Source organism: Oncorhynchus clarkii, chromosome 16 (assembly GCF_045791955.1).
Source record: "Oncorhynchus clarkii lewisi isolate Uvic-CL-2024 chromosome 16, UVic_Ocla_1.0, whole genome shotgun sequence".
Taxonomy (NCBI): Eukaryota; Metazoa; Chordata; class Actinopteri; order Salmoniformes; family Salmonidae; genus Oncorhynchus; species Oncorhynchus clarkii.
The window spans coordinates 64,575,713-64,719,891 of NC_092162.1; the positions used below are offsets into that span (position 1 = coordinate 64,575,713).

The following is a 144,179-nucleotide window of genomic DNA, read 5'->3' on the forward strand; positions in this document are numbered from 1 at the left end:
AAACCCTGAATACACATTTATATCAGAGTGGCACATGAAAAACAGGCTTGATTGACAGACTTCAAAACCATGGTTGTAACCAAGGCAAGGGTATAGTTATCCTACTGAAAACCCTATAGGCTAAGCTTCCTTTTCAATAAAACCCTATAGGCTAAGCTTCCTTTTCAATAAAACCCTATAGGCTAAGCTTCCTTTTCAATAAAACCCTATAGGCTAAGCTTCCTTTTCAATAAAACCCTATAGGCTAAGCTTCCTTTTCAATAAAACCCAATAGGCAAGGCTTCCTTTTCAATAAAACCCTTTAGGCTAAGCTTCCTTTTCAATAAAACCCTATAGGCTAAGCTTCCTTTTCAATAAAACCCAATAGGCAAGGCTTCCTTTTCAATAAAACCCAATAGGCTAGGCTTCCTCTCACTAAAACCCCAGACACCACAAGTCCAATTATGGCTTAGATTAAACAGCATTCACTACCTCTCTTCATATACCACCATCGTATAACCATGTGGCCCACGGGTGAAGGTGAAAGAGGGCACAGACAGACAGACTAGACCAGACAGACTGGCTGACGACAGATACAGAGAGGCAGTCAATTCATTTGACATGACATAGTGTCAAACCATTGGTATTGGTGTAGACCTTACTCCTCCTTTGAGATGTGTCCCTGTATCCACAGTGACTCAGAGTTAAATGGGTTGGTATAAATGGGGCCCTTATATGTGGTAGGCCATGTGGCATTAAACCATACAGCTGGACATGATGTCATCAACGTGAGACAGAATGAGGTCAGACAAGAAATCACCACCTGTTGCTAATGCCACATACACAGACTGGTACATGGGCACGCACATGTAGGCCAGACACCAGCACACATAGATAATTCAATGAAACAACAACAATTATAATGCCATCCCACAAAATCATCCAAAATCCATCTGAAGACCATCTAAAAAACATCAAAAAACATTTCCAACAGTGGGTTAAAGACAGAGGGCAGTCTCTTAAAGGTCGACGGAGTTACAGGGTAGCACCATAGCGGGCTGACTTGATTGGCACGTTTGACTGCAATTATTCTCTCAAAATGATGATGCCGGTAGGGCATAAAAATCCCAGCTATAAATACTTATAAATACCACAATCAGAGTGCGCCGAAAGGAGAGAGATTAAAAAAAAGAACGCTCTGGGGAATGGGGAAAAAATAAACTTCGATCTAAGTCCAATGGACTTGAGGGTGAACGGGGTGAGCGCCCAAGGTCCTTATAATTATCTATAATACTAAAGACACAACGTTCATAAATTCTACACCGCTCCGTGGCGCCATCTATTGAACATAACTGACAGAGCATTCGTTTGAGTGTGTGATGCAGGAGGCACGCCGCGGAACGAACGGCGCAGCAGGTTGTATGTAGTGTAAACTAAAACGTTACACCACAGGAAAATGAACAAAATTGTATGTATCCGGAGCATTAGGAATGATCTACCCAATTCGGACTGCAATGTTGAAAATAGATTACTCAACTCAACTTTCCTTTACATAATAGTGTTCTAGCATCAACAAAAAATACCCACATTTCTTTGCACCCAAGTAAAATAGCCTATTTTCATAAACAAATGAAAAGTATTGGTTTTACAAGAATCGTGTCATCTTACCTTCAGTTCAAAAATGAATCTATAATCTCCAACTCAATTGGATGGTCTGAGATTTTCTCCTTATTTAGGATGTCAGTGCGTCGGTTTTTCTTGAGAGAAAAGTCAAACTGATAATTGTCATGACATTTATGAATGTATGTAGCCTATTGTCCTTGCCCCTATCAGACAGCGATTATAGTGACCCAGCCCGTGAGTGCCAACGGTGTCGGAACAGTCAACTCGCTCCAGAAGCAAGGAATTGACTAAAAGATGGGGGGGTAGAGCTCAAAAGTAACAGAGTGTGTGTGCGAGAGAGAGAGAGAGGGAGGGAGAAAGAGCGAGGGAGAGTGAGTTTGCTATTTGACCAAATGGAAAGGTGAGCAGCAAATATATTTTAGAACATGTGCGCATTCCTTTAAATCGAGCGCAAATGTAATGATGGAGTCCCACACCTTGATCCCGAGGCAGGCGAGGGAATAAACTACCTGCCGTCAGATTCCTCAAAACCACTGGCTTCCATGGATCGGGATGTATTCATGTCAAATGATCACTCTGGGGGAAAAAAAGTTAAATAATTTCACGTTCTATTTTAAAATCATGTAGCCTAAGCTAAATGGGGTTGTGCAATGGTTCCCAACCTTTTCCTTTCTGGACCACCAAATAATGTCAAAGTCAATTGAGGACCACCATTCACTCAGGATTTTTTTTTACATAATATCTTGGCGGTCAATTTTTTCTTAATTTTAGCAGTGAATGTAACAAAGGCCTATTGTTATAATAAACTATTCGCATTGTGAAAAGTAATATAATGTTGCATATAATACCATGAATACTCCCAAAATCCTGTTAAAGAAAAATATGATTTTTCTTGTATCAATCAGCAACAACAAAAAACACCTGCAGAGTCCCACAGGAGGCTGCTGAGGGAATAACAGGCTCATAATAATGGCTGTAATGGAGCCAATGGAATGGCATCAAACACATGGAAACAATGTGTTGGATGTATTTGATACCATCCCACCTATTCATCTCCAGTCATTACCATGAGCCCAGCCTCCCCAATTAAGGTTCCACCAACCTCCTGTGCTGCAGACCACCTGCAGTACCCCGGACCACAGGTTGGTAACCACTGAGATAGTTTACAACTTTTGTTTAGTGAATGGTAACCTCTTACGCAAAGTGGCTAGTAATGAGATTAATTAAATGTTGATCTATTCGATCTGATTTGATTCAATGGGAATAATCAGAAGTCATTGCAGGTTTTCGCCTATCTAGATTGAGTAATGTGTTAAGGTTACTACAAGCCTGCCATATATTAAAGATATAAATTGGCTGAAAGGAATTGGCATTAATAGAAAAATATTCCAGTTTCATTTGAGGACAAACATTTTGACAGCTGCGCCATACAGGTTGAAAAATAAATTGGAAGAGATTTTTATTGTACCGATTCCATGACAAATGGTTTATGAACTGGTACAAAAATCAGCACTTGATTCAACACTTTGAGTTTTTCAATATAAATTATTCAGCAAAATTCTTGCCACCAACAGAATGCTATACAGTGGGGCAAAAAAGTATTTAGTCAGCCACCAATTGTGCAAGTTCTCCCACTTAAAAAGATGAGAGAGGCCTGTAATTTTCATCATCGGTACACTTCAACTATGACAGACAAAATTAGAAAAAAATCCAGAAAATCACATTGTAGGATTTTTAATGAATTTATTTGCAAATTATGGTGGAAAATAAGTATTTGGTCACCTACAAACAAGCAAGATTTCTGGCTCTCACAGACCTGTAACTTCTTCTTTAAGAGGCTCCTCTGTCCTCCACTCGTTACCTGTATTAATGGCACCTGTTTGAACATGTTACCAGTATAAAAGACACCTGTCCACAACCTCAAACAGTCACACTCCAAACTCCACTATGGCCAAGACCAAAGAGCTGTCAAAGGACACCAGAAACAAAATTGTAGACCTGCACCAGGCTGGGTAGACTGAATCTGCAATAGGTAAGCAGCTTGGTTTGAAGAAATCAACTGTGGGAGCAATTATTAGGAAATGGAAGACATACAAGACCACTGATAATCTCCCTCGATCTGGGGCTCCACGCAAGATCTCACCCCGTGGGGTCAAAATGATCACAAGAACGGTGAGCAAAAATCCCAGAACCACACAGGGGACCTAGTGAATGACCTGCAGAGAGCTGGGACCAAAGTAACAAAGCCTACCATCAGTAACACACTACGCCTTCAGGGACTCAAATCCTGCAGTGCCAGACGTGTCCTCCTGCTTAAGCCAGTACATGTCCAGGCCCGTCTGAAGTTTGCTAGACAGCATTTTGATGATCCAGAAGAAGATTGGGAGAATGTCATATGGTCAGATGAAACCAAAATAGAACTTTTTGGTAAAAACTCAATTTGTTGTGTTTGGAGGACTAAGAATGCTGAGTTGCATCCAAGGAACACCATACCTACTGTGAAACATGGAGGTGGAAACATCATGCTTTGGGGCTGTTTTTCTGCAAAGGGACCAGGGCGACTGATCCGTGTAAAGGAAAGAATGAATGGGGCCATGTATCGTGAGATTTTGAGTGAAAACCTCCATCCATCAACAAGGGCATTGAAGATGAAACGTGGCTGGGTCTTTCAGCATGACAATGATCCCAAACACACCGCCCGGGCAACAAAGGAGTGGCTTCGTAAGAAGCATTTCAAGGTCCTGGAGTGGCCTAGCCAGTCTCCAGATCTCAACCCCATAGAAAATCTTTGGAGGGAGTTGAAAGTCCGTGTTGCCCGGCAACAGCCCCAAAACATCACTGCTCTAGAGGAGATCTGCATGGAGGAATGGGCCAAAATACCAGCAACAGTGTGTGAAAACCTTGTGAAGACTTACAGAAAACGTTTGACCTCTGTCATTGCCAACAAAGGGTATATAACAAAGTATTGAGATAAACTTTTGTTATTGACCAAATACTTATTTTCCACCATCATTTGCAAATAAATTAATAAAAAATCCTACAATGTGATTTTCTGGATTTTATTTCTCATTTTGTCTGTCATAGTTGAAGTGTACCTATGATGAAAATTACAGGCCTCTCTCATCTTTTTAAGTGGGACAATTGGTGGCTGACTAAATACTTTTTTGCCTCACTGTATATATGGGGCATACAACAATCTCAGCTCTATAGATTTTGCTGCGAAGAGACAGAATCATTAGATAATTAATTATGTTATTGCCCCTATGTAGCTTGTTTCTGGTCACAGGTTCAGGAATGATTTTTAAAAATTACAACATTCATTTAAAATTAACCTTACAAATAGCAGTGTTGCAAAATGTGTGTGTGAAATGTATATGTAGCAGAAAATCTGTTTAAAAAAAACAGTATATGTTTCCTCAGAAGAGATACCGGAGCTCAAATGGATGGGTTAGTAATAATACAATTAAAAAGGTTACTTCCAGATTCAGTCCACTGATCTAGGTGCGTGCACATGGGTGGAGTGGGATCTTTGGAGTAGTGGACACCTTTAGGTAACATGCTCTACTCACCAGTCCCACTCCCATTCACAAGGAGGCAATAGCATTTTGTCTTTTAATTTTGTGAAAGAAAGGAAGCATTGCCTTGTCTTGCTAGTAGTAGCTAGCTGGTTTTAGCCTGGCTAGCTGGTTTTAGCCTGGCTAGCTGGTTTTAGCCTGGCTAGCTGGTTTTAGCCTGGCTAGCTAGTTTTAGCCTGGCTAGCTGGTTTTAGCCTGGCCAGGCTGGTTTTAGCCTGGCTAGCTGGTTTTAGCCTGGCCAGGCTGGTTTTAGCCTGGCTAGCTGGTTTTAGCCTTTTTAGTTTCCCACTGGCAAATATTCTTATACTTTCCATTAGTTACTGGAAACCCGAGGCTTTCCGAAGTATGTGGCTTTCACAAAATGGTGCCGAAAAATGGTTAAATACTCAGAGCTTTTAACACAATGCACATTAGTGAGATCTACTGGTCAGCGTTTGATTTTCATATGGAAGTTTATTCCACAATATATCAAATCTATGTGGCGCAGTGGTTAGTTGCGAGTCTTAGCCTGTTATCAGTTACTGTTACAGGTTCTCACCTTCCATCATGCTTCCCTTTTTTGCTGTGAAGCTATTGGCATTACTTAGGATAGAAGCTTATACTTTACTAAATCAAATGTTTTGAACATAAATGTGCAGAATGTGTGGTGTCACAACTATTTTCCAAATAATATGCCTTTGCTGGGATTTGACCATATTCCCTGCTGTCTCTGAGTGTTCTAGTCCCAGACACCCCAACTCTATGTGCTGAGCTACCATTACCATTAAGTTGCTGCTGGATGAAAAATCAAGTAAGTACGGTGTCAAGTAGAGGCCGGCATTTGAAAGCAACTTTGAATCGAAGAAAGCATCGGAACCACGGCAAAATTTGTGAAATCTGGCTTTTTGTGATCAAGCGAAGCTTCGGACATCATTGATCACGTGATAATGTTACTTTGAAACGAGCATTGATACATTGTGCCGAATCAGTAATGCTTTGAAAACTGCATCGGAGCATTTGAGCTCCGGTATCAATCGTCCCATCACTACTTTGCCGGTGTAACCTAAAACAAGATCCCAGTTAGATAAGCCACTTGTGTATTCATCCCCATATCAGCAAAAAAATAGAACATCATCATGTTTTGGTCACAGAGAAAAAAGCACATGGCTAGCTAGTTGGCTAGTTGGCCATTTCACAATAGCCTGTAATCACTAGTTATTACTTTTAAACAAAATACCTTCTTTGGGTGGATTCTTGTTGTTTGGTTTACTGTTTGAACAGTCACTGAGATTATATTTGGTTATCAATGCAAAATAGGCTACTTTGATGAATAGCCTATTACCCTATAGATCAGATCAAGGAACCAAGTGACGACACTGCCCCCACGGCTGCAGAAAGAATGATACACGTGTCTCAATTTTCAGGTAGTAAAAAAGTTTGTAGAACGCAGAACGTTATTACAAGGAGCCACCTCTCTTGTGAGGAAAAACAACATTGCAATACTCGGAATCTTGCGTCTGCGTAGAGTTTCTAGTAAGCTTTAGATGTGGTGTTGATTCCTAACCTTAACCCTAACTCTAACCTGAACCAATTTTGTTGGGTCTATTTTAAGCTGAACTTTAAAGAAACTTCAAATGCAGGGTTGTTCATACTTGTGGTGTCCATAGCCAAACCAGAGCCTCCCAGAGACACAGAGATGCTAGGATCGCTCTCCTCTCTTTTTCTCTCTGTCCCGCTCCCTTTATTTCTGTCTGTTTCTCTCTCTCTTTGTTCCTTTCTGTCTCTCTCTCTCTCTCTCTCTCTCTCTCTCTTTCTCGCTCGCTCTCTCTCTCTCTCTTTCAATTCAATTTGAGGGCTTTATTGGCATGGGAAACATTTTGTTTTCATTCAAAGCAGTTGTTCTGATATCTCATTTTAGGAAGCTGTGGTAGTATGGATCATAGATAGCCCCTCTAGTAATTTAATAGGGTATGTCATTTTCAACTTCATTTTTATGCTGATGATACTGTTATTTTCTGTTGTGCCTCATCTCTTACAAAATCTTTCCAGAACATGCAAACTGCTTTTTATACTGTTCAACATACCTTGTGTCAATTGAAGCGTATCCTCAATACTGACAAAACTAAACTAATGGTGTTTTCTAATGCAAGAAATAGACCTCTGAACCTTTCACCTATTACTACCTGTCAGGGCAAGGCGATTGAGGTTGTGACCTCATAAAAATATCTTGGAATTTTAATTGATGACGGCCTCTCTTTTAAATTGCATATTCAACAACTTACAAAAAAAATTGAAACTGAAATTGGGATTTTATTTTAGGAATAAGGCCTGTTTTTCTTTTGAAGCCAGAAGGAGGCTAGTATCAGCTACATTTATGCCTTTACTAGACTATGGGGATATTTTATATATGAATGCTTCCGCTCAGTGTTTGAGATCAATTGACACCCTTTACCATGGCACTTTGAGATTTATTTAAACTGTAAAACCCTTACGCACCACTGCACTTTGTATACCAGGGTTGTCTGGCCTTCTCTAGTCACTCGTAGGCTCAGTCACTGGTATACTTTTATTTACAAAGCCATTTTGGGTTTACTACCTTTTTCATTTGGGCATTTTTATTGTTCAGAAATGTGGTGGGTACTCTCTTCTTTCGCTGGACTTTATCCTGCTAACTGTTCCAAATGTCCAAACTGAATTTGTTAAAAGGGATTTTATGTACTCTGCACCATCGTCTTGGAACACCTTACAAAATACTTTTAAACTGGAAGAACTTGGTGTTTTTAAATCACTGATGAAGGATTTTGAGGCAGATTCCCTGACCTCTCAATGTTTTTAATTTGCTGTTTTATACTCTTATGAATTCAATGATTTTTGCTAGATTACTTCTAGTTTTTCATGTTGTCTGTCTGTAATTATTTTGGAATGACTTGGTGCTGCCTATCTTGGCCAGCGCGCTCTTGAAAAAGAGATTTTAATCTCAATGAGCCCTTCCTGGTTAAATAAAGGTTAAATCAAATAAAAATGTCATTACCCATAAAAGTTCCAGAATGGGTGGATAATGGCAGCCATTTTGGTCAGGGAGAAATCCAAACCAGTCTCGTTGTAATAAATGGCAGTAGAGTGATAGGTCATTCATTTCCTGCCTTTACTAATGCAGAAGACTGGCATGGTTTGGCAACACCCGTGCCAATATAACCTTCCAAACACATAGCTTCTCGAGCATTATCACTTAAATATGCCAAAATTCCATATGAACAATTGCAGTCAATCCACAGCCATACACTGGCTGAAATCAGTTGATGATTGGACTTAGATAAATTGTAAATGCAGCAAGTACTGCTATTGTATTATATAATAACACTCACAGCTGTCCAAGAAAACATAGGTTTAGACACTTATGGTCTGTTTACACACACACAATATATATATATATATAAATAGGCATGTGATAAATCAGAAATTGTGTAATGGAATTATTGTCAACCAAAAATATTGGTTGACAATAACTTTAGAGTTTATTCAGTTTTCATACCAATTGTATGTATAAATTGCCTATTTATATATATAGTGTGTGTGTGTGTAAACAGACCATAAGTGTCTAAACCTATGTTTTCTTGGACAGCTGTGAGTGTTATTATATAATACAATAGCAGTACTTGCTGCATTTACAATTTATCTAAGTCCAATCATCAACTGATTTCAGCCAGTGTATGGCTGTGGATTGACTGCAATTGTTCATATGGAATTTTGGCATATTTAAGGGATAATGCTCGAGAAGCTATGTGTTTGGAAGGTTATATTGGCACGGGTGTTGCCAAACCATGCCAATATATCCCCCAAACACTGGCTTCGAGGGCATTATCACTTTTATACAGGGGGTTACCAGCATGTTCAAATAATGATTGACATTTTCATTAAAAACGTTATTTTGATTCATATTTTCATACTATTTTAGCCTTCCACAAGATATAGCCCCGAAACAAATCTAGGGTTGCTACCCAAGCCGGCTGGACGTTCGTTCTATTGGTTCGGTTGCCAGAGCCGCGACCCAGTCGTTCAGTCTTTATGTTCTGTATCTATGGACACGACCCAGTCGTTCTGTCTTTATGTTCTGTATCTATGGACACGACCCAGTCGTTCAGTCTTTATGTTCTGTATCTATGGACGCGACCCAGTCGTTCATTCTTTTTGTTCTGTATCTATGGACGCGACCCAGTCGTTCAGTCTTTATGTTCTGTATCTATGGACGCGACCCAGTTGTTCAGTCTTTTTGTTCTGTATCTATGGACGCGACCCAGTCGTTCTGTCTTTATGTTCTGTATCTATGGACACGACCCAGTCGTTCAGTCTTTATGTTCTGTATCTATGGACGCGACCCAGTTGTTCAGTCTTTTTGTTCTGTATCTATGGACGCGACCCAGTCGTTCAGTCTTTTTGTTCTGTATCTATGGACGCGACCCAGTCGTTTGTTCTAAATGTTCCATTGCCATACTGGCTGGCAACGTTCTTATCCCTTGCTAGCCAACTACGGCCAATTTACAGTCACGTCAAACAGTGGTGACAGAATAACAACAGTAGCTGCATTTGTTAAAGCTGTTTTCTAGTGACATTTATTTGGATGCATCCATAACAATGAGCTAATGAGGAGCGATTTCGCCTGGCATAGAAAATGTGCTCTCTCGTGAGGACACTGTTGTTCCTAGGAGCTAGCCAACAACACAGCTACCACAATAACTTCAAACTGAAGCTGGGAAGACTGCAAACTAGCTTTGTTTGACCTTTTTTTCAATTGACATTTCTTTGTATATATTAATAAAAATGATGCCAAGCTGATTCTTGATTTTGACTGGCTGAGAAACGCTGCCTTCCTCTTTCTGTCTCTCTCTCGTCCCGACTCCCGAGCCCTACACGCTCATTACTATTGGACAGTTGGAGATCGACTTTGAATATTGAAACAATATTGCAAATGTCGGAGAGACAGACAGCAAGGTTTATACATATATCCGCTGTTGAAAACTAAATGTCAGTGTAAAAGAAATGTGAGATCATGTCTAGATGCTTTTCACAGTGGAGATCAAGTTTATAATTTACCTTCCTGGGCTGATGAGACAGTGGATTGCGCAGTCAGGTGGAACAGAGTAAATAGGCATTTTAACGTCATAGATTTAGCCGGTGGTAAATTGTGGAATAGACACCGGCTGGAACCAAAACGCATTCCAGCATTCAGCATTAGACCCACCCGTTGTATAATGGCAGATCATTTAAAATGAATGTAATCATTACACTAAAACTGTCTGGCTAGTTAGCTAATAAACATATAGTGCAGATAAATTCTTCAATTGCATTGTTTTACACTATTTTAGACCACAGCATCAACTCCCTTACCGAAATGGCTGAACTTTTAATCCATCAATAGAAGGTTTATGTCCATTTTAGTATTCTAATTCCTAATTATTGGTATGGATATATCTCTGTTTTACATTAACTGTCATGTCTGTGGGGCTCATCTACCTGTCCCAGTCCCTCTCCATCTCCTTCTTCCTCCCTCCCTCCCTGTCCCTCTCATTTTCTCTCTCCCTGTCCCCGTCCCTCTCCATCTCCCTCCCTGTCCCTCTCATTTTCTCTCTCCCTGTCCCCGTCCCTCTCCATCTCCCTCTCTGTCCCTCTCCATCTCCCTCCCTGTCCCTCTCATTTTCTCTCTCCCTGTCCCTGTCCCCATCCCTCTCCATCTCCCTCCCTCCATCTCTCTCTGCCTCTCACTGTCCCTCTCCATCTCCCTCCCTCCCTCTCTCTCTCCCTCTCTCCCTCTGCCTCCCTCTCCATCTCATTCCCTCACTCTCTCCCTCTCTCACTGTCCCTCTCCATCTCCCTCCCTCCCTCTCTCTCTCACTCTCTCCCTCTCCCCCTCTGCCTCCCTCTCCATCTCATTCTCTCCCTCTCTCACTCTCTCCCTCTCTCCCTGTCCCTCTCCTTCTCTCTCCCCCTCTCTCTCTCTCCCTCTCTCCCTCTGCCTCCCTCTCCATCTCATTCTCTCCCTCTCTCCCTGTCCCTCTCCTTCTCTCTCTCCCCCTTCCTCTCTCAGTCTGTTTTGTATTTGTCTTTGGCAAGCTGTAGTGTTATTCTATGACTGGTCTTTTGATTTCCCCCTCCTCCACAATGCCAGCAACACCCAGATCCCAAGATAAGAGTTAGTTCACAGCACTCTCCTCCATGTTGGCACCAATCATCCCATACAAATGAGTTAGTTCACAGCACTCTCCTCCATGTTGGCACCAATCATCCCATACAAATGAGTTAGTTCACAGCACTCTCCTCCATGTTGGCACCAATCATCCCATACAAATGAGTTAGTTCACAGCACTATCCTCCATGTTGGCACCAATCATCCCATACAAATGAGTTAGTTCACAGCACTCTCCTCCATGTTGGCACCAATCATCCCATACAAATGAGTTAGTTCACAGCACTCTCCTCTATGTTGGCACCAATCATCCCATACAAATGAGTTAGTTCATACAATGGAATTACTCCTTGGAACTCTCTATACCAACCAGACCTACTTAAAAGTATTTGAGGTGCGCTTGATTTGATGATGGAGGAACTTGAATGCACACTCACAGTAATCTCAACTGCTGTATACTGTACTGTTCTCCCTTGTTATTGCTCCACCTCTCTCTCTGTTGGTTGATTATGATACAGGTCTGCTCTTTTTGTCTTCTGTCGAAAGTACATTTCTCTAGAGATCAGCATAACTGTGTGTGGTATTTGGACCCCTCTGTGTGACCTCTCACTTTCTCTGTCGGTTTCTTCTTTTAACCTCTCTCTCTACTTCTCTGTCCTCTATTTATTGTCCTCTGAGTCAAATTGAGGAATGCTTTGCCAGCCCCACTAGCTGCCCTTGTGTCTCTCGCTCTCGCTCTGTGTGTGTGTGGTGGATGTCTGAGAGAGAGGAATGCTTTGCCAGCCCCACTAGCTGAGTGTGTGTGTGTGTGTGTGTGTGTGTGTGTGTGTGTGTGTGTGTGTGTGTGTGTGTGTGTGTGTGTGTGTGTGTGTGTGTGTGTGTGTGTGTGTGTGAGAGAGAGAGGAATGCTTTGCCTGTCCTGCTAGCTTCCCTGCACTGTGTGTGTACTGACCATTTTTTATTTTATCAGTGAGGGCTCCCCTCCTCCTCCAATAACAAACACAGGAAGCGGCTGTCGCCGGGTAGAACAGACGTGGCGAGGGGGAAGAAAAGCATGTCGTTTCTCAGGTCAAACTCTGACTAAACTCTGAAACACTGTGGCTCTCTCTTTACGACAAAATTAAACATCTGTTCAGAGCTGGAGAATGTTGGTTCAACACTAATATGTTAATTGGATGTGTGGAATGAGTAAGGTTGAAGTAGCAGGTCTGTTAAATTAAAATTATTTCAATTCATATTCAGTTCAAGTTACTGTTTTGGCCATTTACTGACATTTTTTTGTGAGTAGAAACGAGAGGTATGTGTGTGTAGTGTCTGTGTGTGTAGTGTCTGAGATTGCGTGTAAATGTGCATGCATGCGTGTACTTGTATGTGTGTGTAGTGTGTGTGTAGTGTGTGTGGAGTGTCTGTGTCCAAGTTTGCGTGGGCGTGTGTGTGTGTGTGTGTGTGTGTGTGTGTGTGTGTGTGTGTGTGTGCATGCGTATGTAGTGTGTGTGTATTGTCTGTGCGTACTATGTCAGGTGTGTAAATGTGGATGTGTCGCGTGGTGGTTTCTTAGACAGTAGTGTACTGCCTCAAAATGACTATAATTATGGAGACTTCACCACATGCACAAGACTAAGAGGTCAAATACAACAACGTGTGTGTGTGTGAGCGTGTGTAGAACGGAGAATAGAACTAGACAATGAGACGCTCTCACTTTACTCACCTCTCTCCCCTCTCCCTTTCACATACTGTACTCACCTCTCTCCCTCCCTCTCTCCCTCCCTTTCACATACTGTACTCACCTCTCTCTCTCCCTTTCACATACTGTACTCACCTCTCTCCCTCCCTCTCACATACTGTACTCACCTCTCTCTCTCCCTTTCACATACTGTACTCACCTCTCTCCCTCTCTCCCTTTCACATACTGTACTCACCTCTCTCTCTCCCTTTCACATACTGTACTCACCTCTCTCTCTCCCTTTCACATAGTGTACTCACCTCTCTCCCTTTCACATACTGTACTCACCACTCTCCCTTTCACATACTATACTCACCTCTCTCCCTCCCTTTCACATACTGTACTCACCTCTCTCCCTTTCACATACTATACTCACCTCTCTCCCTTTCACATACTATACTCACCTCTCTCCCTCCCTTTCACATACTGTACTCACCTCTCTCCCTTTCACATACTGTACTCACCACTCTCCCTTTCACATACTATACTCACCTCTCTCCCTCCCTTTCACATACTGTACTCACCACTCTCCCTTTCACATACTATACTCACCTCTCTCCCTTTCACATACTATACTCACCTCTCTCTCTCCCTTTCACATACTGTACTCACCTCTCTCTCTCCCTTTCACATACTGTACTCACCTCTCTCTCTCCCTTTCACATACTGTACTCACCTCTCTCTCTCCCTTTCACATACTGTACTCACCTCTCTCTCTCCCTTTCACATACTGTACTCACCACTCTCCCTTTCACATACTATACTCACCTCTCTCTCTCCCTTTCACATACTGTACTCACCACTCTCCCTTTCACATACTATACTCACCTCTCTCCCTCCCTTTCACATACTGTACTCACCACTCTCCCTTTCACATACTATACTCACCTCTCTCCCTCCCTTTCACATACTGTACTCACCTCTCTCTCTCCCTTTCACATACTGTACTCACCTCTCTCCCTCCCTTTCACATACTGTACTCACCTCTCTCTCTCCCTTTCACATACTGTACTCACCTCTCTCCCTCCCTTTCACATACTGTACTCACCTCTCTCCCTCCCTTTCACATACTGTACTCACCTCTCTCTCTCCCTTTCACATACTGTACTCACCTCTCTCCCTCCCTTTCACATACTGTACTCACCTCTCTCCCTTTCCCTGACTCTACCCCTCTCCCTTTCACATACTGTACTCGCCTCCTCTTTCTCCTCTCTCTCCCTCCTCTCATACTGTACTCACCTCCTCTCTCTCCCTGCCTGCCTCTCCCTCTCTCCCATACATGTTCTCACCTCCTCTCTCTCCCTGCCTCTCCCCCATTACTCACCTCCCCCTCTCTTTCCCTCTCTCCCTTTCACATACTATTCTCACCTCCTCTCTCTCCCCCAGCCTCTCCCCTCTCACATACTATACTCACCTCCTCTCTACCTCCCACCCCTCTCTCTCCCACATACTATACTCACCTCACCTCTCTCCCTTTCACTTCCTCTCTACCTCCCTCTCCACCTCCTCTCTCTCTGGTAAGGGTGGTGTGTATGTAACAGTAGTGTCCGTGGAGGTCCTTCTGTTCTTCATTTAAACCCTGACAGAGAACTGCTTATGAAACGCAATGCCTCAACTTTGCCAGAGCAATTGCACCGCCTGTATTTTTTTAATTTAACCTTTATTTAACTAGGCAAGTCAGTTAAGAACAAATTCTTATTTACAATGACGGCCTACCCCGGCCAAACCCTACCCCGGCCAAACCCGGACGGCGCTGGGCCAATTGTGCGCCACCCTATGGGATTTCCAATCACAACCGGATGTGACACAGCCTGGATTTGAACCAGGGACTGTGGTGACGCATCTTGCACTGAGATGCAGTGCTTAGACCGCTGCGCCACTCTGGAGCATGTAAAGCAATGTACATTTATTTCATGGCCACGACAGTATATGTGGATTCTGATCATTTGTTATGTAAATTAAATAATTTATGCACACACTCACACATGCACGAAAACACACACCGCTCAGCTAGGATGTCCTACAACTGGGGAGCACAGGCAGAAGAATGGGTCATTGTGAACTTTTTTATAACTGTTGAATACATGTAACAGAGAGAGAGAGAGGGGGGAGGGAGAACAACCGAAAGAACATTGAGATTCGTAAAGTCACTTTGTCAATAAGGTTGGCAGGACACCAGGGCTCCTGCGGCTTCAGTTCCCAAATAGGAGAGCAGCTCAGAACCCACTCCAGCTGTCCAACTCCCTCTGTCTCTCTCCTCCCTTCTCACTCTCCTTTACTGCCCACTTAACTCTCTGTGAGAGAATACTGCTCCAGTTCAGAGCTCAGAACACATCTCCTCTCTTCCCTCCTATTTTCGCTCTCCTCTGCCCCCCTCTCCTCTGCCTCCTCTCCTCTGCCCTCCTCTCCTCCTTATCCTCCTCTCCTCTGCCCTCCTCTCATGTGCCCTCCTCTCCTCTTCCTGTCCTCCGCTCCTTCTCTCCTCTGCCCTCCTCTACTCCTCTCCTCTGCCCTCCTCTGCCTTGCTCTCCTCCTCTCTTCTACCCTCCTCTCCTCCTCTGCCCTCCTCTCCACTTCTGCCCTCTTCTCCTCCTCTCCTCTGCCCTCCTCTCCTCCTCTGACCTCCTCTCCTCTTCTGCCCTCGTTTCCTCCTCTCCTCCTCTGACCTCTCCTCTTCTGCCCTTTTCTCCTCCTCTCTTCTGCCCTCTTCTCCTCCTCTCCTCTGCCCTCTCCTCCTTTCGTCCTCTGACCTCCTCTCCTCTTCTGCCCTCTTTTCATCCTCTGCCCTCCTCTCCTCCTCTCCTCCTCTGCCCACCTCTCCTCCTCCTCTGCCCTCCTCTCCTCTTCTGCCCACCTCTCCTCCTCCTCAGCCTTCTCCTCCTCTGCCCTCCTCTACTCCTCTGCCCTCCAATACAGTGTATTTGTATTCTCTCAACAGGGCAGCTAGTCTGAACAGCTCCCTCTTTCTTGTCTTTCTATGTTCATGTCTCTCTCTTTCCCCTTTTCCCTCTTTCTCTCCAGCTGCTAACACAAATAATGAATCCTGCTCACACACTCGCTGCCTCTAACCCTCTCTGACGTGCACAAACACACATGCACGCATACACACAGACACAAAGGTACACACACACACATAAACTGTCTTCCGCCCTTCCTCCAACACAAACACACTCCCATCCACCACGTGCCACAGAGAAATGATGCCATCCCTGTCAGCTCAGACACACAGAGAAAGACTCCCTCCCCAACCCTAACCCTGCCACCCAGGCTGACCTGACCTTCTATGTTTTCACATGACAGGACGCATCAGATGCTGCAGGAGATGTTTATATGGTTAGACTCAGGGTGGAGAACATGTATGATGTTTATATTCTTTCCCAATGTTCCCTCAGGTCTCCCACTGACACTGTTACCCTGTTACCCCTGGTATATGTCTAACCTGCCCCAAGACTAACCTCCCCCAGACCCTTAAATACACAGGTTGGAATAGCTGTTATTTAATATTCTCTCTCAGCCGCTAGAGCATTTTCATACACAGACATCAGTAGTTTAATTTCTGTTAGAGTAAGGTAACACAACTGTACTGGTACAAATTAGTATCTTTATCATCATCATCATCGACTGTGACATCACAAACACGAGTTTACATACATGACGAGATGACATAGGTGATTGGTGAAGAAAGGGAGGTGGGGAAATAGGGAGGTTTAGTGATGGTTCAGTGGAACATCTATACATGGAGAAGCTGGTCTACACCTCGTGTATGTGTTCCTGGGGCTGTGTGACCACACTACTAGGGTCTTGAATACAGCTGAAGGTAGTGGAGGGGATGTCTTCCTCTATAAGGTTGTTCTCCAGGTGGAGAGAGGCCAGGGCCGAACGCACCGCCACACGAGAGTGACACACCGATCCCACCGCCACAGACCTGCGAGCAACACACACAGTGTAAAAACGTTATTTAATGTGTACTCTTGTGAATACGTGTCTGTCCTTGTCTGACGGCCCCTCTGGGCACCCTGCCAAAACAATCATTCTGATTGGATAATTAGCCTGAGATTAGTTCTGTGCTCTAACAGAACGGCAACGTGAGTTCACTCACCGATACTGGGCTCTGTGATTGGTTCTTACATAGCCTCAGGGAGAGGGCAGTGCCAGACGAACTCAACTGATCCTGACGCTGTGGTCGCTTCAGTCTGAGGTTTTCCTTTGATTTATTGTGGTAATAGCTAAAGCCATCATGGTCTTAATATACTCAAACCTGATTTTACATTTATACAGTACCAGTCAAGAATTTGGACACACCTACTCATTTATATATTTGTACTACTTTGAATACACAGTGAAGACATCAAAACTATGAATTGACACATGGAATCATGTAGTAACCAAAAAAGTGTTAAACAAATCAAAATATATTTTATATTTGAGGTTCTTCAAAGTAGTCACCCTTTGCCTTGATGACAGCTTTGCACACTCTTGGCATTCTCTCAACCAGCTTCATGAGGTAGTCACCTGGAATGCATTTCAATTAACAGGTGTACCTTGTTAAAAGTTAATTTGTGTTTTTAATGCATTTGAGCCAATCAGTTGTGTTGTGACAATGTAGGAGTGGTATACAGAATATAGCCCTATTTGGTAAAAGACCAAGTCCATATTATGGCAAGAACAGCTCAAATAAGCAAAGAGAAACAACAGGCCATCATTACTTAAGACATGAAGGTCAGTCAATACGTAAAATTTCAAGAACTTTTAAAGTTTCTTCAAGTGCAGTCGCAAAAACCATCAAGCACTACAATGAAACTGGCTCTCATGAGGACCGCCACAGGAAAGGAAGACACAGAGTTACCTCTGCTGCAGAGGATAAGTTCGTTAGTTACCAGCCTCAGAAATTGCAGCCCAAATAAATGCTTCACAGAGTTCAAGTAACAGACACATCTCAACATCAACTGTTCAGAGGAGACTGTGTGAATCAGGCCTTCATGGTCGAATTGCTGCAAAGTAAGCACTACTAAAAGACACCAATAAGAAGAGGAGACTTGCATGGGCCAAGAAACACGACGGGAGGAAATCTGGTCTGATGAGTTCAAATTTGAGTACCAACTGCCGTGTCTTTGTGAGACGCAGAATAGGTGAATGGATGATCTCTGCATGTGTAGTTCTCACCGTGAAGCATGGAGGAAGAGGTGTGATAGTGCTTTGCTGGTGACACTATCGTGATTTATTCAGAATTTAAGGCACACTTAACCAGCATGGTTACCACAGCATTCTGCAGCGATACACCATCCCATCTGGTTTGTGCTTTGTGGGACTGTCATTTGTTTTTCAACAGGACAATGACCCAACACACCTCCAAGCTATATAATGGCTATTTGACCAAAAAGGAGAGGGATGGAGTGCTGCATCAGATGACCTGGCCTCCACAATCACCCGACCTCAACCCAATATTTTTTTATTTCACCTTCATTTATCCAGGTAGGCCAGTTGAGAACAAGTTCTCAATTACAACTGTGACCTGGCCAAGATAAAGCAAAGCAGTGTGACACAAACTATAACACAGAGTTACACATGGAATAAACAAGTGTACAGTCAATAACACAATAGAAAAAAATCTATATACAGTGTGTACAAATGAGGTAAGATTAGGGAGGTAAAGCAATAAATAGTCCGTAGTGGCAAAGTAATTACAATATAGCAATTAAACACTGGAGTGATAGATGTGCAGAAGATGAATGTGCAAGTAGAGGTTCAGGGGTGCAAAGGAGGAAAAAATAACAATATGGTAATGAAGTAGTTGGATGGGCTATTTACAGATGGGCTATGTGCAGGTGCAATGATCTGTGAGCTGCTCTGACAACTGATGCTTAAGGTTTGTGAGGGAGATATGAGTCTCCAGCTTCAGTGATTTTTTCAGTCATTGGTAGCAGAGAACTGGAAGGAAAGGCAGCCAAAGTAGGAAATGGTGACCAGTGAAATATACCTGCTGGTGCTACAGGTGGGTGCTGCTATGGTGACCAGTGAGCTGAGATAATGCGGGGCTTTACTTAGCAAAGACTTATAAATTACCTGGAGCCAGTTGGTTTGGCGACGAATATGAAGCGAGGGCCAGCCAACGAGAGCATACAGTGGGGCAAAAAAGTATTTAGTCAGCCACCAATTGTGCAAGTTCTCCCACTTAAAAAAGATGAGAGAGGCCTGTAATTTTCATCATAGGTACACTTCAACTATGACAGACAAAATGAGAAAAAAAATCCAGAAAATCACATTGTAGGATTTTTAATGAATTTATTTGCAAATGATGGTGGAAAATAAGTATTTGGTCACCTACAAACAAGCAAGATTTCTGGCTCTCACAGACCTGTAACTTCTTCTTTAAGAGGCTCCTCTGTCCTCCACTCATTACCTGTATTAATGGCACCTGTTTGAACTTGTTATCAGTATAAAAGACACCTGTCCACAACCTCAAACAGTCACACTCCAAACTCCACTATGGCCAAGACCAAAGAGCTGTCAAAGGACACCAGAAACAAAATTGTAGACCTGCACCAGGCTGGGAAGACTGAATCTGCAATAGGTAAGCAGCTTGGTTTGAAGAAATCAACTGTGGGAGCAATTATTAGGAAATGGAAGACATACAAGACCACTGATAATCTCCCTCGATCTGGGGCTCCACGCAAGATCTCACCCAGTGGGGTCAAAATGATCACAAGAACGGTGAGCAAATATCCCAGAACCACACGAGTGGACCTAGTGAATGACCTGCAGAGAGCTGGGACCAAAGTAACAAAGCCTACCATCAGTAACATACTACGCCGCCAGGGACTCAAATCCTGCAGTGCCAGACGTGTCCTCCTGCTTAAGCCAGTACATGTCCAGGCCCGTCTGAAGTTTGCTAGAGAGCATTTTGATGATCCAGAAGAAGATTGGGAGAATGTCATATGGTCAGATGAAACCAAAATATAACTTTTTGGTAAAAACTCAATTCGTCGTGTTTAGAGGACAAAGAATGCTGAGTTGCATCCAAAGAACACTATACCTACTGTGAAACATGGGGGTGGAAACATCATGCTTTGGGGCTGTTTTTCTGCAAAGGGACCAGGGCGACTGATCCGTGTAAAGGAAAGAATGAATGGGGCCATGTATCGTGAGATTTTGAGTGAAAACCTCTTTCCATCAACAAGGGTATTGAAGATGAAACGTGGCTGGGTTTTTCAGCATGACAATGATCCCCTTTGTAAGAAGCATTTTGTCTGTCATAGTTGAAGTGTACCTATGATGAAAATTACAGACCTCTCTCATCTTTTTAAGTGGGAGAACTTGCACAATTGGTGGCTGACTAAATACATTTTTGCCCCACTGTACAGGTCTCAGTGGTGGGTAGTATATGGGGCTTTGGTGACAAAACAGATGGAACTGTGATAGACTGCATCCAATTTGCTGAGTAGAGTGTTGGAGGCTATTTTGTAAATGACATTGCCGAAGTCAAGGATCGGTAGGATAGTCAGTTTTACGAGGGTATGTTTGGCAGCATGAGTGAAGTATGCTTTGTTGTGAAATAGGAAGCCGATTCTAGATTTAATTTTGGATTGGAGATGCTTAATGTGAGTCTGTAAGGAGAATTTACAGTCTAGCCAGACACCTAGGTATTTGTAGTTGTCCACATATTCTAAGTCAGAACCGTCCAGAGTAGTGATATTGGATGGGCGGGGCGGCGATCGGTTGAAGAGCATGCATTTAGTTTTACTTGTATTTGAGGCCACGGAAGGAGAGTTGTATGGCATGAAGGAGAGTTGTATGGCATTGAAGCTCTTCTGGAGGTTAGTTAACACATTGTTCAAAGAAGGGCCAGAAGTATACAGAATGGTGTAGTCTGCGTAGATGTGGATCAGAGAATCACCAGCAGCAAGAGCGACATCATTGATGCATACAGAGAAAAGATTCAGCCCAAAAATTCAACCCTGTGGCACCCTCAGAGACTGCCAGACATCCGGACAGCAGGCCCTCCGATTTGACACACTGACCTCTGTCTGAGAAGTAGTTGGTAAACCAGGCGAGGCAGTCATTTGAGAAGCCAAGGCTGTTGAGTCTGCCGATAAGAATGTGGTGACTGACGGAGTCGAAAGCCTTTGCCAGGTCGATCAATACGGCTGCACAGTATTGTATTTTATCGATGGCGGTTATGATATCGTTTAGGACCTTGAGCGTGGCTGAGGTGCACCCATGACCAGCTCGGAAACCAGATTGCATAGCAGAGAAGGTACAGTGGGATTCGAAATGGTTGGTGATCTGTTCGATAACTTGGCTTTCGAAGACCTTAGAAAGGCAGGGTAGGATAGATATAGGTCTGTAACAGTTTGGGTCTAGAGTGTCTCCACCTTTGAAGAGGGGGGCAACCCCCTCAGCTTTCCAATTTTTGGGGATCTCAGACGATACGAAAGAGAGGTTGAACAGGCTAGTAATAGGGTTTGTAACAATTGCGGTGGATAATTTTGAAAAGAGAAGGTCCAGATTGTCTAGCCCTGCTGATTTGTAGGGGTCCAGATTTTGCAACTCTTTCAGAACATCAGTTATCTGGATTTGGGTGAAGGACAAATGGAGGAGGCTTGGGCAAGTTGTTGTGGGGGGTTCAGGGCTGTTGCCTGGGGTAGGGGTAGCCAGGTGGAAAGCATGGCCAGCCGTATAATTTTTTTTATTGAAATTCTCAATTATCGTGGATTTATCAGTGGGGACAGTGTTTCCTAGCCTCAGTGCAGTGGGCAGCTGGGAGGAGGTGCTCTTATTCTCAATGGACTTTACAGTGTCCCAGAACGTTTTGGAGTTTGTGCTACAGGATGCAAATTTATGTTTGAAAAAGCCAGCCTTTGCTTTCCTAACTGCCTGTTCCTAACTTCTCTGAAAAGTTGCATATCGCGGGGGCTATTCGATGCTAATGCGGTACGCCACAGGATGTTTTTGTGCTGGTCAAGGGCAGTCAGGTCTGGAGTGAACCAAGGGCTATATCTGTTCCTGGTTCTACATTTTTTGAATGGGGCATGCTTATTTAAGATGGTGAGGAAAGAACTTTTAAAGAATAACCAGGGATCCTCTACTGACGGAATGAGGTCAATATCCTTCCAGGATAGCCGGGCCAGGTCGATTAGAAAGGCCTGCTCGCTGAAGTGTTTTAGGAAGCGTTTGACAGGTGGCCGTTTGACTGCAGACCCATTACGGATGCAGGCGATGAGGCAGTGATCACTGAGATCCTGGTTGAAGACAGCATTTAGAGGGCAGGTTGGTCAGGAGGATATCTATGAGGGTGCCCGTGTTTACCTGATTTGAGGTTGTACCTGGTTCATTGAAAGTTTGTGTAAGATTGAGGGCATCTAGCTAATATTGTAGGATGGCCGGGGTGTTAAACATGTCCCAGTTTAGGTCACCTAACAGTACAAGTTCTGAAGATAGATGATGGACAATCAATTCACATATGGTGTCCAGGGCACAGCTGGGGGCTGAAGGTGCCTTATAACAAGCAGCAACGGTGAGAGACTTGTTTCTGGAAAGGCTGAGTTTTAGAAGTAGAAACTCAAATTGTTTGGGCACAGACTTGGATAGTATGACAGAACTCTGCAGGCTGTCTCTGCAGTAGATTGCAACTCCGCCCCCTTTGGCAGTTCTATCTTGTCGGAAAATGTTATAGTTAGGGTTGATTTTTGGTTGCCTTTCTAAACCAGGATTCAGACACGGCTAGGACATCCGGGTTGGCAGACTGTGCTAAAGCAGTGAATAAAACAAACTTAGAGCGGAGGCTTCTAATGTTAACATGCCTGAAACCAAGGCTTTTACAGTTACAGAAGTCAACAAATGAGAGCGCCTGGAGAATGGGAGTGGAGCTAGGCACTGCAGGTCCTGGATTAACCTCTACATCACCAGAGGAACAGAGGAGGAGTAGGATAAGGGTACGGCTAAAGGCTATAAGAACTGGTCGTCTAGTGCGCTCGGAACAGAGAGTAAAAGGAGCAGATTTCTGGGCACGGAAGAATTGAGTGACGATGAGAGAGGTTCTGTCTCTAGAGACACCATTTAAACCAGGTGAGGTCACCGCATGTGTGGGAGGTGGAACAAAAGGGCTAGCTAAGGCATAGTGAGCAGGGCTGGAGGCTCTACAGTGAAATAAGACAATCACTAACCAAAATAGCAATGGACAAGGCATATTGACATTAGGGAGAGGCATGCATAGCCGACTCATCATAGGGACCAGTGAGTAGCTAGGCGAGCTGGTGACACGGCGATTCAGACAGCTAGCGGGCCAGGGCTAGCAGGCTAGCAGAAGGGTCTTAGGGGGGGCGTCGCGATGAAAGAGTCTTGTAGCCCCCTCGGACAGCTACGTCGGCAGACCAGTTGTGATGGATCAGCAGGGCTCTGTGTAGAGAGCAAAATAGGTATTGTAGCCCAAGAATTTATCTGATGGACCTCTTCAGCTAACAGTCTGATATGCTCTAGATAGCTAGCAGGGTAAGGCTAGCAGGCTAGTGGATGGTCCATCAGGGGAAGTCGCGACAGAGGAGCCTGTTGAAACCCCCTTGGGCGGATTACGTCGGTAGACCAGTCGTGATGGATCGGCGGGGCTCTGTGTCGGCAGTAAAAGGGGTCCAGGCCAATTGGCAAAATAGGTATTGTAGCCCAAGAAGTGGCTGATGGACCTCTTCAGCTAGCCGGGAGATGGGCCTAGCACCAGGCTAGTTCCCGGCTAACTGGTGCTTGCTTCGGGATAGAGACGTTAGCCAGGAGTAGCCTCTCAGATAGCAGCTAGCTAGCTGCGCTGATCCAGGTGAAAAGGTTCAGAGCTTGCGGTAGGAATCTGGAGAAGAAGAAGTCCGATATGCTCTGGGTTGAATCGCGCTATGGAGACTGGCAGGAGTTGACCGGGCTAAGGTTAGCTGATGACCGCTGTCAGTGGCTAACTGACTACCAGCTAGTAGCTAGTTAGCTGGCTAGCTTCTGTTAGGGGTTCCGGTTCGTGTTAATGGACAGTCCAGCAGGCATCAGCTGTGTGGCCGAGTGATCATAGGGTCCATTGAGCAGCACTAGATAAAACAGGGAACAGTTCGGTAGTCGATTACTACGTTGAGCAAGCAGGAGACACAGCGTTTGGGGCTAGCAGATGGATCATCACCAAACATCCTCGACGCAGAGGCCGGTTGAGAGCACATCGACCGAGTTACGTCAGCAGACCTGCAGACCAGTCGTGATGGATCGGCGGGGCTCCGTGTCGACAAAGGGTCCAGGCCAATTGGTATTGGTGTACTTCATTTGTTAGCCGGGAGATGGGCCTAGCTCGGGGCAAACTGTTGCATGCTTCTGGACAAGGGCGTTAGCCAAAATAGCTCCTCTGTAGCAACTAGCTAGCTGCGAAGATCTGGTGTAATGGTCCAGAGCTTGCGGCAAGAGTCCGGTGGTGTAGTGGAAAAAGCAGTCAAATATGCTCATGGCTAGTATCGCGCTGTGCAGACCGGCAGGTATTACCCGGGTTATCTAGGCTAAAGTGTCAGGAGTCCGAGCTAAAGGTAAAGACCGCTAGCAGTAGCTAACAATGACTAAATAGCTAGTAGCTAATTAGTTGGCTAGCTACTGATGGAGGTTCCAGTTATAAGGTCTAAAAAAATAGCTGACCCGTACCACATTGGGTGAGGCGGGTTGCAGGAATGTATATTTATTTCAAAACTTGAAAAAAGAGACTGAAATGTATGCAAAAATGCTGCACCATATTGGATATATTGAGATGGTTTGGGAGGAGTTGGACCGCAGAGTGAAGGAAAAGCAGCCAAAAAGTGCTCAGAATATGTGGGAACTCCTTCAAGACTGTTGGAAAAGCATTCCAGTTGAAGCTGGTGAAGAGATTGCAAGAGTGTACAAAGCTGTCATCAAGGCAAAGGGTGGCTACTTTGAAGAATCTCAAATAAATGATTTGTTTTAACACTTTTTTGGTTACTACATGATTCCATATGTGTTATTTCATAGTTTTGATGTCTTCACTATTATTCTACAATGTATAAAATTGTCAAAATAAAGAAAAACCCTTGAGTAGGTGTTTCCAAACATGGTACTGGTACTGTAGGTGGTGGTTCAGTTTGGCCGCATTTACCCTTGGTGAGCACAGTACCTACAGCGGTAGAGAAGATTGGTAGCACTGGAGTCATACCTGATTTGGTTGTAGTCGAGCCTCAGCACCTGCAGGTTCCTAAACTGCCACACGCTGCGAGGCACCGCCCCCAGACGGTTATTGTCCAATAGGAGCTCAACAAGCGATCGGTACATGCCCACAAAAGAAACTCCTTGCACTCCTTCGTCCCCTAGTGCATTGTGGGATAGACGGAGGGACTCTAGGCCGGGGCGCAGGTGGCCAAAGACATACGCAGGGATTCGACCAATGGAGTTGTGTTGCAGGGTCAGCTGACGCAGAGGGCGGGGTAGGTAGAGGGGGACTGAAGTGAGGCTGTTATGAGAGAGGTCCAAGGCTTCAAGAGAACTAAGAGAGAGAGAGAGAAACAGAAACATATTTGGTTATTCAATATACAAAGTTTTATAAAGCAGCGTCAGAGCTATAGGACCAGTCTAATGGCTACTCTAACTACGTTTTATAAAGCAGCGTCAGAGCTATGAGACCAGTCTAATGGATACTATAACTACGTTTTCTAAAGCAGCATCAGAGCTATGAGACCGGTCTAATGGCTACTCTAACTACGTTTTACAGAGCTCTTGGGTCAGATATAATGCGGAAAGTAGAGTTTACTGAGAAGCAGTAGACTTGGGAGTTTCCAGTGTTTTGGCTGTTAGATTGAGGAGTGAAGAGGTGTTGTTCTCTACAGAAACACATGCACGCTAGGAGTGGAAGGGTGTACTCTCTCCCCAATGATTTGGCAGGAGAGGGCCCCTTGCTCCATCATTAACACGGAGCCATGTGGGAGGTAGTGAGGGTCCATAGGACGTGGAAATTGGGTGGTTAGGGCTATGTGGCCAAGTGAAGTAACAGAACATAGACCATTAAAGCCAGGGGGTGAGGAACGGGATGCTGTGTTTGGGGGGTAGTAGTGGGGTAATATTACACAGGAAGACAGGGGGTAGAGGGTGGTAGAGGGGAATTATAACACAGGAAGACAGGGGGTAGAGGGTGGTACCGGGTAAGAGAACACAGGAAGACAGGGGGTAGAGGGTGGTAGGGGGTAAGAGAACACAGGAAGACAGGGGGTAGAGGGTGGTAGCGGGTATGAGAACACCAAGCAGCTGGTGTGAGTTTACAGGGCAGGTCAAAGCAGGACAAATATCTCAATTTCATGTTACCTTACTGCCATTTACGCACAGCAAGGTGAACAGCCAATGAGCACAACACACTGGAGGCTGAACAACCAACAGGCTCAAAGCAGAGTAGGGTGTATAGCCAATGAGAATAAAGATAAACAGGGGCCCCTGGTGAGGTTGATAAGAGAGGCGTATGTGTGACTTATAATGTTATAATGTCAATTTCATATACGGTACCTCAACCCTCCTGCTCATCGTGACCATCTTTGTACTCTTTGGGACATTAAGCAACAAAACGTTCATGTTTCTCCACATAAATCTGTTTTTATTTAAATAAACCCTAATTGTTGTTGTGCAGGGAAATCTGGGATTTGATTATTACTGTTTGTATTAACAAAAGTTTGTTCTCTTGTTCAAGCTGTTATTCATATAGCAGAGGCTCAGCGAGGTCCAAAAATGATTTCAGGAATTCTTTGCTGAGTATTAGGGGTATTAAGTCAACAGGGGTGTCATAAAATCCTACATTAATACAGCCGTAAAGGTTTTACTGAAAACAGTGCAGCACCACAGGGGACTGAACACAATGACAGATTTAACCAAAAACACACCAACACATTCGCAGATATGAAAACACACACACACACAGTACACACACAAAGTACACACACACACACTATGTGTTAAAAAAAACACATTGCAGATAGACTGTATTGTCCCAAAATTTAAGAACATTATATGTAGAATCATGTTTTTTTTTAATGTACACCGGAAACTCTGTGACCAGGATTGATTAAATGGAGCTCTGGCATAGAGTGAATTTATGACAGCTTACTAAACTCTGTTCTGAAATATAGCCAGCCAGGCTGCAGCTGCCTATCTCCATATGCTAAAGAGGAGAGGAGAGGAGAGGAGAGGAGAGGAGAGGAGAGGAGAGGAGAGGAGAGGAGAGGAGAGGAGAGGAGAAACACCCAGTCCCACACACTTGTGCTGCCTTTTGACTGGTGTCTACACCCTGATGTTGTTCTGGAGACATTGTGTTTCCATATCTAGGGCTGACAATGAAGAGCAGAATCAACAGCCTCTGCATAATCAAAAACAGTTGCTTTGTGAGAAGGTGTTACAGTTCACAGATATGTAAATGCCATCTCAAAAGTACCAGTGGCCTGGCTTTGGCCCCGAGTCAGAGGAGGACCGTTGTAGCCATGGCCCAGAGAGACACAAGTGACGGCCCGCACAGATGGTGGCTTTTTGGGTAAAACATTGTGGTAAATCCTGTATGGAAATGCACCATTGGAATCATCTTATCAACTTCATTGTCTTCTGATTATGTTAAACAGGTTAGAGTGAGTAGGAGAGATTACTATGGAATCAATACTGTCTTTGTTGATTGTTTTAGATAAGTGTTCTTTCCCATTGACTTCAAACCAAGGATGTTTACTGACTATCAAATGGACCTGGCTAAGGCTCTGTGTGTGCTTTGACACGGACAAGAGTAATCAATCTGATGGTCCGTTCCTCCTCAGGGAGCTGAGATCTAATGAGAACCAGGAGAGGGAGCTGGTGGCGGCCACACACAAACACACACAAAAACACATACACACACACACGCCCTGTCTCCTCTGTTTCATCTGCCTGGGGCTGAGACGTACCATGCCAGTGTTATACAACCAGGCTTATGCAAGCTGCTCGCTAGCCAGACTAACCACACTGCTCCCGAGTGGATTAGCGTCTCCCGAGTGGTGCAGAGGTCTAAGGCACTGCATCTCAGTGCTAGAGGTGTCACTACAGACACCCTGGTTTGAATCCAGACTGTATCACAACCAGCTGTGATTGGGAGTCCCATAGGGTGGCGCACCATTGGCCCAGTGTCAACCAGGTTTGGCTGGTGTAGGCCTTCATTGTAAATAAGAACTGACTTGCCTGATTAAATAAAAATAATACAAAAACTAACCAGGATTAACTACACTAAACAGGTTAATCACACCAACCATGTCCCCCCCAAAAATGTTGGGGACTGAGCAAATGTCAGGTCTGCTGAGCACAAACTTGAACGTTGTGAAAATTCTGTGCAACTTCCAGAGAGCGTTTACTGTGAACACTGAGGCTGTACCCACTGTAATGTACAGTTTCAACAGTGCTTGAGTAGGCTACTGTGGCTATTTGGTCCTAATGAAGGCCTACCAGAGTGGCCTACCATCAAAAGAAATGGAGAAAATACATCCCATAACATTTGAACATGGAAATAGCTTTTCTATCATTCAGCCTACAGTAGCAGCTAATGTGTGGTGTTCAATGTAGGCCTACGGTCCATGAGCCTTTTGAAAAAACATGCATGGCTTTGCATCAACATGTTTATCCACTTGTCCTTCAGACAAGGAGGTGACTGAAAATGTTGCCTTGTTTGATGCAAGAAACTACTTTACAAAATAGAATGCATTATTATTCCCATACCATTATTACAGAGAATCAGACAAATCATGCTACCCTCTGCCTATTGGCTACTTAACTTATTCAAACCAGTCTCAAAATACAACACTGCCCCTTTTAAGACAAAAAAGCTCCTGACTTGCTTTTCAAAGATGTCTAGAAATGTACATGTTTTGTGCTCTTGTAGGAAGCAATCACTCCCCTATTGCTGACTACAAATTAGCAATAACTGGGCTACTAACTCACTAACTATTAAAGGATATGAACAGAATGTGCAAACGTAGATACATGCAGCTCTCGCTTTGATCTCAAAACAAGCATATCTACTCACGACCGCTCATTCTGTAAACACAGTCCAGTTCAAAGTAAATGGCACAGATCAATACAGTACCAGTCAAAAGTTTGGACACACCTTCTCATTATAGGGTTTTTCTTTATTTTTACTACTTTCTACATTGTAGAATAATAGTGAAGACATCACAACTATGAAATGACACATTTGGAATCATGTCGTAACCAAAATTGTTATAATAATTTGTTTATATTTTATATTTGAGATTCTTCAAAGTAGCCACCCTTTGCCCTGATGACAGTTTTGCACACTCTTGCAATTCTCTCAACCAGCTTTATGAGGTAGTCAACTGGAATGCATTTCAATTAAAAGGTGTGCTTTGTTAAAAGTTCATTTGTGGAATTTCTTTCCTTCTTAATGCGTTTGAGCCAATCAGTTGTTTTGTGACAAAGGTAGGGGTGGTATACAGAAGATATACCTATTTGGTCATGCTGATGCTCCAGATACTCAACTAGTCTAAAGAAGGCCAGTTTTATTGCTTCTTTAATCAGCGCAACCATTTTTAGCTGTGCTAACATAATTGCAAAAGGCTTTCTAATTATCAATTAACCTTTTAAAATGATAAACTTGGATTAGCTAACACAATGTGCCATTGGAACACAGGAGTGATGGTTGCTGAAAATGGGCCTCTGTACGCCTATGTAGATATTCCCTAAAAAAAAAAGCTGTTTCCAGCGTCAATAGCGATTTACAACATTAACAATGTCTACACTGTATTTCTGATAAATGTTATTTTAATGGACACATTTTTTTTTGCTTCTCTTTCAAAAACAAATACATTTCTAAGTGACCCCAAACTTTTGTATGGTAGTGTAGGTCTACTGCAGCTCTGACTAGTTATCTCTTGCATAATTAGTTTTGCATAGTTTGTTTGGTTTCGGTATGTTGCATTGAAAGTGGCTAATATTGCGTTGATTTGATCACAATTGCCACAGTAAAGGGAAACGTTGATGGTGTTAACTAACAGGGAAATCTCTAAAAAGTTGAGGGAAGTTCAAGCCCGTCTTTCTCTCCATGGGATGATATTTCTTCTGCTGCAGTCCTGGGGAGCCGCGCTGTAGTCCTGGGGAGCCGCGCTGTAGTCCTGGGGAGCCGCGCTGTAGTCCTGAGGAGCCGCGCTGTAGTCCTGGGGAGCCGCGCTGTAGTCCTGGGGAGCCGCGCTGTAGTCCTGGGGAGCCGCGCTGTAGTCCTGGGGAGCCGCGCTGTAGTCCTGGGGAGCCGCGCTGTAGTCCTGGGGAGCCGCGCTGTAGTCCTGGGGAGCCGCGCTGTAGTCCTGGGGAGCCGCGCTGTAGTCCTGGGGAGCCGCGCTGTAGTCCTGGGGAGCCGCGCTGTAGTCCTGGGGAGCCGCGCTGTAGTCCTGGGGAGCCGCGCTGTAGTCCTGGGGAGCCGCGCTGTAGTCCTGGGGAGCCGCGCTGTAGTCCTGGGGAGCCGCGCTGTAGTCCTGGGGAGCCGCGCTGTAGTCCTGGGGAGCCGCGCTGTAGTCCTGGGGAGCCGCGCTGTAGTCCTGGGGAGCCGCGCTGTAGTCCTGGGGAGCCGCGCTGTAGTCCTGGGGAGCCGCGCTGTAGTCCTGGGGAGCCGCGCTGTAGTCCTGGGGAGACGCGCTGTAGTCCTGGGGAGCCACGCTGCAGTCTCGGGGCTACTGCATGCCCAAGCACGCGCGTAGCGGGAACATTAACCACACTAACCAGGCCAGCAACACTAACCACACAACCAGGATAACCACACTAACCAGGCCAGCAACACTAACCAGGATAACCATACTAACCAGGCCAGCAACACTAACCAGGATAACCATACTAACCAGGCCAGCAACACTAACCAGGACAACCATACTAACCAGGCCAGCAACACTAACCAGGACAACCATACTAACCAGGCCAGCAACACTAACCACACTAGCCAAGCTAGCCAGGATAACCACATTAGCGACACTAACCAGCCTAGCTAGGGTAGTCAGGATAACCACAATAACCAGGATAACCACAATAACCAGGCTAGCCAGGAAAACCACACTAACCGGGCTAGCCACACTAACCAGGCTAGCCAGGATAACCACACTAACCAGGCTAGCCAGGATAACCACACTAACCAGGCTAGCCAGGATAACCACACTAACCAGGCAGGCCACACTAGCCAGGATAGCCACACTAACCAGGCTAGCCAGGATAACCACTCTAGCCACACTAGCCAGGATAACCACACTAACCAGGCTAGACAGGATAACCACACTAACCAGGCTAGCCAGGATAACCACACTAACCAGGCTAGCCAGGATAACCACACTAACCAGGCTAGCCAGGATAACCACACTAACCAGGCTACCCACACTAACCAGGCTAGCCAGGATAACCACACTAACCAGGCTAGCCAGGAAAACCACACTAACCGGGCTAGCCACACTAACCAGGCTAGCCAGGATAACCACACTAACCAGGCTAGCCAGGATAACCACTCTAACCAGGCTAGCCAGGATAACCACACTAACCGGGCTAGCCAGGATAACCACAGTATCTAGCCACTAACTGTGATAAGGATTTCATTAAAAACAGGAAGCATCATCAGGATGTGCCAGGGATTACCACATGCCAATTCAATTAAACACTGTAACCAGATAGCCATTACTAATAAAAAACATCCAAGCAAATGTGTCATCATCACAGAACTTGACATTAGTTCTTTGAAGCAGTAGTGACAGAGGTTAAGTTTCATAATAACTTACATAAACACACAATCACACAAACAAACATACACACTCATGAACTGTACACAATGTAAAACACAGTAGCAAAACACACATTCTCACAGAATGAGTTATGTTAAGACAGCAAACCTTAGGGGATAACCATGGCTCACCTTTTAGTAGGTGTACAATACAAAACACAAACACACACACACACACAGAGTGGATGGATTCCTCTGATCAGCGCTCTTATTATTGGAACCAGACTCTTCATCCAACCGGGCTCAGCCTACGGCTATGATAACTGCTAGGAGCTTCTACAGCCTCAGTAACGTCTGTAGCTGTAGTTTATGGAAGTATTTAAGGGGGTAGCTGGTGAGGATATGACAGAGATTTGTATTTATTTGTATGTATTAGGGGATCCCCATTAATCTTCCTGGGGTCCAAACACATTAAGGCACTTACATTACACATAAAACACAAGATACAACAGCATTCATAGAACGTTACACATTAGAGATCGCAGGGTTATTTAGATGGTTGGTGATTGACACTGACAGGTTCCAAAGGAGAGAGAAGTGTGTGTGTGTGTGTGTGTGTACATGCGTTAAGATGAAAGCGAGTAGAGGGAGTTGTGCCCTAGAGGAGGAATGGCTAATTTCACAGCTTTCACTGCAACAGGATTTATGCCTGGATAATAGTATGTTACTGCAGGGGCCTGGTTACATTGCACACCTACTGTATATGCACACATATTATCACATGCACACAGGCAAACTTAAGAGCTGTGTGTCACACACACACACACACACACACACACACACACACACACACACACACACACACACACACACACACACACACACACACACACACACACACACACACACACACACAGAAAACACAAATAAATAAAGGTAGTGGATGGTAGTTATAATGGAGGTGTTAGCAGAGATCGAGAGAGAGAGAAACAGAGACCGAGAGAGAAACAGAGACCGAGAGAGAGAGAAACAGAGACCGAGAGAGAGAAACAGAGGGAGAGAGAGAGAGAAACAGAGACCGAGAGAGAAACAGAGACAGAGAGAGAGAAACAGAGGGAGAGAGAGAGAAACAGAGGGAGAGAGAAACAGAGGGGGAGAGAGAGAAACAGAGACCGAGAGAGAGAAACAGAGGGGGAGAGAGAGAAACAGGGAGAGAGAGAGAAACAGAGACCGACAGAGAGAAACAGAGGGAGAGAGAGAGAAACAGAGACCGAGAGAGAGAAACAGAGACCGAGAGAGATAAACAGAGACCGAGAGAGAGGAACAGAGACCGAGAGAGAGAAACAGAGGGAGAGAGAGAGAAACAGAGGGAGAGAGAAACAGAGGGGGAGAGAGAGAAACAGAGACCGAGAGAGAGAAACAGAGGGGGAGAGAGAGAAACAGAGAGAGAGAGAGAGAAACAGAGACCGACAGAGAGAAACAGAGGGAGAGAGAGAGAAACAGATGGAGAGAGAGAGAAACAGAGGGAGAGAGAGAGAAACAGAGGGAGAGAGAGAGAAACAGAGGGAGAGAGAAACAGAGGGGGAGAGAGAGAAACAGAGGGGGAGAGAGAGAAACAGAGGGGGAGAGAGAGAAACAGAGGGAGAGAGAGAAACAGAGGGAGAGAGAGAGAAACAGAGACCGAGAGAGAGAAACAGAGGGGGAGAGAGAGAAACAGAGGGAGAGAGAGAGAAACAGAGACCGAGAGAGAGAAACAGAGGGGGAGAGAGAGAAACAGAGGGAGAGAGAGAGAAACAGAGGGGGAGAGAGAGAAACAGAGACCGAGAGAGAGAAACAGAGGGAGAGAGAGAGAAACAGAGACCGAGAGAGAGAAACAGAGACAGAGAGAGAGAAACAGAGGGAGAGAGAGAGAAACAGAGACCGAGAGAGAGAAACAGAGACCGAGAGAGAGAAACAGAGGGAGAGAGAGATAAACAGAGGGAGAGAGAGAGAAACAGAGACCGAGAGAGAGAAACAGAGACAGAGAGAGAGAAACAGAGACCGAGAGAGAGAAACAGAGACCGAGAGAGAGAAACAGAGGGAGAGAGAGAGAAACAGAGACCGAGAGAGAGAAACAGAGGGAGAGAGAGAGAAACAGAGACCGAGAGAGAGAAACAGAGACCGAGAGAGAGAAACAGAGACCGAGAGAGAGAAACAGAGGGGGAGAGAGAGAAACAGAGGGAGAGAGAGAGAAACAGAGGGAGAGAGAGAGAAACAGAGGGAGAGAGAGAGAAACAGAGGGAGAGAGAGAGAAACAGAGGGAGAGAGAGCGAAACAGAGACCGAGAGAGAGAAACAGAGACCGAGAGAAAGAAACAGAGGGAGAGAGAGAGAAACAGAGGGAGAGAGAGAGAAACAGAGACCGAGAGAGAGAAACAGAGACCGAGAGAGAGAAACAGAGACCAGAGACCGAGAGAGAAAACAGAGGGAGAGAGAGAGAAACAGAGACCGAGAGAGAGAAACAGAGGGAGAGAGAGAGAAACAGAGGGAGGGAGAGAGAATCAGAGGGAGAGAGAGAGAAACAGAGGGAGAGAGAGAGAAACAGAGGGAGAGAGAGAGAAACAGAGGGGGAGAGAGAGAGAAACAGAGGGGGAGAGAGAGAGAAACAGAGGGGGCGAGAGAGAGAAACAGAGACCGAGAGAAAGAAACAGAGGGAGAGAGAGAGAAACAGAGACAGAGAGAGAGAAACAGAGGGAGAGAGAGAGAAACAGAGACCGAGAGAGAGAAACAGAGGGAGAGAGAGAGAAACAGAGACCGAGAGAGAGAAACAGAGACAGAGAGAGAGAAACAGAGACCGAGAGAGAGAAACAGAGACCGAGAGAGAGAAACAGAGGGAGAGAGAGAAACAGAGGGAGAGAGAGAGAAACAGAGACCGAGAGAGAGAAACAGAGGGAGAGAGAAAGAAACAGAGACCGAGAGAGAGAAACAGAGACCGAGAGAGAGAAACAGAGACAGAGAGAGAGAAACAGAGGGAGAGAGAGAGAAACAGAGACCGAGAGAGAGAAACAGAGGGAGAGAGAGATAAACAGAGGGAGAGAGAGAGAAACAGAGACCGAGAGAGAGAAACAGAGACAGAGAGAGAGAAACAGAGACCGAGAGAGAGAAACAGAGACCGAGAGAGTGAAACAGAGGGAGAGAGAGAGAAACAGAGACCGAGAGAGAGAAACAGAGACCGAGAGAGAGAAACAGAGACCGAGAGAGAGAAACAGAGACCGAGAGAGAGAAACAGAGACCGAGAGAGAGAAACAGAGGGGGAGAGAGAGAAACAGAGGGAGAGAGAGAGAAACAGAGGGAGAGAGAGAGAAACAGAGGGAGAGAGAGAGAAACAGAGGGAGAGAGAGAGAAACAGAGGGAGAGAGAGCGAAACAGAGACCGAGAGAGAGAAACAGAGACCGAGAGAAAGAAACAGAGGGAGAGAGAGAGAAACAGAGGGAGAGAGAGAGAAACAGAGACCGAGAGAGAGAAACAGAGACCGAGAGAGAGAAACAGAGACCGAGAGAGAGAAACAGAGAGAGAGAGAGAGAAACAGAGACCGAGAGAGAGAAACAGAGGGGGAGAGAGAGAAACAGAGACCGAGAGAGAGAAACAGAGGGAGAGAGAGAGAAACAGAGGGAGGGAGAGAGAAGCAGAGGGAGAGAGAGAGAAACAGAGGGAGAGAGAGAGAAACAGAGGGAGAGAGAGAGAAACAGAGGGGGAGAGAGAGAGAAACAGAGGGGGAGAGAGAGAGAAACAGAGGGGGCGAGAGAGAGAAACAGAGACCGAGAGAAAGAAACAGAGGGAGAGAGAGAGAAACAGAGACAGAGAGAGAGAAACAGAGGGAGAGAGAGAGAAACAGAGACCGAGAGAGAGAAACAGAGGGAGAGAGAGAGAAACAGAGACCGAGAGAGAGAAACAGAGACAGAGAGAGAGAAACAGAGACCGAGAGAGAGAAACAGAGACCGAGAGAGAGAAACAGAGGGAGAGAGAGAAACAGAGGGAGAGAGAGAAACAGAGGGAGAGAGAGAAATGGAAAGAGAAATAGAGAGAGTGAAAAAGAAAGAGAAAGAAAGTAAGTCAAAAATAATGTGTTGCAAAAAAGGTCCATTCGCCAGGACCAGAAATACAAATTCCATCTAGACACCGTCGCCCAAGAGCTCATAAACTATACATACCTCTGCCTCAACATCAGCGCCACAGGTAACTTCCACAAAGCTGTGAACGAGATGAGAGACAAGGCAAAAAGGGCCTTCTATGCCATCAAAAGGAACATAAAATTTCAACATACCAATTAGGATCTGGCTAAAAATACTTGAATCAGTTATAGAACCCATTGCCCTTTATGGTTGTGAGGTCTGGGGTCCGCTCACCAACCAACATTTCACAAAATGGGACACCAAATTGAGACTGCATGCAGCATTCTTGCCGATACGCTCTAATTATCAAAATCCAGAAAAGAGACGTTAAATTCTACAACCACCTAAAAGGAAGCCATTCCCAAACCTTCCATTACAAAGCCATCACCTACAGAGAGATGAACCTGGAGAAGAGTCCCCTAAGCAAGATGGTCCTGGAGCTCTGTTCACAAACACAAACAGACCCCCCCAGAGCCCCAGGACAGCAACACAATTAGACCCAATCAAATCATGAGAAAACTAAAAGATACAACAAAATTTACATTGGACACATTGGGAAAAAAATACAAAAAACAGAGCAAACTAGAATGCTATTTGGCCCTAAACAGAGAGTACACAGTGGCAGAATACCTGACCACTGTGACTGACACAAACTTAAGGAAAGCGTTGACTATATACAGACTCAGTGAGCATAACCTTGCTATTGAGAAAGGCCACCGTAGGCAGACCTGGCTCTCAAGAGAAGACAGGCTATGTGCAAACTGCCCACAAAATGAGGTGGAAACTGAGTTGTACTTCGTAACCTCCTGTCCAATGTATGACCATATTAGAGACACATATTTCCCTCAGATTACACAGATCCACAAAGAATTTGAAAACAAACCCAATTTTGATAAACTCCCATATCTACTGGGTGAAATACCACAGTGTGCCATCACAGCAGCAAGATTTGTGACCTGTTGCCACAAGAAAAGGTCAACCAGTGAAGAACAAACACCATTGTAAATACAACCCATATTTATGTTAATTTATTTTCCATTTTGTACTTTAACGATTTTCACATCGTTACAACACTGTATATATACATAATATGACATTTGTAATGTGTTTATTCTTTTGGAACTTCTGTGAGTGTAATGTTTACTGTTGTCACTTCTTTTATTATCAACTGCATTTGCTTTGACAATGTTAACAGTTGTTCCCCATGCCAATAAAGCCCCTTGAATTGAATTGAGAGAGATACAGAGAGAGATACATAGAGAGATACAGAGACATGGAGAGAGACAGAGACATGGAGAGAGACAGAGACATGGAGAGAGACAGAGACATGGAGCGAGACAGAGACATGGAGAGAGACAGAGACATGGAGCGAGACAGAGACATGGAGCGAGACAGAGACATGGAGCGAGACAGAGACATGGAGAGAGACAGAGACATGGAGAGAGACAGAGACATGGAGAGAGACAGAGACATGGAGAGAGACATAGAGAGAGACAGAGACATGGAGAGAGACAGAGACATGGAGAGAGACAGAGACATGGAGAGAGACAGAGACATGGAGAGAGACATGGAGAGAGACAGAGACATGGAGAGAGACATAGAGAGAGACAGAGACATGGAGAGAGACAGAGACATGGAGAGAGACAGAGACATGGAGAGAGAAGAGAAAGAGAGAGGAAGAGTGAAACAAAAGACAGACTGAGACCCAGACAGAGGTGAAAGAACTGTGGTGAATGAAAGAGAAGCTTTAATACAAAAATACTCTTCTTTATCCACTAAGCTCAGGAGGGGAAATTAGAAAAAGATTGCCAAGAAAAGTAATATTTAACACACATACACGCACGCACACAAAACACACACGCATGCACACACACACACACACACACACACACAATGGCACACGAGTATGCACATACACACACAAACACATCCCCTGACAGACACAAAGCTCAGTTTATGTGGGAGAACAGAACGACCTGAAGCCCAGGCAGTCTCAGGAGCAAACCAGGTTTGGGGTCAATTCCATTTCAATTCAGGAAGTACACGGAAATTCCAATTCCAACTTTTTCAATGCTTTTCAATAAGAAACATTTGGAATTGGAATTTGGTTTACTTTCTGAATTGACTGTAATTGAAATTGGAATTGACCCCAACCCTGGCACAAACTCATGCACACACCCCTCACCTCTGATCCCCAGATTTGGGTGAAATACTGACTCCACTCAATGAAAACATTGAGGAGCAACGTGGGAAAATCAGTCTCCAAGCATTATGTCAGTATGGACTACATTACAAGGTGTGAGAAAAGTCCTCTTTCTTAGGATATTGTGCACTAATTATCGCCAGACACACAAGTCTCTCCCTCTCTCAACAGAGCTCTGCTTGCCACACTATTGCTGTTGTATTAGTCGGGCCTGGCCTTCATTTACGTTCATAAACCTGTCAGATGGCCTGAACTCTAACCATGTATCTAACCTCTGACCTCTACTAACCCCTACCTACAGTAGGTGCCCTACCCAATTAACCCCTGACCTTATTAACCCATGGGCCCTGACGCTAAACACAGCCAATAGGCATCCAAGAAGTACCTGATAGGTTTATCTGTTTTACATTACGGGTACTTTGGCAACATTATGCAAACACACAGTTTCTCTCTGCCTTTCTTCATCATCCTTCCTTCTGCTCTCTTCATCATCCTCCCTTCTGCTCTCTTCATCCTCCTCCCTTCTGCTCTCTTCATCCTCCCTTCTGCTCTCTTCATCCTCCTTTCTGCTCTCTTCACCCTCCTCCCTTCTGCTCTCTTCACACACCTCCCTTCTGCTCTCTTCACACACCTCCCTTCTGCTCTCTTCATCCTCCTCCCTTCTGCTCTCTTCACCCTCCTCCCTTCTGCTCTCTTCATCATCCTCCCTTCTGCTCTCTTCATCATCCTCCCTTCTGCTCTCTTCATCCTCCTCCCTTCTGCTCTCTTCATCCTCCCTTCTGCTCTCTTCATCCTCCCTTCTGCTCTCTTCATCCTCCCTTCTGCTCTCTTCATCCTCCTCCCTTCTGCTCTCTTCACCCTCCCTTCTGCTCTCTTCATCCTCCCTTCTGCTCTCTTCATCCTCCTCCCTTCTGCTCTCTTCACCCTCCCTTCTGCTCTCTTCACCCTCCTCCCTTCTGCTCTCTTCATCCTCCTCCCTTCTGCTCTCTTCACCCTCCCTTCTGCTCTCTTCACCCTCCTCCCTTCTGCTTTCTTCATCATCCTCCCTTCTGCTCTCTTCATCCTCCCTTCTGCTCTCTTCATCCTCCTCCCTTCTGCTCTCTTCACCCTCCCTTCTGCTCTCTTCACCCTCCTCCCTTCTGCTCTCTTCATCCTCCTCCCTTCTGCTCTCTTCACCCTCCCTTCTGCTCTCTTCACCCTCCTCCCTTCTGCTCTCTTCACCCTCCTCCCTTCTGCTCTCTTCACCCTCCTCCCTTCTGCTCTCTTCTCATCCATTTTCTTGCTGCCTTTTCCCTTTCTACCTTCTTTTCCTCACCACTCTCACACACCCTTTCTTTCTCTCTCTCCTCTCTGTGTGTATTTTTTCTCCCGAAGCTCTTGCTGTGGTTCGCAAGGATCCCACGGAGCAAGGGATAAACCCACTGGAATTCACTATATTTAAACAAGACTCACACACACACACACACACACACACACACACACACACACACACACACACACACACACACACACACACACACACACAAAACACCCTTTCCTTCCTCCTTCCCTCCTTCCCTCCATCACATATTTGTTCTCCTGAGTACACAGGGTCAGTTGTCACAGTCTATCGGACTCACGTGCGCGTGTGTGTGCGTGCGTGTGCGTGTGCGTGTGTGTGTGTGTGTGTGTGTGTGTGTGTCTGTCAAGATAATAATGACAGGTTTGAACCCTGTGTACTGTATTGATGCTTATCTGACTAAACAGCAGGAATTCACACACATACGTGTGTGTACATCAGCACAAGCAGGAGAGTAATGATTTTACATCAAACAGAACAAATCAGGAAAATCTGAGGTGCTGATTCTCAAGCACAGCACACCCTCCGGTGGGTGATGTAGGTACTACAAAACATTCTATAACAAATGGTGTTTGTTTCATTAATCAATTGTTGATATAGTCCCAAAATATTTTGCATGTCAGCAATCAAGTTTTCAAGACATATTACTTTTGAAATTCAGAAATACAGCCCGTATGATGCTTTTCGTGTCATATGATCCTGCATTGATTCCTTTTTGGAATGGGTGGGTGAATGGATTGATTGATTCTTTTCTTAATTCATTTCTTCATTGAACTCACGTTAGTTTGACCCAGGCCCGGTTTGAGATGCTGCCCTCATGCAGCAGGTTGTGACTAAGGTCTAAAACTCTCAGTTTGGCCAATTCACTCAGAACCCCCTCTGGTACCTCCTGTAACTGGTTATCACGCATCCTCAGCTCCTACACACACACACACACACACACACACACACACACACACATTTAGTCGCAAATAATATAGAAACACACAAGAATGTATTGTAAGAATGTTCTAGATGGTGATGAGGAGACTCTGACCTGTAGGGAGCGGGGCAGGCCGAGAGGGAGGGAGCGGAACCTGTTCATGTCCAAGCACAGGTACTGGACCCTCTTCAGCGGCTTGAAGGTCAAAGGGGACACGTTGCCGTCACGGAAAAGGTTCTCCTCTAGCTCCAGAGACAACAGATGGAACAGACCTGGGACACACACACACACACACACACACACACAAAAACACACATACGCACACACACAAACATACAGATAAATACACACAATCACACGCACACATACATACACACACAAACACGCACACACACAAACACACATACAGATAAACACACACAAACACACGCACACATACATACACACACAAACACGCACACACACAAACACACATACAGATAAACACACACAAACACACGCACACATACATACACACACAAACACGCACACACACAAACACACATACAGATAAACACACACAAACACGCACACACACAAAAACACACACACGCACACACACAGACATACACAAACTGATGATACTTATGAGTGTCACAAAAAAGTGTGTGTGTTATTTACGGGGGGATTAAATCAACCTTGGACCTCTCTCCAACACACACCTTTGAAGCTGTAAGGGGTGAGTCTGGTGATCTTGTTGCCATTCATCGTGAGCTCCCCCAGTGAAGGTGGCAGCAGGGGGATCCGTGTCAGCTGGTTATCATCGAGGTTGAGCCTCCTCAGCCGGGTCAGATTCTACCAGGGAGTAGAGATAAAACAAGAGGAGGAGAAAAACAACGGTTTAGATTACTGTTAAAAATTGTCATTTTCTGAAAATCTAGCTTGACCCTGATCTTTATTTAGTGCATGTATTGGTCTGGTCTGTTTGATCTGTAGCCAGTGAAAGCAGTGAGCTGTGTCAGTCGCCCAGTAACTCCGCCCAGTAACTCCGCCCTGTTCCTCCTGCCTCTGTCATTACTGGATGAACGGATATCATGAAATAATTAATTCTTAAAATAATCTCTTCATCTCAATCCCATTGGCTGTAGTCATGTACTGTATTTCACTTGAACATGTGTACACACACACGCACGCACGCACACACACACACACACACACACACACACACACACACACACACACACACACACACACACACACACACACACACACACACACACACACACACACACACACACACACACACACACACACTTAGCTGATCTCTTACAGTTCTTGACAATTGCTTACGTGATTTCTGAAACTATGGCTCCTTTTCTCTAGACTCTACACACAACCCCAACACACACACACACACACACACACACACACACACACACACACACACACACACACACACACACACACACACACACACACACACACACACACACACACAAAACACACACACACACACACACACACACACACACAACCCCAAAACACACACACACACACACACACACACACACACACAACCCCAAAACACACACACATGCAAAACATCACACATCTCTTGCAAAATATCTTTTGCATCAAAACTCTCCACACAAACCAATCGATTAGCTCATATACACGCCAACTACACAAGGAGGTGACAAATGTAAAACACTCTCGTCTTCTGCAGGTTCAGTGTGCAGTGGAGTCCACAACGGTTTGTCATAGCACTCACACGTACATGTATGCGCACAGATATATACAGTATGTATGCATATTCAGTATATATTTACCCTAGAAACAGAAACATAAAATTAATTTATTTCTCAAAACATTGTATTTTCATCCAGATTTCAGGATGAACAGTAACAGACAAAACAAATACAATAGAAGACAAACTATTACTGTTACTATAAAGAAAAAAAACAATTAGGGTGCATCCTGTCTCCTATTTGGGTCTGGCCACAGCGCCACATCTCTGATCTCTCTGGCTAAACAGCGGGGGAAGCAGCATCTGGACTGGCGTATCCAGCCCTGGCATGTCCCCGCGTCTATGTCACCACAGGCCTCCTCCATCGCCTGGAAAAGGGGTATGCGCTGATGAGGTTGCCGATCGTATACCTTCCAACGCCATGCCAAAAATAACTATTCTATTGGGTTTAGAAATGGAGAATATGGTGGCAGGTTGAGCATCAGCTTGCGGATGGTCAATGAACCAGTTGCGGACCAGAGCAGCCCGGTGGAAACTTATGTTGTCCTAGATGACAACAAACCTGGACTGCTTTGGCCCATTCCTCTGGTCATTGGGAATGAAGATATTAGGCAGGGTGTCAAGGAAGGTGATAATGTGGGCAGTATTGTAAGGACCAAGAATGGCATGATGATGAAGGACACTGTTCTGATTAATGGCTGCACACATTGTGATGTTGCCACCACGCTGTCCAGGGACATTGACGATGGCGCGGTGTTTCTAACCCCTGCAGTTTGAGGTTTCTTCCCCTGCGTCTTGTTTTGGCTATGTTAAAGCCGACCTCATCAACGTAGACTAAATCATGATGCTCTGCAGCAGCATCTAGTTCCAGAACTCTCTGAAACAGACAAGACTAAACATTATTGTATGACAGTATGAATAGACATAGAGTAGTCAATATGTAGCACAATACACTGGAATACAGTACCAATGACAGGATAGTATAGCTTACTTGTACGTATTCATAGCGCAGTTGTTTCTCTGTCAGAATTTGGCTCAAATGGTACTCTGTAGAGCTGCTTCACACGAATCTGATGGCGTTTCAGGCCAAGTGAGGATAAACTCACCCTATTTATGTTACTGAATGTTGTGTTGTCAGTGACGATGTGGTGTTGCAGTTGTCGTAAACGTATGCTGTTTGTTGTTTGAAATGACCATATTCACTATGTGTTGTTCCTGCTCTGCTGTGAACAGCCGGTTTCTTCCTCCATTGAAAGATCGTCTAGCAATTCTGCCAAAACATGATGTGAATGGTTAGGGTGCAGGATTTCTTTCAGTAGGAAATGAAATGTTACTGTAGTGCTGTAAGTGCTGCGGTGCTGTAAGTACAGTAACATGGTATGGAGGGTAGGTTTACTCACCTGTTCTCATTTCAAAATGTCCGGATGATACTAGATGCAGTGTAGTAGCTCAAGTTAGGCTGGACCCTCTGCCCAGCCTCCCTGAAACTCAAACCATGGTTGACCACATAATCAACCAAAGTGGCCCGGATCTCATCTGTGATTGTTTTCCTTCCTCCTCTTCCTTGTCCCACTCCTCGTCCTCGTCCTCTTCCCCCTCCTCGTCCTTGTCCGTGTCCTCCTCCTCAGCATCGTCCCCCTCTTACTCTCACTCCTCTTCCTCTAACTCTCTCTCCTTTAATTGGCCTCCATTGTTGTCCAAACCAAGAAATGTAACCTGAAGCCTATTTATAGTGCTCAAGCTCTGATTTCTAAGGGAAGAAATGAGCTTTAAGTGTTTTCATATGTGAGCACTGGGTTTAGGTAATCGGTAAATGAGTGTGACATTTGGTATGGCAGTGTTTTCCAAACGAAACATAAGACCTGTTAGTTTTGAATGATGTGTCTAATGTAGATAACTGTGTTTAGTATTTTGAGATAAGTGTGTTTTACAATTGCAAACTGAGTGAAAAGCAGATAATGTGCTTGCAGTTTTGCAGACTTGGTATGAAGATGAGGTACATGAGTTAATGGTTTCACCGAGAGCCTCAAGTACCACATTTAAGTGTGTAAGAGATTGTGAAAAGATGTAAGAAGAGCCAAGACACCAGAGTGTGTTCCTGCTGTAGTCTGTCAGCCAGTTACCAGCTGCTATTATAGAGTATACATGTACTGACTCAGCTACTGTCAGCCAGTTACCATCTGCTATTATAGAGTATACTGACTCAGTTACTGTCAGCCAGTTACTAACTGCTATTATAGAGTACAGACTCAGTTACTGTCAGCCAGTTACCAGCTGCTATTATAGAGTACACATGTACTGACTCAGTTACTGTTAGCCAGTTACCAGCTGCTATTATAGAGTATACATGTACTGACTCAGTTACTGTCAGCCAGTTACCAGCTGCTAATATAGAGTACACATGTACTGACTCAGTTACTGTCAGCCAGTTACCATCTGCTATTATAGAGTACACATGTACTGACTCAGTTACTGTCAGCCAGTTACCAGCTGCTATTATAGAGTATACATGTACTGACTCAGTTACTGTCAGCCAGTTACCAACTGCTATTATAGAGTACAGACTCAGTTACTGTCAGCCAGTTACCAGCTGCTATTATAGAGTATACTGACTCAGTTACTGTCAGCCAGTTACCAGCTGCTATTATAGAGTATACTGACTCAGTTACTGTCAGCCAGTTACCAGCTGCTATTATAGAGTACAGACTCAGTTACTGTCAGCCAGTTACCAGCTGCTATTATAGAGTATACATGTACTGACTCAGTTACTGTCAGCCAGTTACCAACTGCTATTATAGAGTATACAGACTCAGTTACTGTCAGCCAGTTACCAACTGCTATTATAGAGTACAGACTCAGTTACTGTCAACCAGTTACCAGCTGCTATTATAGAGTATACATGTACTGACTCAGTTACTGTTAGCCAGTTAACAGCAGCTATTATAGAGTATACATGTACTGACTCAGTTACTGTCAGCCAGTTACCAACTGCTATTATAGAGTATACATGTACTGACTCAGTTACTGTTAGCCAGTTAACAGCTGCTATTATAGAGTATACATGTACTGACTCAGTTACTGTCAGCCAGTTACCAACTGCTATTATAGAGTATACTGACTCAGTTACTGTCAGCCAGTTACCAACTGCTATTATAGAGTACAGACTCAGCTACTGTCAACCAGTTACCATCTGCTATTATAGAGTATACTGACTCAGTTACTGTCAGCCAGTTACCATCTGCTATTATAGAGTATACTGACTCACCTACTGTCAGCCAGTTACCATCTGCTATTATAGAGTATACATGTACAGACTCACCTACTGTGAGCCAGTTAACAGCAGCTATTATAAAGTATACATGTACTGACTCAGTTACTGTTAGCCAGTTAACAGCTGCTATTATAGAGTATACATGTACTGACTCAGTTACTGTCAGCCAGTTACCAGCTGCTATTATAGAGTATACATGTACTGACTCAGTTACTGTCAGCCAGTTACCAACGGCTATTATAGAGTACAGACTCAGCTACTGTCAACCAGTTACCATCTGCTATTATAGAGTATACTGACTCAGTTACTGTCAGCCAATTACCAGCTACTATTATAGGAATATACTGACTCAGCTACTGTCAGCCAATTACCAGCTACTATTATAGGAATATACTGACTCAGCTACTGTCAGCCAATTACCAGCTACTATTATAGGAATATACTGACTCAGCTACTGTCAGCCAATTACCAGCTACTGTTATAGGAATATGCTGACTCATGCAAGACTGTTCTGGTCATTTAGCAGATGCATCTAGAGATCTCGAACCCCCAACCCTTACTCTCCAGCAGGTCAATCATACAACATGGTAGTGGTGAAAATCTGGTGAGACTTACAGAGAAGAGGTGGTGGCTGAGTGAGTCGTCATCCAGTCGGTTTTTGCTCAGATCTATACTCTCCAGGTTGGGAAGACCAGAGAAACCCCGAGAGGCAATAAGACTGATGTTGTTCTCTGTCAGGCACACATATAGAGGTACAGTCACACTAACATTCACATATATACACTAACTAATATATACACTAATATACACACTGACATATAAACTAATATACACTCTAATATACATACTAATATATACACTGACATATACACAATAATATACACACTAATATATACACTAATATACACACTGACATATACACAGTGACATAAACACCAATATGCACACTAATATACACACTGACATATACATTAATATGCTCACTAATATATACACTAATATACAGTTGAAGTCGGAATACACCATAGACAAATACATTTAAACTCAGTTTTTCACTATTCCTGACATTTAATCCTAGCAAAAATTCCCTATCTGAGGTCAGTTAGGATCACCACTTTATTTTAAGAATGTGAAATGTCAGAATAATTTATTTATTTAATTTTTTATATCACCTTTATTTAACCAGGTAGGCCAGTTGAGAACAAGTTCTCATTTACAACTGCGACCTGGCCAAGATAAAGCAAAGCAGTGCGACACAAACAACAACACAGAGTTACACATGGAATAAACAAGCATACAGTCAATAACACAATAGAAAAAAAAGAAAGTCTATATACAGTGTGTGCAAATGGCATGAGGAGGTAAGGCAATAAATAGGCCATAGTAGCAAGTAATTACAATTTAGCAAATTAACACTGGAGTGATAGGTGTGCAGATGATGACGTGCAAGTAGAAATACTGGTGTGCAAAAGAGCAGAAAAGTAAATAAAGCAATGTGGGGATGAGGTAGGTAGATTGGATGGGCTATGTACAGCTGCAGCGATTGGTTAGCTGCTCGGATAGCTGATGTTTAAAGTTAGTGAGGGACATATAAGTCTCCAGCTTCAGAGATTTTTGCAATTCGTTCCAATCATTGGCAGCAGAGAACTGGAAGGAAAGGCGGCCAAAGGAGGTGTTGGCTTTGGGGATGATCAGTGAAATGTACCTGCTGGAGCGCGTGTTATTGGTGGGTGTTGTTGTCGTGACTAGTGAGCTGAGATAAGGCGGCGTTTACCTTTTAAAAATAGTAGAGTGAATGATTTATTTCAGCTTTTATTTCTTTCATCACATTCCCAGTGGGTCAGAAGTTTACATAAACTCAAATAATATTTGGTAGCATTGCCTTTAAATTGTTTAACTTGGGTCAAACTTTTCGGGTAGCCTTCCACAACCTTCCCACAATAAGTTGGGTGAATTTGGGCCATTCCTCCTGACAGAGCTGGTGTAACTGAGTCAGGTTTGTTGGCCTCCTTGCTCACACATGCTTTTTCAGTTCCGCCCAAAAGTTTTCTATAGGATTGAGGTCAGGGCTTTGTGATAGCCACTCCGATACCTTGACTTTGTTGTCCTTAAGACATTTTGCCACAATTTTGGAAGTATGCTTGGGGTCATTGTCAATTTGGAAGACCCTTTTGCGACCAAGCTTTAAGTTCTTCAGATGTTGCTTCAACATATACACATAATTTTCCTACCTCATGAAGCCATCTATTTTGTGAGGTGCACCAGTCCCTCCTGCAGCAAAGCACCCTCACAACATGATGCTGCCAGCCCCGTGCTTCACGGTTGGGATGGCGTTCTTCGGCTTGCAAGCCTCCCCCTTTTTCCTCCAAACATAACCAAACAGTTCTATTTTTGCTTCATCAGACCAGAGGACATTTCTCCAAAAAGTAGGATCTTTGTCTCCATGTGCAGTTACAAACCGTAGTATGGCTTTTTAATGGCGGTTTTGGAGCAGTGGCTTCTTCCTTGCTGAGCGGCCTTTCAGGTTATGTCGACATAGGACTCGTTTTTACTGTGGATATAGATACTTTTCTACCTGTTTCCTCCAGCATCTTCACAAGGTCCTTTGCTGTTGTTCTGGGATTGATTTTCACTTTTCACACCAAAGTACGTTCATCTCTAGGAAACAGAACTGAGCGGTATGACGGCTGCATGGTCCCATGGTGTTTATACTAGCATACTATTGTTTGTGCAGATGAACGTGGCACCTTCATGCATTTGGAAATTGCTCCCAAGGATGAACCAGACTTGTTGAGGTGTACAATTTTTTTTCTGAGGTCTTGGCTGATTTCTTTCGATTTTCCCATGATGTCTGGTTAGACTGTGTCATGACATGGCCCTCTTTGAGTATAGCGTGCCTTCCCCCTCTCTGTCTCGCCTACACCCAGGCTGCTGTTATCTCAGGTCATAAATTCCTGGAGGAGACTCTCTTCCTCATGGCCAGACAGTATAGAGAGAGAGAAGGTTTCACAGGAGAACAAAGGAACCTCTTCTCCAGCATAGAACTTGAGAACTGAACAATGTACATGTTTTGGAGAAGGTGTACACGGTCGGGGAAGAATCCAGCTGCGACCGGTCCATTTTGTTTCACGTTTGTGAAACTCATGAGAGACAATACAGCCACATTACCATAACTCTGTTTATGCAAGAGTCTCAGTTATGAGGCTTGTATCTAATTGTTGTATAAAATGAATGAGTAAAGATTAAACTATTTGTGAAATTATGTAATGTGATTATAAACTGTTTAATGAAAGGGAACCCAATTTCCTTTAAAGTTAACTAAGTCATTGGCCCGCCCCATGAGCACAGACATTGATCTGGCGTCATGGGACAGCCTTTTTCTGCTCTTCCGAATATAACCCCCACTTGGAGAATCATCTTCAGACCAGCTTACCTCGATAACTGAGAGGGCTAAGGTTTGAGTAGATTGCTGAATTCTTAACCATACCACGAGACTATTGATACTGACAGAATAAGAACAAATCTTTGATGCTAATTACTAGTCTGCAGCTAGGATTCATAGTGAAGACTGGGTTCGTGCAGATAACCAACAATTTACGACGTTTGGAATGAGACTAACGTGAGGTAAAGAATAATTCATTAATTAGAAGACTAATTGATCAGATATTAAAATATCGGAAAGTTATTAGGAAAATTATAACTTTGTAATCTGAATATTTTCCTTGGTGCCCCGACTTCCTAGTTAATTACATTTACATGATTAAGTTAGTTTAATCACTGTTTATTATTTTTAGTTTTTTTCTCTCTCCTGTTTGTGCATGCCTGTTAAATGTGGGTTGATGGGGGGGTAAGTGTTGGGAAAATTAGGGGAATAGGGTGGGAAGTAAAGGTGCTTGCAGGGGGGGAGGGGTGGGTTGGATACTGCTCGGGTGTAGGTGCTACATATGCTGATCGTGATGGCTTGGTGCGCTTTCTTACCATTTTATTGAGTTACATGTTATGCAGGCCACCATAGGAACTACAAACGAGAGGAAGGCGGGGCTTACATTCACTTCCTGGAATGTCAAGGGTTTAAACGAACCAATTAAAAGAGGCAAGGTCCTAGCCCACTTGAAAGCACTCTCGTCTGATATTATATTTTTGCAAGAAACCCATCTGAAAAATAACTCTCATAGCAAACTTAATTGTAGGTGGGTGGGGCAAGTATCACTCTAACTTCACTGCCAAAACGAGAGGCACAGTGATTCTGATTCGGAAAGGAATTCCCTTTCTACATAAAACCACTATTGCGGATAAAGAGGGTTGTTATGTGATCGTAATAGGAGAAATCCACTCTACTTCAGTAACTCTACTAAATATCTATGGGCCAAACATTGATAACCCCTCGTTTTTCAAAAGAGTCCTTGCCCTGATTCCAGATATCTTCCATACTAACCAGGTCATTGGAGGGGAGCTTAATTGTGTGCTAGACCAATATTTGGATAGATCCTCTACCCGGCGAACCCCTACCTCCTATTCAAGCGAATTCTTGAATACCTACATAAAAAAATCTAACTTATTTGATATATGGAGGATCGCTAACCCTACAGGTAGGGAATACTCCTTTTGACTACTTTTTGTTGGATGCTAGACTACTCCCCTATACCTGTAATGTGAGGTATCATGATTATAATCTCGGACCACAGACCACTCACCTTCTCCCTGAGATTAGGTGACATTGTACCAAACGAGAGGGTCTGGAGGTTGAATCCTCAGCTCCTCACAGAACCAACATTCTGTGAATATCTTAAAGACCAAATTACATTTTTCTTTGATACCAATGACAACACAGAGACTTCCCCAGCATTATTGTGGGAAACACTGAAGGCTTATCTGAGAGGCTGTATCATCTCCTTTCAGGCTGCCAGGAGTAGGCAAAACAGAGGAAAACTGGAAGAACTGGAGGGACAAATTCACTTACTGGATAGGGAGAATGCTAGCCATCCATCTATGGAGAAACATTTAAAAAATGACCTCTTTAAAATTTGAATATAATCAGATTCTCTCAGCTAAAATTGCTAAATCTTTTCTCTATGCCAAGCAAAAATATTTTGAGTTTGGTGACACACCACGTAAATTACTCGCCAGACAACTTCGAAAAAATGTGAGTGACCGAATGATTCACAAAGTTAACTCTGCATCTGGGGAATTACTCTCTTCCCCCAAAGACATCAATGACAGATTCCGTCAGTTTTATGAGACTCTATATACATCTAAAGCAGATCCTAACCCCTTAATTATGCAAACATTTTTGGAGGACTGTAATCTTCCTGCCCTGAACAAGGAAGATTCTAACTTCCTGAATAAGGAAATATCTCTTGATGAAATTCGAGAAACAATTAAATCTCTAAAGAGTGGCAAGACCCCGGGCCCAGATGGATACCCTGGTGAATTCTATAAAACATTCAGCAACATGCTCTCTCGCTACCTGCACCAAATGTTGGTTCAGTCCAATGAGGATGGAGCTCTCCCATCTACTTTGGATGAAGCGTTCATTACAGTTATACATAAGAAGGGTAAGGATCCGGAAGAGGTAGGGTCATACAGACCAATATCTCTCCTTAATACAGACCAAGAGATTCTAGCAAAAACTCTGGCTAACAGGCTTAGCACTTTAATTGGCAAATTGGTCCATTCGGACCAGACCGGCTTTATCCCTAACAGAAACTCATTCTTCAATCTCAGGCACCTCTTCAACATTATGTACTCTCAGAGGTTACCCAACGTGGACCTTGCCGTCATATCTCTTGACGCCGAAAAGGCCTTTGACCAAGTAGAGTGGCCCTATCTATTCAAGGTCCTACAGAAATGTAATATTGGATATGGGTTCATAAATTGGATCCAGCTTTTATATAGGAACCCCTGTGCCAGAATACTCACTAACCAATCATTGTTGCCCCGATTTAACCTTTACAGAGGGACAAGGTAGGGTTGTGCGCTGTAGCCTATGCTCTTCGCCCTAATTATCGAACCTCTCGCTCAGACGATTAGATCTCATGCAGCAATACACGGCTATAATACTAAAGATACTCTAAATAAGATTTCCCTATACGCAGATGACATCCTCCTCTTTGTAACAGAACTCCAGGCTAGTATTCCATCTTTTTCTTGATGTGATCAATTTGTTTGGTACCTTCTCGGGATACAGAATAAATTGGAACAAGAGTGAATTAATGCCCATACGGTCGCAAAACACCTCCTGGCTAGAACATCTCCCAGTTAAATTATCTTCAGAAAAATGTACCTACCTAGGAATTGTAGTTACCAAACAATACTCCTTACTATTTAAAGAGAATTTCCCTTCTCTGATGCAAAAACTCAAGGCAAACATGCTATTTTGGAGAACTCTACCAATTTCTCTGCTCAGAAGAATTAATGCCATTAAAATGGTCTTCCTCCCACAACTGCTCTACCTATACCAGAACATCCCAGTATTCATACCTAAATCCTTTCATAAACAACTGGACTCAATTATCAATCCTTTCATCTGGGATTATAAAACACACAGGATAGGTAAAAAAAACACCTCTGTAAATCCAAGATGGACGTAGGATTGTCTCTCCCAAAGGTTATATGTTATTACTGGGCCGCTAACCTCCACGCTGTTACGTTTCTGCTGGATGACACACTTCCGTCATCCAGCTGATTTAGTATGGAGCGTGAGGAGTGTCACCCCTTCTCTATTGGGGCTGTGATTTTGTCACTTGTCAATCTGGAGATGTCACTTTATTGTAACAATCCTATTATACGTAGCACAGTCTGAATCTGGAAGCAAATTAAAGTCCACTTTGAGCTTAGACCAATGTCATTCATACTCCCTGTCGCCAGGAATCCCTCCTTTGCCCCTTCTAACCTTGATAACACCTTTGAGCGATGGGGAGAGTTGGGGACAAGTACCATAGGGGATTTATACATAGAAGGGGCCTTTGCTTCCTTTGAGTTGCTGAGGGAAACTTATAATCTTCCCAGAAGTACTTTTTTCAGATACTTACAAATTAGAGACTACGTTAGAAAACACCTCCCAACATTTGCGAATGCTAAACCTTCCATGTTTGACGGATGCATAAAAATATCCCCCACCTCAGACAAACTGATATCTCATCTATATGATGCTTTTTAATCTGTTAGCACACCTTCTACAGGTGCCATTAAGGCAAAATGGGAGGAAGAACTAGGGACAGACATTTCTGTGGCAGACTGGGAAGAGAGCTTGGAGTATATCCACACATGCTCCATTAATTCCAGACATCGTCTCATACAATTCAAGGTATTACACAGATTACACTATTCCAAAAATAAACTGCATAGGATATTTCCTGATACATCCCCTATGTGTGATAAATGTCAGGCTGCGCAGGGTACACTACTCCACTGCTTTGCCCTATGCTCTAGCTTGCATGGTTATTGGTGTGGAATTTTTGGGATACTCTCTGAAGTTTTGGAGACTTCAATAGACCCAGACCAGCTTCTGATAATCCTGGGAGTGTCTGAGTCCCTACACGGATTAACCAACCATTAAAGGGGGGGATGACATCTACCCTCTTTCTTTCTACATGTCCTTGTTCTGTATGTCGTGTTTTGTATTATTTGTTTTGTACCCAGAACTCTGGGTCTTGTTGTTCCTGTCAGCTCTTTGATGTTTAGATAAGAATTGTATACCTGTCTTGAATACCTATACACCATTATTGTGTTTGTTTAATAAAAAATATTTTAAACAGAGTTTCAAATATTTTAATCACGTAATAATAATTACAGAGAATTTATTTGATAAAAATACAGTGCCTTGCGAAAGTATTCGGCCCCCTTGAACTTTGCGACCTTTTGCCACATTTCAGGCTTCAAACATAAAGATATAAAACTGTATTTTTTTGTGAAGAATCAACAACAAGTGGGACACAATCGTGAAGTGGAACGACATTTATTGGATATTTCAAACTTTTTTAACAAATCAAAAACTGAAAAATTGGGTGTGCAAAATTATTCAGCCCCCTTAAGTTAATACTTTGTAGCGCCACCTTTTGCTGTGATTACAGCTGTAAGTCGCTTGGGGTATGTCTCTATCAGTTTTGCACATCGAGAGACTGAATTTTTCCCCCATTCCTCCTTGCAAAACAGCTCGAACTCAGTGAGGTTGGATGGAGAGCATTTGTGAACAGCAGTTTTCAGTTCTTTCCACAGATTCTCGATTGGATTCAGGTCTGGACTTTGACTTGGCCATTCTAACACCTGGATATGTTTATTTTTTAACCATTCCATTGTAGATTTTGCTTTATGTTTTGGATCATTGTCTTTTTGGAAGACAAATCTCCGTCCCAGTCTCAGGTCTTTTGCAGACTCCATCAGGTTTTCTTCCAGAATGGTCCTGTATTTGGCTCCATCCATCTTCCCATCAATTTTAACCATCTTCCCTGTCCCTGCTGAAGAAAAGCAGGCCCAAACCATGATGCTGCCACCACCATGTTTGACAGTGGGGATGGTGTGTTCAGCTGTGTTACTTTTACGCAAAACATAACGTTTTGCATTGTTGCCAAAAAGTTCAATTTTGGTTTCATCTGACCAGAGCACCTTCTTCCACATGTTTGGTGTGTCTCCCAGGTGGCTTGTGGTAAACTTTAAACGACACTTTTTATGGATATCTTTAAGAAATGGCTTTCTTCTTGCCACTCTTCCATAAAGGCCAGATTTGTGCAATATACGACTGATTGTTGTCCTATGGACAGAGTCTCCCACCTCAGCTGTAGATTTCTGCAGTTCGTCCAGAGTGATAATGGGCCTCTTGGCTGCATCTCTGATCAGTCTTCTCCTTGTATGAGCTGAAAGTTTAGAGGGACGGCCAGGTCTTGGTAGATTTGCAGTGGTCTGATACTCCTTCCATTTCAATATTATCGCTTGCACAGTGCTCCTTGGGATGTTTAAAGCTTGGGAAATCTTTTTGTATCCAAATCCGGCTTTAAACTTCTTCACAACAGTATCTCGGACCTGCCTGGTGTGTTCCTTGTTCTTCATGATGCTCTCTGCGCTTTTAACAGACCTCTGAGACTATCACAGTGCAGGTGCATTTATACGGAGACTTGATTACACACAGGTGGATTGTATTTATCATCATTAGTCATTTAGGTCAACATTGGATCATTCAGAGATCCTCACTGAACTTCTGGAGAGAGTTTGCTGCACTGAAAGTAAAGGGGCTGAATAATTTTGCACACCCAATTTTTCAGTGTTTGATTTGTTAAAAACGTTTGAAATATCCAATAAATGTCGTTCCACTTCATGATTGTGTCCCACTTGTTGTTGATTCTTTACAAAAAAATACAGTTTTATATCTTTATGTTTGAAGCCTGAAATGTGGCAAAAGGTCGCAAAGTTCAAGGGGGCCGAATACTTTCGCAAGGCACTGTAAGTCTTAATTTAATGATGCCAAAGACACGACAACTGTAAACTTTCCTTCCAGACTCACATTAAGCATCTCCAATCCAAAATTAAATCTAGAATTGGCTTCTTATTTCACAACAAAGCATCCTTCACTCATGCTGCCAAACATACCCTCGTAAAACGGACTATCCTACCGATCCTCGACTTCGGTGATGTCATTTACAAAATAGCCTCCAACACTCTACTCAGCAAATTGGATGCAGTCTAACACAGTTCCATCCGCTTTGTCACCAAAGCCCCATATACTACCCACCACAGCGACCAGTATGCTCTCGTTGGCTGGCCCTCACTTCATATTCGTCGCCAAACCCACTGGCTCCAGGTCATCTATACGTTTTTGCTAGGTAAAGCCCCGCCTTATCTCAGCCAACTGGTCACCATCGCAGCACCCACCTGTAGCACGCGCTCCAGCAGATAATTTCACTGGTCATCCCCATAGCCAATTCCTCCTTTGGCCGCCTTTCCTTCCAGTTTTCTGCTGCCAATGACTGGAACGAATTGCAAAAATCACTGAAGCTGGAGTCTTATATCTCCCTCACTAACTTTAAGCATCAGCTAACTTTAAGCATCAGCTGCAGCCCATCTGTAAATAGCCCACCAAACTACCTCATTCCCATGTAATTTATTTTTTTGCTCCTTCGCACCCCAGTATCTCTACTTGCACATCTATCACTGTTGCTAATTGCTCAATTGTAATTATTTATTTATTGCCTTACCTCCCTAATCTTACTACATTTGCACACACTGTATATAGATTTTTCTATTGTATTATTGACTGTATGTTTGTTTATTCCATCTGTTACTCTGTGTTGTTTGTGTCGCACTGCTTTGCTTTATCTTGGCCAGATCGCAGTTGTAATTGAGAACTTGTTCTCAACTAGCCTACCTGGTTAAATAAAGGTGAAATTAAAATGAAAAAAATAAAAAATCTGTCTGTTAATAATTGTTAGAACAATGACTTGCGTCATGCACAAAGTAGATGTCCTAACCGACTTGCCAAAACTATAGTTTTATAGTTATTTCCCACTATAATTTGCAAATAAATTCATTATAAATCCTACAATGTGATTTACTGGATTTTTTTTTCTCATTTTGTCTGTCATAGTTGAAGTGTACCTATGATGAAAAAATTACAGGCCTCTCTCATCTTTTTAAGTGGGAGAACTTGCACAATTGGTGGCTGACTAAATACTTTTTTGCCCCACTGTACATACTCACTAATGTCATAGATACACAATACATGATTTTATACAGTACATATTATCTTTTACAACACTCATTTCATATTACTCCCGCCCACCCCCTCACCTGCCAGGTCCAGGGTCGTGACCCCAAGGTCGGTGATGATTGGGAGGTGATTCATGCCATTACCCCTGCAGCTTATTTGTCCGTTAGACGTTTGACACGTCCCTGGGAGAGACTCTGTGAAGCTGGTCCTTGCTACTGTCTGATTGGTGGGAGACTCTGTCCCCTCTTCTTCCTCCTCCTCTTCCTCTTCCTCCTAGAAATACAAATAAAAATCATCAACATAATCATCATCATCATTATTGTCATCATCATGCTTTGCCTGATGAAAGGATCCTGTTCATTACGATCCCGCACCTCCTCCTCTTCCTCCTCTTCAGAATCATCTTCCTCTTCATCGTCTTCATCTTCATCTTCCTCCTCATCTTCCTCTTCCTCTGCCTTCTCTGTGTCCATCAGTCTGTCCTTATCACTGTGTAGTTCCTTTAGTATGGTCCTGAGAACACCTTCCTGTTCAGCTCCCCCATTTGTACCTCGCTTCTTCCAGCCAGGTAGGGGGCGCCCCAGACCTGCCTGCATGAGGGGAGGGAAAAGGAAGAACCAATAGAAAAGGATGAATAATTCTTAAAAGGTTGTAAACTGACATATGGAATTGTTTTAAGATGGTCATACTATGAACCCTTTAGGTATTTGATTTAGAATGTTATGACCCCTTTAGGTATCCTACTATAGCCCAGAGAAACGCATTGAATAACACATTCATAAATGGCAAAAAAGACAGTCAACAAAATAAATAATAAGAAGCAAGGTTTTAAAGTGTCTGTCTTATATCAAGGAGAGATAAGAAAGCTCAGCTAATATATATATATATATATTTTTTTTTACATACATACATACATATTTAACCCCTTTTTTGTTTGGCACAAAACTACCTTCATACTTTTTTTAACCAGTACCGATTACCTTCAGACAAGCACTGTGACACGTGTGGGGGTCATAGAGCAAAACGGAGACCAAATGGTTTGGACGCTACAAACAGACGTTTTCACGTCAACTGTACCGACTTCAGATGAGTCCCCTGACACTTGTGGGGGTCCCCTTTCCATGGAGTGATCAGAATAGTTTTGTAGGTCAAACCGTTCGGATGCTACAGATGTATTCGTGAGAAGACCGATTTCTGGGATGTCTCGCTCTGCCACCTTTCAACGCAGATGTGGAAACGTTACATCGCCAGACGTGGTGGATTAAGAGGCATCCAATGCAAAACACGGTGTGTCAATTAAGGAGAACTGAAGAGGTCTGTATACCTACCATTCTGTACGCAGTGGCCTCTACAGTTGCTGCATGTCTCCTTCCCGTCACTCCTCTCCTCCCTCTGCTCGCCTCCATCTCTCTGTCCTTTCTCATCTGCTCAACCCTCACTCTCCCCTTCTCCTCCTCCTCCACCTCCTCTTCAATTCTTGGATTCTTGTCCTCCCTGCCTTTTTCCTGATCCCTGCCTTCTTCATCATTCGGTAATGAGGTGAGGGGTAGGGCTGAGAGAGACACTTAGATTTTAGAATTAGAGATTAAGGTTAAAATATATTTTAGAAAGGACATTTCAAGGATTTAGACTCTTAAAATCCTCACTGTTTTGGTGGATTGCAAGTTTTTTTTTTACAGACAGCTATGTCAACTATAGAGAGCACTCAGAGAATGCATAGAAGAGGCATACAGAGAATGACTCACCTGATGAAAGACATGTGGCGACCACAGGTACGTCTGACTCCGTAATAGCTGTACCTATCACAGTTGTTTCTGTAAGAGGTATGTCTGTCAGAGTTGGGACTGTGGCACGTGTGTCCATAATAGGAGTGTATGTGGCAGGTTGGTGGGTTGCTAGAGTCTCTGCATAGATTTTATCGGGTTCCCTCGCTTCATGTTCCATGGTCCATGTTCCATGCACATGTTCCACATCGTGTTGTACCTCATTTTCTATCTCGTGTTTTTGGGGGATCAGAGTTAGAGCGCCTACACTGAGAACACTCACACACAGACACAGAACCCAAAATCTCAGCATCGCCACGTCAGGTTTCTGGATCTGAGCCCACGGCTGGTCAAATCCAAAACCCAGTCCAAGACAAACTAACTGGGATAGTCCAAGACAAACTAACTGGGATAGTTAGTCCAAGAAAAAAATGACTATAGACAAGGAAAAACTTTGAGACCTGGGCTGTGTTTCTGAAACCACCTCCAGTCCAGTCTTGGAGTAAAGAGAAGTAACAAAGATCCTCCTGAATATAGCAGCACCTGCAGAAGCAAAAATCAGGCAAAGAGTAAACCTGCGAAGCAGAAGAGGAGACGTGGACAACAGAACTCCCAAGAGACTCCGGACTCCTTAAGCACACTCCCCAGAGGATACTGTACCAGCAGAACTAAAAGTGAGAGGTGAGAATGGATAGAGAGTGAGAAAAGAGGGGATGGAAGAGGAGAAGGAGGAGTGCACAGAGAGGAGAGAGAGAGGTGGGGAGAGTGAGAGAGAGGGGAAAAAAGTATGTTCTCACATTCTAAACAAAGGCCTTCGTTCATCTCTCCAGAAAACACAGATCACCCCTCCTCTCCTGTCCTCTGCCCTCCTCTCCTTTCCCCTTCTGTCCTCTCCTGCCCTCTCTAGTCCTGTCCTCATTGCCTTAAACTAACAAACACCTGGGTGGAGAGAGAAAGGTGGGGCGATAGAGAGAGTGAGAGAGAAAGAGAGAGCGGGGTGGGGGGAGAGAGTGAGAGAGGTGGGGAGATACATTAAAGAGAGAGATGAGGAGATTGAGAGAGAGAGCGGTGTGGAGAGAGAGAGGGGGGAGGGGGAGAGAGAAAGAAACAGGTGGGGAGAGGGAGAGACAGGAAGGGGGGCAACTAGAAAGATAAATAGGGAGGGAAATAATCAGAAATGATCTTACACACAATGGTGAGGATGACATAATTTGTGTTTGCAGGAGACAGTGGTCTGTCATGCTATTTTGTCTGTCATAGACAAATGGGTTTGGTGGGGTGTTCCTGGTCGACATAGGGAGTAAGGATGAAGCTTCCCTCAGACTCCGATCTATGGTTAGTATTTACAGGAGGCTGCTGAGGGGAGAACGGCTCATAATAATGTCCAGAACGGAGCAGATGGAATGGCATTAACCACATGGAAACCATGTGTTCGATGTATTTCTTATCATTTCACTAATTCCATTCCAGTCATTACCACGAGCCCATTCTCCCCAATTAAGGTTCCACCAACCTCCTGTGTCAGTTTTGCGTTCTTTGAGCAAACTAATCCTGGATCTGTGCCTACATAAGAGAAAGCAGACAGTATCTGCTCTGGTTGGAGACACCCCTGTCTGGCCTCCTTCCATTGGCATCTGCAGTATCTACGAAGAGAGGTAAGACCATTTTAAAAATGAAAAATAGCCTTGTCAAGGCTGTAACACACATACAATTGCTAACAAACCCCATCTCCCTCAAACACACATATTATACAATCTCTGCATATATACAGCACACACACAAACACACACTGACTGAACCAAGCAGGTGCCACTTTTGTTGACTAACCTCACACTGCAGAGTGAAACTGGCTGACTGCCACTCTCTGTTTGCATAGGAAATATACACACACACACACACACACACTGTATATATATTAGCTATGTGTATATGTCATTGCCAAGCACTTGCTCAGACGTCATCTGTTATAACCTCAGCAACACACACAAGCATCTTTATAACGTGTGTATATTCATCCCACACTGTATATCACAGACAACAACTATGCAGGGTTACAAGGTGTGAATTTAAAGAAATATCAAATGATGTGAATATAAACCCTATATGATATTCTAGAGGAGTCCCAGGTCAAAAACCAACACAGCCACTACATGCCCATATTTAGTGTGAGTGAATGACTGACTGAGTGAGTGAATGAGTGACTGAGTGTATGTGCACAAGAGTGCATTTGTGTGATTTTTGTTTGTGTGTGCATGTGTTTGTGCCTGTGTGTGTGTGCGTGCATTAACGACTAGTCCTATAACGTCATAGAGAGTGACAATCCCAGCACATCCAGACCTCCAGTCCAAAAGGTCCATTTGGGAGCAGACACAGGTGTTGTTCTTTTTACAGTAAACACTCAAACAGACAGATGCTTGTCCTGAAGTGACTTACCAGAGTAAACACTGGAGAGACACGAGACAACAAACCTAAATTTGACTGTCTGACAAGAACATGCAGTAAACCACAACTCTAGTCTTCCCAATCTTTCCTCTCACCTCATCTCCCTCCCTCTTCTCAACCCTTCCTCCCTCTTCTCAACCCTCCCTCCCCTCACTGTCTACTTTCCTCCTATCCTCTCTTGTTTCCTTGCCTCCATTTGTATTTGTTTTTTATGAGTCAACCACCTAATTGCGCACAATCCCAGACACCCAAGCCAGAAAGTTCACCATGTTCTTACGTCTCTTATTTTTGTCTCCTATTTCTCCTCCCTTTCCAATGTCTATCAAAATGTGTCCATCCTCCCACATTCCCCCTCTTGCTGTAGCTCCTCATACTCCTGTCCTTGCCACAACAGGGTTGTAGACACAGACAGGAGTCAGTGTGGCAGAGACAGACAATCTGACCTGTGCCAACCCCTTCCAGTATATGACATTTATATTACATTTCCCCCAAATGTATCACATTCAACGTTCTTATGCTAAACCTCTGTCCAGCCAAACATCACCATTACTCAGTACAATTCTACATCGAAAAACAAACAACGTTGGGTCAAGCTATTATTTCAGCATAACCATGATAAACAAGCCATGAGTTGGCACAAGCGACCAGGAAGCCTCAATCTATTGTTAACTATACTGGTCTTCCACACCACAGCCCATCCACTTGGTTTGGTATAGCCAAAGCTGAGGGGTGGGGCTGGGGAAATGTAACCACCATCATTGCATACTAATTTCATTGATGGAGCTATGAATGCAAGGATTTACAGTCCATGAGATAGGCAAAATCACTATACTATACATTGTTTTGTTACCAACAAAAAAAAATGGAATAGGCCACAGATGTTATACTAAATCTCATTAGGGATTTATTTATATTTAAGTTATATTATTCAATAACATTCTTTCAGTTAAGAACAAACTATTATTTACAATGAAGGCCTACACCAGCCAAACATGGCCCAATTACAGCCGGTTGTGATTTTAAATTGAACCTTTATTTAACTAGGTACGTCAGTTAAGAACAAATTCGTGTTTGCATTAACGGCCTACCAAGGAACAGTGGGTTAACTGCTTGTTCAGGGACAACATATTTTTAATTTGATCCAGCAACCTTTCGGTTACTGGACCAACGCTCAAACCACTAGGCTACCTGCTGCACTGTGATACAGCCTGGATGGTAGATACATGCCAGGTTAATCGAAATGACAATTGACCAGGGTAGATTTTACAGATTACGTTTAAATGACTTGCCATACCCATATCCCCCTGGCCAGTGACCACTGTTCCATGGCCCTACCACCGCTCAGTTGACCCCACCACTGTTCCCAAAGCTCTTGTGCTCATAACTACAGCGCAGGCGCGAACCTAAATGCAGCCTGCCAGCAGTGTGCGCGGTGACAGCTGCACTGATGATATCGATGAACGGTGAGAGTTTTAAAACATGCCAAATATTATGTTTGTATCTACCGTTTAACACAATGTAAATGATAAAGATGGTCGCATGACTACTAATTTATCTCATCGTTGAGTTAGAATTGATTTGTATGTTTCTGTCATTGTATAATAAAAAAAAAGCCAAGCTAACGTTAGCCAGCCAGCTGTCTGGCGCACGCAAGCTAACCAGCTAGCACAGACACTCCTTGCTAGCTAAACTAGCCAGCTAACGAGCTAGCTAATATGTTACAAATATTTCCAGTGTGTTTTCTTTCCAATATTTGTCCGTCTTGTTACTAAGTTTTACACGTCAACGATATGTATTCAGATTTCACACACAAATAAATCCGCAGCTGGCAAGTAACGTTAGTCCAATTTGCAAATGGAAATGTAATATTTCCAGTTAGCGCTAGCTGATTGCTCCTTGCAACTCTGGATCCTTTGGACGTACCTAAGTCACCCCATTGAAGTTGACATTTTAAAAATGGTGAAATCAAGGGTTTAGGTTAGGGTTATGTAAGGGTTGTGGTAGGGGGTTACGGTTAGGGACGTCCCAAGGATCCCGTATTGCACTAACCCTAGCGGATTGTCCATGCGATTGAGTACTGCAGATACTACAAGGCAGCTCTATGATAGCCGTAACGTTAGCCTTCTGGATATATGGTAGTTAATGATATATTCCCTGATCGCCAGCAGTGTCCAGCGGTAATAACAACCCGCATAGCACCCACAGTAAGAAGCATAAGAAGAAAGGAAAGAAACATCGAAAAGGATCCGGTGACAACCTCCCCAGTTTGGATATTGGGTGAGCAACGTTGGCTACTCTAACGTTATTCCCATTCCCTGCCTATGCGTCGGCTACCAGCATGTATCAGTTCTTGCAGCTGGTTCTGTCTAGCTAGTAGTTATGTCTGTGCTATAAATACATGGGGGCGGTGGAGCGACTCACCTCTCCAGATAAGCACATTGACTCATGCCTCCCCCTTTCCTGCTCTGTGCCTATTTCAGTTTAACCCTGGCAAACCTTAACAATACCCATTTCACTGCTGTTACAAATACGTGTGGGGACCGTGCAAATGTAGATATAAGGGGTGCACTACTTGGACAATCATTATCCCTTGGTAATTGCATAATCCCCCCCAATGAATTTTGGAGACAGGCCACAGTCAGCACTCCACTTTAATTTAATGTGACGCACGTCTCACTCATAATAAAACACAAACCCCTCATTGCCTGTGTTGAAGCGCACGCATGCTTCTGTTTACAAGAGAATCACAGTATTTACATTGCTGAATGTCAAGTCAGTCTTTTAGATAACTAGTTAAATATAACTGATGTAATTAGTCTATTTTTTTTTCAGATGAAGGGATATTTTGCTGGTTGTTATTGTTTATGCAAAGGCATCGTCACCACCTTCCTAAAGGCAAACAGAAACCATATTGAGACGGTTGTTTCATCAGGCTGTTCTGTGTTTTTGTTTCAGGTCCCAGATTCCCACCGCAGATGAGTTGTGTCGCATCCTCACAATACACAGACCTGCGACTCCACCAAAAACCTCTCCCACCCCTGCCCCACTCAACCTGTCCCAGAGGCCCCCGGACCTCCAACCCCCTGCCCCACTCAACCTGTCCCAGAGGCCCCCGGACCTCCAACCCCCTGCCCCACTCAACCTGTCCAAGAGGCCCCCGGACCGCCAACCCCCGGACCTCCAACCCCCTGCCCCACTCAACCTGTCCCAGAGGCCCCCAGACCTCCAACCCCCTGCCCAACTCAACCTCTCCCAGAGCCCTCCCCATCTCTTACGTCCTTCCGCTTTAACCACCAGGCCACTTCCTATACCACTAACTCCCTCCTCTGACACTCTGTCCACCCCCGTACTGTCCTCTCCCATAGCACCCTCACTAGGGATCCCTCCAATTCTGTTCTCTACTCCACCTAAACCACTGACCTCCTCATCTCAGACCACCTCTCCGCAGGCTCTCAGCCCACCCCCACCTGACTTCACCCCTCCACCAACAGAGCTGCTCGGATCAGATGATGAGGAGCAGGAGGACCCATCGGATTACTGCAAAGGTAGGCTATATAATTGTCTAATGGATCGATGCAATAGTGTGGCAGATTAGGAAAGTGAGGGTCAAGGTCATTCTATTTGAAAAATCAGCAGGGAGTGGAATTACTTGTGTTGGTGGGTATGTAATGAATGCAGTCACCACATGGATTTTGTAATAATACTTATGATATTGTAGATACAGTATGTCAACCTCACAATATAATTTATCAACGAGGATGATGCAATAATGCTAATAAGCCTGTGTGAGTGAAAGTCTATGCATATTTCAGGTGGGTACTACCCAGTGAAGATTGGAGACTTGTTCAATGGCCGATATCACGTAGTCAGAAAGCTTGGTTGGGGTCACTTCTCTACTGTATGGCTATGCTGGGACCTGCAGTAAGTGACTGATTTTCGAGTGCATCTGTTAAACTATACCAGTAATACACAAACGAGAATCCTAATGATATTTATCCTTTTTTAATGTTTTTCATTCCTATATTTTTTAATTCAGTGCTGAATGGTTAAGTTTTCATTATTGGCCAAGTTTATTTTTTATTTTTTTTAAATTCCAGTTTGAGTCATGACATGATTGTGTTTGTGTGTAGGAGGAAGCGCTTTGTGGCACTGAAAGTGGTGAAGAGTGCTCTGCATTACACAGAGACGGCGCTGGATGAGATTAAACTGCTCAGATGTGTGAGTGCATTCCTATTTATTTCACCCTCAGACAGACAGCACACCCACAGACATCATTCATTAATGGCTACAAGCCCAAGGGCATCCTCCAAAGCAAATGGCATAGTTGTTTGGTGAAATTGATTGATGTCATAATCATTGTACTGTGTAGATGGCTAAGCTAGCCTAACACTCTGGGGAGTTGTAGTCTAGTACATTCTAACAAACATCTCTAGCATATACGGATAGATCACATTGTTTCTGAATTGAAGTAACTTTTCTGCACTTATTTTGTGGCCTAAGGTGCGAGACAGTGACCCTACAGACCCCAAACGAGAGACCATTGTACAGCTTATTGATGACTTTAAGATATCCGGGGTCAATGGCGTGCGTATCCTTTCTGCTGCTTACCGGCTGCGACTGGGTTTGGTGGACCCTGTAATCGACTGGGTTTGGTGGACCCTGTAATCGACTGGGTTTGGTGGGCCCTGTAATCGACTGGGTTTGGTGGACCCTGTAATCGACTGGGTTTGGTGGACCCTGTAATCGACTGGGTTTGGTGGACCTTGCACATCTTGTTCCTCTCCTCCTACTTGCCTGTACTACTATTTTCCCTGTTTTCCTTCACCCATTTCAGACAGAAGATGTGGTATGTTACCTGTAAAAAAGAATATAAGGCCATGTTTATATGACCCCCTTTCAAACAGCCCCTAATTTACTTCTTATTTTGCAGGTAGACCCCTTATATACTAATCCGTAGGGAACTGGCCAATTGGAAGGGGTGGGGGGTTTAAACCATGGGGGCTGTTTGCAGTTCAAATTAAGGAGGTGTTAAACAATGGAAGTGTTGAATTTATGAATTTACCTGCAAAAAAGCAGAACCATTCACACGGACACAATACCTGTGTTTTGGTCACAGGGTCTGTGAAAATGCAGGAATCATGACTAGGTCATTAGGTGGCTTTTAATTTGTCCATGTTTTTTTACACACTACTTTCAGATATATAAAAATGCAGGCATGGTAAATAAATATGATTTTGGTCTGTGTGTTAAAAGGATCTTTCATGTGTAAGTTTGAGTGAATCCGCTTCTCCTTAACTGGTGTGTCAGATGTGTGTATGGTGCTGGAGGTTCTGGGTCACCAGCTGCTGAAGTGGATCATCAAGTCCAACTACATGGGTCTTCCTCTAGTCTGTGTGAAGAGCATTCTCCGACAGGTACAGTGGTATACCACAGCTCTTTCCCCTTTTGTTTATAGCACATCAAGCAGGTTTGACACAGCGTCTATTCTATGTGAAGAGCATTCTCCGACTGGTAAGGAATACCACAGCACTTTCTCCTGTGTTTTATAGCATATCAAGCCGGTTTCACAGGTGCAGCGTTTAGAAAACAGCCAGTTCACCTGGAAAATATGATCACCGTATTAGATATTACCATTGCTAGCAGATATGTTAATGATCCAGTAGTCAGTAATGCTTTACTAGAAACCCGGCCAGTTCCAAGTATCCATTTCAACCACCCTTATACATACTCCATGTCTTGCCCTCCACAGGTTCTGCAGGGCCTGGACTACCTGCACACCAAATGTAAGATCATCCACACCGACATCAAGCCGGAGAACATCCTGCTGGATGTAGATGAGGTGTACGTCAGACGGCTGGCTGCAGAGGCCACTGTGTGGCAGCAGTCAGGAGCCCCTCCTCCCTCGGGCTCCTCAGGTGAGCTGGTTGGTTCATTATGATGAAAACATCTAGACTTTCAACTTAAACATACGTTTTTTTACTAGTCAAACTTGTTCTGAGGGGTTGTAGCATAGGGTCATCTTGTGAGTGCTTCATGTGTCTGTATGTGTGCTGTAATTGTTAACATTTTAATTGGACTTGACAAATGACTGACTTCACAGTAATGTGAATGTTATACTGTACACCAGGGGTGTGGATGACCATTTTACTGGTTAAAACCAAATAGAAACTGTAGAAATGATAATGGGTCTACATATATAGTCTCTTCATAATGCACAGAGGAATTTTGATGGCAAGGAAATGTAGAAAATGTCAGTGTGGTCTTCTGGACCTCGCTGAAAACACTGATGTTTGAAACCCCTGCTGTACACATACAGACAACTATCTATATTCACTTTGACTCCATCAAAAGCCTTTGCTCTGTCAAATTTAGCCAAAACTGTCGATGTAAATCTGTGGTGATTTGTTACTTGCATGTTTAGATGTTTCCTATGCGTCTGTCTCTTCTCTCTTTCGCATACTTTCTGCTATCAAATCTGCTCATCGTCATTTCTTCTGTCTCTATTTGGTTTCTAACTTTGTCCTGTTTTTCTTGTGTGTTTGTTTTTGTGGTCATTACGGTTTACTGTCCCTCCCTTCCTTTTTTACCTCGTTTTCTGATGGCAGTTAGCACCGCCCCAAGGGAGAACCAGGTATGTTCAGACTGAAGTCCTGCCTGCCTGCCACAGAAGGGATAGTCTTGCAAAAAATAAAAAAAATAATCACTTTTGGTGAACAGTGCTTTAACATTGATCATAACTCACCTCAGCTTTTGTGTGATGTGATCATGTTGCCTAACGATGATTTTCTGGCGTTGTGATGGTTGGTGTGTGTGTGTGTCTTTAGTGGTTCGTCTCCTACTCAGGTAGTGTATCATCTGTCTCTGCATGTCAAAACAGTAGTTGTCTTTCTAAACGACATGTAAAACATCAAAGAGAGGGAATCGTCACAGTCAGACACTTCATAGTAATACCTTATCACCGGACAATGCTTTGCCCCATGGCTGACTTGTGGTTTCTATGTAAGCATCGTTTCAGCCTCCTGTTGCTGTCCAACAAAGAACATAATCATTTACCCAGTTTCTTTATTGGGTTTGTAGGGTTTTCACACACATTTTTTTGATGTGAGGAAGTGTCAGCACTTTGACTTGATACAGTTTTAGCCGATAGGCTCTCTCTTTACAGCTGCCCTCCTTTCATATGGATCTAATTTGAGTACTTTTTAAAATTGGTATTTGAAATAGGAAATGTTCATCACGGCAGGTGAAAACAACCCATCCCGTTTCTCTGTAATATACCTCCAGTACCAAGAAGGCTTCTAGCCCACTGTATGCAGTTCTTAGAATGTTTGTTTTGAACAATGCAAACAGGCCTCATGAATGATCACATAATTGGCATTTGGCACTTAAAGAACACCATACTTTAATGTATTACTGTAGCGTAGACAGCATTTCATACCGAATCCATTAACAAGTAGACTACAGTATATGCAGTGGTATAAACAACCTCAAGGACTTTTGAACTGGAGCGTGTGCTGTTGCCCCCCCCCGACCATGGCTGGGGGAAGTTTAGAGCCGTAGCACTGTTATTCAGTTGGAAAACAGAATGCCATCTGATCCCTTGTGGTACAGTTGGCCCTTCCTCAAATTCCAGGCGTGGCTCACGTTAGCTGCCTCAGCAGATCACCGCAAAGCTAGCTAACCCACTGAGCCAAAGCCTGTTCAGACAGCCGTGGGCGCGTGAGTTCACCAGGTCAGCTTTGAGGGATACTGTCAAATGGGATGGACTTTCTGTAAGAGACCTACTGGAGAACTGTCAACGGTAACATGCTGGAGCTCAGAATAGCGTGGTCATCTAGCTAGCAGGATATAGAGAGGTTGCGGTGGGATCATGTTTAGTCTGCTTCCTAAGTGCCCACAAGTTTTACTTGCAATCAAAACTCTGTTGTAGGGCAGTGATTCTGCCATGGAAATGAGGATTAGAATCAAAAGTAATCATGTGAAATGTAATTGAGCCCCATTGTAGATAGTTATTAACGCCATCTGAACTCTATAATATTACTACAACGTATTAAAGCTCACCTGTCTGAGGAAGACTTGTTGTGTGAGAGAGACTGAAGACGGGCTAACACTGAATATTTCTCAGTTTGGTACTTCCTTTCTGCACACTCTGCTATTTTTCTGCCGGGCATGTACTCTCTGTGTTGGACCCTCTGGTCCTGTGCCCTGGAGTCATCCGTGTCAGGGAGCATCACATGGTCAGTCAGGCTGGCATCATGATTGGGAAAGCTCCAGACGTCCTGGTCTAACCCTGTATCTGTCTATGTCCATCTGTGTGTCTAGAACGGCAAGGTGACCAAGAACAAGAAGAAGAAGCTGAAGAGGAAGGCCAAGCGGCAGCAGCGTCTGCTGGAGGAGAGACTGGTGGACCTTCAGAAGATGGAGGATCTGGACGGGACTTCTCCACCAGACCCTTCCAACCCTCTACGCACCCCCTGCGGACAGGACGACGACGCTGGGGACCCAGAGAGGAACGCCAACAGTGAGTGGTTCACCTCTACTAGTGACACTGCAATGCCAATCCCTTCATAACGATGATTTGGTAGCAGCTGTATTTCCTGGTTGAGTTTCTGTATTAAATCCATATGTTGTTGATACCATTTCTTCTGCCAGACTCCTCTGTGGTGAAGGGGAATGAAAACGGGAACTGCTACACCCACGTCTCGTCCACGGCTAACACCAAGGCCAACCCGGAGTCTGGCTCGTTGTGGATCGAGGAGGGTTGGAACGGCCACAACCCCATGCGTTTCTGCAGCCCTGGCTCTGGGATGTCGGGGATGTCTGCTGGCTCCATACTGTCAGCCACGTCTGAGTCAGCACTGTCTACCCTGTCAGGCTACTCCACCGGGAGAGACAGCCAACGCTCCGGACTGTCCCCCAGCAGTCAGTATCTCACTAGGCATCTCTCTCGTTTGTGATCCTGGTCTGTTGCCCTGTGTATATCTGGCACCAGCATGCAGTTGCTTTACTGTTCTCTGTATTTAGATGGTGAGGTTGTTGTTGTGATTATGAGCTAAATTGTATGTCTGTGTCACTCTAGTGTTCAGCGCAGCAGATTTCCTGGTCAATCCCCTGGAACCACAGAATGCTGACAAAATACGCATCAAGATAGCAGACCTGGGCAATGCCTGTTGGGTGGTAAGTGACTGTTTTCAGCGGGAATAACAAGCTCTGTATGTTCAGTTCTCATGATAACCTGGACTTGGAGCTGTTCTCTTGTGATGTGTGGAGATGGTACAGAACAGCATGGTGTTAATCAGCCCCCCCCCCTACTTCCCCAGCACAAACACTTCACAGAAGACATCCAGACACGTCAGTACCGTGCCCTGGAGGTGTTGATAGGGGCAGAATACGGCACTCCAGCAGACATCTGGAGCGTAGCCTGCATGGTAAGCTAGGAAACCGTGACGGGACCACTCAAACCACCACCTTCTTCTTCACATCATCCTATGTATGTGTCCTGTTTCGTCTGAGATCTCCCACTGTAACGTTGCCCTTCTGTGGATTGTATTTTTGATCAACGTGACATTTTTGTTGCAGGCGTTTGAGTTGGCTACAGGGGACTACCTGTTCGAGCCCCACTCAGGAGAGGACTACACTAGAGATGAAGGTCTGTACCAGGGGTATTCAAATAATAATAAAAGGGTGGATCCGCTTTAATATTGCAGATTGTTGCTTCATCAATGTAATTGTCTACATCATTTCCAATACCCCATATGTTTTTTAAAGTTTGGGGTCACTAAATGTCCTTATTTTTTTATTAAGAAAAAATATTTTTGTCCATTTTTAAAATAACATCAAATTGATCAGAAATACAATGTAGACGTTAATGTTGTAAATGGCTGATTTTTTTTTAATGGAATATCTACATTTATCAGCAGCCATCACTCGTGTTCCAATGGCACGTTGTGTTAGCTAATCCAAGTTTATCATTTTTAAAAGGCTAATTGATCATTAGAAAACCCTTTTGCAATTATTAGCACAGCTGAAAACTATTCTGACAAAGAAGCAATAAAACAGGCCTTTAGACTAGTTGAGTAACTGAAACTCTTCAGCCTATTCTTGTACTGAGAAATTAAGGCTATTCTATTCTATGAAGGCTATTCCATGCTAGAAATGGCCAAGAAACTGTCTCTAACCAGAATAGAAAGAGGAATGGGAGGCCACGGTGCACAACTGAGCAAGAGGACAAGTACATTAGTGTCTAGTTTGAGAAACAGATGTCTCACAAGTCCTCAACTGATAGCTTCATTAAATAGTACCCTCAAAACACCAGTCTCAACATCAACAGTGAAGAGGCGACTCCGGGATGCTGGCCTTCAAGGCAGATTTAGTCTGTCCAGTGTCTGTCTTTCGCCCATCTTTTTTTATTTTTATTGGCCAGTCTGAGAGATTACTTTCTTTGCAACTCTGCCTAGAAGGCCAGCATCCAGGAGTCACCTCTTTCTTCACTGTTGACGTTGAGACTGGTGTTTTGATGGTACTATTTAATTAAACTTTCTGATGTTATTTTAATGGACAAAATGACTTTTTTCTTTCAAAACAATAATTTCTAAGTGAGTATCTCTGATAACTAGTTGCACCCACCTGGTGTCCCAGGTCTAAATCAATCCCTGATTTTAGACGGGAACAATGCAGTGGAACTGGCTTCGAAGTCCACAGTTGAGTTTGAGGGATCTGTACTCTCCTTGTATCGTCTAGGCCTGTGGTTCTCAAACCTCTTAACTGGGGATGCCAGCCATTCCAGGTATTTGATCTATTCCAGGGCTAGCACACCTGATTCCAATAGGCAACGTATCAAAAAGCCCTTACTCTGTGAATCATGTGAGCTTGTTCAGGACTACAACAAAATTGTGAAATACCTGATCTTGGGGTCCACAATGAGAGGTTTTGTATGTTTCATGCTTGTGTGTAAATAAGCTGTTCGAGCTAGACAACTTCTGATTCCACACAGAACAGGAAGCCATTCATTTGTAAATTGTTACATAGTGAGTTGTTTTAATGAGAATTTAACAGGGACGTAATGCTCTCTTTTGTTCTCTCAGATCACATTGCACACATCATTGAGTTAATGGGAGCCATTCCGCCCCCTTTTGCTCTGTCTGGGAGATATTCACGAGAATACTTTGACAGGCGAGGTAAGTCTGACAGTAAAATAGGTGCAAAAAAAGTCAAATGTATCCGTAATGGTTTTGTACTGTATGTAAAAGCTATGTCACAGAATAGTCTGTGGTTCAAGAGAAAAATGCCTCGTTGAGCAATGCATCAACAAGAAATGTCAGACTGATTTAGAAGTTACAGTACTACAATTCACATGTCCTGTCTCGTATTACTCATCTGCTTAGAATGTACCACAATATATTTTCCTTCAGTGTTCCTAGAACAGATGTTGACAGAAATATACTCAAAATGACTAGCACAAGCTGACATACCTGTATGGTGCCTAATAGGATTTATTATATAACTCGGCAGGCAGTTAAAGAAACAATTCTTATTTACAATGAAGTTAAACCCGAACCCAATTGTGCGCCACCCTATGGGACTCCAATCACATCCGGTTGTGATACAGCCTGGTCTGTATTGACGCCTCTAGCACTGAGATGCAGTGCTTTAGAGTGCTACGCCACTCGGCAACCCCCAAAATGATGATCTGAGAGACTGTCCCTATTTTTGTGGTTTAATGTTTAGCTCACTGGAACAATGCATTGTTTTCCCTCCTGAAGGTGAGCTGAGACACATAGCCAACCTGAAGCCATGGGGTCTGTTTGAGGTGCTGTTGGAGAAGTATGAGTGGCCACTGGAGCAGGCGGCCCAGTTCAGTGACTTCCTACTCACCATGCTGGACGTCACACCAGAGAAGAGAGCCACTGCCGCTCAGTGTTTGCAGCACCCCTGGCTCAACTTGTAGACTACTGTCCACCACCACAACACAACTACCATGCGTCTAACCTTTACTGTATACCACTGAGTCCATACTGTACCACTAAGTCCGTGTGGTTATTCTCAGCCTAGATGGAGATCTTTTCTAAATGAAACGTTGATTATTTATCTAAAGTTAATATAAACTGACGTTACCATTACTCTGAGCACATAAGTAGCAGTAACCTAAATCTACAGATTCTTTGTATTTATTAAAGCAGCATTACAGGTTCTATAAATGGTTGGGATGAATATGATATCTGTAGTTTGTTTTAAAATGGATGATCTACTTCTCATTGTGCTGAGTCACATTTGTTAAAATAGTGCCTTGATATGCCAGGTGTACAAAAAAAAGTATACAAAAAAAATATCCTTCACTTTGTTTTATACATGTCGCCAAACTGTATGTGGAATGCTTATTTTGTGAACATAAAATGTCTTTAAACATGACTGGAAGAAAGACCAGATATCTTACAACCTGTATTCTTCAGAATAAATCTTTAAACCAGTTTTAGAGTACTATATGCCACTCATGCGGCCAAGAGATGGTGAGTTAAGTACATTAAATAAATTCACCATTAAGTTGGCTGTTTAAGTTTTATATTTAACACTGCTGACTACTATACTGTAAATAGACATGTTGTAGCAGGTAGACCTCTATCAATTTCATATGAAAATAGAACATGGATCAGTGCAAAGGAACACTTTCTATCCCTTACTCAGTAATACATACTATTGGAAAGGGGATACCTAGTCAGTTGTTCAACTGATATCTTCCGCATTTAACCCAACCCCTCAGAGGGGTGGGGGCCTGCCTCGGCATTGTAGGTGAGTGATGTGTATATATACATACTACAGATGGTTATTTAATTGCTACTGAACTGGATTTCCATGTACCAAAAACAATGAAATTCCTGTAAACAGTTACTCAGAAGATGCCCTGATAAGAGTGACCTCTTGACACCTGCATAAATGTGAACTCGAGGTATAGGTTACGTGTCCAGGTTTTCATCAGAACATATGTCCATCCTCCCAATATGACAGAACCATTGGAGAGACACGTATAAAACAAAACGGCGACAGTGTTCGGAGGCAGTAAAATCCCAATTCACTCAGCACTTCCACAGTAATGTCACTTCCTGCGCACCACTGTGGTCCAACCATCGTTTTCCTCTTGAGACTGGGGTTGATCTGTCTGTTTGGGTGCTGAACTACGCGGGGGGTTTGTTGACGTTGCTGCTTCACACTCCATGAACTGGATTACAATGACAAGATTTACAATGCCACAATCACAACCTTTTCAGAATTGACATGACTGACTAGCATTCAAATAGTCAATTTGACATCTTATACCAATAAAATCCTTACCTCTGTTTCATCGCCGTTACACTCTTCAGCAGCGTTTGGTTGAGGTGTGACCTTGGCTCGTTCTGCACTCTTGTTAAGTTTGACTATCTGATCTTTGACCTCTGTAAGCTTTCCTTGTTGACACTGTGTAAAGATCTGGCTAACCTTCTGTGCCACCTGATCAATGAAGAAAGCATTGATTTAGAGACATTTTGACATTAAGAATGCGCTTAGTTGAAAATGAAACAGACCTTCAGTCAGCCCCAATATTGTGTGTTGACATTTTAAATGTCTGAATTGAAAACTAAATGTGCACCTGAGGTAAACTGCCATCATCCACCACTGTATCAAACTCATTGTTCATAAGGTCTGCTATGTAGTCCTCCACTTCATCTGGCTGCAGGTTTTCTGTAAACAAAGAAGTTTCAATTAGATTGAACTGAAAGTCTGCCTGGGACTGTTCAGCATGTCAACAAGTAACCTGAACACAGCAGACACGGGTGCTTCATACTAGCAGTTGTGTGGTAACGCAAAGAGGAAGATGCGACGTATATAATAATACAACAGATATTTGGGTAACGTTAGGCCATGTATGGAAATCATGGGTCAGGTTACCGTTGTCATGAAAATACTGTTGGACCACATCCACCATCCAATCTGCCTTCTGTTGGCCGTACACGCCTCCAAATCCATTATCAACTGCGATCTGCAAAACAACGTTTGTACACTATTTGTTACACACGTAACTACAAACATCGGTATACTGCTTAATTAGATCTCTAGGAAGCCGACATGCTTATAACGTTGTCGCTATAGAGCTAGCTAACCAAACAGCACAGTCCAACAACTACAGCTAGCTAACGCAGTTACATTTAGTAGCCAGCTATCAGCACGGCTCATGAATGTCCTTATTGCTATCTACGACTGAATAATTACACCATTAGAGCCTGTGCACGAATATACAGTGTTTGATATATGAAATATTCACCTACCTGTAAAACAGGCCAAGTTTCTAGGACTGCTCTCACTGCTTCAGTGAAAAGTTCACGTGCAGTCTTCTGCGCTTCCATTTTGAAAATAATCAGGCATTACATGACGAGTGATTCGAATTTGCTCAAGCAAGGTAACGAAGTTGATCCCAGATGTCATCGACATTCATTCCCCACCATCAGAATAGATTAGGCAAATTTTGTTTTGGGACAAATGATGCATATAAACCCTGGACAAAATTATATATATTTACATAGTTTTTTGTTGTAGTGGGGAAAATAACATTAGTCATCTCAAAATAGTATATTTTAAGGTTAAAGGTTTGTATATATTTTTTTGCTCACATAAAAAATATAATTTAAATGTATGAATTAAGAGGCCTGTAATATAATGAACCTGGACAAAAAAAGCTTGTAGAGATTAATAAATGCATTTCTATATAACTTCCAAAATATGTTTTACAATAGAGCCAAGATGGAGGCACGGTGGCTTCAACACAGCGCCCTCTTTCAGTCATCAAGTGTATACTGTATATGCATTGAACAAAAATATAAACGCAACCTGCAACAATTTCAAAGATTTTACTGAGTTACAGTTCATATAAAGCTACAGTTCGTAATACATTAATTAGGTCCTAATATATGGATTTCACATGACTGGGAATACAAATATGCATCTATTGGTCACAAATCCCCCCCTCCCCCCAGTCAGTATCTGGTGTGCAGCATAACACATCTCCTTCACATACAGTTGATCAGGCTGTTGATTGTGGCCTGTGGAATGTTGTCCCTCTCCTCTTCAATGACCATGTGGAGTTGCTGGATATTGACGGGAACTGGAACACTGTCATACACGTCGATCCAGATCATCCCAAACACGGTCAATGGGTGACATGTTTGCTGATGATAAAAAACAAAAGTCTGCTGAGTATGTATGCAGGTCATAGGATAACTGGGCCATTTTCAGCTTCTATGAAATGTGTACAGATCCTTGCTTCTTGGAGCTGTGCATTATCATGCTGAAACATGAGGTGATGGATTCAAATTGCCATCGATAAAATGCAATTGTTTTTGTTGTCCATAGCTTAATGCCTGCCCATACCATAACCCCACCGTCACCATAGTGGCATCAGTTTTTGGTATGTTTGGTATTTTATTAGGATCCCCATTAGCTGTTGCAAAAGCAGCAGCTACTCTTCCTGGGGTCCACACAAAACATGAAACATAATACAGAATGACATAACACAGAACATCAATAGACAATAACAGGTCAAGGACAAAACTACATGCATTTTTAAAAAGGCACACGTAGCCTACATGTCAATGCATACACACAAACTATCTAGGTCAAATAGTTGACTTCAGCAAACCGCTTGCCCACACAACACCATACACACTGTCTGCCATCTGCCCAATACAGTAGAAACCGTGATTCATCCGTGAAGAGCACACTTCGCCGACGTGCCAGTGGCCATCGAAGGTGAGTATTTGCCCATTTGCCCACTGCAGTCAGGTCAAGACCCTGGTGAGGATGACAAACACGCAGATGAGCTTCACTGAGACGGTTTCTGACAAAATGATTTGGATGTGCAATACCACAGTTTCATCAGCTGTTGGCCTCAGACGATAACGCAGTTGAAGAAGCTGGATGTGGAGGTCCTGGGCTGGCGTGGTTACCCGTGGTCTGCGGTTGTGAGGCTGGTTGGACTTACTGCCAAATTCTCTAAAATGAAGTTGGAGGTGGCTTATGGTAGACAAATGAACATTACATTCTCTGGCAACAGCTCTGGTGGACATTCCTGCAGTCAGTATGCCAATTGCGCACTCCCTCAAAACTTGAGTCACCTGTAGCATTGTGTTGTCTGACAAAACTGCACATTTTAGAGTGGCCTTTTATTGTCCCCAGCACATTTGTGTAATGATCATGCTGCTTAATCAGCTTCTTGATTTGTCACACCTGTCAGGGAGATTATTTTGGCAAAAGAGAAATGCTCACTAACAGGGATGTAAACAAATTTGTGCACAAAATTTGGGAGAAATAAGATTTTTGTGAGTATGGAACATTTCTGAGATCTTTTATTTCAACTCATGAAACATAGGACAAACACTTTCCATGTTGCGTTTATATTTTTGTTCACTATAAATCATTGATTGGGACATAAGATAAAATCTCTTCATCTTGAATATATCAACTGTATCTGTAAAATTGTTTTATTGTATCTAAAAAGAAGTTCAGCAGGTGAACCGGTCTGTGAAGATTCCCAGTCAACTCATGATTGATCAGATATACCCCAAAAAATTAACAACTTTTTATTGAGTTTAAAACATTTTTCCAGAGGGTTACATGTACAAAAAAACAATGAAAGAAATGCACACAAACACCCTTCCCCGACCCGAAGAAAGCATCCCACCCCTTCCCATCCCACCCAGCAACTGAAGTTGCGTATCAGTCCCACGCCCACCAATCCAATCCATTACATTCCCCCCGCCCTCCCCCATTCCCGTGGGCCTCAAAGCAAAGAAAATAACAAAAGTCTAAAGGCTTTACAGAGTCAAGTATATTTGTCCAGGGCTCAATTGTTCCTTCATAGCACCTTGACCTGACTGCAGTGGTGTTGCTAATTCTGTTATAACTTCTAATTTAACCAGGCAAGTCAGTTAAGAACAAATTCTTATTTTCAATGACGGCCTAGGAACAGTGTGTTAACTGCCTGTTCAGGGGCAGAACGACAGATTTGTACCTTGTCAGCTCGGGGGTTTGAACTTGCAACCTTCCCGTTACTAGTCCAACGCTCTAACCACTAGGCTACCCTGCCGCCCCCAGTGGGAGAAAGTGAGGTGGTGCCAGCAGTAATCTGCTCTGACTGATTGAGAGATTCAATGAGTTATCATCGTTAAGTAACTATAGATGAAAAGCATTGAATATTTAAAATGTATGTACTTCGAACTGAATTTTGTAACTTTGCCCCAGAAGCATTTAACTGCAGGGCACTCCCACATCATATGAAGGAATGTGTCTGATGTAGGGGACACTGGGAACTGTTGGGAGTTGGGGCCAATTTCATCGTAAAAAAAGTTTCCTTGGGTGTTAAATACAGTCTGTGAAGAAAATAAACATGTTTAAATTGATGGTTCGGATTACAGGATTACAAGGTCATATTTTCAAATATTCTGTTTCTGTCATGATCGTCGTAAGAAGCGGACCAAAGCGCAGCGTGGTGTGAATGCATGATTTAACGAAGACGGGAAAAAAAACACGAAATACACTAAAACAAACAAACAAACTAACCAGACGAACGTGACCGCTATAGAAACAGAGTGCTAACATGCAACATCACATAGACAATAACCCACAAACCACAATACAACACAGGCTACCTAAATATGGTTCCCAATCAGAAACGACAAACACCTGCCTCTGATTGAGAATCATATCAGGCCAAAACACATAGAAACAGACTAACTAGACATGCAACATAGAATGCCCACTCATATCACACCCTGACCAACCAAAACATAGAAACAAACAACGCAAATAATGGTCAGAGTGTGACAGTACCCCCCCCCCCCCCCCCTAAGGTGCAGACTCCGGCTGCAAAACCTAAACCTATGGGGGAGGGTCTGGGTGGGCATCTGGCCACAGTGGCGGCTCTGGCGCGGGACGTGGACCCCACTCCACCATAGTTATTGCCCTCTTCAAGGGCCTCTTTAGAGTGACGACCCTCGTCTCCAACCTTGAGTCTAAGACCCTAATTAAAGGCCCCACTAGACTGAGGAGCGCCTCTGGACTGAGGGGCAGCTCCGGACTGATTGACGGCTCTGGCGGCTCCTGGCTGGCTGACGGCTCCTGGCTGGCTGACGGCTCTGGCGGCTCCTGGCTGGCTGACGGCTCCTGGCTGGCTGACGGCTCTGGCGGCTCCTGGCTGGCTGACGGCTCTGGCGGCTCCTGGCTGGCTGACGGCTCTGGCGGCTCCTGGCTGGCTGACGGCTCTGGCGGCTCCTGGCTGGCTGACGGCTCTGGCGGCTCCTGGCTGGCTGACGGCTCTGGCGGCTCAGGACAGACGGGAGACTCTGGCGGCTCAGGACAGACGGGAGACTCTGGCGGCTCAGGACAGACGGGAGACTCTGGCGGCTCAGGACAGACGGGAGACTCTGGCGGCTCAGGACAGACGGGAGACTCTGGCGGCTCAGGACAGACGGGAGACTCAGACGGGAGACTCTGGCGGCTCAGGACAGACGGGAGACTCTGGCGGCTCAGGACAGGACAGACGGGAGACTCTGGCGGCAGACGGGAGACTCAGGACAGACGGGAGACTCTGGCGGCTCAGGACAGACGGGAGACCCTGGCGGCTCAGGACAGACGGGAGACTCTGGCTGCTCAGGACAGACGGGAGACTCTGGCGGCTCAGGACAGACGGGAGACTCTGGCGGCTCAGGACAGACGGGAGACTCTGGCGGCTCAGGACAGACGGTAGACTCTGGCGGCTCAGGACAGACGGGAGCACCTGTAGGGATGAGACGGAGAGACAGCCTGGTGCGGGGGGCTGCCACCGGAGGGCTGGTGCGTGGAGGTGGCACTGGATAAACAGGACCGTGCAGGCGCACTGGAGCTCTTGAGCACCAAGCCTGCCCAACATTACCTGGTTGAATGCTCCCCGTAGCCAGGCCAGTGCGGCAAGGTGGAATAGCCCGCACTGGGCTGTGCTGGCGAACCGCGGACACCATGCGTAAGGCTGGTGCCATGTACGCCGGCCCGAGGAGACGCACCGGAGACCAGATGCGTAAAGCCGGCTTCATGGCACCTGGCTCGATGCCCACTCTAGCCCGGCCGATACGAGGAGCTAGAATGTACCGCACCGGGCTATGCACAGAACCGGGGACACAGTGCGCTCCACCGCATAACACGGTGCCTGCCCGATCTCTCTCTCTCTCCGGTAAGCACGGGAAGTTGGCACAGGTCTCCTGCCTGGCTTCACCACACTCCTTGTATGCCTCCCCCCAAGAATTTTTTGGGGCTGCCTCTCGGGCTTCCAGCCACACTGCCGTGCTGCCTCCTCATACCCGCGCCTCTCTGCTTTCGCTGCCTCCAGCTCTGCTTTAGGGCGGCGATATTCCCCTGGCTGTGCCCAGGGTCCTTCGCCATCCAGAATCTCCTCCCAAGTCCATGAGTCCTGCGTTCTTTGCCGCTGCTGCTGCTGGCCGTTACCATGCTGCTTGGTCCATTGTTGGTGGGTTATTCTGTCATGATCGTCGTAAGAAGCGGACCAAAGCGCAGCGTGGTGTGAATGCATGATTTAATGAAGACGGAAAAAAAACACGAAATACACTAAAACAAACAAACAAACCAGACGAACGTGACCGCTATAGAAACAGAGTGCTAACATGCAACATCACATAGACAATAACCCACGAACCACAATACAACAAAGGCTACCTAAATATGGTTCCCAATCAGAGACAACGACAAACACCTGCCTCTGATTGAGAACCATATCAGGCCAAAACACATAGAAACAGACTAACTAGACATGCAACATAGAATGCCCACTCATATCATACCCTGACCAACCAAAACATAGAAACAAACAATGCAAATAATGGTCAGAGTGTGACAGTTTCAGTTGAAGAGTTGTTCAGACTCAATTATCGGTGGACTTTTTTAATGGCTAGCTCAGAATATGAGCTTTCCAAAAGTTGTTTATATATTAGATAAGTTCAGCCCTTTCAGGAGCCCAGAATGTATTTAAATGTGATACACAATATTGAATAACACCACAAACCAGATAACAATCTTGAGAAATGTACAACTTTATTGAGCTATATATTTTTGAATACATAGAATTAACATCTTACAACATTTATATATTCAAGATACTTTTCCATACTTAAATCGTAACAAGTACAGTGCAGTGAAAAAGTATTAGCCCCTTTTCTGATTTCTTTACATTTTTGCATATTTTTGATATTGAATGTTATCAGATCTTCAACCAAAACCTGTGTACACAAATAAAAATGTGATACTTATTTAATAAAGTTATGAAACACTCAATGCCTCTGTGTAAAAAAAAGTAATTGCCACCGTACACTCAACAACTGGTTGTGCCACCTTTAGCTGCAATGATTGTAACAAAACGCTTCATGCAGTTGTCGTCAGTCTCTCACATCGCTGTGGAGCAATTTTGGCCCACTCTTCCATGCAGAACTGCTTTAACTCAGCAACATTTGTGGGTTTTCAAGCATGAACTGCTCGTTTCAAGTCCTGCCACAACAACTCAATCAGATTTAGGTCTGGACTTTGACTAGGCCATTCCAAAACATAAAATGTGTTGCTTTTCAGACATTTTCATGTAGACTTGATTGTGTGTTATGGATCATTATCTTGCTCCATGATCCAGCTGCGCTTCAGCTTACGGATGGATGGCCTGACATTCTCCTGTAGAATTCTAGAATTCTCTGACACAGAGCATTGTTCCTCTAATGATGACAAGTCGTCCAGGTCCTGAGGCAGCAAAGCATCCCCAAACCATCACACTACCACCACCACCACCACGCTTGACCGTTGGTATGAGGTTCTTACTGTGGAATGCAGTGTTTGGTTTTCGCCAGACATAATGGGACCCATGTCCTCCAAAAAAGTTGACTCAAGTTTGCCAAATAAGTACCTGGATGATCATCAAGATGCTCTATGGACAGATGACTCAAAAGTAGAACTTTTTGGACGACATGGGTCCCGTTATGTCTGCCGAAAACCAAACACTGCATTCCACAGTAAGAACCACATACCAGTGGTCAAGCATGATGGTGGTAGTGTGATGGTTTGGGGATACTTTGCTGCCTCAGGACCTGGATGACTTTCCATCATTGAAGGAACCATAAATTCTGCTCTGTATCAGGAGAATGTCAGGCCAGCCGTCCGTGAATTGAAGCTGAAGCACAGCTGGGTTATGCAGCAAGACAATGATCCAAAATACACAAAACAAGTCTAGATCCGAATAGTTGAAAAGCAACAAATTTGAAGTTTTAGAATGTTCTAGTCAAAGTTCAGTCCTGATCCTGATTGAAATGTTGTGGCAGGACCTGAAATGAGCACTTCACATTTGAAAATCAACAAATGCCACTAAGTTAGAGCAGTTCTCAACGGAAGAGGGGGACAACATTCCTCCACAGCGATGTGAGAGACTGATCAACAACTATATGAAGCGTTTGGTTGCAGTCAATGTAGCTAAAGGAGGCACACCCAGTTATTGAGTGTAAGAGGGCAATTACTTTTTTACACAGGGCATTGGGTGTTGCATAACTTTGTTTATTAAATAAACAATATATGTAATTGTTGCGTTATTTCTTCACTCAAGCTTTGGTTGAAGATCTGGTAACATTAAATGTCAAAAATAGAGAAAATCAGAAAGGGGCAAAGAGTTTCACAGCACTGTATGTGGACTCAATAAAGCAATTTATAGTTTGCAGTTACTTGGAAGGAAATGGCGGACTTAAAGACACACAGAGCAATTTGACAGCTTCTGAGCAAAGTTCGGAAGAATCATATCATGCAATATTGCAGATAACTTTGGTATTGGACTGAGGCAAAAGCTGATGGCAACCAAAAGCAAAGCTCTTTTACAATTCACATTGAGGCGTGCATTTATAGCTGTGTTGTACACATTTGTTTGTTGATTAACAGTATATCAACCGATAGAGACTATGAAATATCTTAATAAATCCAGTCAAAAGGTAATAACATTTTAAATGTACAGACGCGGACAATATAGCATAGCGTTATTTCACCAAAATATTTTTTATAAAAGGAGAATTACACAACCAATGCTGTAATCATCTGTTCAAAATTGTGGCTTGTAAATGTTTTGCCTTTAAAATGAATTATTCTTTAATGGGGAATATACTAACAGCTCATATAACCAAGTTCCTCAGGTTGTGTTAAATGAATCTAAATAATCTCTCTATAGTATTATGGTCTTAATCCTCCCAATTCACTGGGGTGAGCTAGAATCGTGATGTGCTGAAGACCGTTAATACACGGCCATTTAATTGAAGTGAAACTTTGGCTAAATCAAACCTCAGGAGGACAATTACATTCATAAAATACTATTCCGAATGGCATTATTTGTAGATAAGTGTTTGTAGTACAGTTACATTAAAAGATTCAGACACTCAAAAGAGTGGATAACTACAGGAGCAAACATGACATTGGCCAGTGACTGTCATGGCTGTCAATCTTTTCTTATATTGTCTGACTAAATCTATGTAGTTGTGAAGAAATAAAGCATTTGCGTGAATTATTTTGCTTCCATAAAGCAAATGTGCCAAGCTCTGTTTTTCGCTGTATCTAGTCCATCTGACAAGTCCTGGAAGATTGTGTATCACTACCCAGAAGGGAGCGCTCAACTGTCAGCCATATATCTGTGGTATTTCAGTGCGTCACCGATATAATAACCACAGGTTCACCGTGTGGTATTTCAGTGTGTCACCGATATAATAACCACAGGTTCATGATGGTGTGGTATTTCAGTGTGCCACCGATATAATAACCACAGGTTCATGATAGTGTGGTATTTCAGTGTGTCACCGATTTAATAACCACAGGTTCATGGTGTGGTATTTCAGTGTGTCACCGATATAATAACCACAGGTTCATGGTGTGGTATTTCAGTGTGCCACCGATATAATAACCACAGGTTCATGGTGTGGTATTTCAGTGTGTCACCGATATAATAACCACAGGTTCATGGTGTGGTGTTTCAGTGTGTCACCGATATAATAACCACAGGTTCATGGTGTGGTATTTCAGTGTGCCACCGATATAATAACCACAGGTTCATGGTGTGGTATTTCAGTGTGTCACCGATATAATAACCACAGGTTCATGGTGTGGTATTTCAGTGTGTCACCGATATAATAACCACAGGTTCATGATGGTGTGGTATTTCAGTGTGTCACCGATATAATAACCACAGGTTCATGGTGTGGTATTTCAGTGTGTCACCGATATAATAACCACAGGTTCATGGTGTGGTATTTCAGTGTGTCACCGATATAATAACTACAGGTTCATGGTGTGGTATTTCAGTGTGCCACCGATATAATAACCACAGGTTCATGGTGTGGTATTTCAGTGTGCCACCGATATAATAACCACAGGTTCATGGTGTGGTATTTCAGTGTGTCACCGATATAATAACCACAGGTTCATGGTGTGGTATTTCAGTGTGTCACCGATATAATAACCACAGGTTCATGGTGTGGTATTTCAGTGTGCCACCGATATAATAACCACAGGTTCATGGTGTGGTATTTCAGTGTGCCACCGATATAATAACCACAGGTTCATGGTGTGGTATTTCAGTGTGTCACCGATATAATAACCACAGGTTCATGGTGTGGTATTTCAGTGTGCCACCGATATAATAACCACAGGTTCATGATGGCATGGTATTTCACTTGACAATTTACACTGTAGTCCTTTCCAAACCGCTGCTCAGATGGGAAAAATAATAACTATTGCCGCAATCCAAAGAGCTTTTGAATATCCAAATCCAGTTTTTACACACAGTGGACGGAGCCTATCAAACAAAACATTCTCTTCACAAAACATCTTGAGCATTTACATATTCATACAATATACACACAGATCTAAAACATATTCAGATGTGCAGCCATGAAGAACGTGTCAGAGAAAAATGCCAGTCTAATGTGTTGGTTGCTCCATAGGCTACATTCCATTTATATCTGCAACTTCCTGTAGTGTTATACCTACTGAATATGGCCCAGTTTTCCCAACCAACTATAGGAAAAACACAATGCTGTGTACTGTAGCCTCCACATAACATGCCATTCCTAAATGCTATCAGAGCACCAACTTGTTTGGCTTCTGCATCAGACATTTGCCAAATGTATTGCTTGTGTTTGTTTAAATTCCTTTTCAAATTGTATGTTTTACAGTACCTACATATGTACACACACACACACCAGTTTACAGTACATGTTCATACCTTTTCAACCTCATCAACACATCACATGCCCATTAGATATGCTGGGCTGTATGGTAACTGCTTCAAAACCAAGTCTCATTGCATTGTCCTAATTGCATTGTCCAATCTGTAATCCAACTCTCCTTGACAACTGAAGAACATCGTCTTAACCTCGGCACATACACTACACCTTAGAATTGAACTTGTTTTGCTTTATAAAGAAATGTCTAACAGTTTTATCAATACTGAAAACTACAAGAAGGTTCTTGTTTCTTGGCTCAATAAAAAAAACAAAGCGCTTTGTCAACAGTGATATCAAAATCTCACTATTTGAATCCAAATGTAAAAAGTGACAATGGGCAATAAAACAGTCTCCAGTATCTTTTTTTTGTTCTACTTAAAGTTGTGACTTCATTGTTTTTGTGTTAGATATAAAGTATTCAATCCACTGGTAAATTTGGACAGGGATCACGTACTGTACAACTTGTTATTGCGTAGTACAACAGTTATTGCGAAATATAAAATGGGACAAGAGGCGACTTCACGACCAACCTATTAGCCCTTCCATGGCAACATATCCATGCTTCTTCTGACAATGTATATGGAAGAGCCCCTTTCACCATCAGAGAAAACAAATTAGAAACATAAAATGCAAATATCTACACTGATTATGTATTCTATGAACAAATAAACCTTTTCTCATTAAAAGAATAAGAACACAATAACAATATAATCAATGATCATCGTAAGAAAACTATATTCTTATCTTCAAAATGACATAATGAGAAGAGTATCCTCATCTCATTGCACAGTCCTCTGCTCGGTTCCGTAAAATAATCTAAGGTTATTTACAACATACCATATTCTTTTTCCACAATATAACATTGCCGTGCTTCACGACACATATCCTCTGCTCTGACTCTCTCACTCTGGCTCTCTCATACACACACACACACACACACACACACACAGACAGCACACGCTCACTCATTCACACTTACTAAGTTCACAACATCTCGCTGCTAGGATCACACCCCAACCCACCAAACTAACCCAATGGTTGAGATGGTGAGAATTCATAACCAACTGCATTTCTCTCCACGTTACCACCTCAACCCAAAAATGTATACTTTGGTTATTTGAGGTTTGAAACACATCATCTATCCCCATTCAAAACGACAAGCCAGAAATGTCAGATGACAGTTTTATGCATGTTCACTTTGGTTTTCACAGATTCCACATACGGAAGTGCTTTAGAACAGTGTTTCCCAACCAGGGGAACTTGGCCTATCCACAGGGGGTACTTGAGAAGACTCATGAGACCATAGGCCTACTGGTAAAATGCACATGGGTAAAAGGTTGGGAACCACTGCTTTAGAACAACAGCCGTGGTTAATAGGTGGGCTAACTACATCAGCAGGCGGTGTAAAAGTAGTGACACTGTGTCTGGTGCACTCTCTCACTCTCCTCAGAATGATGACCACACATCACCCTGTACATAGTGGGGAAATTTGCAGACTGTCTCTTTCACTCCAAACAGGTAGATGTGTAAACACAATTACATTACACCCAACAATACTGTACCCTGTGCCCTAAAGAGTCATTAAACCTATCAGGGTTGTGATGTTTCACTGTGGAAGCTCAATTTGTATTGGATGCATGTCTATATAATCAATAAAGAGAACGCCATCTCCAGGTTTTTGGTACAACGGTTCCCCAAATTCCAGAATTCCTGCAAGAATGAGGAGAATTCCTGTAAGTGCTATGGATTCCTCAGAGAACTGCAAAACGTTGTGTGAAAATAGAACAGAAGTGCTTTTCTTTCAAACCATTGTACCATATCAGCCAAGCACAGCATTATGAAAATAAATAAATAAATACAACATGAGGATTTCCCCCAAATGCCACCATGACACTGTTGGGATTAATCTACCTGGTACTAAACTAATATCCCCCTTCAATGATTACGGAGATGGGAGGGATAGACTAATACCTTGGATTGATGGAGATGGGAGGGCTAGACTGTAATACCATGCTGTAGTGGAAATGGGAGGGATATACTGTAATACCTTGCTGTAGTGGAGCTGGGAGGGCTAGACTGTAATACCATGCTGTGGTGGAAATGGGAGGGATATACTGTAATACCTTGCTGTAGTGGAGCTGGGAGGGCTAGACTGTAATACCTTACTGTGGTGGAGCTGGGAGGGATAGACTGTAATACCTTGCTGTGGTGGAAATGGGAGGGATATACTGTAATACCTTGCTGTGGTGGAAATGGGAGGGCTAGACTGTAATACCATGCTGTGGTGGAAATGGGAGGGATATACTGTAATACCTTACTGTGGTGGAGCTGGGAGGGCTAGACTGTAATACCTTACTGTGGTGGAGCTGGGAGGGATAGACTGTAATACCTTGCTGTGGTGGAAATGGGAGGGATATACTGTAATACCTTGCTGTGGTGGAAATGGGAGGGATAGACTAATACCTTGCTGTGGTGGAAATGGGAGGGATAGACTAATACCTTGGATTGATGGAGCTGGGAGGGCTAGACTGTAATACCATGCTGTGGTGGAAATGGGAGGGATATACTGTAATACCTTGCTGTAGTGGAGCTGGGAGGGCTAGACTGTAATACCATGCTGTGGTGGAAATGGGAGGGATATACTGTAATACCTTGCTGTAGTGGAGCTGGGAGGGCTAGACTGTAATACCTTACTGTGGTGGAGCTGGGAGGGATAGACTGTAATACCTTGCTGTGGTGGAAATGGGAGGGATAGACTGTAATACCTTACTGTGGTGGAGCTGGGAGGGCTAGACTGTAATACCTTGCTGTGGTGGAAATGGGAGGGATATACTGTAATACCTTGCTGTAGTGGAGCTGGGAGGGATAGACTGTAATACCTTACTGTGGTGGAGCTGGGAGGGCTAGACTGTAATACCTTACTGTGGTGGAGCTGGGAGGGATAGACTGTAATACCTTACTGTGGTGGAGCTGGGAGGGATAGACTGTAATACCTTACTGTGGTGGAAATGGGAGGGATAGACTGTAATACCTTGCTGTAGTGGAGCTGGGAGGGCTAGACTGTAATACCTTACTGTGGTGGAGCTGGGAGGGATAGACTGTAATACCTTACTGTGGTGGAGCTGGGAGGGATAGACTGTAATACCTTGCTGTGGTGGAAATGGGAGGGATAGACTATAATACCTTGCTGTGGTGGAAATGGGAGGGATAGACTGTAATACCTTGCTATGGTGGAAATGGGAGGGATAGACTGTAATACCTTGCTGTGGTGGAAATGGGAGGGCTAGACTGTAATACCTTGCTGTGGTGGAAATGGGGGTGTGGAAGACCAAGGTGAGACACTACAGCCTCACCGTATTATTCCCCCCTCAATTAGAAGACAACTCTAATCAACTTATCACTTATTCAAGCCTTGTCATTTTTCAAATTATTCCTTCATTGTGGTATTATACAATAAAAAATAGAAAGGTTCTAGCTAGGGGTATTACAATAGCATTGTGCATAATTTTAAGTGAGTTGAAAACTTTGGTCCAAATCCATTAAAATGTATGGGTGATGATTATTGCATTCAAAGAATGTCCTGACATGTCTAAATTTAATTATACAGGGCTGTAATTATGTCAGCCTGTAAACTAAAGATCACAGTAGTTAGCTATACAAGGAAAAATGGTAAGGCTTTCTTTGCCTGTCAGCATTTACAGTATACGTGATGGTAAAAGTGTGTCTGTGACAGTAAACTTTTCTATATAGAGGAGAGAGTGCATATTGAGAACAAACACAGAAGAAAAACAGGTATCCTCCTCAGCCTCGTCTTACATGTAAACAGCTAGTGAACCTCTCTCAACACTAAATGGACCAACAATGACAATTCAAAAGGTATAAAGATGATGAATATGTATCCCTTCATCGCACACGGAAATGTCTCAGCTTCCCGTCCTCTCGTTCGTCCGTCTGTCTCACTCCACTCAGAAAAGCAGGCTCTGTCGTCGAGATATGCTGTTCACTGTGAGGAGAGAGAGAGACAGTGAGAGGAGTGACAGACAGACCCCAGGAGGAACACTCATCATCACAGGTACTTGAACAGAGACCAGAGGGAGAAGGTTCCATCAGGGTAAGAGAGCTGCTGACAAAGGAGATACCGTATGAAGACAAACAGCACACACAGTGATACGTTGACAACGGAAATAAGTAGCACTTGTGTCAAAATTCAACACAAATGTGTGTTTTGTATCCGCATCATTACATTCCAAACCATCATTAATTACCGCTGCCCTCCACGGACAGCACAAAAATATTGTAAATAAATTAAAGTACAGATATCAGGAGCATTATGGTATTATTTGACACTAGTGCCGTATTTTCACTTTGCATTGTCAAAACAGGGCCCACAATACAAATTCAGTGTGGAAACAGATGAATGTGTTTGGTAACCATGTTGAATGATCTATCAGGGCGTTGGCCCAAAGAGAGAGCGAGAGAGAGAGAGAGCGAGGAGCAGGAACAAACATAGGGTTTTCATACAGGACAACTCAGTGGGTAAGGTCCCTACAGGCAATATGTCACATCAGCATTCCCCTTTGGTGTGTCAGGAAGGGGAGAAATGTAAATTACTCTGAACTCAAATACACCAAGTCCTGGGAGGCCGAAAGAGGTAAATTTTTTGCATGTAAAAAAAACTATAAAAACTATACAGAGTATTGCACAGTATTAACGTCAAACATAGTTGAAGTAAACTGTACTTTTCCCTTCCGCATTGTTGATAAGCTTCAAGTAGATAGAATAGCAGCAGTGTTGTAAATGAGAATGAGTCAGAGATCCACCCTCTCATTATCACCCCACTCCTGACTCCTCAGGCTAAATCAGGAGTTATCTACAGGACGGTTAACCCTTCCTCTGTCATATAACAGGAACGAGTTTAGGGTGAGAGAGCAGAACACCCCTCAGAAAGACATATGAATAATTAATGCAGGGAATTATGTAATCATGAATTTCTCATTATAACTGTGTTACAAAACAACACACATTTTATCCATGGCTGATATTTGGATTATGTAAGCAACAGGCCAAATGATTTCTCTTCACATTTTTTAGTGCATGTGTGTGTTGGGCATAATTTGGATATTGATTTTCATTGTTGAGCAGGGGTTTAGTGGTCTGTGTTTTATTACATTTGTTAAAAAGGAATTGTTTTCCTCAGTAAAAGACAGCATTGCCTCCCGAGTGGCTCAGCTCTCAGCGGTCACTGCATTGCAGTGCTTGAGGCATCACTACAGACCCGGGTTCAATCCCAGGGTGTGTCACAGCCAGCACACAATTGGCCCAGCGTCGTCCGGGTTAGGGAAGGGTTTTGCTGGCCGGGATTTCCTTGTCCCATCGCGCTCTAGCGACGCCTTGTGGCGAGCCAGGTGCCTGCAAGCTGATTTCGGTCGCCAGCTGGACAGTGTTTCCTCCGACACATTGGTGAGGCTGGCTTCCGGATTAAGAGAGCAGTGTGTCAAGAAGCAGTGCGACTTGGCAGGGTCGTGTTTCGGAGGACGCACGGCTCTCGACCTTCGTCTCTCCCGAGTCCATAGTGGAGTTGCAGCGATGGGAGAAGACTGTAACTACCAATGGGATATCATGAAATGGGGAGAAAAAGGGGTAAAAGTCCAGGGGAAAAAAACAGCTCATAAACAATGCAGCCAAGAGAACACAAATAATAATTCTTTGATTGGCTGGGTCCAGTGAGAGCTGCTCAGGCGGGAGGTTAAGGGAAGCAGACTCTTATGAGAAGCTCATTCTCCATCACTACACAGATCAGTGATCTGACCAGGCCTGAGGTGGGCTGACTACAACCACACCAGGTCTGAGGAGGGCTGACTACAACGCACCAGGCCTGAGGTGGGCTGACTACAACGCACCAGGCCTGAGGTGGGCTGACTACAACGCACCAGGCCTGAGGTGGGCTGACTACAACGCACAATGACCAGGCCTGAGGTGGGCTGACTACAACGCACAATGACCAGGTCTGAGGTGGGCTGACTACAACGCACAATGACCAGGCCTGAGGTGGGCTGACTACAACGCACAATGACTAGGCCTGAGGTGGGCTGACTACAACGCACAATGACCAGGCCTGAGGTGGGCTGACTACAACGCACAATGACCAGGCCTGAGGTGGGCTGACTACAACGCACAATGACCAGGCCTGAGGTGGGCTGACTACAACGCACAATGACCAGGCCTGAGGTGGGCTGACTACAACGCATAATGACCAGGCCTGAGGTGGGCTGACTACAACGTATAATGACCAGGGGACTGAATGCTCCTGAGTCAGAGCTGAGGGCAGGCATGTTTTCAACAAATCAAACACAACCAGGAAGAACAGGGGACCAACCAGAAACAGCTATTTTAGCAAATAAAACCTATAACCATTCAGAGGTGGAGTACTGTGCACTAGCCCTGTTGATGTGATGTGACTTGGTGTTTGTTCGAGGATAGTCTTGTATTCAAGGTGCTGTTCAGTGATGCATGCTGTTTGTGTACATTTCTAACAAACGTCTGAGGCTATGTTCATGAGCCAAAAAAAACTGGCATAAAAAAGCTCGCCTAGCATACTTAAATATCTGAGAGCACTGCTCTTGCTACTCCTTTCTTTATATTATTGTGTATGAGTGTGTATTACAATGAAGTGGGAATTTCCATTGCAAGTGAAGACCACCTAATGTGCTCTGTATGGATGTACACATGTAAATAAATGTCAAGTATCGTGTAAAGTAGTCTTGACATAGTGTAAAGTAGTCTTGACATAGTGTAAAGTAGTCTTGACATAGTGTAAAGTAGTCTTGACATAATGTAAAGTTCTCAATATAATGTAAAGTACTCTTGACATATAATATTCTTCTAGCCTCAAAGTCTAAGGAGGTGTTTTGAGAATGGTTACATATTCATTGTTAAAAGCCATGGGATGATAGACTGACACATTGAAGTGCATCAGAGGGGAAAGGAGGGGATGGTTCGCGGCCTCCTCATGAGAGAAGGAAGTGAACTGAATATACCTAAGGTGTGCCGGAACCTTAGGCATCCCTGTACGAGCTCTGGAACACAGTGATGTAGCCATTAAGTTTACATTTTGTACAAGGAAGTTGGGACATTAAAATAAGACATTTAGTTTATGGGATGAAATACAACTGTTAAGAGAGGAACTTACCTGAGTCAGACAAGGAGCTGCTTCTACAGCCGGGCTCCTTCTCCAGCTGAATGTCTTGAAGTGAAAATATTGATGTAGCTAGGAGAGGATATGTTCATATTATACAATTATTTACCAATGACATGAGACTACACTGCTGTTAATAATGTGTGTGAGTCATGTGTGGAGGAGTGAAGGCCAACTCACTGTCAGGCAGTGTGATGACTCGGTCTCCCAGACTGTGGAAGTATAGATGCCTCATGGCCTCCTCTGCTGAGATGCGCTTCTTTCCCTCAAACTAAAACACAGACGGACACACAGCTTCACTCTACTGTCGCTAATGGCAACGAACACCTCCAGGACGATCAGAAAGATTATCTAAAAAGGTGAGATGGGAGTTTGTCAATGACGATAATGTTGCCACAGGGGTGGTCTCACCTGCAGCAGTTTGGACAGCAGTTCCACTCCTTCATTGTCCAGTCTAGGAATAAACAACAAATACACAATAAATTAAAGTAACTCTCATTGAACGAGCAGGTCTAACGTGTCATAAACAGTCACAGTGCCGAGCACTGCATCACCTTGGTGTGTGATTCCGTAGACAGTCGGCTCTGTACCGGGGGTAGTTGTATGAGATGAATTCCTCATTGGAGGTGATTCCAGGCCAGGATGTCTCATTGGGTGTACCTGGAGCAGACACAAACAAGTGCTTCAACTCTCAAGACATTGAAAAGGAAGGGATGTTTTATATCCTTAGCCGTCTCAATGGTGCCAAAAGGCACCTCTCCTTCAAAAGGGCAGGGCCACACCATGGACCAAGTTGGGCAGTGACGGGGGTACAGTCTCACCTAGCAGTTTAAAGATGAAGTGCAGCTCCTCCTCCACCGTGGAACCAGGAAACAGGGGGCGGCCTGTAGACATCTCATAGAAGATACAACCCACTCCCCTACAGAGTCAAAATATAACGTTACTATAACAACTTCACTGACATTTTAGAACAGAATGTTATAACGAAACATCAATATCAACCCGATTGGCTAAGACCAATAGTTTATTCTTACCACATATCTATCTGCGTTGAGTAGTCAGTGCTTCCTAGGAGGATGTCTGGGGGACGGTACCATAGCGTCACCACCTCGTTGGAGTATGTCTTGGTGGGAATGGACTTAGCCCGGGCCAGGCCTGAGACAAAAGCATGATTCACTATTCAACAAAACGTTTGAAAGAAGCTTAACATTTTTACATGACAGTTTGTGGGAGAGGCTCTTGGGGCATATTGGCTTATTACACCAACAAAACTCTGTCGTACTACCAACAAAACTCTGTCGTACTACCAACAAAAAAATGGATGTCCTTTTTTTCTGAACACATCGTTTTGTCGTTACTCTCAATTATTGAGAACGTTAAACTGAAGCACTACAGATAACACTCTGGTTCCACAGAGACTTCTGAGGTGTGGTGATAAGACTGTCTGTACAGTTGGAGGTACTGACCAAAGTCAGCCAGTTTGAGCTCTCCGCGGTCATTGATGAGCAGGTTCTGGGGTTTGAGGTCTCTGTGGAGGACTTTGCGGCGGTGGCAGTAGTTGAGGCCACGCAGCAGCTGGAACAGGAAGAGCTGAGGAGGAGAGGCACAGTAATAGACATGAGATAAGAAGTCTGCAAAGACATGACAATACCACAGACCACCCAGAGACACAGACCACCCAGAGACACAGGGACACACTGAGACACAGGGACACACTGAGACACAGGGACACACTGAGACACAGGGACACACTGAGACATGAGAGGTATACTGTAGGTGAGAGAGACACAGGGACACACTGAGACATGAGAGGTATACTGTAGGTGAGAGAGACACAGGGACACACTGAGACATGAGAGGTATACTGTAGGTGAGAGAGACACAGGGACACACTGAGACACAGGGACACACTGAGACATGAGAGGTATACTGTAGGTGAGAGAGACACAGGGACACACTGAGACATGAGAGGTATACTGTAGGTGAGAGAGACACAGGGACACACAGACATGAGAGGTATACTGTAGGTGAGAGAGACACAGGGACACACTGAGACATGAGAGGTATACTGTAGGTGAGAGAGACACAGGGACACACTGAGACACAGGGACACACTGAGACATGAGAGGTATACTGTAGGTGAGAGAGACACAGGGACACACTGAGACATGAGAGGTATACTGTAGGTGAGAGAGAGCCAGAGGGAGACAATGTGCAACGACAAAAGACACCAGTAAAGACCCTACTAAATCACTAACTACACATTTAAAAACTATTGGCACCGTGCCATTTCATCTACTGTTGAGTAGATGTATACATCGGACTGGAATGATAGAATTCCGTTTTATGATACATGCTAAAGAATGTAAGGGAAATTATGTATCAAGGTATTGTAGGCTGATGAGTGCCTCACCTTCACATTGTGCATGTGGATAGAGTTGCCACAATCCTCCAGATACTGCTTAAGGTCTTTATCCTGCGTGACAAATCACAAATCATTTACACAACTTTGACACTGGCACAAACAAATTCATTTGGATTTGTTTTCATTCAAAATGTAAGGAGTCGACAGATGAACAGCGTGTGTGACGCGCTGTCAGATGCTCTTATGCTTCTCCTCCTTTCTGTGTGGACGATGACTCACCAGGTACTCAAAGACCAGCGTGAGAGACTTCTGCGTGTGGATGATGTCATGGAGGGTCACTATGTTCGCGTGTTTCAGATCCTTCAGCAGAGACACTGGGGGAGAGAGATAACCAATGCATGATTTAAAAAAAATACTTATACAGCATGCCTCAACTCTTTCCATATCAGAGGTCAGCAGCAGCAACTGTGGTTGACTGAGGTCAATCCTGTAAATAGCCAGTGCTCCCTTGGCTTGCTCTGGTTTCCACTTTCCAACCTGTTGGGTTTTATTTTTAGCTGGCGGTCCAGGCTCAGGCCCACCCGACACAAAGGTGTTTGGGCACTATGCCCAGTGCCCACCCTGTGGTGGTGTGGTGTCTCACCTTCTCTGATGGCAGTGCAGGGAGCCCCCTCCTCATGCTCCAATCGGATCTCTTTCAGAGCCACCAGGTTGTCAGTCAGCTTGCTGCGCCCTTTGTATACCGTGGCATAGGTTCCCTGGGAGAGAGATAATACTTAGACAGACTACAGTAGGAGCACATCATAAAAGCAGTGCATACAGTACATGTGAACAGTAGAAGCAGCAAACCTCAACACTGCCAGGACAAATGTTTGGCAGCAGAGGTTAAGAGCAAATAAACAACAACTAAGGGGTAGGGTAATGTCAATGTATATGTTTGTAACAGCATACCTCTCCTAGCTTATCCAGCTTCACATAGGTCTCCAGCTTCCCAAAGCCAATCTCGGACTGAGAGAAAAAACACATTGTATCTTTAGAGGATTCTAGAAGTCTTACCACATGTAAAATCACAGAATGAGAACATGCTTTGTTATTCACAAAGATGACAGACAGACAGACTCCAGAACATTGTTACAAACTACGAGACTGGCTTTATCCAGGAAGATGAACTGCGAGACTGGCTTTATCCAGGAAGATGAACTGCGAGACTGGCTTTATCTAAGAAAATGAACTGCGAGACTGGCTTCATCCAGGAAGATGAACTGCGAGACTGGCTTCATCCAGGAAGATGAACTACGAGACTGGCTTCATCCAGGAAGATGAACTACGATACTGGCTTCATCCAGGAAGATGAACTACGAGACTGGCTTCATCCAGGAAGATGAACTACGAGACTGGCTTCATCCAGGAAGATGAACTACGAGACTGGCTTCATCCAGGAAGATGAACTACGAGACTGGCTTCATCCAGGAAGATGAACTACGAGACTGGCTTCATCCAGGAAGATGAACTACGAGACTGGCTTCATCCAGGAAGATGAACTACGGGACTGGCTTCATCCAGGAAGATGAACTACGAGACTGGCTTCATCCAGGAAGATGAACTACGAGACTGGCTTTATCCAGGAAGATGAACTACGAGACTGGCTTGATCCAGGAAGATGAACTACGAGACTGGCTTTATCCAGGAAGATGAACTACGAGACTGGCTTTATCCAGGAAGATGAACTACGAGACTGGCTTTATCCAGGAAGATGAACTACGAGACTGGCTTTATCCAGGAAGATGAACTACGAGACTGGCTTTATCCAGGAAGATGATACAAAGAAGGTCAATCTCATCAGGACACGTGCAACCACTTCTGTTGAGATGTCTGGCAGTGAACGTGTAAGCTCTGACCTTGAATAAATATCAATGAAAGAAAATGGTGGAGGAACAGTATAGCAAGGCATAACCGCAAGGGAGAACAAAATTGTAGTGCACATGAAAATACAAGAACTAAAATGCAAGAGGGAGAGTCTTAAGAGCTCAACACACACAGGGACAAGACAGCTCATGAAAAAAGCATGGGCCAGACAGAGTGAGCATGAGGACATAGAGGACGAGGAGGAAAGAGAGGGAGGGGGCAGTAACCTATCAGGGAGACATAGAGGAGGAAAGAGAGGGGGGGGGGGGGGGGGGCAGTAACCTACCAGGGAGACAAAGAGGAGGAAAGAGAGGGAGGGGGCAGTAACCTATCAGGGAGACATAGAGGAGGAAAGAGAGGGAGGGGGCAGTAACCTATCAGGGAGACATAGAGGAGGACAGAGAGGGAGGGGGCAGTAACCTACCAGGGAGACATAGAGGAGGACAGAGAGGGGGGGGGGGGGGGCAGTAACCTACCAGGGAGACATAGAGGAGGAAAGAGAGGGAGGGGGCAGTAACCTATCAGGGAGGCATAGAGGAGGAAAGAGAGGGAGGGGGCAGTAACCTACCAGGGAGACATAGAGGAGGAAAGAGAGGGAGGGGGCAGTAACCTATCAGGGAGACATAGAGGAGGACAGAGAGGGAGGGGGCAGTAACCTACCAGGGAGACTCTCCTTAGCCTCCGGCTCAGAGGTTTGTCAAAAAGAGGACTGTTCAGACAGAACTTCTCCAGGTAGCCATCTGGGAGACGGATGTCCGCAGGCAAGGACAACCGCTTGTTTATATCCTAACAGAAAAGATACAAGGTTAGAGGTTGAAGATTAGAAGTTAACGGTTAGAAGTTAGGATAAAACACCTCATGTGTTACTAGTGTTATAAGAGAGAGTGTGAGTGTGTGAGTCTGTGTGTGTAAGAGTGTGTGTACCTCGGTGGATATCTTGCGTACAGAGTTGTTCCTGAGGCGGACCCTGACAGGACTGTGTACTTCATCAGAAGAGGTGGCCGAGACCTGGTCACTCTCCCCATCAGAGCCGATCTTCACATCTTCATGAACTATCTCTGTACAAACACACAGCAACACTCTCAACTCCTGGTCCACATGGAAGAGTGCTAGGGTTACCAGCTCTCAATGTCCTATCGCAATCTAACGATCATAATCTTACTACCTTTGACAATAATGTTCTACTCGCCCTGTGTCTGTTAACTTTCATTATCCGTTTGCTTTCTGGGAAATGTTTTGGTTCAAAAGGCACCTGGAGGGGAGCATGCGGTATCCTCACAGTAAGATTTGAGAGGTAAAGCAATTCTTCGCTGATGTCTTATCATTTTGTTTCCTCGCTGTTGTCTCCCACTACAACTATTAGAGGTTTCGCTCACTGTTGTTAACTTGTTATACAGCACTGGTGTGATGTGCTTATCAGCTTTTAAATCTACTCTCCAAACAGTTTTCAAAATATGTAATTAACTTAATCCCATACTAGGACAAAAAACAAAAAAACAGGCATATATAGTGTCTTCAGAAAGTATTCATACCCCTTGACTTATTGCACATTTTGTTGTGTTACATCCTGAATTCAACATGGATTAAATATAAAATGTTTTACCCATCTACACACAATACCACATAATGACAAAGTGAAATGTTTGCAAATATATTGAAAAATGAAATACAGTACGTAAATGAAATATTTCTGTAAGTAGCCACACCCCTTTGCTATGACAATCCAAATGGAGCTCAGGTGCATCCTGTTTCTATTGATCATCCTTGAGATGTTTCTTCAACATGATTGGAGTCCACCTGAGGTAAATTTAATTGATTGGACATGATTTGGAAAGTAACACACCTGTCTATATAAGGTCCCACAGTTGACAGTGCATGTCAGAGCAGAAACTATACCATGAAGTCCAAGGAATGGTCTATAGATCTCCAAGATAGTATTGTGATGAGGCATATATTGGGGCAGCAGGGTAGCCTAGTGGTTAGAGCGTTGGTTGCAAGTTCGAATCCCCGAGCTGACAAGGTACAAATCTGTCGTTCTGCTCCTGAACAGGCAGTTAACCCACTGTTCCTAGGCAGTCATTGAAAATAAGAATTTGTTCTTAACTGACTTGTCTAGTTAAATAAAAATATCTGGAGAAGGGTATAAAACAATTTCTAGAGTGTTGAAAGTTTCCAAGAGCACAGTGGTCTCCATCATTGGGAAAAGATGTAAAAGACCTAGAGCTGTCTGTCTGACCAAACTGAGACATTGGGCAAGAAGGGCCTTGGTCAGGGAGATGACCAAGAACCCAATGACCACTCGGACAGAACTACAGAGTTTCTTGGCTGAGACGGGAGAACCTGCCAGAAGGACAAGTCTCTACAGCACTTTAGCAATCTGGGCTTCATGGGAGAGTGACCAGGCGGCAGCCACTCCTGAGAAAAGACACACGACAGCACGCCTGGAGTTTGAAAAAAGGGCACGTGAAAGACAGATCATACGGCAAAAGATGCTGTGATCTGATGAAACAAAAATGTAACTCTGACCTGAATGCAAAGTGCTATCTAACACCATCCCTACCGTGAAGCATGGTGGTGGAGGCATCATGCTATGGGGATGCTTTTCAGCAGCAGGGACTAGGAGACTGGTAAGGATAGAAGAAGCCAAATACAGTCACATCCTTGATGAGAACCTGCTTCAGAGTATAAATGACCTTAGACAGGGGGTGAAGATTTTACCCAGCCAAAGCCCAGACCTGAATCCCATTAAAAATCTGGAGAAAGACTTGAAGATTGCTGTTCACTGCAGCTCCCCACCTAACTTAACAGAACTTGAGAAAAATCTGCAAGGAAGAACGGGAGAAAATCCCAGAATCCAGATGTGCGAAGCTGAAAACAGACATACCGAAGACGACTGAAAGCTGTAATCGACGCCAAAGGTGATTCAATAAAGTATTGACTCAGGGGTGTGAATACTTATGTAAATGTGATATTTCCTTTTCAACACATTTGAAAACATGTTTTCACTATGTCATTATGGGGTATTGTGTGTATAAAAAATATATATATATTTAGTCAATTTTGAAATCAGGCTGAAACAAGAAAATGTGGAATAAGTCAAAGGGTTGTGAATACTTTCTGAAGGCACTGTAAGTCTATAACATGACCAGTCATAACACACCCTTAACATACACACTCACACACTTGTAGCCAGAGGTCACAAACACACTCCCAGAGCAGACACACACACACATTCCCCTTCCCTGTGTGGGCCAAGTGTTTTGTACCCAGGCGTGTGGTGTGGTTGAGATAGGAGCTGAGGCTGCGGCCCAGGCTGTGTGGTCGGCGCAGGGCGGAGCCGTACGACTGGAGCAGGGAGTGCATGCTGAACGAGCCTCCACCACCACTGCCTCGCACTGAACCCCGCAAACTGCCAGTGCCACTGCCCCGCACTGACATGGTCTCTGGGAGAGAGAAGGGTGGGGAGGCAGAGACACAGGGGAGACACACACAGGAGGGAGGAATGGGGTACGGGTGGGAGTCATCGAAGGACAATGCAGGTGGAGGTGGTTGTGAGGTGGACGGGGGACACAGGGCACGGCAGGGCATGGTATGATCGGGGACAGGAGTTCAAAGCAAATGAAAGAGGAAACAGATCATGATTGGGATGAAGACAGGACAACACAAAGGGGGAAGGGGTGTAGAAAGAAGAGAAAAATAAAACAGAAAAACTAATTAAAAGTCATGGATGAAGATGTAGTATTGGGGAGAAAAGTGGAAATGTTACAGAAGTAGGCAGTAACATTTGGTAGAGAAGAACAGAGTAATGGTGGTTAAGATGAGAAGACACAGAGTAATGGTGGTTAAGATGAGAAGAAACAGGGAAGGAAAGAAAAGAGCCGGTAACTTGAAATTAAAGGATTAACCAAATGAACCGGGGGAAACACGTACAAATGTCCATCTTTCAGAGCATGCGATTCACTTTCCAAAAGAGGTTAATACACACTGGAAGACAAAAAAATATGGGGTCAATTGACAAGGAAAACCTTCAGTATTAGTAACAGGGTTACTGAGAAGTTTCTGAGCTGCATGAACTGGTTTCATTGCATTGTACAGGCCAGATGTGGCCCATGCTTACTGCCTCTAATAATCACAGTTGATGGTAAATTATATTACACAACAGCACTTTGTTCATTACTTCACAAAGCCAAATTCATTTTTCATTCTAAACAGTTTTTCAATTGATTTTTTTTAAATTCAAAATGTTGATTGGTTTTATTGCACAAATTCTTAAGTTTTTTTTCCACCAGGGAGTCAAGTTGAGGAGAATAGACTGACGTTGTTTGATTGAAACCTCCTGAGACAGCATCAATACAGCCAGTATTAGAACACAGAGAGCCATGCTGGAAGAGACATGCGTCGGATTAAATTAAGAATAGCAAGCAGGAACCAGAAGCACCGTTATCACAAACACCCACCCCATCATCACCAGATCCTTCAGGGTGGAGCCATATAGGATTTGGAAAAGTGTAGCTATGGCCTATTTTGTGTGTGAATCTGTGGGTGCGTTTGTAAATTCACTCTGGCAATATCTACTCCAATTTTAGAGCACTCTCGTCCGAGTGTGCCAGAGCGCAGAATAACTGATGAATTTACGAGCGCACTCTAAGCACTCCAGATTGAATTTAGGAACACACACTGTGGAGTGATGGTAAGGTAAGACCTACCACTACCCTAAACCATGTATCCCAAGTAGCAGAGAAGCCATAAAAGGGTGTAATGTTTGCACTGCAGAGCTTTGCACAAGAGTGACACTACTCTGTTGCATGTACAGTACTCCCACAAATGATACTGAGTCATCATTGGTTTCAGGTCACCCAGTCATGTGTGGCATGCTTGTATAAGAAAGAAAGAAAACGTAACCTTTTACAGCAGACCTAATTGAAATATGTATGAGTACAGTTGTAAACATTTGGAGATGACAGTTGTAATTGTAAGAAAACAGTTGAATCAGTAAATTTGAGAGCTTTTCATCGCACCATTTTGGTTTTTCATATCACCATTATGAAAAGAAGGATAAAATAACTCCCGCCTTGAGCATAAAGATGGTCCAAACTAAACTAAATATTCTGCACATTGAACTACAAAGCTGTGTGCAGTTTCACTTGTTATTACTTCTTTGACAATTAGGCCTAATTGGTCAAAGATACTGCCATATTGGTTGTTGCAGTATAATCATTCAGGGGTGAAGTATCCTACAGTTGTATTGTATAGGTAACTTGGTAGGGGTCAGCCTATACTGGAGTCATTGTATTGTATAGGTAGGTACAGTGGGGCAAAAAAGTATTTAGTCAGCCACCAATTGTGCAAGTTCTCCCACTTAAAAAGATGAGAGGCCTGTAATTTTCGTCATAGGTACACTTCAACTATGACAGACAAAATGAGAAGAAAAAAAATCCAGAAAATCACATTGTAGGATTTTTAATGAATTTATTTGCAAATGATGGTGGAAAATAAGTATTTGGTCAATAATACAAGTTTCTCAACACATTTTTTTATATACCCTTTGTTGGCAATGACAGAGGTCAAATGTTTTCTGTAAGTCTTCACAAGGTTTTCACACACTGTTGCTGGTATTTTGGCCCATTCCTTCATGCAGATCTCCTCTAGAGCAGCGATGTTTTGGGGCTGTTGCTGGGCAACACGGATTTTCAACTCTATGGGGTTGAAATCTGGAGACTGGCTAGGCCACTCCAGGACCTTGAAATGCTTCTTACGAAGCCACTCCTTCATTGCCCGGGCGGTGTGTTTGGGATCATTGTCATGCTGAAAGACCCAGCCACGTTTCATCTTCAATGCCCTTGCTGATGGTAGGCTTTGTTACTTTGGTCCCAGCTCTCTGCAGGTCATTCACTAGGTCCCCCCCGTGTGGTTCTGGGATTTTGCTCACCGTTCTTGTGATCATTTTGACCCCACGGGGTGAGATCTTGCGTGGAGCCCCAGATCGAGGGAGATTATCGGTGGTCTTGTATGTCTTCCATTTCCTAATAATTGCTCCCAAAGTTGATTTCTTCAAACCAAGCTGCTTACCTATTGCAGATTCAGTCTTCCCAGCCTGGTGCAGGTCTACAATTTTGTTTCTGGTGTCCTTTGACAGCTCTTTGGTCTTGGCCATAGTGGAGTTTGGAGTGTGACTGTTTGAGGTTGTGGACAGGTGTATTTTATACTGATAACAAGTTCAAACAGATGCCATTAATACAGGTAACGAGTGGAGGACAGAGGAGCCTCTTAAAGAATAAGATACAGGTCTGTGAGAGCCAGAAATCTTGCTTGTTTGTAGGTGACCAAATACTTATTTTCCACCATAATTTGCAAATAAATTCATTAAAAATCCTACAATGTGATTTTCTGGATTTTTTTTTCTCATTTTGTCTGTCATAGTTGAAGTGTACCTATGACGAAAATTACAGGCCTCTCTCATCTTTTTAAGTGGGAGAACTTGCACAATTGGTGGCTGACTAAATACTTTTTTGCCCCACTGTAACTTGGTAGGGGTCAGCCTTCTACTGGAGTCATTGTATAGGTAACTTGGTAGGGGTCAGCCTCTACTGGAGTCATTGTATAGGTAACTTGGTAGGGCTCAGCCTCTACTGGAGTCATTGTATAGGTAACTTGGTAGGGGTCAGCCTATACTGGAGTCATTGTATTGTATAGGTAACTTGGTATGGGTCAGCCTCTACTGGAGTCATTGTGTTGGTTTGTATCAGTCACTGTACCAGAGTCATTGTGTGTGTTGGTTTGTATCAGCCACTGTACTGTAGTCACTGTGACTGTGTTGGTTTGTATCAGCCACTGTACCGGAGTCACTGTGACTGTGCGCTGTGTCCTGAGGGCTGATGGTCTCACTGGTCTTATCCCCACTGTTGCCCCCCCTCAGGGTGAGGGACAGCTGCCGCTTGATCTTCCTCATGCGGTCCATCAGAGGGGGCAGCGGGGGGCGGGATGCGGAGGGTGGGGGGCGAGACGTGGAGGGCGGGGGCCGAGACGCAGAGGGCGGAGGGGTAGCCACAGTTCAAGCTCTCTGAGGGCACAGACAGACACAAGCAAACAAACACATTGTTAAACAGTTGTTAACCTGTCCTGTAGGGGGAACTACTAACAAAGATTGACACATCATATTCATTATCCTCTACAACAGTCAAAGGATGACAGGTCATTCACTCCTCAGTAGTCAAATAAGAGAAACGTTTTGGCCTCGAGAAGAGAAGCTGCTTCATTTGGATTAAAAACTGATGAGAACTCAGTGGTTGGATTTGACACTAATGATAGTCTTTTGCTATTAAGGGAGCTCTCATCATTCAGACTTTGCCTATACTGGGCGTCACACAAAGACTGTATATATGAATGGACAAAGCCATTGATCACGTGACACCATTCTTTCCTATGTGAAGATTCAACAGCGCATTGAAGCCAAATAAAATCGGTTAAGATAACGATTCATTGAGACAACATGCGCAGTTTGAGCTACTCCTGGAAATGACGTTGAGGTTAGCTCAATGCTGACCCCTCTCATTGAGTAACTCAAGTTGAAGGCTGACCAGGGTACTGCAGGCTTCCATTAGCAACTAAATTATCCTTGTAACTTCTTCTGTGTGTGACAGAAGAAGGACATACATCTGGTGTTTCAGAAGCAATTACTGGTACCATGATGGTCTTAAAAATATATATACAGTACCAGTCAAAAGTTTGGGCACCTGGGCCTCCCGGGTGGCGCAGTGGTTAAGGGCGCTGTACTGCAGCGTCAGCTGTGCCACAAGAGACTCTGGGTTCGCGCCCAGGCTCTGTCACGACCGGGAGGTCCGTGGGGCGACGCACAATTGGCCCAGCGTTGTCCGGGTTGGGGAGGGCTTGGCCGGTAGGGATATCCTTGACTCATCGCGCACCTGTGGCGGGCCGGGCACAGTGCACGCTAACCAAGGTTGCCAGGGGCACGGTGTTTCCTCCGACACATTGGTGCGGCTGGCTTTTTGTGTATCGGAGGACGCATGACTTTCAACATTCGTCTCTCCCGAGCCCGTACGGGAGTTGTAGCGATGAGACAAGATAGTAGCTACTAAAAACAATTGGATACAACGAAATTGGGGAGGAAAAAGGGGTCAAATTTAAAAAAAAATAAAAATGGGCACCTACTCATTCAAGGGTTTTTCAGGTTTTTTCGTAAATTTTTACTATTTTCTACATTGTAAATAGTGAAAACATCCAAACTATGAAATAACACATGGAATCATGTCGTAACCAAAAAAAAGTGTTAAACAAATAAAAATATTTTGCATTTGAAATTCTTCAAAGTAGCCACCCTTTGCCTTGATGCACTCTTGGCATTCTCTCCACCAGCTTCACCTGGAATGCTTTTCCAACAGCCTTGAAGGATTTCCCACATATACTGAGCACTTGTTTGCAGCTTTCCTTTACTCTGCGATCCCACTCATCCCAATTTGGTTGAGGTTGGGTGATTGTGGAGGCCAGGTGATTGTGGAGGCCAGGTGATTGTGGAGGCCAGGTGATTGTGGAGGCCGGGTGATTGTGGAGGCCAGGTCATCTGATGCAGCACCATCACTCTTCTTCTTAGTCAAATAACCCTTACCCAGCCTGGAGGTGTGTTTTGGATCATTGTCCTGTTGAAAATCAAATGATAGTCCCACTAAGCACAAACCAGAAGGGATGGTATCGCTGCAGAATGCTGTGGTAGCCATGCTGGTTAAGTGTGCCTTGAATTGTAAATAAATCACAGACAGTATCACCAGAAAGCACCCCCACACCTCCTCCTTCATGCTTCACGGTGGGAACCACGTATGCGGAGATCATCCGTTAACCTACTCTGCACCTCACAAAGACACGGCGGTTGGAACCAAAAATATAACATTTGGAATCATCAGATGAAAGGACAGATTTCCACAGGTCTAACGTCCATTGCTTGTTTTTCTTGGCCCAAGCAAGTCTCTTCTTATTGGTGTCCTTTAGCAATGGTTTCTTTGCAGCAATTCGACCGTCACAGAAAAGGAAGACCTGATTCACATAGTCTCAATGAACAGTTGATATTGAGGTGTGTCTGTTAGTATTTATTTGGGCTGCAATCTGAGGTGCAGTTAACTCTAACTTATCCTCTGAAGCAGATAATTCTGGGTCTTCCTTTCCTGTGGCGGTCCTCATGAGAGCCAGTTTCATCATAGCGCTTAATAGTTTTTGCGACTGCACTTGAAGAAACTTTCAAAGTTCTGATGGACAGTTGTTTCTCTTTGCTTATTTGAGCTGTTCTTGCCATAATATGGACTTGTCTTTTACCAGATAGGGCTGTCTTCTGTATACCACCTCTACCTTGTCACAACACAACTGATTGGCTCAAACGCATTAAGAAAGAAATTCCACAAATTAACATTTAACAAGGTACACCTGTGAATTGAAATGCATTCCAGGTGACTACCTCATGAAGCTGGTTGAGAGAATGCCAAGAGTGTGCAAAGCTGTCAGCAAGGCAAATGGTGGCCACTTTGAAGAATCTCAAATATAAAATAAATGTTGATTTGTTTAACACTTATTTGGTTACTACATGATTTCATGTGTTCACTATTATTCTACAATGTAGAAAATAGTCAAAATAAATAAAGACCCTTGAATGAAAAGGTGTGTCCAAACTTTTGACTGGTACTGTATATTTAAACAAAGACTGACCACAAAAGACTGCCATTTTTTCATTCACTATCATGGAGAATCTTGTTTTCTGCTAACAATGCCTGCAGAACCGCGGTCGGACTTAAACTTCCGTGGCTTCAATAATAAGGGGCAGTCGTTCTCCCCTGGCATCACAGCACATGTATTGATTTCACTCTGCATTGCAATATAAAGCAAACCACTAGAAAACAGACATGTTCAATGACCTTGAAAACGACATCTCAACTTATCTTTCAAATAGTACTGAAAAAGCAAATACTAAATACCAATGGAAAAAAATAGCAGTTAGTCTCTTGAGCATCTGGGAGATATTCAGGACTGGGCCGACTACTAAAGTTGTGCCAAACCTCCAGAAGCCCATGTTTTTGCCTTGTGACTAATGACTCAATTTGGCACGACGATGCCCAACAGTTTCAGCTCCAAAGCTTCTCTTTTGAAGGCTAGACGCTTGGTGACCCATTAAATTGCATATTGGCCTAAAAGGGGACTTCTTCTGTATGCACTCTGAACGCTGTCCATCCGAAGAAAATGGACTCTTCTAGGCTATCTGGTGACAGTTGTGTTAGTGCTGTAGACTTTGGAGGCATGGGGTGAGCAGGAGGGCGGACAGGGTAATCTTATGGGGCTTAGATAGCCCTGGTGTAAGAATTTCTTTGTTTATACTAAGACCCTGAGGTATGTTGAGAATGTCATCATTATCTCAACAATCTAAAGTGGTTCTACTGTTGTTGGAAAGGCTATTGGGTATGTCACTGACTGACCATTAGCTAAACTAAGTCATATTTTTCACAAAGGATTCACAGAGAAAACATTTGAAATAGTTGGAATACTTTGGATGGTGAGAGTGGAGTAAGGTTCTCCTCCTCTGGCATCCATTGCAGGGAAATCTAGAAGTGAAATCTTAGATGAAGACACTCCAAAAAGGTATTTGATTTTAAGAGGCTATTTACTTTGTGTTTGAAACATTAAAAACTTAACTTGTCCTGTGCAGTTAGGCTAAATGTAAAATAAAACAAAGTGCCTGTCTGAATAATTCTTAGAAATCATTTTTAGGCAAGCCTGGCCTTAATAATAATGATAATAATAAATGGGATCTAGCGCTTTTCAAGGACCCAAAGTCGCTTTACAATTGTAGGAATAAAACAAAAAAACAGCACGAGCACAGAAACTGGCCGGGTGCACTGGCATCCTCTCAGATAGGTCTAGTTGTCCCTATGTGTCTGTGTTCACATAGTTTTAAAACTGGTGCATCATGAACCTTGTTGACATGGAGCAGTGTGACCATGAGAATCAGACAGTGCTGCCTGCCCGCCTATGCGAATCCGACAGGGCTGCCTGCCCGCCTGGTACTGATGGGACAGCTCAACATCAAGATGACGTTTTGAAGGCAATGCCCAGGTTGTCAACAGCAGGTGACTAGCACCCTGGAGGTTTGTGACTGCAGTTAATCAACAACATAGCAGCTAGTCGTGCATCCTTAGCTCATATGTAACCGGGGTAATCATGACAAAAACAAGCAAGACACTAGAAATTGCATGCAAGCAGGCAAATGAGCTATTCACACAGTGTAGAGGGTCTCCCCAATGGCATCCCAAAAGACCCTTAAGTTTGCTGGGTTCCCATCTGACAAAAACTAAACAAACTGACTATAGCTAGCTGACCAGGATAGGAACATACCCGGTAGCGTTACGTCCATCACATTATGTACGCACGATTCATTTTGAAGGGATATCCTAAATAAGGATTTGTGACCTAGCTTTAGCTGGTTAAGCTGTTTAGCTTTATGAGGTTTCGTAGCTATAATGCAAGAATCATTCAGCTAATGTGTGCAATAGAAACCAATGGTACACGACAGAAAAGTAATCGCCGTTAACAAGTTAATAAATGATCTAGTTAGTTAGCTATAGCTATCAAGCTAGCGTCAGTGGCTGCGCACAGCTCGGCCCTTCCTAGCTAAACTACAGCTAGCTCGCAACATGTTTCATTTACGCATGATTATGCATTGGAATGAAAGCGATTCAAAGTCTAAGAATGATTAGAAAGCGGTGATCACGGACATGCCATTTGGACATGTTTTATTCTTCAACAAAGACAATGTTGAATTATTGTAATACGTGTGATTGAAGAGCTTTAAAAGTGGGAGGTACAGTAAACCGATCTTTTGACATCAACAGTGGTTGCTGCAACAAGCTATCAAGTATTTTCGGCGGAACGTAGCTATTGACAAAAACATTTTTTTACATCGTATTCTAGCTAACCAACCCGGTGTAAATACCGTTTTGCGCAACAAGGACAGACTGCTTTGTCGCTTACCCGAGGACGCGAGATCCCGTATGCCCTTGTAATCTTAGCAAAAATATCCCAAAGCCAGTGTGCTCTCCCAATAGTCCTCAGCCATTATTCTGCTGGTTGAGATACAGCACCGGTTCGCCCCTGTCTGACAGCATGCCCTGTTCGCATTCTGAAAAATTGTTCAAACGTTTTAGCAGCTGTTCAGTTCCAAATGCGGAGGGTAGTAGAGCAGCTGCGAATAGATTCTGGAGTCACTCACTCCGGCTGATTGGAGAGGTGGAGATCCGTTAATTACGCATTCGCTTACCAGCCCCAAGTCAGGTCGTGTGACATTCCACAGTGTTTTTTATTATTTCCGTTATGTCTGGGTATTTTTAACTAAGTCTCTATCAATGGAAGCTATTCAAAATGTATATAAATTCCTCATATTACCCTAATAGAATAGGAAAAGCTTACAGTGGAATGACCCAAATTCCATTCAACAAGCTAAGACTGTGGACTGTACCATTGCCTTGGCCCACTCAGGGGATATTGAGTGCAGGGGCGCGTTCATCGGGACACAGCGTTTTGGAACATTCAGATAGACATGTGATTTATAGAAGAAACATGCTTCTATGGCTTGTAAAACGAGGACTCATGTCGGCTCTATTAATTTAATTTATGTCTGCAACTTTCGACAACGTTTGGCAACTGAATGTGGCCCCGGTAAGAAGGAGCAAAAACCGTTCTTTGTGAATAGGGGATTGACGTAAATGTTTACATCTGCTGAACTTTATGTTTTGACCTGTAAAAACGCTAAAAGACGCAGGAAATGGGGTTTCAAATGAGCGTTAAACCTCTGAAGACCTTTTAAATGGTAGGTATAGGTATATATAGCAGATACAACTGCATTGGATTGTAGCATGCACAATTTCAATGTTGTAAATAAACAAACACTGGAGATAATATGGAAGAACTTGGGTGATTGATTGCAAAAATTACCGGTCAGTGCTATCCTTGGCATCCTTGGCATGCCTGCCCTAAACACAAACCTTAACCCTTACCTGGTGTGTTTACGGACATATTCAATCAATCCTTATCCCAGTCTGCTGTTCCCACATGCTTCAAGAGGGCCACCATTGTTCCTGTTCCCAAGAAATCTAAAGTAACTGAGCTAAACGACTAGCACTCACTTCTGTCATCATGAAGTGCTTTGAGAGACTAGTCAAGGACCATATCACCTCCACCCTACCTGACACCCTAGACCCGCTCCAATTTGCTTACCGCCCCAATAGGTCCACAGACGACGCAATCGCAACCACACTGCACACTGCCCTAACCCATCTGGACAAGAGGAATACCTATGTGAGAATGCTGTTCATTGACTACAGCTCACCATTTAACACCATAGTACCCTCCAAACTCGTCATCAAGCTCGAGACCCTGGGTCTCGACCCTGCCCTGTGCAACTGGGTACTGGACTTCCTGACGGGCCTCCCCCAGGTGGTGAGAGTAGGTAACAACATCTCCACCCCGCTGATCCTCAACACTGGGGCCCCACAAGGGTGCGTTCTGAGCCCTCTCCTGTACTCCCTGTTCACCCACGACTGCGTGGCCATGCACGCCTCCAACTCAATCATCAAGTTTGCGGACGACACTACAGTGGTAGGCTTGATTACCGACAATGACGAGACGGCCTACAGGGAGGAGGTGAGGGCCCTCGGAGTGTGATGTCAGGAAAATAACCTCTCACTCAACGTCAACAAAACAAAGGAGATGATTGTGGACTTCAGGAAACAGCAGAGGGAGCACCCCCCTATCCGCATCGATGGGACAGTAGTGGAGAGGGTAGTAAGTTTTAAGTTCCTCGGCGTACACATCACGGACAAACTGAATTGGTCCACCCACACAGACAGCATTGTGAAGAAGGCGCAGCAGCGGTAACACAATGAGTACCTGAGTAATGTAGCGGTCTAAGGCACTGCATCTCAGTGCAAGAGGCATCACGACAGTCCCTGGTTCGAATCCAGGTTGTATCCTAACTGGCTGTGATTGGGAGTCCCATAGGGCGGCACACAATTGGCCCAGCATCGTCTGTGTTTGGCCGGGATAGGCTGTCATTTTAAATAAGAATTTGTTCTTAACTGACTTGCCAGTTTAAATAAAAATAAAAAATAAATGTAAAAACAATAAGGAGACTGTATACAAGGGGTACTGGTTCCAGAGTCAATGTGCAGGAGTACAAGGTAATTGAGGTAATATGTGCATGTCGGTATGGGTAAAGTGACTTGGCATAGATAATAAACAGAGAGTAGCAGCAGGGTGTGTGTGTTGGAGTGTCAGTGTGGTATGTGTGTGGTTAGAGTCCATTGAGTATACATTGAGCCTGTGCAAGAGAGTCAGTTCAAAAAAGTATTATCATAAAATAAGGGTTCAATGCAAATAGTCCGGGTAGCCATTTGATGAACTGTTCAGCAGTCTTATGGCTTGGGAGTAGAAGCTGTTAAGGAGCCTTTTGGACCTAGACTTGGGGCTTCGGTACCGCTTGCCGTGCAATAGCAGAGAGAACAGTCTATGACTTCGGTGGCTGGAGTCTTTGACAATTTTTAGGGCCTTCCTCTAACACCGCCTGGTATAGAGGTCTACCCTCTATAGCGCCTTGCGGTTGGATGCCGAGCAGTTGCCATACCAAGCGGTGATGCAACTAGTCAGGATGTTCTCGATGGTGCAGGTTTAGAACTTTTTTTTAGATCTGAAGTCCATTGCTAAATCTTTTCAGCCTCCAGAGGGGGAATAGCCGTTGTCGTTCTCTCTTCACAACTGTATTGGTGTTTTTGGACCATGATAGGTTCTTAGTGATGTGGACACCAAGGAACTTGAAGTTCTCGACCTGCTCCCCTACAGCCCTGTCGATCTGGGTGTGATTGGCCCTCCGTTTCCTGAAGTCCACGATTAGCTCCTTGGTCTTGCTCACGTTGAGGGAGAGGTTGTCCTAGCAACACACTGCCAGGTATCTGACCTCGGTGATCAGGCCTGCCATCGTTGCGTTGTTGGCAAACTTAATGATGGGGTTGGAGTCTTGTGTGGCGGATGTGTTGTTGCCTACCCTCAGCACCTGTGGCGGCCCATCAGGAAGTCCAGGATCCAGTTGCAGAGGGAGGTATTCAGTCCCAGGGTCCTTAGCTTAGTGATAAGCTTGGAGGGCACTGGTGTGTTGAACGCTGAGCTGTAGTCAAGCATTCTCACGTAGGTGTTCCTTTTGTCTAGGTGGGAAATTGCAGTGTGAAGTGCAATAGAGATTGCTTCATCTGTGTGTAACCGATGTGAAATGGCTAGCTAGTTAGCGGTGGTGCGCGCTAATAGCGTTTCAATCGGTGACGTCACTCACTTTGAGACCTTGAAGTAGTGGTTCCCCTTGCTCTGCAAGGGCCGTGGCTTTTGTGGAGCGAGGGTAACGATACTCGTGGGTGACTGTTGTTGATGTGTGCAGAGGGTCCCTGGTTCGAGCCCAGGTTGGGGCGAGGAGAGGGACAGAAGCTATACTGTTACATGTGGATCTGTTGGGGCGGTATGCGAATTGGAGTGGGTCCATGTTGTCTGGGATGAGGGTGTTGATGTAAGCCTTTCATGGCTACAGTTGTGAGTGCTACAGGGCGATAGTTACAGGGCGACAGGTTCCCTTGGCGTTCTTTGGCACATGGACTATGGTGGTCTGCTTTAAACATGTAGGTAATAAAGACTGGGTCAGGGAGACGTTGAAAATGTCAGTGAAGAAACTTACCAGCTGGTCAGCTCATGCGCTGAGTATGCATCCTGGTAATCAATCTGGCCCTGCAGCCTTGTGAATGTTAACCTGTTTAAAGGTCTTACTCGCATCGGCTCTGGATGGCATGATCACACAGTTGTCCAGAACAGCTGGTGCACATATGCATGGTTCAGTGTTGCTTGCCTCGAAGCGAGCATTTAGCTCGCTCGTCCGGAACAGCTGGTGCACATATGCATGGTTCAGTGTTGCTTTCCTCAAAGTCACCATTTAGCTGGTCTGGTAGGCTCGCGTCACTGGGCAGCTCATGGCTGGGTTTCCCTTTGTAATCCGTTATAGTTTGCAAGCCCTGCCACATCCGACGATCTTCAGAGCCGGTGTAGTAGGATTCGATCTTAGTCCTGTATTGACACTTCCTGTTCACTTCACTTCCTATTTGATGGTTCATCGGAGGGCATTGCAGGATTTTTTTATAAGCATCCGGATTAGTGTCCCACTCCTTGATAGAGGCAGCTCTAACCTTTAGCTCAGTGCGGATGTTGCCTGTAATCTATGGCTCCTGGTTGGAATATGTATGTACGATCACTGTGGGGACGAAGTCATCAATACACTTATCAATGAAGCCGGGGATTGATGTGGTATATTTCTCAATGCTGTCAGATGAATCCCAGACCATATTCCAGTCTGCGCTAGCGAAACATTCCTGTAGCTTAGCATCCGCTTCATTGGACCACTTCCGTATTGAGCGCGTCACTGGTACTTCCTCTTTTAGTTTTTGCTTGTAAACAGGAATTAGAAGGATAGAGTTATGGTCAAATTTGCCAATTGGAGGGCGAGGGGGAGGTTTGTCCGCATCACTGTGTGTGGAGTAAAGGTGATCTAGAGTTTTTTCCCTCCAGTTGCACATGTGACATGCTGGTAGAAATGAGGTAAAACGGATATCAGTTTTCTTGCATTTAAGTCCCCGGTCACTAGATTAGCATTTTCTTGTTTGCTCATGGCCTTATAATTTCAACTTCAATGGGGTAGGTATGTCCCAAGGATCCCGGATAGCACAGACCAAAAATTCTCTGGGCCAGTTTCAAACAAGTTAGAACAGAAAATAAACTCCCTGACTGTACTCATTCAATCTGAAATAACCTATGATTTGAAAACAGACCTAAAAGTTAGCTTAATAACCACGGTGACGTCCAGTCAGTCACTCCTGTGTTCTTGTCCAGGCAGAGACATCCCTGCAGCACTTCTCTCTAAACATGCCACAGAGACTTGACAGAAAACCGTAAACGTGGAAAACCCTTGACGCCGGAAGACTAGGGCTAACATACCAACCATGACTGTTGAGCTCAGCAGCCCAGTATTACTTATAATACTGGCAAGTCCTGTACTCTGCAATGGTCTATAGTTATATAGAGCACATAGCTTTATAGTTTATGTTTATTTTTTGTTGTTGCTGAGAACTCATTCCAACTGATATATTCAGTGGACTGAACAACAGCAAAATACAGTGCTATAGATGGTTTATTAATCAGAATAATGGAATAATGAAAAACACTGGGACGAGTAGCTAAGTAAACATGCAAATGTCAACCTGGAGTGCAGTATCATAGGATAATACATCCACTGGCCACAAGAGGTCACTATTTAGTCTGGACTAGGCTCATAATAAAATATCAATAGCGTGCGTGTGTATGTGTGTGCGTGTGCGTGTGCGTGTGTGTGTGTGTGCGTATCAATATCACACAAGCAATAAGGCTACCTCTCTTCCTACCGATATGTGTGACGCGACAGCTTTATGAAAAACCTGGATTTATCTCTATGCTGCAGATAATGACAGTATTATTATTTATTACAGGTGAAAATGCACTACAATGCAGCATATTAGTTAAATAGAGATTATTATCAAGTGTAGGATGTGTTGTGCTATCATGTTTTAGAGGCAATCTCACAAAATAACAGTGTGTTTTTCCAGTGTGTGGGGATGTGCTAGCTGGGAGGGAGCATCTGTGTTCAAGTGTGATGGAGATTGCGGATGGCAGGTACAGAGAGAGAATGAGGCTGTGCCTCTCCACCCTCTGGCCCTCCTGGTAGAGGCCCATAAGGTCAGGCAGCGTACGGTGGTCTGCAAAACAGAATCCAGGGACACTTACATGTAACTGACATTATTGATTCTATTTTAACCATGTTTTCATATTTTATGTTTCGAGACTGTTTTTCTTTTCTTCTAATTTTGTTGTAATAATGAAGTGTTATTCAAGCTCTTTCCATTCTGGCATATCCTGAGTATGACAAAATGCAGTCCGTACAGGGTGTAGTTCTCCTGCTGCTCTCTCTTGGTCTATTTTACAGAATATGTGAATTAGTGTAGAAGGGGAGGGTGGAGAGGGGGAGGGGCAGAAAGCGAGAGATAGGATAGGAAGAGAGAGACAGGAGCATGGCAAGAGGAAGAAAAAGAGAGATAGGATGACAGAGAGAGGAGCATGGCAAGAGGAAGAAAGAGAGAGATAGGATTATTGCATGATTGGCTAAAGAGGGATTTAAAACTCTGCCCAGTTGGCTGTTGATTAGCCTTTCTCTCTTTGTGTGGGTGTGTTTTGGGGCTTATGCTATGTCACTGTGTGTGTGTGCAACTGAGCCAAGCTCTGCAGTTTGACCTAAAGCTGCACATTCCTTTCAGCTCACGTCAAATCTGCCTGGGAGAGTAATAGCGAGAGAGTACAGAGCGAGAGAAAGAGAGAAAGAGAGAGTGAGAGAGGAGCGTGCCCCGTAGTGTGGTGGGGGACTTAAAGGGGAAATAGGCAACAAAGGATAAGAGGTTGTGGAGAAGCAGCTCTTAGCGTGGAGACATCAGCAGGAAGTAAGATATGGCTCTATTGGAAATTATGTTTCAGAATTATGTTCAACAGTTTGTCTGTTCTTTCTTTGTTGTGTTAAATTCCATGAAAAGCCATGGTGAGATTGCTTTCTCTCTGTGTGTGTGTGTGTGTGTGTGTGTGTGTGTGTGCGTTGCTGTTTTGAAAATGTGAAAAATGTTACTTGAAACTCCCCCCACCACAATAACAGTATTGTTTGTGGTGCTTTGCTATGACCTGAAATAAGAGGGCTTACTGACATCTGAGAACATGTATAATATGTTAGTGTAGAATTACTTAAATGCATGTGTATATATTAAATATAGATATATTTTATATTGCATGAAATATATATTTTTTTCTTGGTACTTTGCAGAGCTAAATATCTTTACTTGGCCATGTAATGAAGCTTGAACATGCCTTCAACCTCCCCCAAAGAGATTAGGATAAAATCATCACATGCTTTATTATCCGTGTGTAAACTAATATTGTCTCAGCTGACAGATTCACCGCCTGTCTGCTACTGCTTATGCTATTGCTGCTATCTCATCTACCTGCTGAGTTCAACGTCTATTTTCAATTAAGATTTGTTTGAGTTGTGAACTAACGTGAATTCAAGGTGAAACCAACAACAAATGTCCCCATGTCATTGGATTTAGGTTAAAAGTTGGGTGGAAAAAAACCCCGAAATGTCCTTATGTTGATAGATTTCTTTGTTGTTGAAATGACATGAAAACAACATTGATTCAACCCGTTTTTTTGCCCAGTGGATGATAGCGTCTTTAATTCACCGTGTGAACATTTCTCAGGCACCTCTATTGTTCTTTTGAAATCGTGGGCTCTTAAGTCCTCAACAACAACTGAAAGGAAACTCCGGTCCAAAGTTTATTGCTGCCTACTAATTAGGGAGGGTTGTAAATGGGACTAATTTGTCAACATGTTGCGTTGTTGTTCTATATTGGCCAAACCCTGATATTGTAATAGGAGCACAATTTGATTTCCTTACTAGTTCGATTTAAATCTGTTAAATGTTGGAGTAATAACACAAATGATTGCAACACCTTTAACACATTTTAGGAAAATTAGGATTTTCTGAAACGGATGCCACAAAAGGTCATCAATCCTTTAAAAATAATTTAATCATTTTGATCACAATGTCATTTCCCTTCATTTAAATTGACTAAAACCAAGAGACACTAGACTCACCAAATGACCAATGGAATCTTCACATTTATGACATACTAAAAGGGTGTGATTAGCTAATCCTTTTCTTTGTAGACCCCTCCTCAGATAATAGTTTGCCACCGGAGAGAATGCTCAAGGTCCTTACATATCTTTGTATTCAGTGATTTTTAAGGTGGTAACACTAATGACATAAAACCGAGGGACACGCCATACTAGTAAAACAAGTAGCCTTCTGTTTTTATTGATATATACAATATATTACCTCACTGTCTAGCCTTCAAAATAGTATATATATATATATATATAAATATATATAAATCCCCTAAATATGTCACCACACCTCTTCACATCACCAGTGGGACAAGCCAACCTGCTAGCCCCCAGTAGTTTTTACAGTGTATACAAATAGATGTGTTGCAGTAAAAAGGACGTACATATGTTTTAAATAACAGTTCAATAAAACGGAGAATGTATTACTTGTAATGTTTTTGTCATTTTAAAGTGTTTCTACGTGGTGTCAAAGTCAAGCATTTACCACCGCAGTTCAAGAATGACCCTATTGTCACTTTACTGTGACACGGATCTTAACCCTGGGCTTGAAGCCAGTTTTCACATAATACGTGCAGAAACAGCACATCTAGAACCAAGCAAAACAATTGCACCATTTCCTTCACATGCAAGAAAAGTGCTGACTGTGGTGCATTACACATCTTTCTTACTTTCCAGCAGCTCTTCCCACTGCAGTTTCATTTGAAATTGATATTTTAGTTCTATTTCATATTTAACCAGGCAAATCAGTTAAGAACACATTTTTAGTTACAATGACGGCCTAGGAACAGTGGGTTAACGGCCTTGTCCAGGGGCAGAACGACAGATTTTTACCTTGTCAGCTTGAGGATTCGATCTAGCAACCTTTCGGTTACTGGCCCAACACTCTAACCACTAGGGTACCTGCCGCCCCAATTTAATTGGGTCTACAGAGGGTTATTAGAAATGATGTATGATTTTATATGCGTCGTGTACTGTCGGGATTCATAGGAGGAGTTGAAAAATATGAACCAAACACCAGTGAAGCACCATTCAATGCCAATAGGGTTTTATTTATGATATTCATAATTCATGAGGCTGTCTATTATCTTCATGCACAGTACTGTAGTAATCTTTACTAGCATGTTGTTCATCTTAACTATACATGTTGGACCACCATGAAGTTAGATTCACTCTGCTACAAAGGCCAGTGCCCTTTTCAAAAAGTAATGACTTCACCCTTTTTTTTTTTTTGTCTTCCACCCATTTTGAGGTTGATCAGTTACACTGTAAAAAAAAAAAAAAATCCAACTTAACTAATTGCTTAATCTGTAACGGTCGTCGTATGAAGGAGAAGAGGAGGACCAAGGTGCAGCGTGGTATGTGTTCATATTTATTCAAATGAACACGGAAATAACAAAAATAATAAAGAGACACAACCGAAAACAGTTCTGGCTGGTGCAGACACACAACAGAAAACAATCACCCACTAAACACAATAGAAAACCCGCTACCTAAATATGGTTCTCAATCAGGGACAACGATAGACAGCTGCCTCTGATTGAGAACCATACCAGGCCAAACATAGAAATAGCAAATCATAGAAAAACTAACATAGACAACCCACCCAACTCACACCCTGACCATACTAAAACAAAGACATAATAAATGAACTAAGGTCAGAACGTGACATAATCTGCGTTATTCTGTGAGTTGAGTGTAATTCAAATGGACAAGAATTTGAGCTAATGTGTTGTTTACTCAACAAACTAAGTGAGCTGAAGTGAGCTGAATTTGAAAAAGCTTGTTGCGTAAAATTACAAATTCATGTTTGCCTTTGGAAGGTTAGGCAACACGGTATGTGGTTCAGCTATATGGCCAAATGCTGAGCAAACTCACAATCCTATTGAAGCTGGTTGCCTTACAATTGTACGTTAAATCAACAAACTCTGCTTGTTGAGTAAAATTGCAAATGTATGTTTGCTCAAAACCACACCCAACATGATCATATTTCCCAGAGCATGCTCTATTGCAGGGTGATTTTCATAATTGTTTGTTTCAATACCTGTGTTTTTGCATTGGTTGATTCATCTTATGGAACATAAATAACATACATTTTTCTAAACTAATCCAATCCGTTAGTAGTTTGACTTTTTCCATGTGTTACTGAGATGGCTGTTCCAGTTTATATGATTTAGGTAGTCTCAATAATCATAATCAATCATCCCTACACTGGCAGTCATTCTCAATGCGGGTTACGGGTGATTAAAATGTTCAATTGTTGTATATCTTCACCGTTGGATTCCAATAGGAGTTACACATCACTTTGCAAGCCAGCATAATGTGACTTACAGGCTTGATGTGGCCTGTAAACCAGGAGTTTCAGACCACTGTGTTAGGGTGTAACTAGGCCTTCAAATAAAGGCCTTATGATATACACTACCTGTCAAAAGTTTTAGAACACCTACTCATACAAGGGTTTTTCTTTATTTTGACTATTTTCTACATTGTAGAATAATAGTGAAGACATCAAAACTCTGAAATAACTCATATGGAATCATGAAGTAACCAAAAAAGGGTTAAACAAATCTAAATATATTTTATATTTGAGATTCTTCTTTGCACACACTTGGCATTCTCTCAACCAGCTTCACCTGGAATACTTTTCCGACCTTCTTGAAGGAGTTCCCACATATGCTGAGCACTTGTTGACTGCTTTTTCTTCACTCTGTGGTCCTACTCATCCCAAACCATCTAAATTTGGTTGAGGTCAGGGGATTGTGGAGGCCAGGTCATCTGATGCAGCACTTCATCACTTTCCTTCTTGGTAAAATAGCTCTTACACAGCCTGGGGGTGTGTTGGGTCATTGTCCTGTTGAAAAACAAATGATAGTCCCACTAAGCGCAAACCAATTGGGATGGCGTATCACTACAGAATGCTGTGGTAGCCGTGCTGGTGCGTTGAATTCTAAATCAATCACAGACAGTGTCACAAGCAAAGCACCATCACACTCCATGCTTTACAGTGGGAAATACACATGCAGAGATCATCCATTCACCCACACCGCATCTCACAAAGACACGGTGGTTGGAACCAGGAATCTCAAATTTGGACTCCAGACCAAAGGACAAATTTCCACCTAATGTCCATTGCTCGTGTTTCTTGGCCCAAGCAAGTCTCTTGTTACTTAAACTCTGTGAAGCATTTACTTGGGCTGTAATTTATGAGGCTGGTAACTAATGAACTTATCCTCTGCAGCAGAGGTAACGTCTTCCTTTCCTGTGGCGGTCCTCATGAGAGCCAGTTTCATCGTAGCGCGTGATGGTTTTTGCGACTGCACATGAAGAAACTTTAAAAGTTCTTGACATTTTCCACATTGACGGACCTTCATGTCTTAAAGTAATGATGGACTGTCATTTCTCTTTGCTTATTTGAGCTGTTCTTGCCATAATATGGACGTGGTATTTTACCAAATAGGGCTATCTTCTGTATACCCCCTACCTTGTCACAACACAACTGATTGGCTCAAATGCATTAGGAAGGAAAGAAATTCCACAAATTAACATTTATGAAGGCACACCTGTTAATTTAAATTCATTCCAGGTGACTACCTCCTGAAGCTAGTTGAGAGAATGCCAAGAGTGTGCAAAGCTGTCATCAAGGTAAAGGGTGGCTGTTTGAAGAATCTCAAATATAAAATATATTTTGATTTGTTTAACACTTTTTTTGTTACTACATGATTCCATGTTTTATTTCATAGTTTTGATGTCTTCACTATTATTCTACAATGTAGAAAGTAGTCAAAATAAATAAAAACCCTTGAATGAGTAGGTATTCTAAAACATTTGACCGGTAGTGTATGTAATGTAAAGAGTTGAATTTTACACTAGGAAATATCCAAATAAGGTTGAACAAATTCTCAAGTTGAATTATATGTTCACTCAACTTAAAATTCAAAGTTGAGTGAACATTTCAACTTGAGAATGTATGTTGGTTCAGCTATATTCTCAAATGTTGAGCAAACTCACAATCCTATTGCAGCTAGTTGCCTTACAATTGTAGGTTGAATCAACATATTATTATTGTGTTGCCGCTACAGAGGCCTGCTGAGGACAAACATAGGGAAACAGTACCCTAGTGTGCTCTCCTATAACAGTGTGTCTGGTCTTTTCCTCCCCAGCATGTTGCTGTCTTTCCTGGCTTTGTGCTGTGGCGGAGCAGCTGTTCTGTATGTCCTGTATTCCTGGCTGATCCCTGCAGCTGTGCAGTACAATGCATGGTGGGCCCTGCTCTGGCACGACACCATTGTAGAGAGGGCACTCAATATCCTCACCCGATCCACCCGACCCCAGGTGACCTCTCAGACCTTTCACCCTTTGGAACTCATGTTTACTCAGTTACATTCACTCGTTTTTTTAATGCAGAAAAGTGATAGAAAATGAAGATATCATAGCTTCTTTAAAAAAGCATCTTTCCCCTGTATTAATATCAGAAGTTTCTTCTGGTCTGGTTCTTTGTTTCTTCTCACACAAACCCTCATTCTCCCTCTGATGCCCAGCGTCTTCTGAGAGCAGTTCAGAAGAAGGCAATCAAAGGAGACCCTCAGAGTGTCATCTCCACTATCGATTACTTCTGCAGGCATTCTGAATGGGCCATGAATGTGGGAGATGAGAAAGGTATTGTACACCTTGTACTCCTTGTGTTCTGCTTTCACATGCATTTCCTGGTTGCCTCCTCTCTCAGTGTGTTCTTACACACTCTCTTGAATGTTGACCTGTGGATTCTTCCCTCCCTCTACAAGTCTATCTTGTTTTGTGAGAGAATAGCCTTAAGACTTATCACAGCTCAGTCATGAATGTACTGTCTCTCTGGGTCAATAAAACATCTGCATGACTGCACATGCATAGAGGGGTACTTGACACACACACATGTGCCAGAAGCACATGCCACAAGCACAGGCAGTCAAATAACCGGTTACTTTTGAATATATACTGGTATGTGGTAATATGCCGTATGTTACCTAGGAAACTACACAAAGAACTGTGTAGTTATGTTAGTCACATTATTGTCCTGTCTGTGTATTTAGGGGCCATCTTGGACTCTGTGGTGTGCGAGGTTAGTCCATCCACTGCCCTGGAGCTGGGTACGTACTGTGGTTATTCCACTGTTCGTATTGCCCGCCTGCTGCCCCCTGGCACCAAGCTCATTACCCTGGAGTTCAACCCAGACTATGCCGCTGTGGCTCGTCAGATCATTGAGTATTCTGGGCTCCAGGACAAGGTGAGGGTGCTATGGACAGACAGGCTGAATTCAATAGAACACACATTGTGATCTTTATGTATGCTTAAACATTGCTCTGGTGTGTTGACTGAATTCCAACAGGTATACAGTAGACAGAGTCAATCATATTTATGTTATTCAAACTCCCATGATGTTTTGGCAGATTTGTCTGGTGGAAGGAGCCTCAGGAGATCTAATCCCCAAGATGCAGGAGCTATTTGGGATTAAAACGTTTGATTTTGTCTTCTTGGACCACTGGAAAGACCGCTACCTGCCTGATATCAAACTTCTAGAGGTAAAAAAAACAGCTGTATATGTCTGCAATTACCCTGTACATGTTCTGTATTACTTTGCAAATGAACAGCAGCCAATTCTTCCCTTCTTCCTTTGCGTCTTTTGTCAGGAGTGTCAGCTGTTGAGGAAAGGATCCATACTGCTAGCAGACAATGTCATCTGTCCTGGAACCCCTGACTACTTGGAGTATGTCAGAAACAGCCCCCGGTACGAGAGCAAATATTTCAAATCCCACCTGGAGTACACTAAAGTGGAGGATGGCCTGGAGAAATCTGTGTTCTTGGGATAAAGACGTGACAGGCCGTGGTTCATATTCAATAACACCTACCGCACCTATGTTTATCCAGTATCTTTGTTTACTTACCTACTGCCCATGTACACACTAAGGAGTGGCACTGTGAAAACAAAACATCTATCTGAAAGGCTCTGTGCAATTGGGATCCTTGGGACATCCCTGGTCCATTGAAGTTGACATTTAAAATGGTTATGGTTAAGGTAAGTGTTAAGGTTAAGGTTGGGTAAGGGTTACATTTTATGGTAGGGACATCCCAAGGATCCCGGATAGCACTGACCTGTCTGTAAGGAAAGCCTAACTGCTACTTTTAGAGGACCCAGCACCATTTTGACACTACTGCGTAAATACTGCCATGTGGGTTTAATTTAAATGAGCTCTCTGTATCCTTCCGGCTGCCATAGTGGAGCACAAAAAGGAAGGGTGGGTGTATTGTCCCTATTCACAAAGCCTTTATTTGACAGTTTAAAACTACTTAGTGTTGTGTAATAGGAGTCAAACCAAGATGAATAAAATCAGGAAGTCATCTTATTACCATATTTCTGATGTGATTACAGTAAAATGCAGTGCTTTACATTATATTCTTTATGCTTCACATTTTGTAAAATTGTTGTATATTACATGTTAGTCATTTAGTAGACACTTATACAGAGCAACTCACAGGAGCAATTAGGGTTAAGTTCTTTGCTCAAGGGCACGTCGGTCGATTTTTCACCAAGTTGGTTCCGGGATTCAAACCAGCAACCGTTTGGTTACTGGCCCAACGCTCTTAACCGCTACACTACCTGCTGCCCTATAAATTAATTTATCAATTGTAAACCTTGCTTGTCAGGCATCAATTGTTTAATACTTGCAAGATTTGCTGAACATTCGTATTTTTAATGATGGATTTTACTCAGATTATTTTGAACCCATCTTTGTAATGAAGGGTTTGGAGTTGTGATGATAATGAAGATATTGAGAACAACGGACAAATGCTTAAATCCAATTAATGTCTTTATTAACATCGCAAAGGATGGGTCGTGCTCAGACGAGTACCTTGCCAAACCTACATTTGACATAACTCTAACTTAAACAACATGTACATCCTAAGATCATTACCGAATTTATCATTACAAAAACATTGGGTCAGTTACAGTGCCTTCAAAAAGTGCTCCTACCGCTTGACTTATTTCCACATGTTGTTGTGTTACAGCCTGAATTCAAAATCAATAACATGGATTGTTTTTCTCACCCATCTACACACAAAAGTTCATAATAACAAAGTGAAAACATGTTTTTAGAAATGCTTGCAAATGTATTGAAATGAAATACAGAAATATCTCATTTATATAATTATTCACACCCCTGGGTCAATACTTTGTAGAAGCACCTTTGGCAGCGATTACAGCTGTGAGTCTTTCTGGGTACGTCTCTAAGAGCGTTCCACACCTGGACATTTTCCTAGTATTCTTTACAGAATTCTTCAAATGCTGTTAATCATTGCTAGACAACTATTTTCAAGTCTTGCCAGAGATTTTCAAGTAGATTTAAGTCATAACTGTAACTCGGCCATTCAGGAACATTCACCGTCTTCTTGGTAAGCAACCCCAGTGTGGATCTGGTTTTGTGTTTTAGGTTATTGTCCTGCTGGAAGGTGAATTCATCTCCCGGTATCTGGTGGAAAGCAGACTGAACCAGGTTTTTCTCTAGTGTAAAAACTGATCTGAGTTGTGTTGGTAAAAGGACTGTATCTTGCAGTAACTGTTGGTTTGAGTTAGGACGTGGTGCAGTTCCCATTAGAGATTGTGGTTTATTATTTCAGTTAAATTGGTGAAGAAAATGATGACAGATGATAACATGTTTGAGGATGTAAGTATGGGATGGTTATTTGGTCATAAGCATCCAAATACACAAAGGAAAGGGTTACAAGAGAAAAGGTGTCTTGTAGCAAACCACTTACAAACAGAAATGGTAAGATCTGCCACACTGATTAGTGACAGGTGTGGGAATGTAAAGGTTGTGAAGGAGCTGGAGTCCCTCCTCTGCTGGAGGGGGATTGGACAGGGGGATAGTGGTTGGTGATAGGATGAGGGAACTGTCGGTCAGGGTAGGTGCAATTAGACCACATCTAGGGTTTTGCCTGTGCTTAGCTCCATTCCATTTCTTTTTTATCCTGAAAAACTCACCGGTCCTTAATGATTACAAGCATACCCATAACATGATGCAGCCACCACTGTGTTGAGAATATGTAGAGTGATACTCAGTAATGTGTTGTATTTTCCCCAAATTAAAGACTTACTGCCTTGTCTCTTTTATTCTGTACTGGCTTCCTTCTTTTCTACAATGTTGTTGATCCATCCTCAGTTTTCTCCTTTCACAGCCATTAAACTCTGGAACTGTTTTAAAGTCCCCATTGGACTCATGGTGAAATCCCTGAGCAGTTTCCTTCCTCTCCAGCAACTGAGTTAAGAACAACTTTGTAGTTACTGTGTGTATTGATACACCATCCAAAGTGTAATTAATAACTTCACCATGCTCAAAGGGATGTTTAATATCTGCTTTTTTACATTTTTACCCATTTACCAATAGGTGCCCTTTGTGGGGCATTGGAAAACCTCCCTGGTCTTTGTGGTTGAATCTGTGTTTTAAATTCACTGCTCGACTGAGGGACCTTACAATTATCTGCATGTGTGAGGTGCAGAGATGAGGTAGTCCTTCAGAAATCATGGTAAACACTATTATTGCACACAAAGTGAGTCCATGAAACCTGACTTGTTAAGCAAATTTGTACTCATGAACTTAACAAAGGGGTTGAATACGTATTGACGCAAGACATTTCAGCTTTTCATTTTTAATACATTTGTAAAAGAAAATCTAAAATCCTAATTCCACTTTGACATTATGGAGTACTGTTCATAGGCCAGTGACAAATTATTTTATTTTTTTTACATTTAATTGATTTTAAATTAAGGCTGTAACACAACAAAATGTGGAACAAGTCAGGGGTACTTTCTGAAGGCAATGTACATATTCACTTTGGTCACCATAGCTTGAAGGTAATGTATGCATTGGTAAGTCTTCTTTGTGTTCCATGAGTAGTACTGACTTGCCTAGTTAAATAAAGATTCAATAAAATAGCCCACGTTAACATACTGTATGTAGCCTAAGAAACAAGGTTCATGAAATTGATAACTTGCTAGTAACAGAAAACATTCATATACTGACTATCTCTGAACTCACTTAGATAATACAGTGGTAACAATACATGGTTTCAACATCTTCAGATGCCAATGGTGGAGGTGTTGCCGTTTATGTTTAGAGTCATATTCCTGTAGGGATTGGAAAGGATCTCATGTCAAATGCTATTTAAGTCATATGGCTACAGGTTCACCTGCCTCACCTAAAGCCCCTTCTTGTGGGAAGCTTATATATACCACCAAGTACCAACAGTTAGTATCTGGATAATATGTGTGAAATGCTTGATAATGTACAGTATGTGATATCAACAGAGAGGTATATTTTCTCGGTTACCTAAATAGACTGGCTTTCATCAAGCTGCAGACTCAAGAAAAATCTTCAAACTGTAACCAGTACCTGCAACCTGGTTCAGGTTATCAGACAATCTACCAGGGTAGTTACAAACAGCACAGGAATGAAATCATTCACATGTACATTACAATGTGATTTTCTGGATTGCTTTTCCTCATTTTGTCTGTCATAGTTGAAGTGTACCTATGATGAAAAGTACAGGCCTTTCTCATCTTTTTAAGTGGGAGAACTTGCACAATTGGTGGCTGACTAAATACTTTTTTGCCCCACTGTATTGATCACGTCTTTACTAATGCTGCAGAAATATGCTTTAAAGCAGTATCCAAATCCATCGGATGTAGTGATCATAATATAGTAGCCATATCTGGGAACACCAACGTTTCAGCACGCTTATAGGGAAGGGCATTCATCATGTACGGCACTTACACAAATGACTGATGATTGGCGGAGAGAAATTGATAAAACAGTTGTGGGAGCTGTTTTGTTAGACTTCAGTGCGACTTTTGACATTATCGATCATAATCTGCTGCTGGAAAAACGTGTGTTATGGCTTTACACCCCCTGCTATATTGTGGATTGAGAGATTTGTCTCACAGAACACAGAGGGTGTTCTTTAATGGAAGCCTCTCCAACATAAACCAGTTAGAGTCAGGCATTCCCCAGGCCAGCTGTCTAGGCTCCTTACTTTTTTCAATCTTTACTAATGACCTGCCACTGGCTCTGAGTAAAGCCTGTGTGTCTATGTATGCTTTTTAAAATATTGTTTATGCAACCTTTATTTAACTAGGCAAGTCAGTTAAGAACCAATTCTTATTTACAATGATGGCCTACACCGACCAAACCCGGATGACGCTGGGCCAATTGTGCGCTGCCCTATGGGACTCACAATCACAGCCGATTGTGATTCAGCCTGAATGCTGATGACTCAACATTATACACATCAGCTACCGCACTTAACAAAGAGCTGCAATCAGTTTTAGAATGTGTGATAAGAAATAAGATAGTCCTAAATATTTCTAAAACTAAAAGCATTGTATTTGGGACAAACCATTCACTAAACCTCCTCTAAATCCTGTAATGAATAATGTGGAAATTGAGCAAGTTGAGAAAACGAAACTGCTTGGAGTAACCCTGGATTGTAAACTATTATGGTCAAAACATATTGATACAACAGTAGCTAAGATGGGGGGAGGTCTGTCCATAATAAAGCACTGCTCTGCCATCTTAACAATTTTATTAACAAGGCAGGTCCTACAGCCTGGACTACTGTCCAGTCGTGGGGTCAGGTGTCACAAAGAGGGACTTAGGAAAATTAAAATTGGCCCAGAACAGGGCAGCACAGCTACATGGAGTGCTAACATTAATAAGACGCATCTCAATCTCTTCTCGCCAAAGTAGAGGAGAGATTGACTTCATCAACCCTTGTTTTGTGAGAAGTATTGAAATGTTGAATGCATCTGTTTAAACTACTAGCACACAGCTCAGACACCCATGCATACCCCATAAGACCACCAATGGACTCTTCACAGTTCCCAAGTCCAGAACAGACTATGGGTGGCACACAGTACTAGATAGAGCCAGAACAGACTATAGGTGGCACACAGTACTAGATAGAGCCATGACTACTTGGAACTCTATTCCACATCAAGTAACTCATGCAAGCAGTAACATCAGATTTAAATAAATAAAATATTTAAATATATAAAATATATATAAATACACTTTATGGAACAGGGCAGACTGTGAAAAGACACACACAGACACACACACATGATAACATAGCACTATACACACAGGTACACGTGGATTTTGTGTTCTAGATAAGTGGTAGTAGAGTAGTGGCCTGAGGGCACACACGTAATGTGTTGTGAAATCTGTTATGAAATGTATTGCAGTGTTTTTTAAATTGTATATAACTGCCTACATTTTGCTGGACCCCAGGAAGAGTAGCTGCTGCCTTGGCAGGAACTAATGGGGATCCATAATAAACCCCAGGAAGAGTAGCTGCTGCCTTGGCAGGAACTAATGGGGATCCATAATAAACCCCAGGAAGAGTAGCTGCTGCCTTGGCAGGAACAAATGGGGATCCATAATAAACCCCAGGAAGAGTAGCTGCTGCCTTGGCAGGAACTAATGGGGATCCATAATAAACCCCAGAAAGAATAGCTGCTGCCTTGGCAGGAACTAATGGGGATCCATAATAAACCCCAGGAAGAATAGCTGCTGCCTTGGCAGGAACTAATGGGGATCCATAATAAACCCCAGGAAGAATAGCTGCTGCCTTGGCAGGAACTAATGGGGATCCTTAATAAATACAAATACCTTTCTGAGAAAAGTTACCTAACAAACACGCAATGAACATAACGTGACGTGTCCAAGCAAATATTCAAATCAAATCTAAGTTTATTTGTCACCTTACAGTGAAGTGCTTTACTTACTGGCTCTAACCAATAATGCAAAAAAGGTATTAGGTGAACAATAGGTAAGTAAAGAAATAAAACAACAGTAAAAAGACAGTAGTGAGGCTATAAATGTAGCGAGGCTACATACAGACACCGGTTAGTCAGGCTGATTGAGGTAGTAGGTACATGTAGATATGGTTAAAGTGACTATGCATATATGATGAACAGAGAGTAGCAGTAGCGTAAAAGAGAGGTTGGTGGATGGTGGGACACAATGCAGATAGCCCGGTTAGCCAATGTGCGGGAGCACTGGTTGGTCGGCCCAATTGATGTAGTATGTACATGAATGTATAGTTAAAGTGACTATGCATATATGATAAACAGAGAGTAACAGCAACGTAAAAAGAGGAGTTGGGGGGGCACACAATTTAAATAGTCCGGGTAGCCATTTGATTACCTGTTCAGGAGTCTTATAGCTTGGGGATAAAAACTGTTGAGAAGCCTTTTTGTCCTAGACTTGGCACTCCAGTACCGCTTGCCATGCGATAGTAGAGAGAACAGTCTATGACTGGTGTGGCTGGGGTCTTTGACAATTTTTAGGGCATTCCTCTGACACCGTCTGGTATAGAGTTCCTGGGTGGCAGGCAGCTTAGCCCCAGTGATGTACTGGGCCGTACGCACTACCCTCTGTAGTGCCTTGCGGTCAGAGGCCGAGCAGTTACCGTACCAGGCAGTGATGCTATTAGAGGGAGAATAATGTTTTTTAATGTTAACAGAGATGCATGCAGTTGAAGTCGGAAGTTTAATGAATAATGTAGAAATTGGTTGGAGTCATTAAAACTCGTTTTTCAACCACTCCACAAATTTCTTGTTAACAAACTATAGTTTTGGTATGTTGGTTAGGACATCTACTTTGTCAATGACACAAGTACATTTTTCCAACAATTGTTTACAGACAGATTATTTCACTTATAATTCACTGTATCACAATTCCAGTGGGTCAGAAGTTTACATACACTAAGTTCACTGTGCCTTTAAACAGCTTGGAAAATTCCAGAAAATGATGTCATGGCTTTAGAAGCTTCTGATAGGCTAATTGACATAATTTGAGTCAATTGAAGGTGTGCCTGTGGATGTATTTCAAGGCCTACCTTCAAACTCAGTGCCTCTTTGCTTGACATCATGGGAAAATCAAAAGAAATCAGCCAAGACTTCAGAGAAAAAATTGTAGACCTCCACAAGTCTGGTTCATCCTTGGGAGCAATTTCCAAATTGTCCTATATCGACATAACCTGAAAGGCCGCTCGGCAAGAAAGAAGCCACTGCTCCAAAACCGCCATTAAAAAAAAGCCAGACTACGGTTTGCAACTGCACATGGGGACAAATATCGTACTTTTTGGAGAAATGTCCTCTGGCTAGTATTTATGCTGCAGTAGTTTGTGTCGGGGAGCTAGGGTCAGTTTGTTGTATCTGGAGTACTTCTCCTGTCCTATCCGGTGTCCTGTGTGAATTTAAGTATGCTCTCTTTAATTTTCTCTTTCTCTCTCTCGGAGGACCTGAGCCCTCGGACCATGCCTCAGAACTACCTGACATGATGACTCCTTGCTGTCCCCAGTCCACCTGGCCGTACTGCTGCTTCAGTTTCAACTGTTCTGCCTGAGATTATTATTATTTGACCATGCTGGTCATTTATGAACATTTGAACATCTTGGCCATGTTCTGTTATAATCTCCACCCGGCACAGACAGAAGAGGACTTGTCCACCCCACATAGCCTGGTTCCTCTCTAGGTTTCTTCCTAGGTTTTTGCCTTTCTAGGGAGTTTTTCCTAGCCACCGTGCTTCTACACCTGCATTGCTTGCTGTTTGGGGTTTTAGGCTGGGTTTCTGTACAGCACTTTGAGATATCAGCTGATGTACGAAGGGCCATATAAATACATTTGATTTGGTCTGATGAAACAAAAACAGAACTGTTTGGCCATAATGACCATCGTTATGTTTGGAGGAAAAAGGGGGAAGCTTGCAAGCTGAAGAACACCATCCCAACAGTGAAGCATGGGGGTGGCAGCATCATGTTGTGGGGGTGACTGGTGCAGGAGAGACTGGTGCACTTCACAGAATAGATGGCATCATGAGGTAGAAAAATTATGTGGGTATATTGAAGCAACATCTCAAGACATCAGTCAGGAAGTTAAAGCTTGGTCGCAATTGGGTCTTCTAAATGGACAATGACCACAAGCATACTTCCAAAGTTGTGGCAAAATGTCTTAAGGACAACAAAGTCAAGGTATTAGAGTGGCCATCACAAAGCCCTGACCTCAATCCTATAGAGAAAATTGACCCAACTTATTGTGGGAAGCTTGTGGAAGGCTACCTGACACGTTTGACCCAAGTTAAACAATTTAAAGGCAATGCTACCAAATACTAATTGAGTGTATGTGAACTTCTGACCCACGGGGAATGTGATGAAAGAAATAAAAGCTCAAATAAATCATTCTCTCTACTATTATTCTGACATTTCATATTCTTAAAATAAAGTGGTGATCCTAACTGACAGGACATTTTTACTAGGATTAAATGTCAGGAATGGTGAAAAACTGAGCTTAAATGTATTTGGCTAAAGTGTATGTAAACTTCTGACTTCAACTGTATATACTGAACAAAAATATACAAACGCAACATGTAAAGTTTTAGTTTCATGAGCTGAAATAAAAGATCCCAAAAATGTTTATAATGAATTCATTTAAATTGATTGATTTCCTTATATGAACTGTATCTCAAATAAATTGTTGAAATTGTTGCATGTTGCGTTGATATTTTTGTTCAGTTTACAGTCGTGGCCAAAAGTTTTAAGAATGACACAAATATTCATTTTCAAAAAGTCTGCTGCCTCAGTTTGTATGATGGCAATTTGAATATACTCCAGAATGCTATGAAGAGTGATCAGATGAATTGCAAAGTCCCTCTTTGCCATGCAAATTAACTGAATCCCCCAAAAACATTTCCACTGCATTTCAGCCCTGCCACAAAAGGACCAGCTGAGATGTCAGTGATACTCTCGTTAACACAGGTGTGAGTGTTGACGAGGACACGACTGGAGATCACTCTGTCATACTGATTGAGTTCGAAATAACAGATTGGAAGCTTCAAAAGGAGGGTGGTGCTTGGAATCATTGTTCTTCCTCTGTCAACCATGGTTACCTGCAAGGAAACACGTGCCGTCATCATTACTTTGCATAAAAAGGGCTTCACAGGCAAGGATATTGTTGCCAGTAAGATTGCACCTAAATCAACCATTTATTGGATCATCAAGAACTTCAAGGAGAGCGGTTCAATTGTTGTGAAGAAGGCTTCAGGGCGCCCAAGAAAGTCCAGCAAGCGCCAGGGCCGTCTCCTAATGTTGATTCAGATGCGGGATCAGGGCACCACCAGTACAGAGCCTGCTCAGGAATGGCAGCAGGCAGGTGTGAGTGCATTTGCACGCACACTGAGGCAAAGACTTTTGGAGGATGGCCTGGTGTCAAGAAGGGCAGCAAAGAAGCCACTTCTCTCCAGGACAAACATCAGGAACAGACTGATATTCTGCAAAAGGTACAGGGATTGGACTGCTGAGGACTGGGGTAAAGTCATTTTCTCTGATGAATCCCCTTTCCGATTGTTTGGGGCATCCTGAAAAAAAGCTTGTCTGGAGAAGACAAGGTGAGCACTACCGTCAGTCCTGTGTCATGCCAACAGTAAAGCATCCTGAGACCATTCATGTGTGGGGTTGCTTCTCAGCCAAGGGAGTGGGCTCACTCACAATTTTGCCTTAGAACACAGCCATGAATAAAGAATGGTACCAACACATCCTCCGAGATCAACTTCTCCCAACCATCCAGGAACAGTTTGGTGACGAACAATGCCTTTTCCAGCATGATGGAGCACCTTGCCATAAGGCAAAAGTGATAACTAAGTGGCTCAGGGAACAAAAGATCAATATTTTGGGTCCATGGTCAGGAAACTCCCCAGACCTTAATCCCATTGAGAATTTGCGGTCAATCCTCAAGAGGTGGGGTGGACAAACTAAAACCCACAAATTCCGACAAACTCCAATCATTGATTATGCAAGAATGGGCTGCTACCAGAAGTTAATTGACAGCATGCCAGGGCGGATTGCAGAGGTCTTGAAAAAGAAGGGTCAACACTGAAAATATTGACTCTTTGCATCAACTTCATGTAATTGTCAATAAAAGCCTTTGACACTTATGAAATGCTTGTAATTATACTTCAGTATTCCATAGTAACATCTGACAAAAATATCTAGACACTGAGGCAGCACTTTGTGAAAATTAATATTTGTGTTATTCTCAAAACTTTTGGACACGACTATAGTTGAAACAAATCAGTAATGAGTGATTTTGATCCTGACTTGGTCTTATTTCTGCCGTTGACCAAATTATCTGTTCTTGTTAATATTACCAGGAGTCTGAAAGTATTGAAATACATATTGTATACTGAACAAAACCATAAAATGCAACATGCAACAATTCCAAAGATTTTACTGAGTTACAGTTCATATAAGGAAATATGTCAATTGAAATAAATTCAATAGGCCCTAATCTATGAATTTCATTTGACTGGGCAGGGGTGTAGCCATGGGTGGGCATAGGCCCACCCAATGGGGAGCCAGGCCTAGCCAAACAACATTTGAGTTAGCTTATGGTAGAGAAATGAACAATCAATTATCTGGCAACATCTGTGGTGGACATTCCTGCAGTCAGCATGCCAATTGCACGCTCCCTCAAAACTTGAGACATCTGTGCCATTGTGTTGTGTTGCAAAACTGCAGATTTTAAAGTGGCCTTTTATTGTTCCCAGCATAAGGTGCACCTGTGTAATGATCATGCTGTTTATTCAGCTTCTTGATATGTCACACCTGTCAGGTGGATGGATTACCTTGGCAGAAATGCTCACTGACAGGGATGTAAACAAATTTGTGCACAAAATTAGAGAAAAAAACTTTTTGTGTGTATGGCAAATCTCAGATGTTTTATTTCAGCTCATGAAACCAACACTTTACATGTTGCGTTTATATTTTTGTTCAGCATATATCAATGTATGGTTTGTGTTTATCTTTACAATAATTAAATGAAATAATTAGAGGTATTTCCATTTAATGTTTCCAAATAGCACATACAGTATGAACAGGTGTTTTCCATGGCGCTGAACATATTGTTACTGCATCATAGCTTATAGTTTACAATACATTAAACCAAAAAGAGGATCTGTCCAAGTCTCTCCTACATTTATAATCAAATTACACTGATGGAGAAAACCCTATTTTTCCCTCGAGTCTGTGTGTCTGGACAGAGCCCATCCTCTCAGTGTCGCTCACAACACCAGCAAGTGTCAGGGGCAAAAGTTTGCTCTAATTGTGATACTGAAAGAGACCAGTCCTGGGATACTGTGTTTGACCAGAACTGCCAGGCTAGGTTCAGTCCCTGGCTTTGCTGCTGTTGAAGATCTTGGCCAGCAGAGAGACGTTGGACTGGGACTTCTGTTGTATGTCCCTGGCCTTGTCCTGGGCCTTCAGCAGGTTCTTCTTGGACATGGTCTGTTTACGCAGGCGACTCATCTGGATCTCATCCTCTGTACATCGCTGAGTGAAGTTCCAAGTCTTCTCCTCTATCTTCTCACCCTTCCTCTCCCTCTTCTTCCTCAGTTTGTCCATGTTCTGGCTCTTCTCCACATTGGCCAGGTAGAAGTTGGTCTCTCGTTTGGCCTGAGAGATCTCAGTTCTGAGGCGCTGCTGGAGCACAGTCATCTCATAGGCCAGTCGCTCACTCAGGTGACACCACTGGAACCTGTGGAGGTACTGAACAATAACATTGACAATTAAGAGTCAGAAAAATTATTTAGACCGTAAAAATTTCAACAAAATCAAATGTTGGTATTAAGGTTTCTATTAATAAGGAATGTGAGGCATGTGGGTTATGACAGTGCTTTAAACTTCCAAAGTTAAATGTAGTCACACTAAAATGTCCGCACAGAGATCATTGAAGAGACAATTGAGATACCTTGATGTTCCAGAGGTCACTGACAAAGCGGCTCCTTTTCCGGGCGCCCATCGGTGTGTTGTGGAGGCTAGCTGCCACTCTCTTTGCCACTCTCTTGTCCCTGAACTCCACCCAGCCCTCAGTGAAACTGCATGCCTTGGTGCCAGCTTTCTTTTTCTTCCTCTTCACAGACCGGTCTGAGGACAACAGGTATCATTGTAATGATTGAGACAAAACACAGAAATCCCGTCAGTGTGTCAGGGTTGATTTTAACATGCAGAGTGAGTGCAGTCTTACCTTCAGGCTGTAGGAATATCCTTCCAATCTCCCCATACAGACTCAGCATGCTACGCATATTCTTGGGTCTCAGTCTTGGTGGTATATGACCTAAATACACTATTCCTGGCAGACACGTCTTGCCTACTGACACCTTTTTCTCTTTGGGATCACCTTCAGCCTCTTCTTTAAGTTCCTCATCATTTAGTTCTTCATCGTCATTCTCTGTGTTGTCGTCATCCTCATCTGCTTCAATCTTGGGCATTTCTCCAGATTCTTCATCATCATCAGCCATATCCTCATTCACTTTATTCTCCTCGATGTTCATCCTCTCCACCTCACGTATCAAGACAGATCAGATGGCCTAGATTTATGTTGACAAATGGATTCAGGACAATTGTATTATCACGTGGTCCGTTTACAGAGATATGTAGCAAAAAAACAAACATAGCAGCTAGCTAGCCGTTAGCCTGACACTTGGTGATCCCAACATAGAGGCTAACTAGCCGTATGATAGGCACTACTCGCTGACACTGGGTAACGTTAGCTAGCTAAGTGGCTATCATGTGGGTTAATCACGCTTTGCACAAGCGTCTCTTACATTTACGTCAAAGTTGTTGATTTCAACTTACCGTGCAGCCTCGCGTCGACGTTCCAATACGAAAATCAATACATTAATAAGTAAATAACAATACGCTTTTCAAAGTAGAAGCTACCTAGGAACACAACGCAAATTAATGTGGACTACACGTGCGCAGGAAGTGTGATGACGTATGGCAGAAATAAAATCAATACTTCCGGTGCATTACACTTTTAGAACAAAAGGTGGCAACGTTACACTGAGAATGAATTTAGAACGCACTGGTGTAAGGGTAAAATGTTGGATAGTAAAATGTTGGATCTCACTTCATGCACCCGCTGTGATGATGACGCTCAAAGTGATGACAGTACTGCCCTACAATGCAAAAAGGCAGTAACTGCTCATAGCGTGGAACTGAGAAAAAATGGCTTTTATTTGCCTTTGTTTCACAGTAACTTTAAGCAGTTACTGCTAACATGACCCCCATTTTCTCCAAAACACAGTACAATAGAGGCAGGATAATTGTCCACATAATTAAGCATGTATTTAATGTAGCAAAAATGACATGAACTAATTTTCGATCAAATGAGCAGTTATTGCCTTTTTGCTTGGTAGGGCAGAGTAGTATACAACTTGATCTTGAACAACGTGATACTTGTTACTTGTTATGTAAAAGTGAACCTCTTTTTTTTATCCTATCACCTTTTTAGGCAACTTGATCTGGGACTTCACTCGCTATAACATGCAAGGTTGATGTCTTCTTCACTGGGGCCAGTCTCAAAGCCAGAGCGAAAGAGTGCACTGTCTGCAGAACTTGCAGTCTACAGTCTAGCTTGCAGGTGGAAGCCTCAGGAGAAGACTACATTTGAGACATGACATAAAGAAATGTTCACAGGGAGACATGTCTCATAGCCCAGACCACCCTCTCCCATCCTCTCTGGTGTTCTTTCTTGCAGGGCTGCACTGGTGCTTTAATATGCATGGCCATGTGCCTGTTGCATGTGTGTCCCTGCATTATTAAACAGGATGACTTGGGTTTACTAAGTGCTGCTCTGCAACCCTGTCAGTGGTCTGTCTATCTTTAAATATAACCATGAACACTAAATCTGCATTCTCCAGGGAGGAAGGAGAGATGACATGTTTCATATTGAATGCTGTTACATAAAGATGGAAGATGGAAGCGTTGAATTAGATTCTCTGTTTTCTCCCCTTCTTTAACGAGTTTCTCACCCTTTGTTAAATTGAAATGAAAATGTTTCTTAGTGCCTCTGGGAACAACAACATCAGTCAAGATTGTGGGATTGCTACTTAGGCCTATACATAACATAACCTTTGCTGTTGTTCTGCTGGTAAGTGTATCAACATCTGTGTAAACCGGTGAGCGACTGCATTTTTGGTATCCTAACCAAATGTCGTTGTTATTTCCTAAACTGTATCTTCAATGAAAAATTACTATTCTGTACATTCTGTATATGTATATTCATAAACATGTATGAATACCTGCATATGAACTGCAGGCCTGCTAGGCTATGTGCTGGGGGTCCAAGTCAATACCAGATTACTGACACCTGGGCTTAGGCTGTTATCTATTGATTGAAGTCATTCCACATTATCATGCCAGAAAACAGATTATTCATTTGGATAATTTATCTAAATAGTCCAGGAATATGTGAAAATGATGTTAACTTTTTCATAAAAGCATGAAACTTGGTACACTTGTACAGTTTGGGGCCCTCAATATTTTCAGATATGGAGGCATTGGAAAAACACTTCCTGACGGACATGGAAGCTATTTTCCATTGTGCCATAGCCCCAAAAAATATTTTGCATTATATCTACTGAAGCAAACATTAAATCACAGAAAAGGTGATGTCTACCCCTATGTTGTGATGGACAAAGATTACAATGATACCATGCACGACATTTAAAAAAACAATGGCGGCAGTGGCGATCATTTTGCTATTACACCATAACCTGACTATGTATTTTACGTCATATCTGCTGAACCAAGCATGATAACACAGAAAATGTGATGTTTACACCTATGTCTTGATGGTCAATGATTACAATGATTGCAAAATCAAATCTTTTTTATTCTACTTTACTGAAAATGTATACATGGAGTCAGCCACTAAGGGAGGAGCAAGCAGGATTCTGCACGGGACAAGGATGGATGTCTGGTCCCCCCCACACACTTTAACTTCTAATTTCATAGACTTCAAGAACACTTTGGTAGTATGCATTGTGTCACTGGAATATTCTGAGATTCTATGGTATACTTATGTAGATTGTTACAATCATGGACATTTTTCAACTACTTCAAGGATGGTTCCAACAAATTAGTACCTTTTGCATCTCTTTGATACTTGAAGTATAAATTGTAAACCAATATTACATTTAAAAGCCTGTTATATTAAATAAAGTGCCCTTTAATATAAGTCACATGAATAATTCAATAAATCAAATTTTTATTTGAATAAAGACTTGCTAAAAAGCCAAAATTCTGCATTTTGACATGTCCCTCTGCAACTTCTGTGACTTCTAGGAAGATTTCACCATCATTGTAAAGCCCTTGTCATTTCTGAATATTATTATTTATTTCATGTGATTAAATGTTTGTTCCTCATTTTAAGGTCAAGCCTGTCACATGAACTGCACTTTTAATATTAATATGGTAAAACGGTGAAACTATTTTCAAAAGAAACATTGAACATTAATAGTGAAATAAAAGCAGGTGAGCTGGTTCTACTCTTTTTGGCCATTTTCTGGTGTTTTGTGGTGGGAAACTGAGCAGGTGGAGCTTAACACGTCAACCCTGTTACCCAGAGATAGACAGGCTAGAATAACACATCAACCCTGTTACCCAGAGATAGACAGGCTAGAATAACACATCAACCCTGTTACCCAGAGATAGACAGGCTAGAATAACACATCAACCCTGTTACCCAGAAATAGACAGGCTAGAATAACACATCAACCCTGTTACCCAGAGATAGACAGGCTATACATGTTTTAACAATACAACCATTTGTAAAGCTTGCATTCAATGGACACCATGCTGCATTAAACAAAATGTTATCATTTTTTTACAAAAACACCTTTATGTCAATGGAGTGTCTTTGCACTTCACAATCCGGTGGAACACGACCGGGAGACCCAGTTAAGTGTTTTTGTACACTCCTGCTCCCAAGTGGCGCAGAGGTCTAAGACACTGCATTTCAGTGCAAAAGGCATCACTACAGTCCCTGGTTCTAAACCAGGCCAAATCACATCTGGCTGTGATTGGGAGTCCCATAGAGCGGCGCACAATTGGCCCAGGTTTGGCTGGGGTAGGCCGTCACTGTAAATAAGAATTTGTTCTTAACTGACTTGCCTAGTTAAATAAATGAAGATAGCTATGACAACGCCTACAGGCCTGATTGGGATTTCTCCTGCAGAATATGTTTCTGGACAATGCTTGTTGTGAAAAGGGCTATATATATAACTAGCTTTTGATGTGGTGAACCAAAGCATATTTTGTGGCAGGATTTGCTTCTTTTCTGTTCCTGTCTTCATGAACATCTCAAAATGAGCTTGATGGATCTGGACTGTTATTGCGATCATTAAGGAGAACTCTAAAGGGCGAAAAAAATGGACATTTTATCTTCTGAAATATAGTTTGAGGATTGGTGGATGGCCTTTGGGACCGACAAACACTGAAGGTACATATGTGCCCATGAAATCACCAAGTCCCTGGGTCCAGACAGGCAAAGGTACTTCTTGTTTTCCATGAATTTACACAGTGTCACACAGAATCTACGTTTACAACCAGCGGCAAGAAGACAGCAGCAGACAGCTGTATGGCTCAGTATGCCACTGAAATAATATTCTATGACGTAGTTTGTCAGAAACCGTAATTTCTTTGGGATACTTCCCATGGCTTACCATGGCAGTCCACCATTATATAATCATCTGAACTATTTATGACGTTGTACAGCGCACAATTGTAATCCTTGACCATCAAGACATTCAGTGCATTCGGGAAGTATTCAGACCCCTTGACCTTTTCCACATTTTGTTCCATTACAGCCTTATTCTAAAATCGATTAAAGAACATTTGTTTCTCATCAATCTACACACAATACCCCATAATGACAAAGCAAAAACGTTTTTTTTTTAGAAATGTTTGCATAGTTATTACGAATAAAAATACAGCAATATTGTGATTTTGACAAAGTGCAAATAGAACTTATATTTTTGCGCTTGGCAACGCAGATGCTCGCGCGAGCAGTGTGGGTGCAATGATTGAATAACATGTTTGTGTAAATGTATTTTGCGACCTGAGTGGTCTGGTCAGCATGTAGTCTATGGAAGGGGGTGAGAACCATGAGCTTCCTAGGTTTTCTATTGAAGTCAATATACCCAGAGTTAAACGGAAGCTAGTTGTGCTGTTGAGGCTACTGTAGACTTTCATAAAAAAATAGTTTGTTTTAATCAATTATTTGGTGACATGTGATGATATTTAGTATGGTTTTATATAAAAAGGATACCTTTTCTGTGTTATCAGGCTTCATGGTTATCATGGTTCAGCAGATACAGTATAATGGAAAATACCTCATGTGTTTATGTCGGAATAGCAAAATGGCCACCACTGCTGCTAGGGGGCATTTTGGATGTTGTGCATGTCATAATTGTAATCATTGACCATCAAAACATAAAGGTAGACATCACATTTTCTGTGATTTAATGTTTGGTTCAGAAGATATGATGCAAAATACATGATTTGGTTATGGGGCAGGTATTCTTGCAATGCCTCCATATTTGAAAATATTCAGGGTCTCAAACTGTACAAGTATACCAAGTTTCATGTTTTTATGAAAAAGGGAACGTATCACCTAAAATTTGTCAAATATTGCCTGGACTAAAATAGAAAATTGACATTGCACAATATACTCAATGATTCAAGTGTTCAAAGACTTCAAATAGTTCTTAATTAGACAGAGAAATATTAAGTGAAGTGCTGTGTGACAGATCGGAAATGCCTCGCAGAGTATGTTTTTTTTGTGTCTGTTTGATTTGCTGGATGAATGACAGCTTCAAACATGTATTTGACAGGGCACTGTCCACCAAATTTGTACACAAACAAAACAGCGTTAAAATTAGCATGCTATGAATCACTTGTGACAAGCAGATAGAGAGAAACAGGGGGAAGAACAGAGAGGAGGCATGGTGGATTATCGCTGCCAGACATTATTTCAGGGCACAATTTCAAACAAGAATGTATATCACATGAGGGTTTGAAGAATTCTGGAATTAAGAGGAGGAAATAAAGGACATCAGATTATGTGTGGGAGGAGAGGGATACAAAGCATTACAAATTGTAAGACAGGAAAGGTGTATTTGTAGATATTGTAGTTCCCTAACATTAATGGTGAATCACAGATGATAGCTGTTATACCAAAAAGACAAACTCACTGCTATATTTGACATTCGTTTAGTTGGAGCCCTAAAATATAGATGGATGGCTCAGAGAACCATTGTCTCAATAACAAAGTAAAAAAGACATGCACCAGTTTGTTCCACTCGCGTACAAATATTCATTTGAGAGGGAAATGCGGCACTAGTTTAACATGAAAAGCCTGTATCACAGCAAATTGTTAATTCTTTAAAAAGTAAGTATTTACAACAAGAAGTAGTGTGGAGGTCCCTGAGTAGCGGTTGATATGTTTTGTTCTCACAGAGAACAAAGCCCAGAGTAAACTGGAGAGAGTTGGAGTGTACTCTTCAAACCCTGGGTGAAACAGGACTGAAAGCTGTGACCATGACGGTGTAAACATCAAAGTGCATCTCTGACGGGAGATCCAACAACAGGAGATAAACACTGAGCCATCTGTCTGGATCCTTGTGACTGCACCAGTTAGAGTCACACACACACACACACACACACACACACACACACACACACACACACACACACACACACACACACACACACACACACACACACACACACACACACACACACACACACACACACACACACACACACACACACACACACCACAGCCAGCGCCTCTCACAACCCATTAGGTGTGTCTGAGGAGCCCTCCTTTCAAAGGTGACACACACTGCTGAGATCAACAATAGCAGGAGAGAGAGAGGGATAGAGGGAAAGAGAGAGGGATACAGGGAAATAGAGAGGGAGAAAGACAAGGAGGGAGAAAAGACAGTGAGAGAGGGAGGTAGGTAGGTAGGTAGGGAGGGAGGGAGGGAGGGAGGGAGGGAGGGAGGGAGGGAGGGAGGGAGGGAGGGAGAGAGGGAGGGAGGGAGGGAGGGAGGGAGGGAGGGAGGGAGGGAGGGAGGGAGGGAGGGAGAAAGAGAGAGAGCACCACCCTTCTCATTTACAGTGAAAATGCAAAGGTGCCCAGAGGCTCCTGGTACTAATGATTTATTTACTGTTTTTAAATATTGATCGAGGGGGAAAACAGATGTGCTAATGAGCAGCAGGCAGTACTGTTCTCCCTGAGATATATGCATAATGTGTGTCAGCCAGGGTTTTCATCTCCGCATGAACACTGCTTTTAAAAGTGAACTGTATGGAATCATACCCAAGTTAAATACAACTGAAAGCACCTAGTTATATAAATATCCTGCCCTAAGGATATATGAAAGTGCTGGCATATTGGTTTTGCATGGTGGTAAATAGACTGCAATGTCAATGTCATGAGAAAGAAACCCCTGTTTATATGCTGCCACCAATACATACACTGTGCAGTGCAACAAATCATAAACCCAGGAATCAAACTGATACTGTCACTATATTTTGCTCCTGCTGTTCAAACCTGTTTAATGGAAATAAGAAAAATGTCCAGACATCTAACAGAAATATGGGTGTCCTGTTCCAGGATGGCTTTGTTCTTTAACCTCCATTGGGCACAGTGTGAAGGCAGTGATGGGATGTCATGCCCCGACACTTCAGGGCTTAGCCTATTCCTGGCACCATGCACACCCTGTTCTGAGGCAGGCAGCCAGGCCTGTCTGTGAGGTGAGAGGAGAGGATCTATACTCCTGGCCAAGAGGTAGCCCCTGAGCCAGGGCTGTACACTGCACACCACAGCAAGCCTGACGGACTCACTCTTCTCTACAGCCGTTGCCATCCACTGGGACCAGCCGCTGCGTGTGGATAGAGCCAAGTCATTGATCTTAAAGCACATCACATAACATGTCCTGTCGGTCGCCCACTCATTCAAGAGTTCAGCAGTGTGTTGAGTTGCAGGAGGGAGGATATGCTGCACGGAAACTCTGTGTTGGGAGTTGTTTCACTGCTTGAGATGGGATGAAGGCAGACGCAAGGCACGCACTATAACTGATCATCATTCTTTATGAGCTGAGTTACTGTGTTATATGGCTGAAGCTACATTATGGCTAGATCTAATACATGAAGACCACTTTGGTCAAAACACTTTGGTCATAACACTTTGGTCAAAACACTTTGGTCAAACCCACTAAATCTCTCACTTTTCCTGTATGCAGACTAGTGGTCACAGTATGAATGGAGATGGCCAGGAAGTGTGACCAGGAAGTGTTCTCATACATTACATTCAGTGCAAGGCTTTCCCATATTTTGCAGATGATCATGCAAGTTGAGTATTCTTAAATTACTAATTGATGCAGCCGATTTGGGAAAAGGGAACTAACTGTATGTAGACTGGTGGCAGGTAGCCTACCGGTTAAGAGTGTTGGGCCAGTAACCGAAAGGTTGCTGGTTTGAATCCTCAAGCCAACTAGTTGAAAAATATGTCAATGTGCCCTTGAGCAATGTACTTATGTCTAATTGCTCTGGATAAGAGTGTCTGTCAAAGAGCTACAATGTAATATCACATGAGACAGACTAATTAGGTCTATGTCTGGATGTCAATATTGACTGGTTCTAGGAATCCCTGTCTTACTGTCATGCAATACAGGAAGTAAAATATATTATTTATATGAGGATTACAATATCTGTTGAATATTGGTTATATACACTGAGTATTCCAAACATGAGAAACAGCATCCTAATATTGAGTTGCACTCTCCCCTTTTGCCCTCAGAATAGCCTCAATTCGTCAGGGCATGGATTCTACAAGGTGTCGAAAGCGTTCCACAGGAATGCTGGCCCATGTTGACTCCAATGCTTCCCACAGTTGTGTCAAATTGGCTGGATGTCCTTTGGGTGGTGGACCATTCTTGATACACACGGGAAACTGTTGAGTGTGAAAAACCCAGCAGCATTGCAGTTCTTGACACAAACTGATGCGCCTGGCACCTACTACCAAACCCCGTTCAAAGGCAGTTACATTTTTTGTCTTGCCATTCACCCTCTGAATGGCACACATTCACAATCCATGTCTCAATTGTCTCAAGGGTTAAAAATGACTATTTAATTAACCTGACTCCTCCCCTTCATCTACACTGATTTAAGTGGATTTAACAAGTGACATCAATAAGGGATCATAGCTTTCACCTGATCAGTCTATGTCATGGAAAGAGCAGGTGTTGTTCATGTTTTGTACACTCAGTGTGGGCTATACAATGACAACACTTCACCCAAATGTACCTCATTTCATGATAAATTCAATTTTATGAAGCAACAACCTAAGCTATGGATTTCTTCAATGCCAATGGGAGTATTAGGATCCCTATCAGTATGTCTGTCAGTATACTCATACTAATATCAAACCCAGTTGCATAGCAACGGGTTACTGTAAAAGATCCATAAACACTTTCAAAGGCTACGGTGTTGCTATGAACACAAACACGAACAAAGAGTGATTGCAGAATAAACATGTTAAGGAGGACCTAATGGCACAATCTGGTGAGATCACTTGTACTGTAGCCCAATGCATGGGAGCAGGTTAAAAGGTATATACAGTTTCTTTCATCACATTCCCAGTGGGTCAGAAGTTTACATACACTCAATTAGTATTTGGTAGCATTGCCTTTAAATTGTTTACCTTGGGTCAAACGTTTCCGGTAGCCTTCCACAAGCTTCGCACTATAAGTTGGGTGAATTTTGGCCCATTCCTCCTGACAGAGCTGGTGTAACTGAGTCAGGTTTGTAGGCCTCCTTGCTCGCATGCGCCTTTTCAGTTCTGCCCACACATTTTCTATGGGATTGAGGTCAGGGCTTTGTGATGGCCACTCCAATACCTTGATTTTGTTGTCCTTAGGTCATTTTGACACAATTTTGGAAGTATGTTTGGTGTCATTGTCCATTTGGAAGACCCATTTGCGACCAAGCTTTAACTTCCTGACTGATGTCTTGAGATATTGCTTCAATATATCCACATAATTTTCCTACCTCATGATGCCATCTATTTTTTGAAGTGCACCAGTCCCTCCTGCAGCAAAGCACCCACACAACATGATGCTGCCACCCCCGTGCTTCACGGTTGGGATGTTGTTCTTCGGCTTGCAAGCCTCCTCCTTTTTCCTCCGAACATAACGATGGTCATTATGTCCAAACAGTTCTGTTTTTGTTTCATCAGACCAGAGGACATTTCCCCAAAAAGTATGATCTTTGTCTCCATGTGCACAGTCTGGGTTTTTCATGGCGGTTTTGGAGCAGTGGCTTCTTCCTTGCTGAGCGGCCTTTCAGGTTATGTCGATATAGGACTCGTT

The 144,179-nt window shown here is 43.3% G+C and overlaps 7 protein-coding genes and 1 long non-coding RNA gene across 18 annotated transcripts in view; 2 read left to right on the forward strand and 6 right to left on the reverse strand.

Moving 5' to 3' along the window:
* The window catches only part of LOC139368906 (biglycan b), a 35,837-nt gene extending 33,945 nt beyond the window's left edge, over positions 1-1,892 (reverse strand). The window contains exon 1 of the mRNA XM_071108387.1: positions 1,648-1,892. The gene's annotated coding sequence lies outside the window, so the exon portion shown is untranslated. The remainder of the gene's footprint in view (positions 1-1,647) is intronic.
* Positions 1,893-16,359: 14,467 nt separating this feature from the next.
* LOC139368907 (extracellular matrix protein 2) lies at positions 16,360-59,122 on the reverse strand. Of its 3 annotated transcripts, none has more exons than XM_071108388.1 (11): positions 59,033-59,122; positions 57,828-58,388; positions 57,411-57,646; positions 56,457-56,672; positions 56,163-56,355; positions 45,999-46,114; positions 41,088-41,220; positions 40,501-40,658; positions 40,244-40,383; positions 25,236-25,562; positions 16,360-16,985 (listed from the first exon to the last, which is right to left on the reverse strand). In XM_071108388.1, the coding sequence occupies exons 2-11, from the start codon at positions 58,156-58,158 to the stop codon at positions 16,811-16,813; spliced, it is 2,025 nt and encodes a 674-aa protein (XP_070964489.1). In that variant the 5' UTR covers positions 58,159-58,388; positions 59,033-59,122; the 3' UTR covers positions 16,360-16,810. The 3 variants fall into 3 exon arrangements, with proteins under 3 accessions (XP_070964489.1, XP_070964490.1, XP_070964491.1); XM_071108389.1 differs by lacking the exon at positions 59,033-59,122 and adding an exon at positions 58,643-58,661; XM_071108390.1 differs by lacking the exon at positions 59,033-59,122 and having other exon boundaries at positions 16,361-16,985; positions 57,411-57,634; positions 57,828-58,625.
* On the reverse strand, positions 41,926-44,243 carry LOC139368909 (uncharacterized). The gene is made up of 3 exons (XR_011627021.1): positions 43,513-44,243; positions 43,104-43,382; positions 41,926-42,989 (listed from the first exon to the last, which is right to left on the reverse strand). It is a non-coding gene; the product is annotated as an uncharacterized lncRNA (long non-coding RNA).
* A 2,482-nt stretch (positions 59,123-61,604) lies between the features above and the next one.
* LOC139368910 (SRSF protein kinase 3) lies at positions 61,605-72,751 on the forward strand. 7 transcript variants are annotated; one of them, XM_071108395.1, is made up of 17 exons: positions 61,605-61,750; positions 62,456-62,564; positions 63,243-63,500; positions 63,546-63,832; positions 64,100-64,208; positions 64,418-64,505; positions 64,788-64,875; positions 65,595-65,701; positions 66,037-66,202; positions 66,893-66,918; positions 68,607-68,805; positions 68,937-69,206; positions 69,364-69,461; positions 69,605-69,712; positions 69,864-69,933; positions 71,369-71,461; positions 72,047-72,751. In XM_071108395.1, the coding sequence occupies exons 1-17, from the start codon at positions 61,735-61,737 to the stop codon at positions 72,229-72,231; spliced, it is 2,277 nt and encodes a 758-aa protein (XP_070964496.1). In that variant the 5' UTR covers positions 61,605-61,734; the 3' UTR covers positions 72,232-72,751. The 7 variants fall into 7 exon arrangements, with proteins under 7 accessions (XP_070964496.1, XP_070964499.1, XP_070964495.1 ...); XM_071108394.1 differs by having other exon boundaries at positions 61,676-61,750; positions 62,453-62,564; XM_071108397.1 differs by having other exon boundaries at positions 61,690-61,750; positions 62,453-62,564; positions 63,243-63,429; positions 63,535-63,832.
* Positions 72,500-74,677, reverse strand: LOC139368911 (TSR2 ribosome maturation factor). The gene is made up of 5 exons (XM_071108399.1): positions 74,582-74,677; positions 74,205-74,295; positions 73,906-73,997; positions 73,611-73,766; positions 72,500-73,497 (listed from the first exon to the last, which is right to left on the reverse strand). The coding sequence occupies exons 1-5, from the start codon at positions 74,657-74,659 to the stop codon at positions 73,375-73,377; spliced, it is 540 nt and encodes a 179-aa protein (XP_070964500.1). The 5' UTR covers positions 74,660-74,677; the 3' UTR covers positions 72,500-73,374.
* A 12,764-nt stretch (positions 74,678-87,441) lies between these two features.
* LOC139368912 (cyclin dependent kinase 16) lies at positions 87,442-108,288 on the reverse strand. Of its 3 annotated transcripts, XM_071108401.1 has the most exons (17): positions 108,070-108,288; positions 102,886-103,108; positions 99,315-99,491; positions 96,973-97,106; positions 96,709-96,834; positions 95,095-95,151; positions 94,787-94,901; positions 94,423-94,517; positions 94,192-94,254; positions 93,245-93,368; positions 92,813-92,933; positions 92,600-92,697; positions 92,333-92,438; positions 92,190-92,232; positions 91,959-92,049; positions 91,773-91,850; positions 87,442-88,586 (listed from the first exon to the last, which is right to left on the reverse strand). In XM_071108401.1, the coding sequence occupies exons 2-17, from the start codon at positions 103,004-103,006 to the stop codon at positions 88,549-88,551; spliced, it is 1,587 nt and encodes a 528-aa protein (XP_070964502.1). In that variant the 5' UTR covers positions 103,007-103,108; positions 108,070-108,288; the 3' UTR covers positions 87,442-88,548. The 3 variants fall into 3 exon arrangements, with proteins under 3 accessions (XP_070964502.1, XP_070964503.1, XP_070964501.1); XM_071108402.1 differs by lacking the exon at positions 99,315-99,491 and having other exon boundaries at positions 108,070-108,253; XM_071108400.1 differs by lacking the exons at positions 102,886-103,108; positions 108,070-108,288 and having other exon boundaries at positions 99,315-100,217.
* Positions 108,289-114,369: 6,081 nt separating this feature from the next.
* LOC139368914 (catechol-O-methyltransferase a) lies at positions 114,370-124,015 on the forward strand. The gene is made up of 6 exons (XM_071108403.1): positions 114,370-114,644; positions 120,033-120,204; positions 120,411-120,528; positions 120,939-121,132; positions 121,296-121,427; positions 121,536-124,015. The coding sequence occupies exons 2-6, from the start codon at positions 120,034-120,036 to the stop codon at positions 121,713-121,715; spliced, it is 795 nt and encodes a 264-aa protein (XP_070964504.1). The 5' UTR covers positions 114,370-114,644; position 120,033; the 3' UTR covers positions 121,716-124,015.
* An 8,633-nt stretch (positions 124,016-132,648) lies between these two features.
* LOC139367744 (activator of basal transcription 1) lies at positions 132,649-134,767 on the reverse strand. The gene is made up of 4 exons (XM_071106063.1): positions 134,593-134,767; positions 133,982-134,324; positions 133,706-133,881; positions 132,649-133,503 (listed from the first exon to the last, which is right to left on the reverse strand). Exons 2-4 carry the CDS (start codon positions 134,286-134,288, stop codon positions 133,123-133,125), a joined length of 864 nt encoding a protein of 287 aa, XP_070962164.1. The 5' UTR covers positions 134,289-134,324; positions 134,593-134,767; the 3' UTR covers positions 132,649-133,122.
* Between the last annotated feature and the right edge of the window lie 9,412 nt (positions 134,768-144,179).

Coding starts and splice junctions, on each gene's coding strand:
- LOC139368914 (XM_071108403.1), top strand. CDS start 120,034: ATGTTGCTGTCTTTCCTGGCTTTGTGCTGTGGCGGAGCAGCTGTTCTG. Junction 121,133..121,295: donor ATTCTGGGCTCCAGGACAAG/GTGAGGGTGCTA, acceptor ATGTTTTGGCAG/ATTTGTCTGGTGGAAGGAGC. Junction 121,428..121,535: donor CTGATATCAAACTTCTAGAG/GTAAAAAAAACA, acceptor GTCTTTTGTCAG/GAGTGTCAGCTGTTGAGGAA.
- LOC139367744 (XM_071106063.1), bottom strand. CDS start 134,288: ATGAACATCGAGGAGAATAAAGTGAATGAGGATATGGCTGATGATGAT. Junction 133,882..133,981: donor GATATTCCTACAGCCTGAAG/GTAAGACTGCAC, acceptor TGTTGTCCTCAG/ACCGGTCTGTGAAGAGGAAG. Junction 133,504..133,705: donor GTGACCTCTGGAACATCAAG/GTATCTCAATTG, acceptor GTTATTGTTCAG/TACCTCCACAGGTTCCAGTG.
- LOC139368910 (XM_071108391.1), top strand. Junction 69,207..69,363: donor CTCCGGACTGTCCCCCAGCA/GTCAGTATCTCA, acceptor GTGTCACTCTAG/TGTTCAGCGCAGCAGATTTC. Junction 69,462..69,604: donor TGGGCAATGCCTGTTGGGTG/GTAAGTGACTGT, acceptor CTACTTCCCCAG/CACAAACACTTCACAGAAGA.
- LOC139368912 (XM_071108400.1), bottom strand. CDS start 99,636: ATGCCCTGCCGTGCCCTGTGTCCCCCGTCCACCTCACAACCACCTCCA. Junction 95,152..96,708: donor GGCTAAGGAGAGTCTCCCTG/GTAGGTTACTGC, acceptor TTTTTCTCTCAG/TCCGAGATTGGCTTTGGGAA. Junction 92,050..92,189: donor TGCTGTCCAAACTGCTGCAG/GTGAGACCACCC, acceptor TCTGTGTTTTAG/TTTGAGGGAAAGAAGCGCAT.
- LOC139368911 (XM_071108399.1), bottom strand. CDS start 74,659: ATGGAAGCGCAGAAGACTGCACGTGAACTTTTCACTGAAGCAGTGAGA. Junction 73,767..73,905: donor ATGATGGCAGTTTACCTCAG/GTGCACATTTAG, acceptor TTCATTGATCAG/GTGGCACAGAAGGTTAGCCA. Junction 73,498..73,610: donor GTAACGGCGATGAAACAGAG/GTAAGGATTTTA, acceptor ATTGTAATCCAG/TTCATGGAGTGTGAAGCAGC.
- LOC139368907 (XM_071108388.1), bottom strand. CDS start 58,158: ATGCTGAGATTTTGGGTTCTGTGTCTGTGTGTGAGTGTTCTCAGTGTA. Junction 57,647..57,827: donor CGCCACATGTCTTTCATCAG/GTGAGTCATTCT, acceptor CTAAAATCTAAG/TGTCTCTCTCAGCCCTACCC. Junction 46,115..56,162: donor CACGACCCTGGACCTGGCAG/GTGAGGGGGTGG, acceptor TGTGCCTGACAG/AGAACAACATCAGTCTTATT.